General features: G+C 37.0%; 3 protein-coding genes across 3 annotated transcripts; 2 read left to right on the plus strand and 1 right to left on the minus strand.

Moving 5' to 3' along the window:
• Positions 1-16783: 16783 nt before the first annotated feature.
• Positions 16784-23505, minus strand: LOC140139373 (uncharacterized). Its single transcript, XM_072161143.1, has 4 exons — positions 23411-23505; positions 20500-20559; positions 19504-19649; positions 16784-17662 (listed from the first exon to the last, which is right to left on the minus strand). Exons 2-4 carry the CDS (start codon positions 20531-20533, stop codon positions 17195-17197), a joined length of 648 nt encoding a protein of 215 aa, XP_072017244.1. The 5' UTR covers positions 20534-20559; positions 23411-23505; the 3' UTR covers positions 16784-17194.
• Positions 23506-31381: 7876 nt separating this feature from the next.
• LOC140139374 (hepatocyte growth factor-like protein) lies at positions 31382-44302 on the plus strand. The gene is made up of 3 exons (XM_072161145.1): positions 31382-31566; positions 41734-41963; positions 44150-44302. Exons 1-3 carry the CDS (start codon positions 31416-31418, stop codon positions 44156-44158), a joined length of 390 nt encoding a protein of 129 aa, XP_072017246.1. The 5' UTR covers positions 31382-31415; the 3' UTR covers positions 44159-44302.
• LOC140139587 (uncharacterized) lies at positions 44212-98870 on the plus strand. The gene is made up of 23 exons (XM_072161292.1): positions 44212-44328; positions 47291-47450; positions 52568-52980; positions 57999-58125; positions 59783-60040; positions 62074-62289; positions 73104-73313; positions 77736-78014; positions 80452-80718; positions 81381-81607; positions 82770-82959; positions 83711-83922; positions 84718-84907; positions 86143-86363; positions 90221-90416; positions 90735-90931; positions 93961-94147; positions 94738-94961; positions 95271-95457; positions 95887-96045; positions 96387-96545; positions 96945-97201; positions 97609-98870. The coding sequence occupies exons 1-23, from the start codon at positions 44212-44214 to the stop codon at positions 97954-97956; spliced, it is 5001 nt and encodes a 1666-aa protein (XP_072017393.1). The 3' UTR covers positions 97957-98870.
• Positions 98871-144179: the final 45309 nt, after the last annotated feature.

Genomic DNA, 144179 nt, shown 5'->3' on the forward strand with positions numbered 1-144179 from the left:
CACTCATACAAAAATTCTAGACAGTTCATTGGTTGATTACCATTTGCCATTTTTACCATCACCCACTCCGTGTGATAGTCTTTACCATCATGTGCTTTGCCGTAGTGCGCCTGCGCCAAGCCGTGCGCTGACTCTTGGACTCGCCGATTTAGTTATGGGGTGGACCCCAAAATGTGAAGTATATCACCGCAAAACATGGTGTTATGTTGATGAATAAATGTATTTCCTACCTTAAATAGTATTTTAGTAATAGAATTTATGCATGAGTGATATAAAACAAATATTAACTGTCTTAAATTCGTGTAATGATCGAAATATAATCACTCGGTGAAAGATGTATTGTTCCATTCCACTCGCCGTTCCGGCTCGTGGAATGGAACAATCCATCTTTCACCGAGTGATTATATTTCGACCATTACACGAATTTAAGACAGTTAATATTTGTATACTTATACACACAAGGTTCATTGCAGCCGCCTAGCACGAGTGCACCGTCGCCAAGGTACCAGACTGGTACACACGAAGTATCTACACAGTACCAGTGTAGTACCAGTGCAGTACCTCTGCTGGTGGGTCCTGTGCAGTAACATCACTGGTACAGTGTACGTACTCTGCGTGTACCAGTCAGGTACATTGGCAACGGTGTACCCGTGCAAGCGGCCTCGATCCTGCAGTGTAGTTCATTCAATTCAGTTGACAGACTTAGAATGTCAGACAGGCTTATATATTCTGATTTTACCCTGGGGATTTTATACGTAAGCATGGTAACGGCAATATCGTGATCCTACAAGTACAATGAAATATAATTTTGGTTTAATGACCACGGCACGTACCAAGACCAATGAAGCTGTATCCATTAATATCATTTCACCATTGTTGTTTCGATACAGATAAATAGCTTTGAACTTGATTCTATCTAATTCTTTAAGATTTCACACCACCAAATCACACTACCAAGCTAAATGGCTCGTAAAAAACCAGCGTTTTAGCTGTCACCAAGCTACCTAACCGGTACACATGCAGTACCAGTGCAGTACCTCTTCTGGTGGGTTCTATGCAGTAGCAGCACTGGTACTGCGTGTAACAGTCAGGTACCTTGGCAACGTCCGCAATTCAGACTTCAACGTGAGATGATCATAGTTTATATTCAAAATCAAATATTTCAAATTAGAATAAATAAAAAAAACCTTAATGTTACAAAAATGATCTAATTAATTAATTAATGATTTGAAAGTCAAATACTACAAAAGATTGATGTTGACTGATGAATGAAACAATAATACAATATATCTAGTATTTTGTAACACGAGATCACCGGCGTAGCCACAGTCTTTCAGTATGACGGGCAAAGACAGTTTTTTGTCCCCATTTGTCTATTTTTCGTCCCGTTTTTAGTCATTTTACTCTTTGTCATCTCCATTTCACCCCTGTAAATTTCGGGGGAGGGCGACAAACTTAGACCCCCTACTAATGGCTATGCCACTGCACACTTGTTCCACATAATTATACAAAGTAAGCTTGCGGACAATGAATTGTTGTTCAAACGTAAATGTTAGACAATCAGACATATTCTTATTTTATCTTGAGGATTTTAAACTTACCCATGGTAACGGTAACATCGTGATACTACAAGTACAATGAAATCTGTTCTTGGACCAAGGTACATACCAAGGCCAACTAATCCCAAAAGGTGGTCATAGGCCACAAATCTAGCTGGGTGTTGGTGTTTTGGAGGTATCTGACCCCTGTTCCCAAAATATTTTCCTGGTCATGAGGCTTGTTGTCACCGAGTTTGAGCCCCATAACCCTTACAAATATCCAGATAATACAATTATAAGATTTGACTCCAAATGACCTTTGATCCAACCCCTACAAAATGTTCCCCTGGTCACGAGGTTTGTTGTTATCGAGTTTTGATCCTCATGCCAAAAATGTTTTGTATTTTCGGAATAGCGAAGCTTTTTTTTCGGACTAGCGAACATAAAATAATTTTCATACTGACACATGATGCAGTCATGTCTACAGTAGAATTCACCACGACCTTTGCAGGACTTAAACCCCATTAAAAGCTATTAAACCAAGATAACACTAATTGAAAACAGCTCAACTGATTAAATCATATCTTCTCTGGTTAAATACACACAACATATGTTTCTGTTTTACATGTACAATGGAGCAATAAGCTGGTATTATAGTTTTAGTTGGGTGAACGATTATAAAGCGAACGCTAGAGAACAATTCTGTGTGGGCTTTTGTTTACGAAATGAGACAAAACTCTGCTTATTGTTAACCAGCGTTCTTGAAAATGAGAAGCATGGTGGTTTGCAGACTTAACACGGTTTGGAAATAATTTCTTCATATTTTTTGGTGTTATCTGTCGTTTACATATCCTTCCTAAAACACCAAAGTACGAATATTCAAACCTACTTACACATAAATGGAATCAGACATATTTCTTTTATTTGTAGGTCAACTGATCAATTTTGAAATAAAGTTATATTTTGACTTAAATCCTCCACAGAACTCCATGTTAAACGGCCAAATTAGCCAAAATAAAGTCATATATATTATGACTTAAATCCTCCATAGAACTCCATGTTAAACGGCCAAAATAGCCAGTGGGATTTCTTTTACTTTACTGTTATCTCGGCCTAAAATGGACAGAAACCCTTCACGGCAGTTGTTACTATACTAATATCATTATTTCAGTATTTTAGGTAAAGAATAACAAAATTAAAATTTGACGGAAATCGTACATTATGGCTTTAAAGTATGGATTTTTTTCCATTTCAGTTAGTGGTTAAAATGTAGCAAATATTCTCGTTTCTCTAAATGTCAAATTAGCGTTATTGTATAAAGTTGTAATTTTTTTTTATCTATAAAATAATGGCAACATATTAATCCTCCACAGAACTCCATGTTAAACGGCCAAAATAGCCAGTGGGATTGCTGTCACTTTACTGTTCATCAGCCTAAAATGGACAAAACCCTTCACGGCAGTTGTTTCTAATAATAATTATTTCAGCATTTTGGGTAACGAATAACAAAATTAAAATTTAACGGAAATTGTACATTATGGCTTTAGCAGTAGGGATTTCTTTCTAATGTCAAATTAGCGATTTTCTTTGTATCGGAGATTGTATAATGTTTTATTTTTTTAAAATTTATTTCCTAAAATAATGGCAAAATTATTTCTCTTTCTCTCAAAAATGTTAAATTTGCGACTTCTTTTATTTCGAATAATGTGTTAAATTTGCGATTTCTTTTATTTTGGATAATGTGTTAATTTTTTTCTCTTTGGTCTAAATTTCAAAATAACGATTTTTTCTATTGTGGAGATATTGTAAAACTAGACATTTCCTCCATTTTGGAGATTGTGTAAATGTAGAGATGTTCTTTTTTCCTTAAAATGTCAAATTAGCGATCAGCGTCTTTCAAAAAGGGCGTATACCGTAGTTAGTTTTGTGACTTGTTTATTTTTCCTATCAGCATGATCAGATCAGAGGTGTCGGTGCGGCAAATTGAGATATTTGAGTCGAAATTCATACAAGCACCGGGACAAGCACATGGAAGACATAACCTTAATCTTACACACAGGCAGTGTGAAATTTAAATAGGGGTGCCTTAAGGGCTGGGGTATGAACGTTTGGACAGTTTTTATTTTGGGACATCAGAGCACATCAGACATATCGAATTGCATTCTGAATACGAAGAATGTCATTCTGATATCAAATAATTTTGATTTTTTGAAATTCGCAATTTAATACACATTTTATGCAAATCATTAAAAATTGATATTTTTAATATTTAACAGTACTTGAAGTAAACTTTATAAATCTGATGATTTATACTTAAAGTGTATGTAGGTGGGATGAAAAGTTAACGATCAATTGAAAATTTTGACCTTTCGTATTGAAGATATGGATTTTTTCCCCAAAACACCAAAAAAAAAAAAAAAATAGGTCTTTTTGGGAAAAAATCCATATCTTCAATATGAAAAGTCAACATTTTCAATTGACCGTCGGCTTTTCCTCCCTGCTACATACACTTAAAAAATATATCATTAGATTTATATAATTTACTTCGAGGACTGTTATATATCAAAATTTGAAAAATATCAAATTTTTATAATTTGTCATAAAATTTGTATTATATTGTGATTTTCAAAAATGAAAATTATTTGATATCAGAAAGACATGCTTCGTATTCAGAATGCAATTCGATAGGTCTGAGGTGCTCTCATGTCCTACAAAAAAATACTGTCGAAACGCAATAAACGCTCATTTTAGATCCCTTAATGGGTGACTTCATTTGCAAATCTACACACCCTGTGTAAAGGATATGCCTTCCATAAGGGGTGTAATATGGATTTCAACTTGAATAATCCAACGCTTTACAGTCGAGATTATAACCAGTTTTTAACCATGAAAAATGCGAAGACTGTTGATGAGTTGATGAATCTCTTGGAATATCGTTATAAACAATTTGTAAAATAATTATAAAAACAAGCCTACTATTACGAATGTCGCTTAAATTTGAAAATTTGTATATGGTTTGAAAAAATTGAAAATGTATTCGGCGTGATCAACACGAAACAAGTGTAACGTTTGCAGTTTTTTTTGCACAATATTTAACTATTTTGATATCCCGTGTGGGTTCCATTGTTCAAATCTAATCAATTATGTGGATTCATTTTGGCGTGTAGGAATAACAATGCATTCTGTAAATATTTATTTCAACGTTATTCAAGCAAACGAAGATAATGAGAATGAATTTGTTTTGCAATAATTATTAATTAGTTATTAATCCATAACTTAAAAAGCACGTAATAGTATCTTAAACATACGAGTACTGTGTTATCATTTTTAGTAAAAAAAATAATAATTTACTGCTTTACACATATTTACTCGTATTTTGTTTGTATTCTTAATCTGTCATTTGCATTCTTCCTAATTAGTAAAATTAATTGAGAAAACAAATTAAGCTTTTCGGTAAATCTTCACAGTTTTTGGGCATGTTGGGAATGGACCTCTAATGGCGTACTATATTTACTGCGCAATTAAACATCATGCTATATCATAATGATCGTCATTGAACGTTGAGGGTTAATATCATCAAATTCGTATGTAATTCGGCTTCCGGTATAAGTTTATCACGCCTATGCCAACTTTCATACAAATTGTGCAAAATCGGTACAATATTACAATACAACGTGTTTTTCCAGAACTTGGGAATGTAATCTGTACAAATTTGAAAAGAAACATTTGAGTGGTGTTTACGTTGTGTGTGCATGAACACACAAGGTCAAAACGGAGTTAGCAGTCGGATATAAACATAAGCAAATCGGGCTTTTTAATATATCGCTTATTTTCTGAAAAAGTAGAGTTAAAATCAAAGTCATTTTCAGATATGTTATGCAGAATTCTGTTCTGATTAAGATATCTGTACCCATCTTTGCACAGCATTTTGTGACATGAGAGCACATCAGACACACCACACATTACGATTGGGTTTTGGAAAGAACCTTCTGTTAAGTCATGCATGACTCAATTACAAATTATCTCTAAATCCCTTTCTTCTTATCTATTGATATTTTGAATAGTGTTTATCTTTCCCTAATAGATTATGATACTAAATGAACAAGCAGCTTGGGCAGTTCGCACTAGGCCCTACATCTCATAGGACAATAAACCTAGCGCCCTGATCGATACTTCCTGCATATCAATATGCTTCATTTACATTACATTACAGAGATCGGACACTAATCTCAACCATAACAAACCATGTAAACAATGATCACCTATATTACAGGTGATATTACAGGTCTATATTACAGGATTAGATTAGTAAACCATGATCTATTTGCAAGTATTATTTTGATTGAGCAGGAAAGATGTGATACTATTTTTTTTTATAGTAGTCTAGTTGCCGGCGTCAGGTATACATAGAATGGTTTTTTTTATGATGATGACATGGACGTACTTATCATTATGTATGATACAAACTCATAGGTGTTGTGCGTTTGGCAATTTGGGAGGGGTGGGTGTTCAAAATGACCCATAGGATTATACAATTTCTCAAATACCTCTTTCAAATATATCAAATTATTTACATAAATAAACAAAAATAAATAAATAAATAAATAAATAAATAAACGAAAAAAATTGAACAAATTTTAGCGTAGCATTAAAATCATAAATATAACCATTGCTGGCAGGAGGACTCGAACCAACGATATTGATATCAGCAGTCTGATGCTCTACCATTGAGCTATGACAGCATCTAGTGATGAGGGTCGAGTTTTTAGCTTATACAGTGTTTGTCTTTGATAATGCCGCCTCGTGAAAGAAATATATAAAATCTCAATTTTTAATTTAAATTTATTTGATAATTTTCTAACCTATATTTTCTTTAGAGCAGGGACAAATATTTCCCTTTTATCCAATTTGACCGCTATATAAGAATCTACTTCTTTTATTACTGATTTAATTCCGCGATTTGTTCCATTAAGCAATATCAAAGATTAATGTCACACATCTCACAACAGATTTTTAGTTGGCTTAGTGGTCTTGCACAGTGCTGTTTAACCGGGAGGTACCGAGATCGATTCCCACCTCTGCCTGCAATTTTTTTTTTAAATGGGAAATAATAACCTGACATTCGCCGCTGACATTCGTACTGCAGAAGCGGAGTTATAACTTGTTAAACTTTGCTCCTTCCGTAAAAGGGTACATTATTTTGGCACTACATTATTTCTTTTTTTTTTTTTCACATTTTGGTATTAAATATCAAATGGTCATAATTGGCGGTCACTTCAAATCATCTTCAACTGAACGAGGTTCAGGAATATCCTCTCATTGTTAATTGTTGGTTAACCCACCACTTGAGAATAAAGGATTATGAATAGGTGCAACAGGATTACCTACGGGATTATCTCAAGGATATAATTCTGTTCTCCCTCCTTTTCTTACATATTCTCTGATATGTGCTGGTGTCATTGGTTATTGTTAAAAGGCAATAAGGTGTATAATTGCAATATTTCCTCTGAATAAGAAAGACTCTCTACATCGAACTATGGATGCTGGTGGTTCGCAATACTGTTATTTAAGAGAAGGTATCTTCCAAATCCAAATCGAAATGCATTGTGAATACGAGGAATGTCCTGATATCAAAAAATATTTAGGATATTATATTCAAGGTAACTCGACCATGGACGGAAACTCGACCCTACTTTGTACATAACGTCTATGGAAGCTATTGTTAAATTACATAATAAAAAAGTGCAAATCAATGACACGTCATCACGGGTCCAAACCGTCCAATCGCAAAAGCTTTTATGATTTACAGAAAAAGTGAACGAAAATGGTAATTTACCCACTGAGTCACTCCCATTGTGGCCTCAGTGTACACCATCCGCGATAATGTTTTAAAAATATTTATTCAAAATATTTTTTAAATATTTAAATGTCGCGTTATACAAAGGTCGTCAAAACGTTTTTTAAAACGTTAATGTAAAATATTTTGGGAAACATTTTCGCAAATTTTTTATTGTTATTAAAACGTTTTTATACTATTTATATAACCCGACATTTAAACGTTTTGTGTTTGTTGGGTACCCAGTAAACACAAAAACGTTTTTAAACATTTTTTGGTTTTGTTCAACGTTTTAATAACGTTAAATGTTAGGTTATAAAAGGTCATAAAACCTTTTAAAACGTTTTGAATATATATAACACAATTTTTACAATGTTGTCACTGTCACTGTTGTGGTACCGTAAGTATTTTGGTAAACATTTCTTGCAAAACATTTATGTCAACACCTAAACTAAATAACTAGCATTATTCAAGAATGTTTTGCAACAAAAGTTATGAAAACTTAAATAGCCTTAAACCCGACATCTTTTGACGACTTTCTCTGTAACATTTTGCTAATGTTTTCGTAAACGTTTCGTGTTTCCTTTAGTATGTAAATATTATATACCCTTGTAATTGCATTCTATAAATTACCAGATTACGGATATAATTGCACGCTAACTTACCTTTGTTTGCAGCGTCTTTCAGAGGAGCCTATAAGTTTATCATGATTTGTATCGTCTTGTAATGATTTCACTGTCTCTTCAATATGGGTGCGTATTTTACGTGACCTTAACACATTTTTAATTTGCTTCAATTATATTACCAGCATTTACGGATGCAACTGGTGACAAAACATCATCCCTGAAGTCAACGGATTTTCTTAAGGCTTCCAGTTGTAATTGATTGAACTTTGCCATCATAATGTAAAATAGAGTAAAACTGACTTTTCTGCACCCGCAGTTTTTTCTGTTGACATATCAATTCATTATTTCACTTCATTAGGCAAGAAATCTACCTAACAAATGATAAACAGTACAAGTATATATTGCTCATCGATTGCCAAATCGTGACTCAAATCAAGGTGCATTTTAAAACCAATGCAAACAGGTCAAAGAAATCTTTATATTAACCTCCTTTTCGCAGTTTCTTGACATGTTGTATTCCAGAGGACATGATATCCAGCATCCCATGTCATATGTTCTAGGGTACCTTCTGGAAGCTTCTGTATTTAACTCGCAAAAAAGCGCAACGATATCATTTATAGTATACATGAGATGAGAGGTTCTGGTTAAAACTATGGGCCCGAGGTGAGATCAATAGTACTATTTTCCTGAGGGGCGCACAGTGTCACCGACCCTATATCTTCATGGTAGAAATCGCCATGGTAGGTTGAATCCACAGCCACGATTGGCCATTTGGTTCAGACCTTTGAAGCTCTTTGAGACGAATAATTAGTCGAGGGACATGACTAAGGCTACACACAATAGCCAGGTAATTGATCTTTGTTGTGCGTGAATAAGCTTGTATACCCCATTGAGGTCAATGGTCATCGACTTTATACTGCCTAGTAGTGAGTGCAGCTGTACTACACGATGTAGTCCATACAGGACCAACGCAATATAAAATTAGAGTTTTGGTCCGATTTTGAGTTCAAAGCGCACGGCCAATTTTCAAAGCGCATTCTAGCGACCATCATATCTGTTCAACACGTATGAGACCACATCGGGTTTCTTGAGAAAAATTCATTTACGGGAGTATTCATCATTTTCTAACCCGGTATCCGAAGATTTTCGTCTGATATCAAAATCGTGCATAGCAATTCACGTGTATCGATCCCGTGTATTCATTTTAATGTCTCTGCTGCACCAAATAATTATTAGCCAGGCGGTGTCGGTGTGGGGCGCAGCCCAGAAGGAAAATAGTATTAATTGATCTCAACGAGGGACCATAGTTTTAACCAGAACTTCGAATAAAGGCAGTATATATTTGTTTTATATACTCCACATGTCTGCAAATCATATGGCTGCCATGACTGAAGGTTTGATCTGAATCTGCTCCTGGAAAAAATAGGGTCTAACCCCACTGCAAGCTTTGCATATCACTTCCAGAGGCTACCAAACCTAGTCTAACATCTTCAGCAGCACTGTACATTTGGTTTTATATCTGTGACTTTTGATTTCACCACATTTTGATGTTATATCAGTATCTACCTGTGTGTGTTATGACTGTTGAATTCTGCTCTGCTTAAGCTTACTGACTGTCTACCATTGTAAGTGTGTATGAACCATGTGCTTCAGTAAACCAGTGGTAAAGCCGCTCATTGAACCAAGTATTGTCAACTGGAATGCTATTGATACAGACTTGAAACAGACTATTTTCTCTACCCACACTCGGTTGTGTGCAGACGACATTGAACCATCAGTGGCTGCCCATGAATTTTCACAAACTCTCAGAAACACTCTTGTTCAGCATGGATTCAGCGAAAAACCTAATAAAGGTCCTCATAGGCAACGCCGTATTGAAAAAGTTCGCGAGAATGCTAGTACGTTGAAAAATCAAGCCAGACGTGATATATGCGGAGATAAGCACCACGACTTTATTCAAGCGGTACGTGGCCATAACAAAGTCACCAAAGAAGCCGATAGAGCAGACCACGCGCGTCAAACCATCCGCAATGAAAGACTTTTTCGCAATGATCCCTATGCTTATGCAAAGACTGCTTCCCGTGGTACGGAATCAAATGAGCTGCCTTCATTTTCCTCTGATGTCTGCTATGAGTTTTATGAAAATACATACAAAGCTCCGTCAGAATCGTTTGCCATTCCTGAGGGATTACAAACCCCATCTATTAATGCACAGTTCAATCTTGCTGCTATCAAGCCGAAGGACATTACATTTTCTCTGCGAAAATGCTCCTCTTCATCGGCGCCAGGTCCTGATCAAATTAAATACAAGTACTTGAAACACTTGCCTTGTACTCACCATTTCTTGGCAACCTTGTACAATAAGATCGTGTTTGAAGAGAAAACGCCACCTGCGTCATGGTCATCTGGAGTTGTTAGCCTTATCTACAAGAAAGGTGATACTAATGATCCTTCGAACTTTCGTCCTATAGCACTTACCTCCGCCATCTCCAAACTTCTTCACAAGATCTTAGCCAATCGCCTTGAACAGTTCTTCCTGCGGAATGACATCATTGATCCAGAAATTCAAAAGGGTTTCCTGTCTGGATCAAACGGGCTGATTGAACACATTTACTCACTTAATGCTATCATTGACGACGCTGAACAAACTAAGAGCAAGGCCTATATAACATTCCTTGACCTGGCTAACGCCTTCGGTTCGGTGCCTCATGAGATTATCTTCCAACTGCTTGAGTTTTACCGCGTTCCTCCAGCTGTCATCTCCTACATACGCAAGATCTATGACAACCTTGAAGTTTCTGTGAAGTCTACACAGTGGCAAACAAAACCAGTGCCAATTAAGCGAGGTGTCTTCCAAGGCGATACGCTTTCCCCTATTGTCTTCCTGATTGCATTCAATCCATTGCTTGATGCTATCAAACAGCATTCTGAGTTCGGTTATCGACTGACAGTTCCAATTCCATCGTCTGTTGGCTTACCGCCATGTGGTGCGTATCTGTATTTGAAATGTCAACAACCGCGAACGGGCTGGTACTTAGTTCAGGTAGACCAATATAATGTTAACGGCTCTGTGGATGTTACGTTCAAAGGAAAGAAGCAATCCACCAACATCAATCTCCAACAGACTGAATGGTGTTTAGCGTGGGGCTCTGATAGGCGTTACCGCTCATCAAATCCACCTGAAAGACCCCTCTTTAATATGTTCTTTGTTCATTGATTGGTTAAAAGAAAATTATATTTGACGTTTTGACTCTCCAGCTTCTATCCCGAGTGAACAGCACGACCAATTAATTTAAGCACAACCTATATTTTGCCCGTCTACAAAATCGAATAGGCTAAAATCGAGCTAACCATTACAGCAGCGTGAAATCACGCTATGGCAGTTTCGCGTGCGTGAACTGTTCCGTCGCATCGAATGCGCGCACGCGGAAGGCATGGTCAAAAGTACTATTTACGGCTTGGAGGTACTATTTACGGTTCATCCGTGACATTGAAAATACTATTTACGGCTTTGAGGTACTATTTAGAGGTTAATAACTGCGCATCGGTCATTTGGAGGGCATTGTGAAAAATCTAAACATTTTGCCTTTGGAACCGCGGAATATCCCGAGGGCGTAGCCCCGAGGATATTCCGAGGTGCAAAGCAAAATGTTTAGATTTTTCACAATGCCCGACATATTACCGATGCAAAGTTATTAACCTCATTCATAACCGTCACTTTAATCTCTTCACCTTACAAAATAACGCAAAAATTTGCTCAAAAGTTTATAAAAATAGATGATTTTTACATCTTCCCTTTCCAAAAATCGATCAGGCTAAAACAGGACGACCAATAACAAAAGTGCGTATCACAATCCGTGCAAATATGGTAGCGCGCAATCCAAATACGGCAGCCAGCGCGCGCGCAGTTTGTTCGACGCACAACAACACGCAAACGCCGGTCAATTGTGTGCGACAATGGAACAAATACGCATTTTGCGGTCAATTGTGAGATATTAATGACCTCGATTTGCGTTCGCGTTTTCACAAATGATAAAATATGATTGGATCGCATGCATCGCGTTTATTAATGAGGTTATGAATTAGAGGTTAATAACTGCGCATCGGTTATTTGGAGGGCATTGTGAACAATCTAAACATTTTGCCTTTGGAACCGAGGAATATCCCGAGGGGCGTAGCCCCAAGGGATATTCCGAGGTCCAAAGCAAAATGTTTAGATTTTTCACAATGCCCGACATATTACCGATGCAAAGTTATTAACCTCATTCATAACCGTCACTTAAATCTCTTCACCTTACAAAATAACACAAAATTTTGCTCAAAAGTTTATAAATATGGATGATTTTTACATCTTCCCTTTCTAAAAATCGATCAGGCTAAAACAAAACGACCAATAACAAAAGTGCGTATCAGAATCTGTGCAAATATGGTAGCGCGCAATCCAAATACGGCAGCCAGCGCGCGAGCAGTTCGTTGGACGCACAATACGGCGCACGCAGAAGTCAATTGTGTGCGACATTGGAACAATTACGCATTTTGCGGTCAATTGTGAGATATTAATGACCTCGATTTGCGTTCGCGTTTTCACAAATAATAAAATATGATTGGATCGCACGCATCGCTTTTATTAATGAGGTTATGAATTACGGATAGGAGTACTGATGGTAGAACTATTTTTGGTCATGTGATCCACTTTTAACCAATCAATGAACAAGAATATATTAATGAAGTATATAATGCGCTATATGCACAGACATAAGCCCACAAGGCCCAGGTCACTTAACTTTGCACTGGAATCATTTACGTTTTCTGAAACCACTATTGCCCTTCTAAGTCTGAATTAGATACCACTAATTAGAGCTTGACAGTGCTTGAAAAACTGAGGAACTATTTTCTTACAAGGCATCTGAAAAAGGTGCTTAAAAATCACTGAAAAATACCAAGCTGTATAGCCAAAAATATGCAAATTTCAAAGTAACATGCAGAAATGACATGTTTTCTACCATTATTGTACAATTTTGATGAAAAATTTCCCCCCAAATTTATCCGCTGCACATCGATTTTCCAACCTAGCCGGTGTGCTCCTATCTGGTCCTAAAAATGAGGGCGCACTATAAAATTGTGGTCTTTACACTTCAGTGGTTTAAAACAAAAAAAGTCTCAGGTCATCATTACTATGTTAAAATTTTGGTAATTTGGGGATTTATTTAATTGATATTTAATGTCTTTTCACAGTGAGCGTTTCATGCATGAGAAAATTGTGCTTGAATTGACCTATTTCTTCCATTGTTATAGAGAAATAGTGGAATTGAACTTTAAGGGTTTACTTATGGTGTATTGATACGTCAAATTTTGAAGATGGTAAAGGCTGAGAAATTATTATCAAAACTGATTCTATCTTAGGAAAATGTGCTTATATAAACTTCAATCGGCAAGTTAACGTAAAAGCTGGCACCGAACTTATTTAGTTAATTTGTGTACGTTGTACTCGAATATTTTGTCTGCCAAGTTGCATTTCAAAGCATCACACTAAATAAGGACCCCCACATATCCATATAGGATCATACAGGGGGTAAAAACTATAATGTCGTACGAGCGTTACATTTCTGGGATCCATGGGACCAGATAAATAATTTTTAAAGTGTTATACTGCTTGCCGAAAAAAAAAATCGAATTCAGTATACCCGCTTTTACAAAACCTGACGATTGGAACAAGATTTTTCTAAAATTGAACAAGTATTATCAAAATAGCCGCGGTGTCGCGATGGAAATAGTATCAACATTTTCAAAATTAAAAAGCAGTAAATTAGAGCCTGCGATCGAAACGATTGTTGAAATCACGTGACATAACCTGAGACATTACGCAAGGAATGGGAGAATACAAGTCGCAGCAAATAAGAAATATCTTGAAAATGACAACGTAATAAGAATCAGTCAGGGTTTTGTATTATTAAGGGAGTGTTCATAAATACTTTGGGGTGGGGTGGAAAATATAGGGGATACAAAAAGGGTAAAAGTACGGGGTAAAATATACGACAATGTGCTCCGCGTATTTAATTATTCAATTGTTAAGTATTCAATTGTGTGCTCTCAAGCTTCAAACCAACAAAATTTGCGTACTTTACATAACACTATTGAGAAATTACTCCAAATGGTAATTTTTAGCTAATGATTTAAAAACATATATGTTTGGTTCCTTTTTGAGAACATGAAGGAATTTAGACCATTAAAATGGGATTAAAAAAAAAACCTTGGGGGGTCTAACAATTATGATGTCGGAGGTTCCAGCTCTTCCAAACCCCACCAAAGTATTTATGATCACTCCGTAAGGAACTGTTATTCTTGTATTGTTGTATACACACTTAGAAATATATTACTCAACTTGAGTAAAAAGGTCACAACTCATCAAATTGAGTAGAAAATTACTCAAATTGAGTAAATAATACCCAACATTGAGCTCATATTAATAAATAATGCCCTCAATGTTGAGTACTATTTGTCAATATGAATTGAATGAATTATGTCCTCAATTTGAGGTAATTATTTACTCAATTTGTTAAGTTGTGACCTTTTACCATCATGCACATAAATAATAGTAAAGAAATAAAGAAACTGTCTTGAGAAATATTGCAAAGGGTTTATTTATTTTGTAGGCTATATATACAAATAATGGTGGTGAAATATGTTACAGTTGTTAACATCGTCAAATGAGATTCCTTGGGGAGATTGAAAAACCATCAGGTACATCAATCTACATGGTGTCTCAGAAAAAGCGCTTCAACGAATGTAGTGATATTTTAAAATGTTTTTCAATTCAGTGTTTACATCAAAGTCACATTTTTAACTACCATTTACAAAAACAATTATAGCTCACTTATTATCAATGAATTTTCATTTGATTCCACCAGAGAAACAATATGCCATTTTATCTTTCATTAAGCTTGAAATATTTGGTCGTAACGACAAGTATAATAATATCCTAACAATGGCCCAAATAAGGCAACGCGGTTAGTTTGGTCCTGTAGCGCTATCGGTGTCCCGATAGGTACCAGCCTTTGCATCGGGGCCTGAGATTGGAATTCCAGTTTCCTTTCTTAACAAGTAAGGGCTAAGAGTAAAATTGTACAATTGTGTTTGGAAGCGGCCTTCTCTCTTTTCCCTAGCTATTTTCTTCCATTTCTTGCTTTGTTTGTCAAAGCTATCTAGGCCAGCATGCATATATTAGCCTGCACTGGCTATCCAGGCTTGGAACGGTCCATGGTTTTCCCATGAATTAGCATGTGTCCCTCACGGACCAACCTGGGTACACAAACAAACAAACAATACATTTTTGTGTAGATGCAAGACATTATAATTATATCGAGCATAATAATGAACATTTGCATAGTTCTATTGTTATATATCAAAAACAAAAACAAAACCGAGAGCGCGATACAAACAACCATCTGTACTTATTGGGGCACCGAGATACCACTATAAGACTAAACTGAACTGCTGAATGTGGTGCCCACGGCCTAAGTCACATGCACTGATTTTATTATCATTATTATGCCAACTTGAAAGTGTTAATCAATTTTTTTTACAGCAAATGCTTTAAAACATATTTTTACTGAGATTGTTGTTAAAAAGAAAGAAAGAAAAAAATAGAAAGAAAAAAGCGGAACTCGTGCGGCAGTCTAAGACAAACTATATTTTTTGGCCTTATGTTATGATCAGTTATCAATGTAACCCGTTCTTCTGTTTTAAGGTGGTTTTTACGGCTATTGTGTCATGCTCAGATTTGCTTGAAAATGATACAGAATGTGCAGATAGGTGAGAAAAACTCGCCTGCCAATTTTAGTTTTTTCCAACAGAGCGTTTCTGACTTACATAATTTTTTGTGATTGGAAAACGCCATAGACTTTGTACACGGAGTTCATCAAATCAGCTTAATTTATGTAAGCAGATAATTTGTTTAAATGTGATTTTCTCTCTTTTATACACACTGCATAAATCTGTTTTTTTTAAATTCATTTATTGCAAAAATGCTACTTAATAAGACATTGGGGTTAACAAATGAGATATTAAATGGTAATGTTAGTACTTGAAAATGTCCTTGAATTGTTTTAGAGCTAACCATATGTCCAAATTTCAAGCTATAGGTGCTTCTAAATTTCTCTAATATCAAACATTAAAAATTTATTTTTCTAAAAAATTAAACACTTTATCTAAAAAAGCTAGCGAGAGAATTTAGATATTAAGCTTATGCACCATCCCCATCCTTGTAAGTTTGGAAACCATAGCACACTCCATGTAGGCTAAAAAAATTACAATGTGGAAAACTTAAGGTAATTTTCATAAAATAAAGAAATACATAGAAATATTAGAATTTTTATGAAACTCTAAAAATAGATGGAGTGAAGACTTATCTTAAGTTTTAAATTAATACACAATTCTTATTTGCTATTGTGACTATTTTGCTGCAAGGCTGATTAATCGTTACGATCAAGCAAAATGAATTATTTGTCGAGCAAAATCAAAATCCAGTTTTGAAGTTCATTATAATGCCATTTTCAGAGCTTATTGAACTTACGGTTCCAGAGATATGGTCATTTTAGTGTATACGCTCTGAACAATAAAATGATAAGAACAATAAGAAGTTGAAGAATATTATTGGCTATATCTCCAAATCAATATTAGCGACAAATGACACATTTAGCTTGATCACATAATATACTTCTGATTACATAATTTAGTGTAGCATTAAGTTTTCTACAAAAAGCTTACAAATTGAATTTCTTGATACTGAGGCCAAAAAAAAAAACATGTTGTTTCCTGTAGCAGGTCTAAAAAGTCGAATGCGAAATGCGTTTTTTTGTAAATCCATGCCTTGAAATGAACAAGTAAACTTTTTTAATGCGAATTGGAATGGGAATTTACAGCGGGTTTCCCCGACATCCACAAAAAATCACATTTCTTCATATTCATGAATAATTTTATGATCCCCGTTGAACCGGCAAATTAAAAAAGGTGTGATGTTTTTTCCAGTAGTTTTTCACTACATGCGTTTGTGTAATGTGTAAATGTTTTCTCCCATAGTGTTTTATATATGTTTGCGATTTTCTACTGTTTTTTGCAAAAACAAAAAAATCAACTCCGCAAAATAAGCCGTCAAAAACGAAATGCGCGCGCTACAACAAACTTGTTTTTTTGGCCTAATACAAAAAATATAATATTGCAAAGAAGGTACAGCAAAAAGTCGCACTGATTTTATTAGCATTACTTCGTTGATCTGTATCCTCTCCTCCTGCCGGATCCACATCATTCCCATCTTTACCACCAACATCAGTTTCCTCCCCATCTTCACTACTATCTGCATCCTTGGTGCCATCAACACCAGTGTCCTCCCCATCTTCATTACTACCTGCATCCTTGGTGGTTGATGGTGACGTCGTTACTACTGGAGTACACGCGTCCTGATCTTCTTGAGTGCAGCAGGAACCGATATTCGAAATGACCTCTAAAGTTTCACCAGAATCATGAATAAACACTAATAAAGGTTTTATAAGGGTAATGTTAAGAGGACAGGTATTGAGTCCAAAGGTACCAAGCGGGGTAGCATCTAAAATGTCACTGCATCCATAAAAGAATTTTCCATTAGTATGGATGGTATCCGAGTATGTCTGAAAAAGAAAGGCAATCAGGTAGAACCAAAGAATTTATAACCCGTGAGTGTATTGATTAATTACGTAAAACCTAATATGGAGGTATCCAAATGTATGCTAATTAGCAGTATGCTTCGATTATATTTATAAATACGCACGTGACCCATGGGCACGACATACCAAGACTAGCAAGCGTGACCAAATCCTCATGCCTTTGACATAGATAGGAACTCCTTAGATAAATATCATGAAATCTAAGTATTAATTGAATTGCAAAAATTATTACAGATGTGGGATTCCGAATTTGTAATATATTACCAAGAACAACATTTTGAAAGAATTTGCCTACGGGAAAAAATATTTATTTACGGAAACATTTACAATAATATCACAAAGTTAAACAAATTAGCACAGTCTGGTGTTTTTTGCCACTTTTGTATTATGATGTATGCGAAGACCACCCGCTGTGTCGGATGTGACTTGCAGACTTCCTATCTACAAGCTGTTATGGCAGCGCGGAGGTGGCCATGTGCGTATTTGTAAATAAGTATTTATAAATATAGTTGAAGCATACTGATTATGGAAGGTTAATACGTCAACATCAATTGGACTCAACGGAAACCAACATTACTGGACTCAAAGAGACCATTTGCATCAAAATTTGATAACCTATGGGGCCCAAACTCCGACCCTCGACCTTTTTGCCAACAACCCCAGACTGATTAGTTACAGGTATGTCAATATTTTTTGAATTCTTGTGACTTGAGAAATATTTTGGAATAGGTTTTAACCAAAACATGTCAGTCATACCCAACTTTACACTATACAAGGTCTAACGACTAATACGCCTATTGACATTTTGATAAAATTGACAGAAACTGTGTTCAGCCTGCATACGTTTCCATGTTTAAGTCGTGTGTATGTAATTGAATACATGAATACAAAAGCCACCTAAGTCCATAGGAAGTGATTTTGAGAGAAAAACCTGTGTATCATTTTAATTCCTTCAGTTAGATTTACCTGGTCAATATGGTAAGTTTTACGTGCAAATGAGTGGATTAACCTGTATTAGGTATGACGATTAGCTTTTCAGGGACTTCGTGGGGTTCATTTTAAATTTTGGACTTAGGTGGTTTTTGAATCATATACAAAGACAACAATGTTAGAATGAGATTACCACTAGTAAGATAATACAAAATAAAGCACACAGGTATGTATAATGTTGATAAGCATTCTGCCATGTAATATAAACCACACACTTTCCTTTATTAAACCCATTTTTGTTCAAAAGTCACTCTCTAGCAATGAATGTGTTACAAGTGGACTTTTATACATAATGGATTTCAATCAATGTGTTACAAGACTCAAATCATGGAATTGGGTGATTCTTTCATACATGGTATTTTTCACATGCTTAATAGACACAGAGAATGAATTTGAGTTGTTCTGTCATACATATGACAGGCATATGTATAGCAACAATTTCCCATGCTTAACTCAATTTGGCCAAAGTATGGACTTAGGTGGCTTTTGTATTCATATATTCAATTTATAGCTACTACACTATAAAATCAACAATAAACATCATAACATACCATTTATACACAGACGCGCCAGAACAGGTTTTAATATTTTTACTTACTATGCAAATAACCTATTTCCATGCCCCACATACTAATCTTACAGGTGCAAGTGCTCAGCGTAATATGGTACAATGTAGAGGTACCGCTTGAACGTATACTAGTGAAGTGCGATATATTCAAATATTGGTTTAACTTTTTGATTTGGTAGTTAATCGATCCTGTTACATCATCACTTCTACGGCGAATAGGTAACATATTAAACAAACGAAACCTCACCAGACACCAGCCATTGCAGTCGTCTGGTTGAGTTGTACCACAGACTTCGTATTCGTCTTCATCAGTACCGAACCAGCCCTGCGTCCTGTCATCCGTAGGAAAATTAGCATCCTTGCAAGAGTAACATAGCAATGCTACGCAGGAAGCTACAGGGAGAACAAGTGATACTGTGTAATACAACAGGGCCAAAAACGGAACCTTGCGGAAGACCAAACTGAGATATAAAAGGAGTATATAACATAAAGAATTTTTGATTCGAATTAACTTTCGGAATTATTGTTTATCAAAATTGGTTCTGTGTTATGTAGGCTACCAGAGCCATAAATTTATCAACAATGGGATATTTCAGTTGAAATCCATACACCCCTATGGAAGACATGACCTTATTCTCCCACACAGGGGTGTATATTTCAATTGAGTCACCCATCCAGGCACCCCCATTCGATATTCACACTCCCCGTGTGAAAGACTAAGGTCATGTCTAGGCATTTCAACTGGAATAACAGAATCCAGTCATGTACATGTAGCAGCTCCGATTGTGAAACGTTTTTTTTTTCATTCACTGCCAACTTTGTTCCTAGGCGCAACCAGATTAAGAAAGATCAGAATGGTCGCGATTCCATGTGAAGTCAGATCTTACCTCAAAAGAAAAACGGGGTGGGGATAGTTTATCATTACAGTCTGTCCACATAGAAGTACCAACCAAATCTGTGACATCGGGGGTCGATGCTTTGCGTCACAATAATCATTCTCATACCTCCAGTTTCCGAGGTCTATTTACTTTGTACTTCTATGTAGACAGACTGTATACAGAATCATAGTTTCAAAATGTATTTGCAGTATTCTGCTATCGGATTCTCTAACTCTTAATTCGAAGGGGTCAAATTGGACTCAGAATGACTTTAGCACACTCGGAATCCGAGTCATATTTAGCACTTGACTCGGAATCAGAGTGTTCTGAGTCATTCCAAGTTATATTTAAGAATGTAAACTTACGTAATAATGCAATGGCGAGAATTATTCTGAACATCGTTGAAATCAGTTCAGCAAGACACCCTATCGATGACAAAGGAAAAAGAAGAAATTCGTAAAAGATAAACAAAAGCAAACACAACTTTGGAGGCACGGGCCCGGATTTTGTCTATTTTGCAACACTCAAAAAAATATGAAATTATTTGTTTGGTGTACTTACAGTTTTGAGGTGACAGATCGCCTCAACTTTTCTGATTATGCCAACCAAATAGTTTTAAGCAATGCTAACTCAAGAACATTTAATTAGCTGTGCTTAATTGAATGGGTTATTACAACTGGCAAAGTTTGTAAAATTAGAAAAAATAGAAAAATGTCTCCTTCAATGAATAATTAAATTATGACAACAAAATTGTTGGCCTTACAAAAAAAAGAGCTTTTTGAGCTTTTTGACTTTTGACTAGTACGACATATGATAAGCAACGGCAACTATATGGACACTTTTGAGTTGGATGTATCGCACTTCACTAGTACGTTCACGTGGTACCTCTGCATTGAACCATATCATACTGATCACTCGCACATAGGCATGAATGGGCCAATGCACATTATTTATGACTCGTAAACTGGATTAAAATTGAGAATTTTTAAATTGTTATAATTCCAGAAAGGAGGGGTCAATTTTCAAAATTCTATTATGTGGTAGTTGCTTTTATCATGCAATAACATACAGGGTGTCCCAGAAAAAAATACCGGGCAAATGAATTTGGACGTAAGTCGAGAAATAAACATCAGAATCCAAAAATCGCTAATTTTACTGGAATCAGTTTACTGATTGCGAAGAAATAAGCGATTACATAACGCATGCATCAATTCACTTCATTCCAAGTTTGAAAGAAAGATCATTCAACACAATGCGCACTAGCACTGACTAGTGGTTAACTGTCAATGGGCTTCATATTTTGTACCGTGAAATCCTTTTCTTTGTTTTTAAATAATATGTTTCTTGCAAAACATTTAATTATAGGTTTTATTCATTTTTGTCAACCTGCACGATATTGAAAATGAAAGCTTGCATGTAAGATTATGCTCGGTAATGTTGATATAAATGTTGTATAAAGAATTAATGCATAACGAATTCCAGCTAGCTTAAAAAATTCTCACACATTAATGTTTTAGGAATATTTTCAAGAAATTGTAAACTTCAACATTAATGTTGCATGGTATCAACAATCACACGTAAAGCTGTAAGCATTTGTTCATTGTCATTCTTGGTTCAATTGTTCTTTGGAAAGTTAAAATATAACATATTTGCACCGTAAAGAATTAAAGTTGAAAAGCTTCCAATTGCAGAAATCAGAGTTTTCTCGGACAAACTGTTATTCATCTTCAGTGAAAGCATGAATAACATAACACCGTCGGATTATAAAATAGATAAAAGTGGACTAAATTTAATGAGATACACAAACTTTAGGAAGCGTGAGCGAGTATGCAAAAAGCGCCTGTTGATCAAACTTGGAATGAACTACATTGATGCGCGCATTATATAATTGTTAATTTCTTCACAACTATTCAACCGAATCAAATAAACTTTATGCATGTGATGCACAATAAAATAGGCTATGCGCCACATTTTAAATTTTGTGAATTTGATGTCTAGTTTTCGACTTACGTACAATTTTATTCACTCGGTAATGTTTTCTGGGACTTCCTGTATACTATAGATTCTGTTCTGTTTCGTGGTGGCATTAAAAACACAAAAAATAAATTTTCTGACCGGTGCAGTTCTTTCAGAGACACACTTAGTCTAATCACAGACAACAAGCATCAGTTTCGGCATTAAATATACTAATGAGGGCGAGTTAGCGCAGCGGTAGCTCCCTCGCTTTGAACCACTGAGGTCCCGGGTTCAAGCCCCGGCGCGGCCCAAGGACTCATGTGCACTTGGTTTATCCCGATTCCATGCTCGCTCTCGCAGGTTTTCTCCGGGATCTCCGGTTTCCTCCTGTATCGCAAAAATCGGTGATTAGTTGTTTGGCTATCAAAAACTTCCTTCACCCAATGGAATTTGGGGAGCTGCACAGATAATTGGTGGATGTTACAATCTAAATGCGGATAGGTGTGCGCCATTCGGCAGCAACCTAGTTGATGCGACCTGATTGTGATGATTCACCATTGCAGCGAAATTACAGCGCTTTGAGTCCTCTAAGATCTGGAGAAAGGCGCTTTATAAATCCAAAATTTATTTTATGAGTAATGTTACCGTGGTAATAATTTCAAGTGTACAATAAAATTAATAATACTGCAATTACTAAATTCAAATGGTTTTAGCTATATAAGTAATGCAGACTCGATACAGATACCTGGCGTCCCTGAAAGAACTGTATCGTTGTGAACCGATTTTTTTGGTATTTGAACACATAAACCAAGCATAACTAAATAGCTGATGTGGTTGAGGAATATATCAGCTATAACATACTTTTTGAATTTGGATATTTGACCGCTCCGTTTTTGAAATAAAATAATTTGACGAACTTACCTTATTTTCAATCCGTTCCACGGAGTCAAATATAATTATATTAATGGCAATAGACGCCTCATGCGCTGATGATGCGCACTGATTAGCACTCCGAATACAGATCATCGATTGATATTTGAATCCGTGGAAAGGTTTGAAAGTTTCGTAAAATTCTTATATTTTAAGAACAGTGTGGTCAATTGTCAAAATTCAAAAAGTATATGATAGCTGATTTTTTCTTCAATCACGCCAGTTATTTAGTTATGTTAATTGTGGCATTAAATACCCAAACAATTAAGTTTATGACGATACACTTTCAGAGACCTAAGTCTGCATCCGCTAGTCGCAAGTCCGTAAAGTTGGCCAGTGCCCTAATTCTAACATTACCCTAACATATTCATTTGCTAGAATGTAACTCACCGTATTATGCTTCAAACGTGATCTTCGGGTTTGACCGTTCATAAAAATGAAAGAAAAGAACACCGCTTATTGCACAATACATATTGTAATTCACAATACTAATTATAACATGGATGACTTGTTTGCCCTAATAATTCATGTAATTACTAGAGAACACGAGACCGAAAGTTTGTTGATGGTGCTGAGCTATCATAACATCATTAATAGTTTCGTTGGCAAAATGAAAATACCGTAAAACCTCGTCTACAAGCATATAGAGTGTTTTTAATTCAAGCTTAATTAATACGAAACAGCCGTAAACATGCCAATACAATAAATTGGTCTAACAATATTACTTGTTTGTATGCACTGTATTGGTAACTTATTTGCTCAAACTCCATAATGTTATAATTTTGTTTATGGAGGGCTCCTGGATTAATTTAGCTTGAATCAAAAACCCTATATATGCTTATAGACGAGGGTGTACGGTCTATGATGTATAGTAACGGTCTATGATGTATAGTATATTACTATTATATAGCTATACTGTGTTCAGCTCGTAATAGGCGAAAATCATTCGGGATTAGTTACTGCGAGTGTCAATAAAGTCCAAACTTACGCTCGCGTAAATTCACAAATGCGCGCGTCTGCCACGTAAGACGCAAAGCGCAGTCGCGTATGTGCTGCTCCAAGCTGTGCGCGCCGTCCTATATCAATCCACGATGTTATGATTCCTGCCTATTACGAGCTGATCAGCGTATATAATAATCATGCTATTTTCAAAGGGTGTGCCGTCTTGGCAATCCTACTTAACCACATAGTTCCAGCTACGTTGCCATACCTCTTCCTCGCGTCATAATTAATATACTGCAATTCCATTCTCATATCACCCGTATTCTTACTAGTGCGTAGATGTGTGATATATCTTTGTATTGTTCTTGCTTAATTAAACTCGTAATAATAAACCCCGTCACGAATAACTTAATTAACGTTTATGCCTGTTGGAAAAAACACAATTTGTTATTAGTGACATCAACAGAACTAACGCCGGTTTGTTGAAGATGTTTGCGGGGTACTATACAAAGTTTATCTGGTTGATTAATTTTTGCTATCTTCACGTCGAAGCTTGTTGATTTTAAAATAAATAAAAAAAAAAGTTTCATAACAATTTTACGCCAACTTGTTGTCGTTTCAATTGTACACATTAATGCGACGACATACCAAAGTGGACAACGCCGTTTCTTAAGAATCGTATTACCGCGGTGTATCTTTTAAAGGGGATACAGGTAACTATACACAATTTCTCTTATTTTATACACAAGGTGCATAATATGTAAGTTAATTAAATCAGATTTAATCGTACCATAAGAATTCACGTAATTTGATTGGTTTTCGGGTGTATAATATCTCACAATAGTTGATAGTGATATTAGTCAGGGCGCGCGCCGCCACGCAACGGCGGCACGCTTGTTTCTCCTCAATTATCGCGCGATAATGCGTTCGCGTAATACACGTGCGAGAACTAAAACGCGATTCGGCGGCTTAGATGTTTGTGATGGTTTCGTTCATTTAAAACAACGGGGATGTCCTCACAAAAGTAACTTTATTTTTTTCTGAAAAAGGGCAGTTTTTCTCGCAAAAATTACATTAAAACTGAATAAGAATGAGAATAAAGATAGGATTTTTGTCTTTTGCCTATCAATATCGTGTCATAATGGATGGGCTGGCCAATATTTTTATCGTAGTGGATACCGGCTGCGCCGGCATCCACTACTCAAAAATATTGGCCAGCCCATCCATTATGACACGATATTGATAGGCAAAAAAGACAAAATCTTATCTTTATTCTCTAAATATAACATTTAAACATTAAAGGAAGATCGATAATATATTCGTCAAAGTAAATTTTGATGGTGAAATCATAAAGTAGTAGTGTATCTGCTAATAGTGGAATTTAGATGCAGCTCAACAGAAAAAAAAAACTTATTGAAAACATACCTGGTTGGAGCATTGTTATATTCAAGTTTCAAATCATGCGTATGTAATTATGTTGTCTTCTAGAAAATCTAATCTTATTTTGGGATGATTATGCAGATTTTGGATTAGATAAGGATGATTCGGAAGACAATTTTAAAGGTTCTATTTCTGTCAAATTACGTTCTTATTATTTCATACTGTTCCCAGTGTAATTGCTTTTAATGACTTTTTACTTGAAATTAATAAATACTCCAAATTGTAGATTTCTGATAAGATGCTTTTAACAGTTACCCATATCTTTTGTAACTGTGATGTTACAAAAATCAAGCTGTTTGTTACTGTCTTTCTGTACGGGTGCGAGTCATGGGTAATCACCAAGGACATGAAAAACAAGATAAATGCCTTTGCAACATCCTGCTGCAGAGTCACGTTAAACATTAAGCGATTGGACGGGATTCCAAATGAAACCATCTACAATCTGACCAACACCACTGCACTGGTTGCATGAGTCAAGATTCATTGACTCAAATTTCCCGGCCATATACTGCGTCTTGAAGACGGCAAGCCTGTGAAAGAATATGCCCCTTATATTCCACCACATGGGAAGAGGAAACCGGGACGGCCACGCACACTGTACTTACAATATATCCAGCACCTCCTGGGAGATACTGAAGTGATGCCGCAGCCAAACAAAATTGTTTCGCTTGCCCAAGATCACAATAGTTGGAGAAAGCTTGTAGTCGCCTGCTCCGCAGCCGACTGATGAAGCGAAGAAGATGTGTAGTTCCAATTTGGGAAGATCCTGTCAATAATACCAAAGCAAAGGCATGAGGTGGATTTCAGCTGTCAGGTCTATATCCACTACGTCCAATAATCATTTGGTCCTTTAACCATTTGGTCCGATACCCATTTGGTCCGATAACCATTTAGTCTAATAACCAATAAGTCTTAAACCATTTTAGTCTAACAACCATTAAGTCTAATACTCATTTGGTCTATAACCAATAGGTTCAATAGCCATTTGGTCTAATACCCATTTGGTCTACACACCATTTAGACTAACTGGTTATTAGACCATACGAGTATTAGACCTAATGGTTATTAGATCAAACGGTTATTAGACCAAATGGTTATTAAAGAAATATTAAACCAAATGGTTATTAGACTATATGGTTAGTAAACATACTGGTTATTAGAACAAACAATATTACACTAAATGGACATTAGACTATATGATTATTAGACTAAGTGGCAATTAGACTTTCTGGTAATAGACCATTTGAATATAGACTAAACGGGAATTAGACGAAATAGTATTAGACCAAATGGCAATAGACCTTTGAAAGCTATTTGGTGTGACTTTAGACAGTCCGCCAGCTTTTATTTTTTAATTTCATATGTATATACATGTATAATATTGTTTTTTAATTGCTGTTATGTATTGTTTGTGTATTGTTTTGTTGCTGTGATTTTATGATTCTGTGATTCTTCAACAAAAAGGTTAAAAGGTCAGATGATAGTGTAGTGTGAGGTTGCTCACTAGCTGTGACCATCAGTATAAGATGTGTTTCAAATTAGACTTATGCATATTTTCCAAATGGTCTTTTACCTTTTTAGATTGGGATTTATAAGTGCAGTTTAACAAACCCTTAATTTGACTGATTGAGCCGTTTGTAGACATGGACCTGTTGGTCACGGCGCTACTTTTACTGGCGTTGATGTCATCAGGTATGTACTATAATAGTTGAAACCTGTTTCGGTTTGTTTTTTAAGAACTTGTTTCGTTTTTTTTCTCAACAAAATGGACGGATATGTGCTACGCAGACTTTGAATGCATATCCACTTTCTTGGTACCTATTATTTAGAAATAAGTGCTGCGACCCATTTATAATATCTATAACATACTATTAGAGAGTCACTGCGCCCAATGTGTGTAGTGTGGGCGCATTTACAACCAAACCGTGGCACAAACATGACTTGCATACCACCAAACAAGGAGAACCGAACTGATATGTCGGTAACGTTGTAATGTAGAGGGCCGGATTTACCTTTTTGGGGCCCTGGGCAAGGACAAAATTCAGAGGCCCCAACCTCACCGCTAGGAAGGCATGTGCACTCAAGCGGCCAAGTTTTGGTTTACAAATAAGGGGCCATTAGAAGCATGGCAAATTAGAGGGAGACAAGCATATTTTGTTTCGATTTTACTAGGACATTTGCGTGCAAAGCGCGCGAATATTTAACTCAAGAACCCCAGGACATATCTGTGAAGTATATCTGTGATATTTGAATCCTTCTACACGCTCTCTATGGAATGATCAATGCAATTTTTGCGAAAGCTCACTACCATTCTTAAGATGCTGTGAACTACCAAATCGCAACAGTTTAAAATAGTTGCTAACCTTAATCTCCCACACAAATGTCAAAATTTAAGGTTAGCAACTATTTTAAACTGTTGCGATTTGGTAGTTCATAGCATCTTACGAATGGTAGTGAGCTTTGGCAAAAATTGCGGCACGGTAACAACGTCGCAGCAAAACGGTTTGTTTATCTGATTCCGTGTCTGACTATTAGGCCAAGTAAAATAAAAAACATGTTTCACGCCCGGGTTTGTGAAAAAAAGGAGGAAGAGGGGGCGTTTTATTTTTTATTTTTTATCGCAAAATCGGTGTAAATACCCATAATTAGAGCTGTTTTAGCGTATATAATAATGCCTGCATGAAAAACAATGAAAAAGGAGGAGGCCTCTTTTTATTTGTTGTTTTGAGCGATAGGCCCCCTCTAACTATCACAAAACCTTATAAAAGTGTTTCTTGTATAGTAGCAAGGCTATAGAAAGCATTTCTACTTCCTAGACACATTTTTTGAAAAGTTATAACTGAATTTCAAAAAATTAAAATAAAATTGAAGAAACCTCAAAAAAGGAAGCAGGAGGGGACGTGAAACATGTTTATTTTTTTTATATTTTGCCTTAGATTAATCCGGTTAAAATAAAAAGTGTTCGTTGGTTGTTTGTTTTTGTTTGGTTGGTCATTCTTTATTTATTCATATGTTTGTTTTTCAGCTTTCAGTGTAAGTACCCATCAAACGCCATGTTTACAAGGATGGCGCAGTTACGGGACACGCTGCTATTATATAGAATCTAACGATCTGGCTAAGTTTTCAGAGGCAACACAACGATGCCGGGACATGGGCGCCAATCTAACCTCGATTCACGACCACATGGAGCTTGAATGGTTAACTCGTAAGTGCCAGGCTAATGTGGTTGAAAGAACGCGACCACGGTACGGAGATGGGCGATGTCACGTGATACGCTGTACGCAATCGTACAGCACTGTTACGTAATGCGTGCACATTCGTTCACCGAATAGTGTATAATTTTAAAGCGATTATTTTAGATCATAAAGTTGACTTTCAACTGGAATGAAGGCGATGATAATAACAAACAGGAATTTGCTGTAACCAATCAAATTACGATAATTCGTTTCTCATGAATAATTCATTACTTTTAAAATGCAATAATAGCGATTTCTAATAAATTATTCATGACTTCATAGGCTCATGTTTATGAATGAAGTCGTTATCGTCACATTATCGTGATATATATTGCATACATAGATTAAAAATGCAGAGAATGTGGTTAATGATATGACGGTGACCCCATTGTGAATTGCATCTTCCGGGCTTACTCATCACTAGCTCTCGCTATTAGCACATAATTTGGAAGTGACATCCTTTGTACGTCCCATTGTTATTAAAAGCCCTCAACGCGATCGACAGCTTTATTGTTGATGAGTTCATGGTATTATAATGATAGTAGATCCTATTTTTCTCATTATCCTAAAATTTAACGTTCCAAATCGATTTATTTCCTAAGAAATCGTGAAAAAAATCTGTCGATTTTTAGGGGGGAGGGGCATATCTCGGACAGTGGACATTGCCACTCCCGTGGCGCAACCACTGCTACCTAACCAAATTCGAGGTCAAACAAAACAGAATATTAGACAGATGAGACAGGACGAGAGAGACAGAAGAATGGGATGAAGTTTTTTTTCATGTAGAAACTCTGTATGTAAATACCCTTTTCACATCAAATACCGTGTTGTTGTTGATCTTTTCCCTCAGTCGAAGTTGGACCAGATCCAGAACCATTTTGGATTGGATTGAATGACAGAGAAGAAGAAGGCACTTTTCAGTGGATCGATGGATCAATGGTACGTTATGCGGCGTTACAGGCGTATTAATAGCCACGACGATTTGACAAATCTATTTTTCCTCTTTTGAGTCCGATTCATACTTAAATAATTTTGACGTCGAATATTTCCACCTGAGATTCGACATCAAATGATTGATTTTTTAAACAAACATTCGTTAAAAAAATGAACTGAATAAAAAAGTTACATGTCTCTAATGTTTCATGTCTTGTCTTGTCTTGTCTTGTGAGAGTACTCTCCAACATCCCCAAATTTGGGCATTTGGTGCGCACTGCGACTGGAGAGTAGTTGTTTTTGCAGGTAGTTGTTTCATCGAGCTACTAATGGAAGGAGATTCCACAGAAAAATCCTAATCCACTCAATAGGGTTAAGCCGATTACGCTATTCAACGCGAGTCATCACTTGAATGGATTTAATCAGTACAGACCCTCAAACACGGCCTTTGATGTTTATGATCGTTATGCGACAATATCGATCATCTATTTTAAAATGTAATTTAAACCGACCCCCCTAGGTGACCCGTACCGGAAATGGATGGTATTAGTGCCCTTTTGCATCGGTCACATTATCTTCGATTGCGTCATTGTGTTTCCGAGTTCAAGTTGATTTACTAGCGAAAACCTGATCGAATTCCCTCTTTTCCTTACAAAGTTACGGAGAATGTATGTATTTTTTCTGATCGTGATTAGTAATACTGGCGGGTGTCTGCGGGACTTTTAGACCAGTGGAAATGATTTGGAAAGGTTTTCCAAGACTGGCAATGTTGTTTCTACGATCCGCCAAGCTTGGCCATAAGAAATATTGGCGTTATAAAATTACCGGAAGTAAATTGTTTTCCTTTGTTTATGGTCACGACCACAATGCTTTGTGGGTAAAAATGACGTAATTCAGCTTAGAAGTCGCGATAACGGTGGTTCATAACCGGCCAAGCTCAATAGATAAGAAGCTTAGCAAATCGATAGTGCGCCATTCATACCTGATTGCTCAGTATCGACTCATAACCATCATAGTACAAAGGGAAATGGGTTCGTGGATTCTCCTTCTATGATATCTCGATGGTTGTTTATTGCTTCTTGAAGGATGCCTTTTCTTGGATATTGGTTTGCTGGTTAAGTGTTCCAATCAGTTAATGTACGGGGGATGAAGGGGAATTTGTAACAATTTTTATTTATGGAGATTGGTATGAAACTCTTTGCTGCTTGACCGGGCGCAAGGTATTTCGCTCTGAAGTGACCTCGACCGCACGGTGAAAGATGGTTAAACAGTCCACCTTTGTTAAGGTTTTCTGATCGTAAATAACAATGTGAACCTACGCACATGTGTAGCATTGTCTGTATTTATTAGCCACCATGTTAAATGATTACCTTACTTTGAATCTCTTGCGTGGATGTCATACGAATACGCGCGACGTCAATATAAATAAATGTCATATTCGGTAATGAGTGGAATAATTTGGTGTGCTTATTAACCAGATTTGAAATTTAACCACTGTGTTGACCTTTAATCTTAAATATTTTTGTTAACATCTTGAAAGTGTTATAGGACCACAAATGAAACTAAACAAGTTGGTTTCTTAGAGTCCTGGGGGGGGGATGCACATTAAACCCTGGTAGATACTGGACTATACGGATGTATATCTAGCATAATAATGAACGCGTGTATAAAATACTAATTATGTTCAGGGTACAATAGAGAGAACCATCGGCACCTACGGGGGCACAGATAGTGCCACAGGACTGAACTAAACATAGAGCCTTATTTCCAACTCACAGACTACTTACACCAACTTTGCTGATAATGAGACATATGCCAACGACGAAGGTGAAGATTGTATTCAGATGGCGTCCGCTCAGAGCAGAGCTCTTGGACCCGGTCAGGGCAGAGCTCTTTGGTCCGGTCAGGGCAGCGCTCTGGAGCCCACTACGATGGTATGGACGGAGTCCTTGTGTTCAACTGAACTCGGATACATCTGTAAGAGTGAAGAAATACGTAAGTCGTAAATAAATACGTAAGTCGTAAATGAGAAAAGGTCAGTCGTAAATGAGAAATACGTAAGTCGTAAATGAGTAATACGTAAGTCGTAAATGAGAAATACGTCAGTCGTAAATCAGAAATACGTAAGTCGGAAATCAGAAATACGTAAGTCGGAAATCAGAAATACGTAAGTCGGAAATCAGAAATACGTAAGTCGGAAATCAGAAATACGTAAGTCGGAAATCAGAAATACGTCAGTCGGAAATTAGAAATACGTAAGTCGGAAATCAGAAATACGTCAGTCGTAAATTAGAAACACGTAAGTCGGAAATCAGAAATGCGTCAGGAAATCAGAAATACGTCAGTCGTAAATTAGAAATACGTAAGTCGGAAATCAGAAATATGTAAGTTGTAAATTAGAAATACATCATCGTAAATCGGAAGGCAGAACGTATAAAGCGTAATTTGCTCCATGGGAGCAGGAATACGAGAAAGACCTCTAGAACAATTCAAATGCGAAACAAAACAAAATAAAACATCAGCAACAACAACAACAACAACAATAAAATTGTGCTTTTTACACTTTATATTTTAGTTGCTCAAAAGTTCATCTCTATTTTTGGAAACATTATAAGATATTTACGGACATTTGGTGAAGTTAGCCGAGACATTAGTCTTTTAGCAATGCTCTCTGATCTGCTGATAAGAGAAGTAGGCTTAACCTTTATTAATGTAAAACTGTCACATTATTTTAGTCAAGCTCATCAACAACAAACAAAACCCAGTTCACTTCTCATGCAGACACACGTATTTTGCACAATGAAAGAGGGAAATCTGCTACTTTTTGCCAGGTTTTTTTGATCGATAAGTTCTTTCCTCAATTCAAAAACCCAAGTCTCTCGATTGAGAAACAATGGTTTTTTTGGAAACCTTGGCCGAGAAATTAATTTTGATCGGAAAATCAGGTTTTGTTTTTCATAAACCTAGCTTTTCGATAAATTGATACACCAGGTTTAACGATTTGAAAAGATTTGAAAAGCAATTTTGAAAAAAGTTTTTGAAAAACTTGGTTTCTTGATCGAGAAACTTGCTTTTTCAGCTAGAAATCTGGTTTATCGCTCGAAAAAAACCCAGGTAATTCGGGAAAAACCAAGATATTGTGCATTATACCTGTCATAAACACCTCTAACACCCAGTTTTCACAAATGCTCAGGATACAATATAAAGCGCCATTGTTACCTATCAGGGCACCGATATATCAGGGCACCGATTGGCATATAGGACTACACTAGACGCGGTACCTTACTTACTACTCATTATGCTCGAATGTATTATACATCACCATTGTACGGTAGAAAGAGCCAACGGGATATATCGGGGCACCGATAACACTGTAAAGTGTGCTGAGGCTTGTGGATCAACGTCTAGGCGTTGTGCCTGTGCGTAGCGCACTATAAATCACTGCGCTTTTTAAATTTTTTTTTAACGCTATAGGACCAATCTAAGCATGGTACCTTGCTGCTTATTATGCTCGCATGTATAATACATCACCATGGTTACGGTAGAAAGAGCCATTGTTACATATCTGGACACCAATAGCCATAATTATAGGATTAAGGGATCTGGAATGAGCGTTTTGAGCGTTTCCACAGTATTTTTTGTGGGACATGACAGCACATCAGACATATCGAATTGCATTCTGAATACGAAGAATGGCTTTCTGATATCAAATAATTTTCATTGTTTGAAATTCGCGATATAATACAAATTTTATGACAAATTATTAAAATTTGATATTTTCACATTTTTGATATATAACAGTCCTCGAAGTAAATTTTATAAATCTAATGATATATTCTTAAAGTGTATGTAGCTGGGAGGAAAAGCCGTCGATCAATTGAAAATTTTGACCTTTCATATTGAAAATGAGTAAATGTATTTTTATCATTGACATTGTAGTTATAGTTGTAGTTATAGTTGTAATCACATTTTTATAATCATTTATAATTGTAGTTGGATTATAGTTGCATTTATAGTTGCAGTTAGAATTGTAGCTGGATTGAGAGTTATAATTAGAGAGTTATAGTTGAGTCTAGAGTTATAGTTGAGTTTATAGTTACTTTATATACTAGTTGTAGGTTTAGAGTTAGGGTTGAATATTTCACTTATGCTACATATGATCACAGAAGTAAGAAATCTTTCATGATGATCAGGTATTAAACCTAGTAAATTCAAAACCTAGGTCTATATTCAAATCTTCTTAGACTATACTCCAACATCACATACTCTTTTTTTCTGGAAGACCTGGGTAAATTACTTGAGGGCACAACAAAGGTGAATTAGTTTTATGGCCATATTAAATGTTTTCACTGTGGGAGACTATTAGCATGATTAGTAGTTGTGAAAACAGGATCTGTGCTGCGACTTGGAAGTTGGTATAGATCTGATCACCTACATGTACCATGCCTATACTGCTGAAATAGTCATGATCGTGGGGTGGGTGTAACCACAGATATTAGAACTTTCCAATATCTGTGGTGTAACAATGCGGTACTTAAAAACAATTGTGCCATTTAGTACCATTTAGCATAACATAATTAGTGCAACTTGCACTCTATTAGTTTAATTAGTGTTCAGTGGTGTAGTTCAAGGGTTGTGGTGCCCAGGGGCCAATGATAAATGGTGCCCCTTTCTTTTGCATCTGTACTGCTCCCTCTTTTAAAGTGCCAAATCCCCACAGCTGATAATTAGTGCACAGTCCAAAATGAGGGGTCTGTGGGTGATGGAGCCAAAAGTAAAACCACTGACAGGCCTGTACATATAACCCTATTTATTTTCACCTTCAAAAGACAGGGTATAAACTCTACAGGAGTGGGAGAATTAAGAAGGGGCCAAGAGGTGAAAAAGTTCCAAATCTTCCTGCTGTCCCTCTGCTAAAATATTGTTGATATTCACTGAGAAATTTTGGGTCAAAATTAGAATGTTTAAAAATTATGGTCTAACCAGTCCAAAAGAAGATACTTTTGGTCAATTTTGCCCCAGTATTTTGAGCCGAGTTAATACATGTATCAAAACATTTTGGTGGGAATGCTCCCCCGAAATATTTTCAGCCAGGCATAAGTGCATGAAAAAAACAAGGAACAAAATTTCTTGATGGGAAAAATAGGTAATAATTATTGTAATCAATTGTTATCCAAGTTACATATACTTGTTAATCAAATTTCCTATAAACGCTGTTACAAATTTTGGTATAAATCAATTGGAGTACACATGAATAGAAAAATTTGTAATTTTTTTGCTAATGGTCCAAATTGAGGACAATGTTGTCATAAAATATGTGACTGAATATGTGATACTTCTGTGAGAGAAAATTTTAGACATCAAATAAAGGGATTTCACCCACCTTATGACATAAACATGTTGTTGTTTGATTTGATTTGTAATGAGTGCGTTTGGATTACATGCATCCATTTCAGAGGCTTATTGTATCATTTGCATACTTTGCAAAGAAATGCATTGATTGCAGTGGCGTAGATTTCTTGTTGACATAGGGGGGAATGAGTTTGGAAAAAATTTCTTGAAGTGTAGTGAATCCAGCCCCTTTTGGTTAAAAAATAAGTTCATGGTATAAATGTGCGCAAATTTTTTTGCCATATTGAAGCTAAACTGATGGAATATGATGCAAAAAGGGAATAAATGCGGGGCTAACATGGCCAATAGAAGGATAATTGGGTCAGAAACCCACATACAGGCGTCAACATTGGGGGGGGCGTTGTATGGACCATCCCTCTGCCAAAATATTGGGAGACACCCCCGATCTACGCCTATGATTGATTGACATACACAACCAACATGTTGATGTAGAAGGATATTTTGCCCTGTACAATCCAGGATTTTTGTCTCATTACTTTGGTCTTTCCCAAAATTCTGCAACAATCTATGGCGTTTCGACCCCATATGACCACAAAATGACAATAAGTTTGTTTTTACCACTAAATTTCACAATCTATATTACCAGGATGTATTGATGTATTGTGATTTACCATTTCAACAAGGGATTCGAATAGAGGGTACAGCAATGCATTATGGGAAGGCATTCCAGTACAGAGTACGGAATGCATTTATGGAAGGCATTTGTCCACCGGTATAGCATAGTATCAACAATGGGAATGAAATAATTTCATAATTTTATGGGAAGCTATGGCATTATGGGAAGCTATGGCATTTGACTACAGGTATAGCATAGTATCAACAATGCATTATGGGAAGCTATGGCATAATTTCATCAATACTTTCTATCGGAATACAAGGTACAGCTGATGCATTCTGCGTAGAATACATAGTGTACATGTATTTAACATGACAATAACATGGTTTTAAAAATGCATTATGGGCAAGAGTTCCAACAATGCATTATGGGCAAGAGTTCCAACAATGCATTATGGGAAAGCATTCAAATACAATCTACAGCAATGCATTATGAGTATAGGTATAGCATATAGTTTCAACAATGCATTATGGGAAAGCATTCCAGTACAGGGTATGGAATGCATTATGGAAGGCATTTGACCCAACGCTCTGCAGGGTCTATTGTTCTATTGTTTCCGATTAGAGCGCTGACATATTGGAAAATGTTGCCAATCAATATTCATGAGAGTGTACATTCAACGTCCAGTTTTCGAAATTGGGTGACTTGTGTTTGGTAGGTGTAAAATACATCTGACTGGGCGTTTTAATTACGTAAAGAATAAAGGCATTGACATCATCGAATGGCTGCCCAGTGCTGTTATGTGTTTAGTTATTATATAGGCCTAATAATTATTATTAAACGTATTCATCATTCCTTTCTTTTCCCTTCTCTGTACTTATTCTTTCCTAGGCCTACACTTTATCACTCCCTCCCTCTCATTGTCCCCTCTCACCCTCCCTCTCTCATTCCCATCAATTTCCTTATATTTCTATTTATCTACTTGTCTTTATTATATATTTTCATTTCTCCCTTCCTCCAGCCCTCTCTCAATCTCCATATCCCCTCCTCCCTCTTCCTCCCTCCTCCCCTCCCAAGACTTCTCACAGGGGTGAATCTGACCAATTCCCAACCCCCCTCCCCTCATTGGGTACGCCACTATTTCCATACCAATCTCCTTCTTAAAATAAAATAAAATGGACATTTCTTAAAAACAACCTTTATAGGCCTATACTTATACTTACATGTATACGTATAGCAATTACCATTATAGTGTAATATAGATATATGGACTGGACATGGCAGCCTTCATACATTCTAATGTGTAATCGATCAGGAAGAGCATTCAATTTATTTAAATGAAACGCCTAACGTCAGGTGGGTGGTAAAGATGATTGCATCGACAGCTAAAGCCTCCTTTATAGAGTTCAGACCCACACAAGCACACATTTGGGATACGTGCGTACAATGGTACCACTTTACACATGACTGCCCTTACACATGACTGTAGTGTGGTCACTTATTGATACTCGCCTGTCATGTAGAGCGTTAATATGATGCCGGATCAGTGACCAATTTAATGGCGGAACTCCTTTATTCGAAACAATGGTACCACTTTTATGAATAGCCTGTCGCAACTTCTAATCGGCATCAAACGAACAAAAGATTATATAATCTATTGCGACTCTATTTCTATTTAAAAGCTCTTTGCATTTGACTACAGGTACATAGCATCAACGCACTGAATGGTCTATTGTTCTATTGTGTCCGATTTGAGCGCTGACATATTGGAAAATGTTGCCAATCAATATTCATGAGAGTGTACATTCAACGTCCAATTTTCGAAATTGGGTGACTTGTGCTTGGCAGGTGTAAAATACATCTGACTGGGCGTTTTAAATACGTAACGCATAAAGGCATTGGCATTATCGAATGGCTGCCTATAGTGCTGTTAGTGTTAGGGCGGGGGGGGGGGGCTGTGTTTAGTTTCTATAAAAATTATTATAAGGCCTACATTTATTTGTCATTCATTTCTTTTCCTTTTTCTGTACTTGCTAAAGTATCACTCCCTCTTCTTATCTCCCTTCCCTTCTCCATCCCCTCTTACGTTTTGTCCCCTCTCATTCCTATCATTTTCCTTACCTTTCTATTTATTTACGTCTATTTATTTATTTCTCTTTATTTCTTCCTCTTTCTCTCTTCCTCCAGTCCCCTCTCATTCTTCATATCCCCTCCTTCAACCTCATCCCCTCCCAAGACCTTTCACAGAAGAGCTGCCCCCCTTCAGTACGCCACTGATTATGACATTCTTCTTCTTAAAATAAAATAAAATAAAATCTCAATTTGTAAAACAACTTTTATATAGGCCTATACCTGTACATGTATACTTATTATATGTTACGTAGCTCCCGGGACGTAGCTATTTAATACCATTATAGACATGGCAGCCATGATGTGTAATCATTCAGCAGGCGCATTCAATTTATTTAAATGAAGCACCTAATGTCAGTGGGGTGACAACGAACTATGCATTAGCGGCTAATGTGTGCCTTTTGTGCTTACGGCTACTCAATCACACCCTTGGGTTTATGTATAACAATAGGTACTTTTCATTCCATTAAGCGCTTTCACGCGACTTGCATTTGATCACTTATTGACAGTAGCCTGCTAGGTAAAGCGTCAATACACTGTCGGGTCAGCTTACCGATTTAATGGTGGAAGCCCTTTGTCCCAAACAAAAGGTACCTTTCGATGAATAGCTTGTCAGATTTCAAATCGGCACAAGGTTTCAATGCGTTACGTAATCTATTTCCTCTCCATCTTATAATAGCTCCATGCATAGCATAGTATCAACAATGCATTTGGGAAGCTATGGCATTTCATCAATACTTTGTATGGGAATATAAGGTACAGCTGATGCATGTATTCAGTATCGAAGTTACGTAATGTTACTATGTCAACGGGATCACGCGCTAGAGTAATGAACCACGATCGAAATGATCACCACATAAAGTATATGGCACTCGAAGGCATACCAAAGTAGCGTGATCCGGTAACCAAGAGAATTACGTAACCACTTCGATGCTGAATTGTAGGCCTATTTAACATGACAATAACATGGTTTTAAAAATGCATTATGGGCAAGAATTCCAACAATGCATTATGGGAAAGCATTCCAATACAATCTACAGCAATCTACAGAATGTCTTTAGTTATATAACTCGATCTAGCCAACTATAAACTCAACTATAATTCCAACTACAACTATAAACTCAACTATAATTCTAACTACAACTATAAACTCAATTATAATTACAACTACAACTATAAACTCAACTATAATTCCAACTACAACTATAAACTCAACTATAATTCCAACTATAACTACAACTACAACTATAACTACAACTATAAACTACAACTACAACTATAAACTATAAAATGTTAACACTCATTGAAAATATGGATTTTTTTCCAATAAGACCTTTTTTTTGTGTTTTGGGAAAAAAAAATCCGTATCTTCAATACGAAAGGTCAAAATTTTAAATTGATCGTCGGCTTTTCATCCCACCTACACACACTTGACTTTAACTATAATAAAGTTTACTTATGTCTGATGTGCTCTAATGTCCCACAATAAATACTGTCCAAACCTTCATACCCTATCCCTTAATCTAAGCATGGTGCCTCGCTACTTATTATGCTCGCATGTATAATACATCATCACGATAGAAAGAGCTATTGGTACCTATCGGGGCACCGATAGCGCTATGCACTCACAACAGTGGTCAACTGATGTATATTGTTGTACAAAACTCACTCAGTCATTTAATGAGGCAAAATTTTGAGTTACACCTTTACCTTGTAAAATTAATTTTCTCGGCCAAATGAAAAACAATAATTTTCATTTTTTCAGTAAATGTCAGGAAAAACCCTGGTGTTAAATTTAAGCGTGCAATTCAGTCATTTAGTGTAAGATTTTCGATTTTGATAGGCTTCAAGTTGGCCCGCGAGCTTTTCTTTATCTCAACCTTTGTAGTTCGCTAATGAAGGATTTTCCCCAACTTCCTAACGCACATCACCGTGAGTAAAGATATATTATAGTTTTGTCAGAATTGCCGTTTTGATTGCACCATTTTTCAATCCCGACTACCAATTTTGTCAAAATTTTGCCGCAATAGAAATATCGATAATTTCTGCTGGTTATATTCGAAATGAAGTACTGGTTGGGCATTTTGGCATTCGCAAGTGGAAAAAAGGTAAAATCAAAACATATATTCTGACAACTCTACAATATATAGACCCATGTGCCTTACAGAGCCATCGCTACATATTGGGGCATCGATAGCACTACAGGACCAAACCTAACATGGTGCCTTACTACTCATTATGCTCGCATGTATGATACATCACCATGGTACGGTAGAAAGACCCATACGTACATATTGGGGCATCGATAGCACTACAGGACCAAACCTAACATGGTGCCTTACTACTCATTATGCTCGCATGTATGATACATCACCATGGTACGGTAGAAAGACCCATACGTACATATTGGGGCATCGATAGCACTACAGGACCAAACCTAACATGGCGCCTTACTACTCATTATGCTCGCATGTATGATACATCACCATGGTACGGTAGAAAGACCCATACGTACATACTGGGGCATCGATAGCACTACAGGACCAAACCTAACATGGCGCCTTACTACTCATTATGCTCGCATGTATGATACATCACCATGGTACGGTAGAAAGACCCATACGTACATATTGGGGCATCGATAGCACTACAGGACCAAACCTAACATGGTGCCTTACTACTCATTATGCTCGCATGTATGATACATCACCATGGTACGGTAGAAAGACCCATACGTACATATTGGGGCATCGATAGCACTACAGGACCAAACCTAACATGGTGCCTTACTACTCATTATGCTCGTATGTATGATACATCACCATGGTACGGTAGAAAGACCCATACGTACATATTGGGGCATCGATAGCACTACAGGACCAAACCTAACATGGTGCCTTACTACTCATTATGCTCGCATGTATGATACATCACCATGGTACGGTAGAAAGACCCATACGTACATATTGGGGCATCGATAGCACTACAGGACCAAACCTAACATGGTGCCTTACTACTCATTATGCTCGCATGTAAGATACATCACCATGGTACGGTAGAAAGACCCATACGTACATATTGGGGCATCGATAGCACTACAGGACCAAACCTAACATGGTGCCTTACTACTCATTATGCTCGTATGTATGATACATCACCATGGTACGGTAGAAAGACCCATACGTACATATTGGGGCATCGATAGCACTACAGGACCAAACCTAACATGGTGCCTTACTACTCATTATGCTCGCATGTATGATACATCACCATGGTACGGTAGAAAGACCCATACGTACATATTGGGGCATCGATAGCACTACAGGACCAAACCTAACATGGTGCCTTACTACTCATTATGCTCGCATGTATGATACATCACCATGGTACGGTAGAAAGACCCATACGTACATATTGGGGGCATCGATAGCACTACAGGACCAAACCTAACATGGTGCCTTACTACTCATTATGCTCGCATGTATGATACATCACCATGGTACGGTAGAAAGAGCCATACGTACATATTGGGGCATCGATAGCACTACAGGACCAAACCTAACATGGTGCCTTACTACTCATTATGCTCGCATGTATGATACATCACCATGGTACGGTAGAAAGACCCATACGTACATATTGGGGCATCGATAGCACTACAGGACCAAACCTAACATGGTGCCTTACTACTCATTATGCTCGCATGTATGATACATCACCATGGTACGGTAGAAAGAGCCATACGTACATATTGGGGCATCGATAGCACTACAGGACCAAACCTAACATGGTGCCTTACTACTCATTATACTCGCATGTAAGATACATCACCATGGTACGGTAGAAAGAGCCATACGTACATATTGGGGCATCGATAGCACTACAGGACCAAACCTAACATGGTGCCTTACTACTCATTATGCTCGCATGTATGATACATCACCATGGTACGGTAGAAAGAGCCATACGTACATATTGGGGCATCGATAGCACTACAGGACCAAACCTAACATGGCGCCTTAATATTATAATTCTAATTATTGTAATATATGTCTATATTTCAGAGGAAATGTGTCCTCAGTATTACCGAGGCACAGTATCACAAACAGTAACCGGCAAACAGTGTCAGCGTTGGGATACCAATACACCACACATGATTCCATCTGAATACATGTATGACATTAACGGTGTTGGGCCTCATGACTACTGTCGTAATCCTACCGGTGATCTAAATGGTCCTTTTGTTACACTACTGATCCAGACACTATATGGGAGTACTGTGATGTTTGCAGCGGTAAGTTGTTAACCCCATGAGAACTACCTGTCGATTAGCCAAAATTAATATTGAGTACAATTTTAAACCAATCAAGGATAGTGTTAATAAGATCATCTGCAAATACAAGTTTGACCATAAATAGTTTAAAGCCTAGTCATAATAGCAATTGAAATGAGCATTTCAAGTTATCAACCAATCAGAAATGCTGTTAGATGACCAGTAGTGTCCAGGGGGTTAAAGGGATTATCAGCGATTTACGGAACCACAGCATCCTAAAATTTACATAGCGAGGCTTATTATAGACTTCTCCGTATAGTCCACTTGCCCATTTTGCATACACTGGCTATTACATTTAAGCGTGAAACTCTGATTTGTATTAAAGCCATAATTATAACATTTTCAAACAAAATAGATTAGCATTTCTTTGCCATAAAATGTTAGCTTTTACTGTCAGATATATCCCCTTTTATTTTTGAGCCGAACAACTACGGCAAAGCAAAGAAAATTAGAATTTACTACCAGCGCACATGTCGCCAATACGTACCACTCCTTCGGTCATGTTGTGGTACGACCCTTGTTGTGTATATCACCGTCCCGCACGCCGTGTACGTACTGTGTGTTATGAACATCGTGTATGCGTTCGACTAATAATTCCATCGTAATAATAAAGCGCCGGTTCCGGTGTTTTATTCAAAATCTCGGATTTTGACAAAACTACAGCACCTAGAGTCTTGATTTTTGCAGAGTTTATTGGTTTAATAAATTACAATTTAATCGTGTAAAAAAAGGAATTTTAAAAATTCAGTGAGGGCGTCTTCCTCAGCAAATGTTATAATATGGCTTTAATTTGCCGGCATACACAGGTGATGATTGCAACCTATGTAGCACAGGGTGGCATCTCCAAAAATTGTATTCATCTATTGCCATGGTAGTTAATCCTGTTAATCCTGTTATATCATCACTTCTACAGCCAATAGAATAGCTGTTCAACGCGTTCGTGTCAATTTGTAAGCGCTCTTTAGCAAAGTCATAATTCATTGCATTCACAACCGTATGACAAAACAGGCGAAAATAGTAAATTTGTGCACAAGATATGCAATTTAAAGATAATTGGCCATTGATCACTGAAATGAAGCTAGTATATGGACAATTATAAGTGTGCTCTTTCATTTAATGACATAAAATTTGAAAAATATTGTAAGGAACACTTGAGATTTTGACTTTTAAAACCTACATTTTGGTCAAGAATTGTGATTGGATAGGTCGTTTTCACAAGATTCACCACATTTGCTATAAACATATTGCGTTATCTATTGACTTAATGAAAAAGGTGTTTTTAGGGGGAAGTGTAGGCTTATTATGTAATAGGCTATGAGAGCACCTCAGACCTATCGAATTGCATTCTGAATACGAAGCATGTCTTTCTGATATCAAATAATTATCATTTTTTGAAAATCACAATATAATACAAATTTTATGACAAATTATAAAAATTTGACATTTTTCTAATTTTGATATATAACAGTCCTCGAAGTAAATTATATAAATCTAATGATATATTCTTAAAGTGTATGTAGCTGGGAGGAAAAGCCGACGGTCAATTGAAAATTTTGACCTTTTATATTGAAGATATGGATTTTTTCCCAAAAGACCTAATTTTTTTGGTCTTTTGGGAAAAAAAAATCCATATTTTCAATACGAAAGGTCAAAATTTTCAATTGATCGTCGGCTTTTCATCCCACCTACATACACTTTAAGTATAAATCATCAGATTTATAAAGTTTACTTCGAGTACTGTTAAATATCAAAAATATCAATGTTTAATGATTTGTCATAAAATATGTATTAAATTGCGAATTTCAAAAAATCAAAATTATTTGATATCGATATAAAAAAATCTGATTGGATGAAGGGAACACTTGAGGTCACAAAAACCAATAACAGATGCCTACTTTCCACCAGATCTCACACAGCTCTTATGATGCTATGCACTCAGCCGTGTAGTATTACACAGACCGCGTAGAGGCTAGACTCGCTGGAAATATCTGTGTAATCGGGTGGATCGAGGTGGAAACTGTGCGTAGATGTATTTATAAAAGAATCGTTTTTGTAGTCAAACCTTTTCATATGTTTGAGGTTTTTTTTACTAGAACCAATAAAGAAAAAACCTAATTATTTAATAATTTGCTATACAACTGTTTTAGATTCGATAAACCCAACCGTACACTGCTACTACGACACTGTCTGGAGAACGAGTGAGGACATAATGGAGGAATACAGCTTCAATGGATATACCTTCCTTCCCACCTTGTTTGTTTTCAGTTACAGTGATCATTACAGCAGCGGCCAATGGCCAATGCTACCGTGCGACGGTGCGTGCTTTGTAAGTATAATATTCACATGTTATATAACTATTTTTCTACATTACTTATCCCGTTACTATTATGTGATGCGATCAAGCAAAATCAGTCGGAATTCGGAAATATTAAATTTTCAGTTTCTTACAGGATAATAAAAAACATTTACAAAGCTGCATTTTGCAGAAAACCCCATTGAAATTGAATCGAACAGTCAGTTCCAAAGATATGACAATTAAAGACTTTGTAAAACAAAAGGAATCAATAGGAAATATTGCTTTTGTTTGACTATATCTCAAAATCGATATTTTCGAGGTCCGACTGATTTAGCCTGATCGCATCACATATAAGTGTATAAATTAGACCAACTATATTTATTTGAATATACCGGGGCAGTTAGTACACCTTTGTGCATGTCACAAATAAATTATTGTACATGTTTAATAACAATTAAATTGAGCCAGGGGGATATCCCTACAATGTTAGAAAAACGTGAAACCGATTTAATCTGGAAATTTATATTCTTTACCCAAAGGTGCGTTAAAATTCGCTATTAACGCCTCATTGGATATCCCACCTTCCTTCACAGATTTAAAACGCTGGGACAATAGACTTTTCGACACTTGTCCTCTTTGTAAGGGTAAAGGTACCTTATTACACATACTCAATAATGTTATTCGTACATTCCTATCTACATTCCAAAAGGCTAAATCGTTTCAAAGTGGCAATCTTAGTCTAGACAAGAATACCGCTCAACATCCCAAAAATTGTTTTGTTTTTTCAAATAAGTGGCGTCTTAATTTTAATCACACTAAATCTAACGTTGTTGTTGTTGGTAAACGTGTTAATTATAACAAATTATAGAATCTTGCTGACAATCACACTATGGAAGTAGATATGTACAAGTACTTAGGTGTTCATATCACCAGGAATTTATCTGATCATTCTCATATGGGAAATCGTTTCATTGGATATGTGAAGTCAATTATTGATAACCAGGACGACTTCAATAGAGTATATTATGGTAATATTCTTTGGAAATATTTGGCTTTACCAGCTATTAATTATACATGTGCTATTTCATCATATAGCGCTAGTGATTATAAAAAATTTGACAGCCCCCAAATTCAAATGGCAAGGACTATTCTTAAAGCCCAACGAAACACCCCAGCAGAAGCACTTATTGGCGATTTAGGTTGGGAAGATTTTAAAAGTATGCATGATAAGGTGAAAATTAAATATCTCTCAAGATTGCTTTCAATGGACTTACATAGATAGCCAGAGTTAATTATCAACGCTCTTCTTATTATGTCTGAGAACTCACATCCGATTTCTTGGAAATGGCTTAACTTAGTAAGGAGTACTTTAAATCTTCTCTGTTTAAATGATATTGGTATGAGTCAAATAATAATGGGTTCAAATACTCAGTCATTAAGCAATATTTTATCTAAGTCTTTCAATCATATTCATAATCAATACCGTGTGAAAAATTGGTATGAATCAACATGTCATAAATCACTTGGAAAACTATTTGCTTGACAAACTAGATTTTTATGGCGCAAGTATGAAGTTCAGAGCACGATCTAATACACTCTCGTTAGACAGATAGTTCAGCATTTGGGATAATAATTTTAATGGTATATGTACGTTATGTAATGATGGCACAGAGGATATTTTACATTTTATGATTAAATGTAAAAGGATCCTACAAAGGATGTCAGAGATGACAAACTAAATATTCTTAAGAATAACCTTTGCAATAATGGTTTCTTTTATGTTTGGAATATTTTTATATGCAGTGAGATGAATATCAAATTGCGTTTTGCTTCAGGTAGTAATGTATTTGATGGTCATGAATATGTACCATTCTCCCCAGAGTTCCAAAATATCATTCATAATATGTTTGATGCCTGTTGTAAATCGTACATAAAACGTGCATGGTCTTTAAGGACACATTTGATGGCAGATAATTTCTTTATTGATTTTTTTTATATTCAAGTTCTAATTAATGTCCTTGAGTAGGCTGCAATATTAAGCACGTTGTAAGTCATTTTCATCTTTAGCTATGACATGTATGAGAACAACATCGTCTGTCCAAAAAAGACATTTTATGTTAACACCCATAATATGAATTCCAACATCATGTTTGTCAAGCACCTTTGATAATTCATTTATGTAAATACAGAAAAGAATTGGAGATAAAACACAACCTTGTTTAACACCTTCTTCTACATCGAAATAATCTATGACTATGTCCCCAAATTTGACATTACATTGAAAATTTTTACACAAACTCTCTAAGACATTCCATACCCTTCCTCTGATGCCAACATTCCAAGCAACTGACAAGAGATCCTTTCTCCATACTGTATCAAATGCTTTTCGGAAGTCCAGGAAGGCCATATAATTATGTTGATTTATTCTCATCAAGTCTTGCAGCTGCAATACCTTTTAAAGTCAGAATATGATCCTCACACCTATGATCTTTCCTAAAGCCTCCCTGCACTTCCGAAAGAATATTATTATCTTCAATGAAAGACGAAATTCTATTTGATATGATTCGATTGAAAATTTTGGAAACACAAGATGTTAAAGTTATTCCCTATAATTATCTAAGTCCTTTTTACTACTAGACTAGTGTGGAATACTCGCACGCGCTAGCAGTACGCGCAACAGAATACGTGAAGTTGTAAACAAGTTTCGTTCATTTTATAATAGGGGGAGTCTTTATGACGGTAACTTTGTTTTTGCTTAAAAATAATTTACAGTTATTAAAATAATATTTAAATGACTAAGAATGAGAATAAACGACAGGATATTTTGTTTTTACTATCCTCTACCTATGATAGACGACATGCAGGTCCAATATTGTTATCGTAGTGGGTGCGCCGGCATCCACTACTCAAAATATTGGACCTGCCTGTCGTTTATCACACGGTAGAGGATAGTAAAAACAAAAATTTCTATCGTTTATTCTCTAATTATCAGGTGTCTACGCGTGGTCGTGGCTGTCTTCCATTGGCGTACACAGAAGAAAAGTGCCAGGAGATTGCCTCTGAAGATCCTAATAGTGACATACAATGTTGTTATGATGACGGTTGTAATGATTATATACATGATTGGATTGACGACATCAACAACTTCGAGGGTAAGTGATAATACCAAAGAAACAATATGAAGACCTGAGCGCAATAAGACCGTAAGTCCACTTGGCCCTACAACATGTATACACTAAAGTTGCGTATAGTTTCGTATAGTTTGGTAATGTTTTATACGTGTTCAGGGGCCAAAACAAATCTTTCACAACCTTTCAAGGGCCAAGTGGACTTACGGTCTTCTTGTGCTCAGGTCTTCATATGTTTTTTCCTATAATACTGATACACTCTTTTAAACAATGGTTCTAAAGAGTTCTTCGGCTGTAAACAAGGGGAATATTTACATGTGTTCTAAAGAACCCCTATTGGCTCTATAAGGAACTTTTGGGCCCTTCGGCATTATAAATAACCAAGCCCGTACGCAAGGGGGGGAGGTGTGCGGCCGCCCCCCCATTTTCAAAAGTATACAAAAAGTTCCAAAATGTCACAATTTGTGAGCATAGTTTTTACGAATTTCCAAAAAGTCCAAACTCCAAATTTTGTGAAGAAATTAAGTCCACTTTTCACTTTTTTTTTTACTCTTTAAGACCCGAGGAAGAACTTTTAATATATCATATTCGACGTATAGAAGCATAACCCCCTTGTGTGACCTCAATAACTCAATTTGCTCAAAGGTACCCTCGTGGTTCACATGGATTCTGTACCTAAGCGCAGTGATTTATAGTGCGCTACGCACGCACAACGCCTAGACCATGTAGACGTTCATCCACAAGCTCAGCACACATTACAGGTTACCGCTGACCACTGCGGCCCCATATCATTCCACAAACCATTTAGCAGCAGCATTGCAGCTAAGAAGTGCACACCCTAGTCATTCCACAATATTGACAAAATACAAAATTACATTAGTATGCAACCTTACATTCATACGCCCATTTTCCTCGACTATTTTTTCCACACGTTCAGAAGTAACGGAATGTTACACCTGTGAAGAGAGTGTGCTGAGTTTGGACGATGCCGATACGACGTGCCCTATTGTCAACTGCACCGGGGGATGTTACGTAAGTTATGTGAATTTGTAGGTACAATTTGACCCGGCAGTGTTGATTGACTCGGTAATAACATTGTATCACATGCATTTCTAGAGGAGATAAGCTTAAAAAGTCTCAAAATTAGGTCTTGACACACATTTTTCCATTAAAAGTGTGTGTTTCCCGGTCACCTATGTTTCAGATGGACATTATACATGTATACAAGTGATATGCAATGCATGAAAGCTTTTTAATTACAAACTCGAATGGTGTTCTTTTTCATTTTATATCTATGAAGATGATAATTTGAAAAGGCACCAGGCTAATTTTAAGTCATTTTAGGCGTTTGTAAAAGAACCCCATATATTATTGTGTCACAAAATTCGCACTGAATGCTACTTGAGCAAGTACGAATGCAATTACTTCTGGAGAAGGGACTATTTAAGACAAAACAGAAAAGTCATCTTCATCGTCGTCATCATTTTTATTACAAACTCGAATGGTGTTCTTTTTCATTTTATATCTATGAAGATGAAAATTAGAAAAGGCACCAGGCTAATTTTAAGTCATTTTAGGCGCTTGTATTAAAAAGAACCCCATATAATTGTGTCACAAAATTGAATGCTATTTGAGCAAGTACGAATGCAATTCTCGCGTTTCACAATACGATGCGCCGCCAGCGGTTGGTTTTGGCAGTCAAATTTTCGACTCTAGAGTCGACATCACCGTTCTACCTGCTATTGAATTTTCACGCGAGTGTGATAATAAATATATTGAAAACAGCTCCACGAAGGATTCCCTGTGATCAATAGATAGAAAATGGATCTACTATAGTTGTGAATTGTTGTTTTAGTGTGCATTCGCATGTAACAACATTATAATGACATTTAAACCCACAATGATGCATGTTCCTGTATTATATTCGTATTACGCGGGCTTTGGATGTCGACTCATTTTCCCATGATGCACTGCGTATTTTGGCCTCGACCCAGCGACCGCTGGAGGCGCATCGTATTGTGAAACGCGAGAATTATTACTTCTGTGTCACAAAATTCGCACTGAATGCTACTTGAGCAAGTACGAATGCAATTACTTCTGGAGAGGGGACTATAATTATCATATAGTTCATTCAGGACCGCGACACTCCGGCACTTGTTGGAAGACATCTAGTACAGCAGACATTACATGTTCAATGTGATTTTCTCATTTATAATTAGGATTACGTCATTGCCAGAGGTTGTTTTATTTGTGCATTAGAATGATTGACAGCAGTGGGCGGACTTATACTCTTTGTTTTGTGAGCGGTACAAAAATGTGATTCCTTGATAAATTATAGGTCATTGTAGGTCAATTCGGACCGTCTCTTCCTCAGATCTCTATGTAGGACTCTATGGTATCTTCTCATTACACGATCGTATTAGACTTGGCCGGCGACGACGCTTGCGAATTGCCTGTCTTCAACTGCTGTATAGCATGGTCTTATCTCATTATATAAAATCTCTGGTTCATTTGGCTTCCCCGAGACAGTAGCGACCGTTTGGGATACACAAGCGATCAAAGTTAGTCAATTATATTTATAGCTCGCAGTCATTTAACTCCGCATAGCGGGCCACAGAAACACGGCCTTTAATCGCGCGTGTATCACATCAGGACTACCGTGTCGAGGAAGCAAAATGGTATGCTGATAATGACAATGGTATGCTCATTGTCATTGTTTATTTATTATGATTTGCAGTCAGAAAAAAGGTCAGTCAATGTGATACGTGGATGTATCTCGGATATTACCCAAAAACGGTGTACATCTTTCAACTATATTGAGACGGATCACCCACATTACTTGCAAAAAGGGGAGATTAGATGCTGCAAGGACAACCGCTGTAATATCGGTATGTTGGGCTATTCCAGTTGAAATACATATACCTTCTATGGAATACATAACCTCAATCTTCCACATAGGGAGTGTGAATGGTTTGTTGCATAATATTAGTGGAAGGTCAACCGATGTTTCTTAATTTGACTGGAGTAAAATAATCAGGAGTGGCGTCGTATTGTGCAAATGCTCCTATTTTATAGTTTGCAGGTTTTAGGCCTATATTGTGTGCTTTTCTGTGACTCATAGACCCCAAGCCTTGGGTCAAGGCTACTTTTGCTTTAAGCAATGCGGAATGTTAAGCCTCACTATTTATTATTCAAGGCCTGTCATCGACCTGACAACAGACACGCCCACGGTACAAACAAATCGTACTTATGACAAAAAACATTAAAAAATTATACTTTAAGGTATTGTTTTGTTAGTTTCTGTATGGCACATTACACATACACATGTGTTGTGGGCGGTAAATAACTGTACGTGGCTAAAGTGAGCTTTTTGTGCTTGCAACGATTCAAACACCCCTTTGGGCTGTGAGAACAAAAGGTACACTTACTCAAGTAGGCTCTTTCACTTAACTTTCTGTTGATCATTTAATGACAGTAGCCTGCTTGGTAAAGCGTTAATACACTGTCAGTTCAGTAACCGATTTAATGGCGGATTGATAAATAGCTTGTTGGCAAATCAAATCGGTATCAAATGAACAATGCGTAACGTAATCTCCATGTTCTCCATGTTTATACAAACTCCTTGTACACGCTCGCCATTTTAATTGTTCGATTGCGGTATTGCTAACAATGATACCATTTCCCAATTGGATAATCTGTATAAATTATATTTGTTTGGAATAGAAATGGAACCGCTTTAAAGATTAACAGAATAGTACACAATACATGTTTTAGGAAACTGCACAACATATAGTTCTGTTATTTGTAATTTCTTACAATATGTCCAAAGAATCAGACGTTTCGGAAACTGACAGTTTTCTTTATCCATACTATTGTTGTAAGGACGATCTGTATAGAGCTGATGATTTCTGCTGCTTAGCAACGGAGTTGCCAGTTGAATTTTCGTCAGTTATCAGATCGTCAAAACATGACAATGAGTTTGTGTTCCTTTGTATTGATTGAGGGATATATTTTCATTTTAGGGAAATCTAGCCCATCGAGAAAGGCTCCACGAGTAAACATCCATTTCTAAGCTTATCTAGTTGGTCTTTTCTAGATGGAATAGGAAAATTGGGTTAGGCGAATTTAATTATGGCGTAGGGAGGAGTGATTTGTCCGTACCATAAGTCTAAACAATAGGCGTAATATTGCAGAAGAGCAAGAGTTCACTGAGCAAAGTTGAAAGGGTATAATGGCTCTAGGCATTTCTATACCATAAAAAGATATTCACGTGTTGTTTATTCAGTAAAGTAATTATGCGACCACATTACTTATTTCACTTAAAGTGATATTCTTTGAAGGAAAATTTATATGAGTATATCTGTCCATATTAATATTGACCTTTTGTCCTGACATTGCCCTTATAAAGTCCCGGCCACGAAAAACTTTCACCATCTTGACCCCGGGCTCGATGCAACAGTGTACTTCGGTTATATTTATAAATGCGCTTTTATAAATTCGCACGTGACCACCTCCGCGCTGCCATAACAGCTTATAGTCAGTAAGCATGGTAAGTCTCGAAGTGACCTTCTGCATAGCGAGTGTTCTTCCTATACATTTGAATGTAAAGGCGGAACAACATGAGTCTGCTGTGCAGCAAAATTGCTAAATTGTCTACTTTGTTCAACTTTGTATATTGCTAACGTTTCCGTCGTTGAATATTTTTTCTGTCGTCAAATACTTTCAAAATGTTGTTTTTGATAACATATTACAAATTCGGAATTGCAAAATCTGTAATAAATTTGCAATTCAATTAATACGTAAATTTGATGATATTTAAATGCAGAGTTCCTATCCTTTTCTTTATACAGTGGTCAATGCATAAGGATTTGGTTACGCTTGCTGGTCTTGGTATGTCGTGCCCATGGGTCACATGCGTATTTATAAAAGCGCATTTATAGATATAACCGAAGTACACTGCTCAATATGCTCTAATGTTTCATATTAATTTTATCTTGTTACTATATAGATGAACCGGAACTGACATGTTTTGAAACGTTAGATTGGAAATCCCCATCGAAAACTGGACACATTTGCGGTTATAATAGCTATGGTAGCAATTTGCCATTTGGTTCTGAATTTTACCACTACCTTTTTGGCAGTCTCTTTGGGGGCGGGGATTGGTCACAGTACTCACAATACGGCTCAAGCTGGTTTGCTGGAGGTGGTATATTTGGAGGTTTGTTTGGTACTGGTGGGCCTGGAGCAGGCGGTACTGGGTGGCCTGGTGCCGGGGGGTACTGGTGGGCCCGGTGCCGGCGGTACTGGGTGGCCTGGTGCCGGGGGTACTGGTGGGCCCGGTGCCGGCGGTACGGGTGGGCCTGGTGCTGGCGGTACGGGTGGGCCTGGTGCCGGTGGTACGGATGGACCTGGTGTCGGTGGTGATGATTATCCCTTTTGGTGGTCAAGTACTTATGGTTATGATGACTATACTGTGCAAGCTTCTTTTTGCGAAATTCTTGAGGAAAATGGATATAACGGTGGATTTTATCAGCCATGTGATGGAACATGTTACGTAAGTATTCATTTAAGGCATCATGTTAGTCTGGTCCTGTAGATCATTCCTATAATTGACCCTTTCCTGCTTGCCGTGGATGGAGTGGACATCGATATCACGTGCTATATACAACGAAAGTGATGTCACGGGATAATCACGTGATTCCCTTTTTGGCCTCGTTTTTGTTGTTTGATAAAATGTAATCGATGTGATATCGATGTTCACAAATTAACAACAGGAAGGTGTCAAATAGAGGCATAGAGGTGCTAATTATAGGCATGGTCAATAGCGGTACGTTATTAATGATAACAAAAGAAGTACCGCTAAAATATACCTAATTTCTTAACATAATCTTTATATAATGAACCACTTGTCTTGAATCATAAGTTATACTGGTAACAAAAGTTATGTCATAACTTTTGTCCAGTGTGTAGTTATTTTTTGAGACAAATGCAAAATTAGTCACAAAATTTATCAGGGGGTGTAGTACCACCTTAATGATTCTTTCTATCGTGCAATGTATTGTATCGAGCATAATAATTAATTTTGCCGGGTTTTATCGTTGTTTTGTTATTTAAATTAAAAACAGTTAGTCGTGAGCACGGTCGCTAATGAGCTGAATCGGCTAGTTGTGAAATGAGGATCTCGAAGAATCTCATGGTTTCTCGCTCACAATCCGTGTACAATAATTTAGACAAAAACACGCTGAGCACTTGCTGACCTGAAAGATATTAAGGTGTATACTGGCATCTGTTTTTTTCTGAAAAACATTTCAAAACTGCTTCCAAATTGCTAAGGAGGCATGTACATTTAATTCTGTGATAACAAACGAGACCAAGTTTGCTTTATTTTTGTTGTTTTTGAAAACCTTAGGCGACATTCGTCTACCTCCTCTCCGATTTACCTAATCATGAACTTTTTTGACTTCATTTTCATGTAGTTCACACAAATCTCCTTCCTTTGGAATATTTATAGGTATGTGTTATTTAGATTAAGTGTCTAAGTTGTTCTTCAAAAATGATGGAAAAATGCGATATTACCGATTGTGGGCCTTTCTCGTGGCATTTTTTGCGTCACCAATCAATCAACATTCGGGTTGTCCGCGCCCAAACGCAAATACCGCGCCGGCGCGCGGTATTAACTTGGCATGACACTCGCGCCATGCAAGTGGTGGCCAGTGTGATACGCGTTCAGTTCGTCACGTTATAAAAAAGTAAACAAAACGAAAAAACAAAACCCCTGAATATTTTCAAAGCACATTTCATCTTCGCCGATAACTAGCTACCTCCCGGTTGATTTACGTCAACTTATAAAACATTTTCGTGGCATTTGTGTACAAAACCGTTTTATCTTTCATATAAGATTGTGTTATTTAAATTACAAACAAAAAATTAAGTTTAAATATGGTGCCTTTCCCCCAACATTTTACTGAAATTGTGTATTTCAAAACACACGTTTATTTTTCACCTAAATAATCTTTGAATTCCTTCTTTTTTTGCGACATGCAAGTTCACCAATTTGGTATGATAATTTGAGAGAGTCATAATTTTTCGTGTTAAATAAAACAATCTCTTCAAACAGGGGAATGTCACGGGCTGATTGTTCTCCAACCTCATTTGACCTTCGCAAAAAAGTGTCTACCTCGAGGTATTGGTATTCAAAACCTTTGTATCGGTCATATATTTGAATTATACGAATGTGTTATTTGAATTACTGCCGAAAAATGGAATTTAATACTGTGTTTTTCCAATTTTTGTACTGAAATTTGCTAGTTCAAAAACACGCTATTTATCCATCCAAATAAACTTAGATCTACTTATTTTTTTGCAATGTGCAAGTTCAATGGGTTGGCATGATAATTTGAAAGTTTTGTAATTTTTCGTGTTAAAACAAAGAAATTAGAGCTCTTCAAACAGGAAAATGTCATGAGCTAATTAGTATGCATAATTGGTCACGGTACTCGCACTGGTTGTTATGCATATTTACTTTCACACAGAGCAGCGTTTGAGCGTGCTCACGACTGACTGAAAACAAAAACCCATAGCACTACGCAAATGTTCAAGGTATGATAGAGAGAGCCATTGGTAACTATTTGAATACCGATAGCTCAATACGATGAAACTAAACTTCCTACCTAATTCTAATATGACTGCTGTATAAATAACCATAGTAGACTTTATTGAGGGATTTTACAGTTTGTTGTCGTCATCTGTATCACTGTCTTGCTACTAGGCTAGTTGACCTTTTCGGTAAATCCCATAAGCCTTTGCGAGTACACCTGAGATGTCGTCATTTGACGTCACGCCGACTTGGAATGCGCAGTAACGATGTTCACTAAACGATGTGTGCATCGGCTTGGGCTTGACGTGTACTGACGTCAAATGACGACATCTTAGATGTACTCGCAAAGGCTTATGGGATTTACCGAAAAGGTCAACACTTTTACAATAAAGTCTATTTTGGTTATTTATACAGGAGGTAGACACTTTTTTGCGAAGGTCAAATGAGGTTTGAGAACAATCAGCCTGTGATATCCCCCTGTTTGAAGAGCTCTAATATCTTTATTTTAACACGAAAAATTATAACTCTCTCAAGTTATCATACCAAACTGGTGAACTTGCATGTCGCAAAAAAAAAGGAAATCATAGATTATTTAAATGAAAAATAAACGTGTGTTTTGAACTAAACAATTTCAGTAAAAGGTTAGGAACAAAGCACCATATTTAATTTTTTGTTTGCAATTTAAATTACACAATCTTAAAAATCACAAATATGAAAGATAAAACGGTTTTGTACACAAATGCCACGAAAATATTGTACAAATTGACGTTAATCAACCGGGAGGTAGATCGGCGAAGATGAAATGTGCTTTGAAAATATTCAGTTTTTTTTTCATTTTGTTTACTTTTTATGCTGTGACGAACTGAACACGTACCCGGTATCACACTGGACACCACTTGCATGGCGCGAGCGTCACGCAAAGCTATACTGCGCGCCGGTGCGGTATATGTGTTTGGGCGCGGACAACCCGAATGTTGATTGATAGGTGACGCAAATTTTTGAAGAACAACTTATGCTGGTTTCATACCTGCCGCTTACCGCTGAGCGGCGTGGCGCACGCACGCGTATTGCAGACGAACGGACACAATCAAGGCTTGTCATTGGTTGAAACGCCTTGCCGCTTGCCGCAGCGGCAAGGGGCAGGAAAGTGCTGGAGGCTTTAGACACTTATTCTAAATAACACATACCTATAAATATACCAAACGAAGGAGAATTATGTGAACTACATGAAACTAAAGTAAAAAAGTTCACGAAAGTGCTGGAGGCTTTTTAGACACTTATTCTAAATAACACATACCTATAAATATACCAAACGAAGGAGAACTATGTGAACTACATGAAACTAAAGTAAAAAAAGTTCACGATTACGTAAATCAAAGAGGAGGTAGACGAATGTCTCCTGAGGTTTTCAATTTGGATAAATTCAACAAAAAGTTACTGCCATTAAATGACCAAAACCAACGAAAATAAACCAAACTTGGTTTCGTTTTTTTATCACAAAATTAAATGTAAATGCCTCTTTAGCAATTTGGAAGCAATTTTGAAATGTTTTTTTTCCAGAAAACAGATGCCAGTATACATGTAGGCATACACCTTATCTTTTAGGTCAGCCAGTGCTCAGCGTGTTTTTGTCTAACTTATTGTACACGGATTTTCGAGCGAGAAACCATGAGATTCGTCAAGATCCTAATTTCACAACTAGCCGATTGAGCTCATTAGCGACCGTGCTCACGACTGATAGTACATTAGTGGTGGTTTTTTTCCAAAATCATCGGATTGTCGGCAAATTACAATGAGTCTTATATAAAAATAAATGCGCGGTTGTTGCCAACTTGCTGTTGTTATACAATAGCTTTATTTTAATAGTAGTTACTAATGATAAGAAATTGCCGAAGAAAATTTTATTAGGCAAAATATATATCCGTCGCCGTACACCCCACAGTCAGACCGGTTTAGCGACGAGCCTGTGTGGAAGATTAAGATCATGTTTTCCATAGGGGAATTAGTCTAATTTTGTTGCTTCAGAATCAGATCCCCAATGAAGATATTTAACATCAATGGCGACAGAAGCATTAAATTTAAGTGTGGGTAATTTTTATGGTGGGTTTTAGTAGACCATTTTCAATTTTAGACTATTTCCCCCTATTTTAACGCAATAATATTAGCATTTGATCATTCAGTACACGCCAAGCGTGCAAAATTGTTCAATTGTACCCTCTTTTATTGCTTTATTTGTTTCTTCTATTAGGATTTCAGGGGTCGTCCCCCATGTAAAATTCATGTAAAAATTTAGGGAGTGGACGTCCCCATGTAAATTTTAGGGGGACGTGTCCTCCGCTTCCGCTGCTTATGTTTAACAATTCAAAAGATTAATTCAAATTTTAATCCACATAGACCATTAAAAGAATAAGTTATCTTATATTCAAAGGAAGGTGACCTGATAATTTTGGAAAATGGAAAACTTAAAAATTTACGTATAAATTGTCGTCCCTTTAGCATTCATGCAAAAAGAACAATGTGAATGTTCCTTGGAAATTGCACTAATTCCTTATGGAATTGCTGAGATTATACAGCATGATAATCATGATAATAAAGGCTACAATGTTTTTATTAATGATATTCATGTAATAAATTGATATCAAATGAGAGATCATATTTTCTCATTAACATAATGATGAGGAGTTCCAAATCGGTTTAATTCCGAAGATATCAACAACAAAAAAACTGTCGAATTAGTCTCAAACGTGGTATTCAACAGTTTTGTGATGATTTCTTCAGAAAGATACCATATTTGGAACGCTTAATTTGAATATGTTAATGAGAAAATATGAGTTTTCACCTGATACCAAAATCTGCATTGTAATGGGTAAAGTGGGGGGGGGGGGGATGAGGCTGTCAATCAGGTTGTCTACCTAATTATCTGTTCAAAACCACAAACACGTTAAATTCCACAAGACTTTTGCAACTCTTTGAAGATGATACCTGGTACTCAAGAACAAGGCTGTCTTGAAGGTGTTTATGATTTGGAAACATGTGAGGAACATCAAGGACCCGATGGCGACCAATTTCTTCAATGCTGTAATACCAGTTTATGCAATGATGGTGAGTAAAACTAATAGTAAGGCCTAAAAAATTTGTTTGATTGGCGTAACATTAAAAAAAAAAAATTAGGGTAGGTAGGTCGGGATTCTTCTTCTTTTTTTTTTTTACTTTTTAAGCTGTAAATTTCGTTTGATAAAGGCTTGGAGTTATGAATGAGAGAGTCGACAGGAAATTTAAGCCGGGGGTTGAAGGAGGTAGATTGTTATGAACTTGATATATGTAACCGCAAAAATGTTAAAGGTCAGGTCCAGGTCATCCGAGGTGAATTGAGTATAGATTATCAGATTGTCGATCATAATTCTGCGCCAAAATTGTTAAAGGTCATTTGAGGTTAAGTATATGGTTCACAGTGTCAACACCCTGTATTATAAATATTTTTTCCATACAGCTCTATACTCCGTTGAAATCAATATTCTATTATTAACACAGATAAAGAAAGTTTACATATGCATTGTGTTATAGGACTTGCACCTGGAACTTAACTGAATGGGCTAAACGTGTTCCTTTACTTATAAAATGCAGTAAAAGATATCCACAGCTAGCTGCAAGGCCTCGCTAATTAGTGTATTGCTTTTCGAGTTAGTGTACTGGAAACAAAAACCCTGGTTTTACCTGAAAACAAATCGATTTTTCTTGTAATAGAAACATCATATGGGGTACTAGAGCATGCACAAATCGTAATAGTGTGTAGAATGTATAAACTCTGTGGTATCTCATATGATAGTCATGGTATGCTTAGCCTGAGTCGCTCGGCCTATCTCAAACAAAATCGCCATGCGTAGCTGTTGAAAAACGAGAGGATTCGCTGTACTATCACGGCAATTTTTGACACGAAGATATAGGGATGATGACGATGTGTGGTTATCATTAACACATTATGTGGTTTAAAGATAAAGGTACGGTCTTTATATGAACAGAAATTCCATCCAAATATTCAAAATCAAAAGTCAACTTTCATTACATACTGACCGACCCTCGTATATCTATGGGTCTCCTCTATCCAGTGATACAAAAATAAGTACAAACATTCCCGACATAATATCGTTATGACGTCATAATGTGTGCGCGCCCATGGAAATTTGGGAAATTCTGTCCATGTACAAAAGGATAGGCAAAAATTGATTTTCGGCTAAAAAGTCTAAAAACATGTAATTTTCACCGAATTTTCTCCTAAAAAAGTTGGCAACCCTCGGGTATGGAGCTGGGGTAAACATTTTATCACTAAAATGAGCGCAAAGGATGGATCTATAATTAGCTAGGGTCGTTTAGTCGTAAACACGCGCTGTTTTTGATTACGGATGAAAATGGGGGGGGGGGGGTTATTAGTCGATCAATTAGACAACCTAATCTGTAATGAAAATGAATTGGGAGGTAATTCTTATTTTGGGCGTAATTCTTATTGGAGTGATGGATTTGAGTGTATGTCTAAAACCTAAAAATAGTCTGCTACGACTAGAGTGATGAGATTATTCGTATTTGTGATTCAACTTATAATTGACGACCGAATTAAAAAGGCTAGTTTGCGTCTGACGTCAGGGCAAAGGCGCGATGTGATTGGTTACTGACCTGCGCAGTACGGCATTTTTGGTCGGGTTGACAGGATGTCATACGCAAACTAGTCTTTTTAATTCGGTCTTCAATTATAATATTAATACAGCTGGTACTTACACTAATTCGACCAACACCTGTACTGAAGACGAGTTTTCCTGTGATGACGGATTGCGGTGTATCCCGGAAAGCGATCGTTGTGATAAGATCCCAAACTGCAATGATCACACTGATGAGATTAATGATTGTTCTTGTGACTCAAGTGACGAGTTTCGATGTGTTTCCGGTGAATGCATAGCAAAATCCTGGTATTGTGATAGATTTGTCGACTGTTTGGATTCAAGCGACGAATCAAATGATCACTGCGGTAAGTTTCCCAGTTCTACTGAACGTTTTCAAACTTGCCCTGTCATATAAAGTCGTAATTGGTATGGAAATCTGCTTCATCTAACTTGAAATAGTACATCCACTTTTATACCAATCAGAATATACTTATTATAGGGTATATTGCTGATAGCGATTGATAGACAAAAATGATGCATGCTGGGAATGAAAAGGGCTCAAATTCGATCTGTTTTAGCCCCTTTTATTCCCAGCATGCATCACGTTTGCCTAACAATTGCTGTCAGCAATATACCTAATATTCAGATCAATTATTATTATTATTTGTGATGCGATCAAGCAAAATCAGTCGGAACTCGGCAATAATAAATTTTCAGTTTCCTATAGGATAGTAAAAAGCATTTACAAAGCTAGATTTTGCAGAAAACCCCATTGAAATTGAACAACCAGTTCCAAAGATATGAGCAATTAAAGAGTTTCCAAAACAAGAAGAAACAAAAGGAAAAGTTTCTTTTGTTTGGCTATATCTCAAAATCAATATTTCCGAGTTCCGACTGATTTGGCTTGATCGCATCACATTTTTAAGCTGAATTTATACTCGATCGCCGAGCGATTGCGATGTACAGCTTTTGGAAAGCGATTGGCAATCGCAGAATTTCGCAATGCATCGCCCGCACACCGACATCGCCCGGTTAATAATTACATTATACAGCAGAGACACTGAAATGAATACCCGGGATCGATACACGTGAATGTGCACGATTTGATAGTCAGACGATAAATCTTTGGATACCGGGGTAGAAAATGATGAATATCTCCCGTAATTGATTTAGTCTAAAGAAGCCAGATTTTGTTCCTTGCACTTGAATATATGTGTTCAACGGATATGATAGTCGTTAGCTTGCTTCTTGAGAAAGAACCATTCCGTCTTGAACTCAAAAACTGACAAAAATATTATGATTTTATATGTGCCGAACTATAGTGCAGCGTAGGCTAGCTGCACTCACTCGTGCAAGCATTCTAAAATCATATGACCATTGACCTCATAATGGCGTATACATGCTCACTCACACACAGAGGTCAATTACCAGGCTATTGTCAGTAGCCTTAGTCGGATGTCCCTGGGCTCATCATGTGTCTCAAAGGTCGGAACAAAATGGCCATGCGTGGCTGTGGATTCAACCTACCATGGCGATTTCTGCCATGAAAATATCGGGGCGATGACACTGTGGCCCGTCGCTCTTGCATTAAATTTACCACGGCGATAGTGATTGGTGTTAATAGTTATTGCCTTGAATTCAGCACCGAACGTTAATAATCTAGAAAGGAAATTAATTAATTAATTAATTAGCAAAATAATAGAACCAGGTGGTTGGAAATGATTGGTTAATGCATTCACGTGTCAAGCGAAATCGCCCAAAGTTGATATTTATTCAACTCGCAAAAGTGACGTCGATTTTGCCTCGGCGATTTGTATCGATTGATCGGCTTGACGCTCTGAAAAAAAGTAAACACTGAGCATGCGTGAGAATCGCTTTTATGTAAAAGCGATCGAGTATAAATTGTGACGCGATCAAGCAAAATCAGTCGGAACTCGGAAATATTAAATTTTCAGTTTCTTATAGAATAGTAAACAGCATTTACAAAGCTGTATTTTGCAGAAAACCCAACTGAAATTGAACAACCAGTTCCAAAGATATGAGCAATTAAAGAGTTTCCAAAACATGAGGAAACAAAAGGAAATATTTCCTTTGTTTGGCTATATCTCAAAATCAATATTTCCGAGTTCCGACTGATTTTGCTTGATCGCATCACAATTTAGCTTTAGTTTCTTATAGAATAGTAAACAGCATTTACAAAGCTGAATTTTGCAGAAAACCCAACTGAAATTGAACAACCAGTTCCAAAGATATGAGCAATTAAAGAGTCTCCAAAACATGAGGAAACAAAAGGAAATATTTCCTTTTTTGGCTATCTCAAAATCAATATTTCCGAGTTCCGACTGATTTTGCTTGATCGCATCACAATTTAGCTTTAGGCGTATACTTATTATTCCAGATTACCAGTTATGGGGGGAAAGTTCCTGGTCTTCTTCGTCTCCAAGTAGTGTCTATCCGTATCCTTCGTATTTTAGTAGCTATGATTACTGTCTAGAAGGATTTATATGTTATGATGGTCTTGTATGTGTCAAGGGAAGTTGGAGATGTGATGGCATCAAAGACTGTAATGACGGCAGCGATGAGCTGGACTGTGATACTATCACTAATAGTTATAGTAAGTGATTACAGAGAACTCTATGTATTATTGGATGGGCGAGTGCAATAGCTTTGTTTTGAATTGTATGTATCCCAACTAGGCAATTAGCAAAGGCGGCGGAGAAGGGGGGGGGGGATATGGGGGAACAATCCCAACGTTTTCCTATGAGGGACGTCTTCCTAAATATTAAACTTCCTTTTTAGCTCAAACATCGTGGCATATCATAATTCGGAACAGATGTATGGGCCGAGGCTTGAACCAGTAACAAATGGTTACTAACGTACAATAAGGCAGCGAGTTTTATTTTCCAATGTGCTGATGTGCATGATTTTTACTGGGAGTTGAGGAAATAACGAAAAACTTTCGTTTTGACCTATTATTTGTTATAACTTAATACAGTATATGAAGAGCTTTGTTTCAAAACCCCTTACATCCACTTTTGGCCAAATTGAGTTATTGGCATAATATTATAGTGTGGGTAAAAATACACATTTTGGTGGTTGTTTGACCTTCATACTACCTTCCCTTCCGGAGTTATCGCATATTTCCCGTTTGGGAAATCTTAGGGAATTTCCGGAAATCTGAACTTCAAATGAATATAGAATTGATTTGTTTTAAATTTTTTGATGTATAATGGTAGTCTGGAATGTTCTTTACCTATTAAAACCAAAAGGAACTGTTTTTGGGTCACTATGTTTGAAAAAATCATTTTAATTAACAAAAGGTGTAGATTCGGAAATAAAAAAAAAATGCCATTTTCCCGAATTTAATTAAAAATTCATAATTAAAAAAGTAAATGAGATATTTCAATTTTTCTTTTTGATTTTCAAAGCATTAGTCAAGTTACATAATGTAGTGCAAACAAATGGGCTCAAATTTGATTGCAAAGGTGGTTTCTAGAAAAGGGGTAAATTTATTTTGTTGCAAAACCCCTTACATCCACAAAAGGTGCGATATAAAAGAAATAATAAAATAAATACGAAGCCTTGAAAATTGTCCCAAACGTATTCTTTTAGTTTCTATTCATCAACACTTTATCCAATCCCAAATTGAATCAAATCGAACAAGTAATACTTGCACAATTAAAAAAAGCTGTTTTTCTCAAAAAGTCAAAAGTGGATGTAAGGGGTTTTGCAACAAAGCTCTTCATATGTAGAAATATAGCAAGATGTATGCACGAACCATCTACATATCTAGGCCTTCATTTTACGTAGCTTTGAAAGGCATTATAAAAAAAATCATGACATATTCAATTTTGATGTTATCAATATAATCATAAAACATCCCTGAAATTTAATTAAGAGATAATTTCCTTCCGATATATTAATCACAGTATCGAAGTCTCCAAGACTGGTCACTTTCTAAGTATTCTAAAATACTTCGAATGTATGGAAACCTGCCTCATCCAACTTGAAATACGAGAGTCATTCAAAAAGTTCTACCTCCACCGTCGTCACACCTCTGATATCTTACGTACCAGGAAAATGACCCATAAACATACTCTTAAATCTTGGCTGCAAGACAAAAAATATTTGATTAAAATATGATTTTTGGTTGTTAAGAAATGTTGGTTAAAGCGAATACAGATTTGGTACATCAGAAATGGTCTGAAAAGAAAGGCTAATTTTGATTAAAAAGGTTGTCCGCATCTATATGGAAATCATTTACAGAAATATTTTTGAAAATGATTAAATTGCTTTATATTTTATGCAAATAATCAAATCAATATCTAATGTTTTCAGATAGTACAGTTGTACTGGGTATCGTGTCTTTTGCACAACAAAACTGACACATAGCCTTCATATTGACCCTTTTCAATAGGTTGTTGACTTTGATCGGGTGAGCACTTGTTGCTTCAAGTCGTATTAATTGGTTCAAAAGTTAAAATCAAATAAGTCGCATGCTCTGTTTTTATACAGGGTGTCCCAAAAAGAGGCCCCTCATTGCGCCCTCTTTTTTCTCCTATTTCTGAAAAGTTGATCAAATATATGTAAAAAAACCTTGAGTCTTTAGCTTTAAAAAACCAAAACAATTATATCAATCGGCTCACAACTTTTGAAGATATGCTCTTTTAAATAAATGTACCCGTTTTTCACTCTGTCCACGGAGAAGGTTTGGCTACTTCAAAGATTGAAAAGGAGTAACATACCATACATGAATATCAAACATTCCTCAATGATAACTTTATAAAATAACTTTATTTATGGAATGGGCTTTAGCGGTGGGTTTATGGGCAATGGATTTTGTTAATAGTGTTATTAGTTTGTGGGTAAAATGGATGCCGAATGGGACATCTTTTGCTTTACTTGCAATTACTTATTTTGTTCTTGGTTATTTATGCCTTTTTGTTTTATTATGTTTCTTACATTATTACTTTGTTGTTTCTTGCTTCTTTGCTCTATTTAGCTTAAAAGGTAGCCCTAAAAGGCTGTTTGGTTTGTCTTTGGTTCTTCTGAAGTGAGTTCACTGTGTTGCTCGGCCCTCTACCTGGTTGCCTACATGGCGAATACAGGTTTTAGCCCTGATCCTTATTACATCAATTGCGTTGCGTACCATCCTTGTGCGCCAGTATTAATACGTTTGCGAAGATCTTGAATTTTGCCTCAAAGGAAAAAATCAAGTGGTGTGAGGTCTGGTGATCGTGCAGGCCACTCCACAGTATGAACCATCCCAACCACTCTGTTTGCTATCCGTGGACAGAGTGAAAAACCGGTACTTTTATTCAAAAGGGCATATCTTCAAAAGTTGTGAGCCGATTAAAATAGTTGTTTTGGTGTATTAAAGCTAACGATTAAAGGTTTCTTTACATACCAAAATATATTTAATAAACTTTTCAGAAATAGGAGAAAAAGAGGGCGAAATGTGGGGCTTCTGTTTTTGGGACATCCTGTATTTAGTAAGTATACCGTATTCACTCGATAGTTAGCACATGTGCTTACTATCGAGGGCTTTTGAAAACGTGCAAAAACGAAAAAAAATGAACAGCGCCATCCACAAAAGTGACAAAAGTGTAAAGGGTTTTGAGCAAATCATCGATACACATAGCTATATACGAACAATTAAACCTACAAATTTGTGTGTTAACTACATTAGCTCAGTTGGTAAAGCGACAGAATTTGAATCATCTTAAGAAGAGCGAACTGAGCAGAAGTTCGAGGCTCGTTATAAACTTTTCCGTTGATTAATTTTTATTTTGGGGTTTGAGCTTTTCTTGATAAATTTAATCTTTTTTTGCTTTGTTTTTCATTTTGTTTCTTTATTGTTTCTTATTTGCTTTATTTTGTTTTGTTTTTTCTTTTTTTTTCTTTTTCTTCTTTCTTTTTTGTTCTATTCATACTGGGGTCATGGGCTGTTTATTCAACAATGTAGTTGGGCATGCCCTCAATGTTAAAATGAGGTGGTCATGGTCCTCTTTGCCATTACACGCTACAAAAATTCCATATTTTTCAAAGGCTCTGATGATGGTTCCCTTCTATCAAATGACTATCATTGAAGACTGAGTTCCGCAGTCTATTTCAAAATACTGACTTCGTTTTACATCAAGAAGGACACAATAACTGCGACTTAAACGTGATATGGACATGCTTTTTAACCGCAAAGAAATCTTTTGCATTTTATAATTTTAACCTTATCCATTATACTTTTATGATTTTGTGCAATACGAAAAATAAAAAAACAAAGAGCGTGTTTATAGTAACCCAGATTATGCGGTATTTAGCTGGACTGCCACGCAGTCTATATTTGTTTATGTTTTACTAACCATTGCAAATCTAGACTGCGCGGTAGTTAGCTAAATAACAGAAAGATTGTCTCACTATAAACACGCTCATTGTGTAACATGTAAAATCCCGCTCCGATTCAATTGTGCCTGTTACATTGTGTGCTTTATTGAATCAGGGACCTTGTATAGAGGCCCTGCATGAAATTATCGATTGGCTCCAGACAAAGGATTTGAACCGGTGTCCTTCACCGTAGTTATAGCGGAGTGCAGTCCATTCAATCAAATGTTGTCATCAACCTATTTGATCGTAGTGCAGGGTTATGTGTGTGAGACGAACTGTCACGGTAGATTGCAATCATGCTTTTATTGAATGCATTTGAGTAGTCCGCCATATTTACGGGATGATACGTCACATGCAAGGTCTCTATATGGAGGGACTGTAAACGGCTTCCACCCATTGTACCATGCGAGTTGCTGGTTTACAAATTATCCTCAGTTGAGCAAGCATGAATAATACGTTGATCAATAGACCCTGGTACGAATCCAAAGCACAGTTACAGCACAGCGCGTGGCTTGTCTTGTACATTGCGAAATGAGCCTACATGTTTGCCTATAATGACAGACTCTAGAAATGCCAACATAAATCTTCAAAGAACATCATCTTAAGAATTATTTCAGTATCGAAATCAGTAGGAATACCAAGCGTACGGTGTACACATTCCAGAAAAAATATAATTTTGTTTGTTCTAGCATTCTGTATCTCCACAAAATTATCACATTTTGTCTTCAAAATCCTATGTAAATGATTTTCCATGCTACACAGAAATTGTGTTCGACAAAGGATAGATATTATACACAATTTTACATAACTTAAAAAAGATATTGGAATATTTTGATGTTTTTTTATATTTAGTAGGGCAACATGAGTAAATAATAAAATTCAAACATAGCGCACTCGGCGCAACTCGCATACAATCGAAGGTCGAAAAGATAATCTGATAACAATAGCTTGACAATAATTTGTTTCCAGTCCCTGATTAAATGGCCAAAAATACGCCAACAATGACATAACAACAAGCCAAAGACGAATTCTGATCACCAAGTGGGTTGGAGAAGTATGGAAGGACATTACAATGAAGGGAACCAGACATAGACTGTACATATTTCGAGGAGCATAACTAACACCAATTGGTGTCGTATGACCTTTGACATGCATGCATTCTTTTGTCGAGAGTGACATGGTCTTTCAATGGTGATGGAAGCGATATCGCCAATTTTGAGGTCGCCATTGGATTAACACATGATCATGAAATCTTCACAAACAATTCTAAATTTGTTATGTGGTGTCAAAGCAAAATTATCTTACTCTAAAACCGTCGGGGTTCTGCAAAGTACCCCACTGCAAGTATGTTAATTTTCCATTTGTAATTGCTAACCGTGTATTTTGAATGGGGCTGTCAGCCCTGTATCTTCGCCAGCCTCGTACGTCACGGTCGCGCTTCCTATGCCGCCTGTGCCGAGTGTCCTTGTCAGACTTGACTATGCATCAGTGGTCATGAAAGGATTCAATTAACCTCTGCCCCAGTAATCCCAAGCAATTGTCTGAAATTGCTCCTCGGAGATGTATCATGATAGTCATATAACCATAGATGAACTCCTGGATGGGGCAGCTTTAATTAGCATGAGGCCGCATTGATATGTAAATAGCGTATTGTTATTTAAATTTGCGCCCAGACGTATTGAGGGCGACAGTCATGTTATCCAGACGGAGAATGGCTGCATATGTCGGGCATGTCAATTTGCTGAGTGAAGGCTGATAATCACCTTTCTGTATAGGTAATAAGCTAGTATATTTCGTGTACCAGTTGGTAAAAAAAAAAATTAGTATCATATTAAATATATTAAATGTATAAACTTTGAAATTTACATGAATTTGAAGAGCAGAGCTTCGAAATGTAGCTAAGTCAGGTGATGTGAAATTCTGCTGCGTGACCCCCTCTGCGTGGTAGAATTATATTCATAAAACATTGAATTTAACAGATATCATGGGTAGCCAACCACGATTTATCAGCATTTAAAATACATGTTAATTAACAAAGATAAATAATAAAAGAGTACAAATGGCAATTAACTAGTAAACAAGCCTGAAATCTTAAAATGTTGCCACGTGATTTCCCGAACACATGATATGTTAACATGTGACCACTATTCAGATTTACCGTAAATATTTGGAGTATGCTTGCACATCATGCACATACACTGTGCATTTCTTTACTTCAAATAAAATCAATAATTCATGCTGGGAGCCAAGTAACATTGTCTGCTCAGAGCAGATTGGTATTTTATTTTACTTGAGAGCATAATAGAAATACATAAAGACGAATAAGGCGCCATGATGGAAGGTCAGGTCGGGTATCAAAGGTTATTATAACTTAAATACTGCTTGTATTTCACACCTTGCCTCTGTCACATAATTTCCTTCATATTATTGACAGCAAGTCCTAATTTTGCCTTTGCTATTGCAAAATGTCATTTCATATCAAATTAGTAGACTTTCTTTGAAAAAACATATCACTGCTGCCTGATGGGAATACCCGTCCGCCATTTCATTAAACTGGATCGTTTTCGCCTGTTTTGTGCCCAGATGTATTGGGGGCGCGCTATACTCTCATTGAACAGGCAAAGTTCGCAAAACTAACAACGTTGTTATTTGCCAAACTCAATTAACATGATCCAAGGGGTCGAACATGAATTATTCATTACGAGCTATAACGGATCGATAACTGGCCTCACTTTCTAGCTAGTAAACCAGCTGAATTTTTCATAGATTTTGCGTTGATAATAGAACAACCGTGAATTTAGTGTCACCCCCTTGATATAACGACCAAAAGATAAATGACTGACTATCATTGAGGACTAAGTTCCGCAGTCTAGATAAAGCTGAGTCCTATCAAAATCAAACAGGAAACAATTTCGTGCCTAATTTTAACACCGGGATTTTTTTTCAAATGTATATCCAAGAACTATGTTTTTATTCAACATTTTTTATTCAACATTACTGAAAAAAAAGTTTTTTATTTGACCGAGAATTTTCAAAGCAAAAACGCGTATTTCTGAATTGTGCTGAGTTCAACATGTATCGACCGACTTTTAGCACGACTATGCGTAACAATTCGCAAGGGAAATGTTACATGTAATCCGATTATCATTGTCAGCTGGATCACTCTTTTGAGTTCTGCACCACGATCGATATGATCGCAACACAAAGTCTATGGCATTCAACGCCATTTATTGTTCTATTGTGTCCCAGCAGCTATGTCTGCCATTGAGGTGTAGCATGCATGGGTGTAGAAATGCATGAAATTGGATGTAGGGGTGAAATTTTAAAGTTGATCCAATTATTCGCCAGCGAAGTGTTACGTGTAATCCGATTATCACTTTGTCTATTAGAAGGAAATGAGCGTATTTATTTGCCTTCAAAAAGGTGCGTGATCCAGTTACCAAGGAGTTATGTAACCACTCCACTTTTAATCCAACTGATCTCTAATTTTTCCTTTGGTAAAGATAAATAAATAAATAAATAAAAAGCCCACAAAAAAAACTTCAAGAATTGTCAAATGTAGGCCTATATTCGTAGTTAAAAAAAGACCTGTAAAACAAACATGGCAGAGAAAAAAAATCTAAATAGTGAAATACTGAACAGATTTGAACTTCATCGATTCTCGAAGTCCGGCGTTTTCCAAACTGAGCTAATGGGGTTCAGACATACATTTGCAGGTTGAATTGTTCGTATATAGGTATGTTTTGAATAAATAACCCATGACCCCAGTATGAATAGAACAAAAAAGAAAGAAAGGAGAAAAAGAAAAGAAAAGAAAAAAACAAAACAAAATAAAGCAAATAAAAAACAATAAAGAAACAAAATGAAAAACAAAGATTAAATTTATCAAGAAAAGCTCAAACCCCAAAATAAAAATAAAGCAACGGAAAAGTTTATAACGAGCCTCGAACTCCTGCTCAGTTCGTTCTTCTTAAGATGATTCAAAGTCTGTCGCTTTACCAACTGAGCTAATGTAGTTAACACACAAATTCGTAGGTTTAATTGTTCGTATATAGCTATGTGTATCGATGATTTGCTCAAAACCCTTTACACTTTTGTCACTTTTGTGGATGGCGCTGTTCATTTTTTTTTTCGTTTCTGCACGTTTTCAAAAGCCCTCGATAGTAAGCACATGTGCTAACTATCGAGTGAATACGGTATACATTTTCACGTCAAGATGCATCCATTGCTTAAAATAAGGACTTAAAGCAATATTATAACATTTGTTGAGGAAGACGCCCTCGCTGAATTTTTAAAATTCCTTTTTTACACGATTAAATTGTACATTATCAAACCAATATACCCTGCAAAAATCAAGACTCTGGGTGCTGTAGTTTTGTCAAAATCCGAGATTTTGAATAAAACGCCGGAACCGGCGCTTTATTATTACAATGGAATTATTAGTCGAACGCATACACGATGTTCATAACACACAGTACGTACACGGCGTGCGGGACGGTGATATACACAACAAAGGGTCGTACCACAACATGACCGAAGGAGTGGTACGTATTGGCGACATGTGCGCTGGTAGTAAATTCCAATTTTCTTTGCTTTGCCGTAGTTGTTCGGCTCAAAAATAAAAGGGATATATCTGACAGTAAAAGCTAACATTTTATGACAAATAAATGCTTATCTATTTTGTTTGAAAATATTATAATATGGCTTTAATTACGAATTTTTCTAAAACTTGGTCCAGTCGAAATCTAGACTTCTCCGTAGTCCACTTGCTAATTGTGCATACTCTGGCTATTACAGCTTATTACATTTTAAGCTTAAAACTCCGATTCAATTATTTGTGCACAATTGATAGATTTTCACATCTGATCTTTTCAGTCACCCTACTCCCTATGTTTGTTAGCTTCCCAAGTGGACTACTGACTTTGGATTGCGGTTTACATGCTTAACACGGCTGTCTATGAGCTTCTATGGATGAGATTGTCGGATTCCTGGCCTACTAAAAGTGGCCTTGAGGTAATGCATCTTTAAATGGATCTGGCTTGTGATTTGTCGCCCAGATATCGTGATTGTTTAAATCCACCGGCACGTACCATTAACTAAACATGGTACACATCTATCTATGTAATGCGGCGCTTTTGTGCTGGCGCGAAAGTTGGTGGATGAACGTACGCATCTAGCGCGTAGCGCGTATTGTACCACCATGCTTAGTCTTGTGGTTAGATTTGATTGATAAACAAATATGATTGACAGTGTGTTTTAGAGAACGAAGTCTTGGGGTAAAGTTTTGCTTAAAATTGAAAGTCCATGGTCGATATTTAATTCGTAATAAACTGGCAGATTCTAAAATTAGAATTGTTCAGTATTGAAGTGTCATTATAGTTATGCCATTATGATATGTTGCATTCAATAATATAAGCCTACGTATACTTAACTTTTACTGTCACAAATATAATTATATAAACTTTTTCATAACCATTTTATACTAGTATTTTGATGTAATAAATATCAGTATAATTTCGAGTTCACTGAATGCGTTCATCATGATTAATAACATATTTTTATTTATCAAAAATCGACTATGGCATAGTCTAGTCGAAATCTGGCACATTTCACTATGTGTGCCTGTTGAATCCTTGTTGAATCGATGTTTTCTCATATAAAACACGTTTTAATTTGTTTTTGAAGTCCCAAGGCATGTCAGAGAGCTTAAATAGGACAAAATATTTATCCTGAGTAAGCAGTTCGACATTTATACGGAGAATATCCAAAATTACAATATGATGCTTACTAAAATTTGGCTTCAGTTCTGGAACCATTTCCGACTTACAAAATCTGTACTTGCTTTAACCAACCAAAAACCACATTTTGATGTGATGATGGAGGTAGAACTTTTTGAATGACCCTCGTAGTACAGGGTGTATCAAAATGATTGGTACCGAAGACTTCTCATTTTTTGCCGAATTTTTTTACTATTTTTTGTGCTAGTTTGTGGTTAATTGTTTAAATATTTGTAATTATAGTAGTTTTATCTTCTCTAAGAATTTTAGATCATAAAGATAGCACATTCTATTCAGAAGTTACATGATTCTAAAGGAAAGTAGGTGTTTTTACACTTTTCATCGTAACGCTGGATCAGTAGCGCACCATTTTCAAAGCTCTATTTTACTGCAAATACCTTGTGAGGATGATATGTTGAAAATCATGGAAATATTTAATATTTTCCTTGCCTATTTCTTCATTCATAATATAAATAAATGTTATAATCAATATTTATTGCTTGAGAGTAATATTATTGACTTGAATAATTTAGGTGGGGTGAAAGAAGTTTGTGTATCAACACCATCCAGGGCGGTAATTTAAATTGTATTATTGAGATTACTAAGTAGATGGTGTGGCAGAATGGCTATAGACTGTAGACAGTATAGGTTAGTTTAGACCTGGTAAAAGTTATTGGAATGGCTCCACAGTATTCCACACTTCAGTGTGCATTCATAGTTAAGAATCACTGGTCGACACGAAGCTATGGAGAAGTGCAGAGAAGATTTAGGAGACAGTTTCTAAGAGCAAGGCGTTTCCCATGCAAACATGCTACAACTTGCAATGCTTCAAAAATTTGATATGGGCAGTTACAGAATGGACCCATCCCAGATGTTAAGTTCTTTCAAGATAGGGCTTCACCTCACACTGCCAGAGTCGTAAGGCAGGTACATTTTTATGTATGTATACTGAGGTGAGATATTGAAGAGTATGTATGCAATAAATGGTTCAAGCAGTGAACCTATTCATCTTGTGTTGTGTAAGTCAAACCATGATTAGGTCGATCTTCGTTTAAATGACAATAGCTCCCAGATGCATCAACCTATCAACTTCAGATTAATAGATCAATAAGTTAACATATGCCCCTTTCTATTTATAGTACCAAAACTATATTAATTAGCAATGTCATATTTTTTATATATTTTTGAAAATGTCACATAGCCCGGTACCAATCATTTTGATACACCCTGTACACCCACTTTTTTATCAACCAGAATATACTTCTTATTTCAGGTTTCAGTTTCAGTTCCAATAACGTATGGTGGGGTTTCTGGTCTTCTCTGTCTTCTAGTAGTGTCTCTTCGTCTTCTAGTAGCTATAGCAGTAGTGACAACTGTCAAGATGGATTTCAATGTGATGATGGTCTTGAATGTATCCCTGGAAGCTGGAGATGTGATGATGACACTAACTGTGCTGACGGCAGCGATGAGGAAAACTGCGATAGTAAGTGAATACATGCATTTTCATGGATTATGGGAAGGCCGGGTGCAATAGCTTCATTTTTAATTATTGTATAGGTATCTGTATAATATCAATAAAGGTTATCCACGTTACCCATGTGTGACTTCCAACAAAAAGCGATGGTTCCCGTGGTATTCTTCATTCAAACCAAATCAATGCACGACCTCGGAGTTACTTGCATGACTTTGGCGGGCTATTTTGAAATGTCATAGTTGCACATACAGGTACTTCTTTTGAAAATCCTATTAGAGGTATAGCAGTCGCTGATAGGATATGCAGCTTATAGAACACGGATAACTTTTATTGCCGTGTGCATGTTAAACCTAAAAAACACTGTGTTTTTGGCCGAAATAGGGTAAATTTGCACAATTTGCGCGCTGGACCATGGGCTAAAATTGTCTAAAAATGAACATTCTTCGCGTGCTTCTCGCGTAAATGCCCCAGTCATACCACCAGAAAATATAATCGTCCGCTGCTGCATTTTAATGCTTCTTCCGCCACCGGAAAATAGGCGCGACGACAGAGTTCACAGGCAATGTTGAAATGTTAGGTCACTAGGATAAAACGAGGGTCATTCAACAAGTTCTACTAATATAACTTTGGTTCTGTATTTTAAACTCAGCATGTGTATAATACGCATGGTATCATAAAGGTGGTCTTGTAAAATAACAATTTCCGACCGGTATTTCTGCAGCACCGCTTCCCAAACTACCGGGAATTAGGTATTATAATTATTGCTGTAAATCCAATACTTTTATCAATATATTACCCTGCATCATGTATATTCTTTTATGACGCAATAATTATGAGCCCAGAGTGAGGGTAAAATTATTTTGGCCAATCTCAAAATGGGTAGGGGAGCCGTTTAAGAACATTTTCTAGTTAGTACCTTTTTAATTTTTAGTCAGGTACTATAATTATGTAATTATTGCGAGCTCTGGTCTGGCCGCCTGGGTAAGCTAAAATCATTCCGGGATGGCGGGGAAAGTCAAAACTTGAAGATGAAGCAAAGGTCTAGCAAGATTTCTAATTAGCTGCTAATATACACCGAGTCAGGATGTTTATTTTGATGTTGAATATTTGACTATCACCGTCAAATGTTCAACTTTCGTATTAGTCATTTTTTTGAAAGAATCCCCACTCATTTATTTTTATCGTGTAACTATTCGTTTGGATGAGATAAACTTTGAACCGACAATAATCTCATCACAATGAATTGATTCCGTTCTATTTTAAGGGGTACTACACCCATGTGGTAAATTTGTGACTATTTTTGCATTTTTCTCACAAACTAATTACACACTGGTAACAAAAGTTCTGTATATTAATGGGACAAGGAATCCAATTATTACACTGAAATTTCAGTGACTCAAGACAAGCGGTATAGTATATATGATAGGAAACGAGGTACATCCTAGCGGTACCTTATTTCTGATCATAAATAACAAACCGCTTGTCTTGGGTCACTGAAATTCCAGTGTAGTAATTGATTCCTTGCCCCTATAATATACATAACTTTTGTTACCACTGTGTTATTATTTTTTGAGAAAAATACAAAAATAGACACAAATTTATCGAGGGGTGTAGTACCCCCTTAACAAGTAACTATTCAAATTGTCAAGATGTCCAACTTATTATTTGACAAGATTACCCATTTCACTTTGACTAGTTTCTGTTTTGCCCCCTCTGAGAAGATAACTACTCAAACTTGATAAGTTGGGTCATTTTTGACAAGAATCTATTCATTCTATAATAATGAGTATCCATGTACCCGCAATAGAGGTTGTGCATGAAATTATTGATTGGCTCTAAACAAAAAGAATTTGAACCGGTGTCCTTCACCGTAATCATGGCGCATTGCAGTCCATTCAATCAAATGTTGTCAACCTATTTGATCGTAGTGCATTTGTATTGTGTATGAGACGAACTGTCGCGGTAGATTGCAATCATGCTTTGGTTGAATGCATTTGAGAAGTCCGCCATACTTACGGTATGATAGGTCATATGTACAACATAATAAATAATAATAATAAATAAGCATTTATAATGCGCCATTAATCTAGAAAGTTAAATCTAATCCAAGGCGCAAAAACAGTAACAAGCAAGAATACATGAATACAGAGCTACCAAAAAGTATAGCTGAATAAAACAAATCAACTATCCAAGTTGTTAGTTCTATACAATTTCAAACAAAATGCGACCAACATGAACCAAACGAATCCTTATGATACATGTACATGTAAAAACAAAATACAGAGCAGTATATAACAGCTGATATAAGCATGATAAATCAAACATTACTTGACATACGCATTATTGAAAAGTAAAGTCTTGAGTCCAGATTTGAACTGATCAACAGAAATTGATTGTCTAAGATTATAGGGAAGCGAGTTCCAAAGTTTTGGTGCAACCGTAGAAAAAGCACGGTCTCCCGGAGAATAATTAGATCGCGGAATTGTTAATAAACCTTTGTACGATGACCTTAGAGTGTGCGGGGTTGTGTATGGAACGAGAAGGTCAGTGATGTAGGATGGTGCAGTGTTGTTTAATCCTTTCCATGCGAGAAGAAGAGTTTTAAATTCAATTCTTTCACGTACGTTAAGCCATTGCAGATTCATAAGAATGGATGTGATATGATCATATTTGCGAGTTGAAGTTTCCTAAGCTGTTGTTCAGTAATTTCATTAAGTAGAACATTTCCGTTGTCCAGAGGATGATTTAAGCACTACCACGGGGTCAACTTGCGGTTAGCAGGGGGTGCGTGAGTGAACATGACACCACTGCTCGCTCACTGCATAGACGTGCATGGTTAAATTTGAATTTGGACCATGGAAGTATTACTTCCATGTTTGGACAGATATATTTACAATAAAAAAACATTCAAAATGTTGGTCGATTTCACATTTTATGTTATCTACAGAAGGTGTGATTTATCCTTCATGCATACATCACTTTTATTCTGAAATCGACCAAGTAATAATTACACACATACAATTCTAAAAAACATCTTTTGCACAGAATTCAATGGGATTTGAAAAGTAAAGTGGCAGTTGAAACTCTAGTGATAACACTTTTACAGTGCATGATGGGGCTTCCTTAAAGGAAATCTGTACCATAAACTAATCAATGGCTAATATAGTTATATACCCCTAAATTAAACATACCAGACGGTCTATATGAATTTCGGAATATTCCTAACAAAGAAAAACACTTTTAATCCTTCGTGTCTGCGATTCATGGAAGCCGCCATGATAGCTGTTTGCGAATCCTTTCTGCCACAAGCGGTAGTGTAACCTTTCACACAGATCCGCGGCGAGTGTGTGTTGCTATGGCATTCGCTACTCCCACAGCGAATTTTGGTTTTTAGTGCTGTTTTTACTTTTCGTTCTCAAAAGACATTGTTGATCATAAATATTACTTAAAATACATTTTTTATGTTCTTCTGTAGTTTTATGGGTAAAAATTGTCGCGTTTTCTTTTGAACGAATGTTGAATCTGAACTTTGGTAGTATTCGCTTCGTGTCACCAAAGTTCACGAGGGACGAGGCTGGTGGCACGGATCTCGCTGGTTTCAAAATCAGGGTACCGTTACAGCGTAATAAAATACATCGGGTATCAATATGGCCGCCACCATGGATTACAAACTGATCGCTGATTGTCGTAAGGAATTAAGAATTTCTCCTTTATTTGGACGTATATAAGCTTGGGACTTTTACTGTTTGTCGTTTTTATTATTACTGCAACTATATAGCCATTGATTAGTTTATGGTACAGATTTCCTTTAAATCATCCACTGTCCGTTGTCCGTGAGGTAATGAAAGCGTGAAGAAGTATTTCGGCAGTATCATTTGACAGAAGTTTCCTAATACTACGTAGGTTCCGGATTTGAAAATAAGCAGATTGACACACTTTTTAATATGATTGTCCATTGACAGTGTGGAATCAAGAAGATAGTGAAAGATCCGATTTGAATACTGTTACGCTGAATCTTATTCACACCCTCAAGTATGTTGAATTCAATTGAGTTTGGTGAAAGACCTCGGTGAATGACCTCGATGGGTCATTTTGAAAGGTAATCTGTTATGTCCCCATCTGAATTGTTTCCTATGTCAGATTTGATGGCAATTGAGTGTGGTATTTCTAGAAACTTTTAACAATGGGAACGCAAATATCGATTCTTTGCCCTATTCAACTTTTTTTGACTCTCCCTGTAATAACAAATAAAATAATCGCAGAGTTGCATATTTAGTAATATAACTCTTAGTCGTTGAACCTCTCTGAGCTAATTCAAGAGAATTCATGCGTAGCAAATATTCAACAAAGTGACAAATCGGTATTTGGTAGCCTGCCAAACTCATAACGAATTGTGATCTGGTTAGTTATAATTCTCATCCTTTTATCTAGACGCTGGAGATACTGGACATGGTGTACGCGTCTGTCATGAAGATGAATTTGGGTGTATTACTTATTTGCGTGCTGAATATGATTGTGTACCAAAAACCTGGCTATGTGATGGTGAAGCGGACTGCACCGACCACAGGGACGAGATCAACAATTGTACATGCGACTTAACTTACAATTTTCAATGTGGTAGTGGTGAATGCATAGACAATTATTTTGTGTGTAATCATGTTAATGACTGCCTAGATAACAGTGATGAAACGAACGATGACTGCAGAACAGGTAAGAAGTCCCCAACAACAGTGGCGGGGCTACAGGGCATTTCCCCAATATTTTTCTCGCCCCAGTTTGCCCCCTCCACTTTTGAAGGCAAAACCCCCCCAAAATTACGTAAAATCCCGAAAAAATACTGGTGCCGCCACTGCCCGACAAGTCTGATTTTCAGCTCACATTTGTTCTCATTAGCTCACAAAAATTTGACGCTCCAAATTGACCTATTTCCGTGAAGATAAAACATATGTGACGTGTCATGTCAAAAGGAGACACTTTTGGGCAGGATCGATGGAGAAATAGTCAAAAATCTGCCCGGGGGAGATTTTTTCACAATTTGGGTTTGTTGCGAATTTGTGATGTTATTATTGTTTAAAATATTGTCTTATAGTTTCAGACCGTAATATAACTGGCATCTTGTATTTTTGTTGTCTTTTTTCTAGGTAATTCCTACTCTCAACATTGTCAATAATATTTTTAAAGACCGATATCTCAGTTTCCAATTTTATAATACCATAACTTGCGAACTCAATATCTTCGCTTAGGAATGTCCGATTTCATTGGGGAAAACAGCATTGTGGAGCAAAATATCTCTATATTTAAGATATGTAAAAACCTCAAAATTGATAACCTGCCCAAAAGTGTCTCCTTTTGACATGACACGTCACATATATTTGACGACCTGAGCACAAGAAGACCGTAAGTTGACTTGGCCTCTCAACATGTATACACTAAAGTTATGTATAGTTTCTTAAGGTTTTATAATGTTTAACACATGTTCCAGGGTGAAAACATCATGAAAGGTTGTGAAAGATTTGTTTTGGCCCCTGAACATGTATAAAACATTACCAAACTATACGAAACTATACGCAACTTTAGTGTATACATGTTGAGGGGCCAAATGGACATTTACGGTCTTCTTTGCGCTCAGGTCTTCATATTTGTTGTAACCACAATATCAGCGTTTCCACACTTCCTCAAAGATACCTGCAAGGAAGAAATTAGGATGTAGAAAATTGGGTAACTTGGCGTATAGTTCTTGTAAGCTTATTGCTTTTTGGTGTTATTTCTGCCACGTGCACGTTTCTACAACATGTAAAATAGAATTATATATAAAATATAATATATATATATTCTCAAAAGAAACGATTAAGGGTGTACTACACCCCTGTCCAATTTTGTGACTATTTTGCATTTTTCTCAAAAATCATAGCGCATTGGTGACAAGTAAGATATGTATATTATAGGGGCAAGGACTACAACTACTGCACTGGAAATTTTATTTCAGCACAGACAACAGTTGTGGAGTTACAGTCAAAAATAAGGAAACCAGTATTTGATCAATAAATCAATAACTACTTGCCTTGAGTCGTTGAATTTTCAGTGCATTACTTGTAGTCCTGGCCCCTATAATATACATATCTTACTTGTCACCAATGTGCTATAATTTTTGAGAACAATGCCAAACTAGGCACAAAATTGGTGTAGTACTCCCTTAAATGAAGTTTAACACAGCATAATTCACTTAGTCACACATCACAGATGAAACCAGACCGAAATGCGTCGGAGCTCAGTCTTATAATACAGTAATATAACCCCAAAACTACGCAAAGTCACATTCACACAGAAATGTTTTCAAATAATACATGGATGCATAAAACGGTATTTAGTAAAAAAATATCGCAAACTAGTCTGGTTACCCCTTTAACATGCTTCCATGAAAAACGAAGTAGTTTTTTATTTTGTTAAAGAAAAAAATGAACCTGGCAGCTATTATAGATTGGAACTTCCCGCAATAACGATTTGGCAGGTGTAAAATGTATTTAAAAAAGATCCATTTGAAACGCGCATGTGCAGTACTCATTGACTAAGACCACAAAGAAAATAAAGATACTATTAACTAATTTTGTACAATTATTTTGGCGCAAATCGTATTTTATTTAGTAACCCAACAGTCTAAATGGGCTTGTATTTCTAACACGTATTTCGCTGTTATTTTCACAAACTCAATAATCTTGAGGTATTTCAAGTCGTCTGAAATTTGATGACAAGACTGAGATTTGGACGGATATTATATATGTGAAAGTAGGGAACAGAGATGTAATTTTTTGCGTACCGCTGTTTTAGCATACTGTCGTATGATGATTTTTGGGCAGGATGAGTTACATAAACTTTCAAAATCTATGAATGAAACTCTATATATTCACACAGTTTTGAGATCATGGCATTAATTAGTGTGATACGACATGGTTTTATGTAACACACCCCTAAATCTTCATTCTGTGTTTTGTCATATACAGTCGTATCATGATACGTCGCCACAGCGTTACAGGAAGACTTGTTACAACTGTATTCATATCGATTCAGGCGATCGGAAGGAATACCCTACAATATCGTGTAGTGGAGAAAGCTTCTGAATCATAAAATGTTATCTGTCCTTTTGTTACAGGAATTACCCCAACAACAGCAACGGCAACTACAAATCCTCCACCAGTCAATCCGAACCTATGCACTCTTCTAGGGATCTGCGATACTAGATCCGGTCCAGTGTCAGGAGACAACCCGCCAGTTGATGTTCCACATGTCAATCCACCAATTTACGATACGCCACCAGTTGATGGTCCAATTTACGATACGCCACCATTTGATGGTCCAATTGCCGATACTCCTGGTTTACCACCATTCGATGCTCCAATTGCTAGATCTAGACCAGACGGTAAATGTATATGACCTATGATATATGACCTATGATGTGACATTCTTATATTCAGGAGGTAAATTAATACAGCGGTGTCTATGGCAGACTAAATAAAAAATAATTGAAAAGTTAACGTGCAAAACCTTGTGGCACCTGTATTGACCCTAACAAACCCGAGTACTACAAAACACTGCAAACAACTTTACTGCGCGTGCGTGCACCCACGGGATGTGATGACGCAATTGCCCTAAGTGATATATATAGGCACGAATTCGCTGGCCCGTCTAGCGTAAGACCCGTGTCTAAGTGTCGGCGGCCTTGTGCTTGGCATGCGAGGCGTCTCGGGTTCGAACCCCACCAAGAGCAAACAACTTCTTTGTTTGTTTGCTCTCTTTATTCCTCCCTTTTGTCCCTGCCAGTCGCCAAAAAGTCCTTCGGGGGTTAGGGTTAAGCAAGTTTGATAAATTTTTTGGTATGAAACCAAAGTTAGTAAAATGTCTTTTGCAATGCATTAACAAATCTCAGACCAACAGAGGGCGCATCAAATGTAATATTACTCCATTATTTTCTTGACATTAATCTATATATGATCACATAAAGACTGCACTTTATCTTTCAAACCACACACTTGCTGCGCTGTCAATTATTAATTGTGATAAAAATTGTGACATTGTGTACAGGGACGTCAGATACAGAGAGACAATGCTACGTGTGCCAAGATTCAGAAGTTTACGTGCCACCTGTTGCAATACCTTCATACCCAGGGAGTCTATATTCATCATACGGATGGAGTTCCAGTGACCCAGTAATTCCTATCAAAGGTAAACGGGGAGCTGAAAGGGACGGTGCGGATACACTACCACCTTGTTCTGAAAATACGCTTAGTTCGTGTGACGGAGAGTGCGTGGTAAGTGGTATCTTGACCTACACCATGAGGTGAAATGCTCAGTGGCGTAACCAGGGTTGGTATCGCCCGGGGCACTAAACAAAATTGGCTCCCCTACCCTCACCCAACATGCCCAAGAATATCTTAGACGCGAGCTGGGAGTTGTGACGCCCAGGGCTAAGGATACATAATGCCCCCATTCTTGAAACAATTGCGTGCGGAGCGCGTATATTTTGGGCAAATAATATAGGCCTGCCACTAATTAATGTTGGTTACTAGAAGTTGAATATTGACCTTAAAATGTTCTTTTAGCTGATTTTGTGCTGAAATGCGCGAAAATTTTGACTTTCATCGCTTGGAGGGGCGCATAATCGATGCTGAATTGGTCACGTTGCCCCCCGCCCTCTAGTTACGCCACTGGAAATGCTCTCAATGTCAGTAGTGTAGTTGATTAGCCACCTTTCAACAATCATGGCTCAACACATTCAAAGGTCATTCTGTCAATATACAAACATATTGTGGTTATAGAACTGTGCCCTGACAGATGAGCATGTTTGAGATCAAAATGCCACCACCACCACCACCATCATCATCATCATCATCATCATCATCATCATCATCATCATCATCATCATCATCATCATCATCATCATCATCATCATCATTATCATCATTATCATCATCATCATCGTCATCATCATCATCATCATCGTTATCGTCATCGTCATCATCGTCATCGTCATCGTCATCATCGTCATCGTCATCGTCATCATCATCATCATAATCATCATCATCACTATCATCATCATCATCACCATCATCATTTTCATCATCATCATCATCATCACCATCATCATCATCATCATCATCATCATCATTATCATTATCATCATCATCATCATCATCATCATCATCATCATCATCATCATCGTCATTATCACCATCAACATCTCCATCATCATAGGCTGATCCAGGATTTCATCGTTAGGTGGGAAAACCCTCATGTAATTTCAAAAGTCAAATCCGAAACCTCATACATATGTATAAAGTGGGCCCAATATCAAAACTTCATATGTGCAATTTTGGTTAAGCTTAAAGAAAATGTTCCCATATACCTCTTGATACCACCCTGATTTTGCACGACGCTAATTGTGTCTTATGGTATATGGTTTGTTTTTACAAGTTTATAAAAGGTATTCTTGACGGTCATAAGGAACAATCTCTCCTAACGCAGCGTCAGTGTTCGACTAACTTGGAAAAAGAGAACCCTAAGTTTTCCTGTGACGATGTAGTCAGCACTCCAGAATTCCAAATTTTGAACGCATTTTGTTGTAGCGATGACTTATGCAATTGGGAGGAGGCGATACAAGAACGTAAGTTCCAATTTTCAAATTATTGTCATATCCATATTGACTGGTTACAAGGACCCCTTTATCGTAATTACGCCAATGAGAGATAGGGAAAAATGTCCACGTCGAGCTGAAAGTGGTTTACTCACGTAGTCAATCAATCATAAAGGACATGTAAGAAAGACATTATAGTGCCTACGGGGTTAGTGTTTGGAGCTGGATGCTTGTCTGATATGTTCGAATCTTTTCCAATATTTCACGACGCGACAGCAGGCATAATACGAGATTAAGGTTAGCAATTATTTTAAACTGTTGCGATTTGGTAGTTCACAGCATCTTGCGAATGGTAGTGAGCTTTGGTAAAATTGCATTGATTATTTCATAGTAAGTGTGTAGAATAATGCAAATATCACTGATATAATATAGGTCCTGTAGTTCTTGAGTTATGTTGTAAAGAGGACTGAAACAACAACAGTTTTGTAAAACGTACATAACTCATTAATAACAATAAATCAGGCAAGTTTTTAAATATATGATTTGTAGAATGAACTTTTGCAAAACATCAAAGTGCTATTTTTTAATAATATATTGATTTAAACAATGAAAATCGACCAACAAAAGATCGCGTCGCCTTAACAGAACGGTCAACTGCATATCCGTCAATACACGCTTTTTCAATGGGAAATGAACTTTGCTGCTTGGATGATTTGAAAAGCGTGTACTGACGGATATGCAGTCGACCGGCCTCTTAATTGCCAATTGTTTCTCACCACAGCTCCTCAACTAACCCAGTGTTTTGCATGTCAAGATACCGTTGAATACGTACCTGAAACTGACTATTATGATTCGATCGGAAGGAGTAGTTACAGCAGTAGCTACAGTAATAGTGATTCCGATGATATAAAGAAAGTAGGAAAAAGACAGGCCGGGAACAACCTTCCTTCATGTGCTGAAGACACAGTTGTCATGTGCGACGCCGAATGTGTGGTGGGTATGATTAAAAAAGAGCCCTAGTGATGACTTCAACAACTCTTCCTATACCTTTTACAGGAGGAGTCAACCGTTGTTAATCCGTGATGAATCAACACTTTGCCAGTAGCGTATACTCGAACGCAACTTAATAGAAGCGCGTATACGTGATACGTGTAAAATTTGCCATGCCTGGAACTTGTGCGTCGCATGTTGTCTTCATTATTTTAGAGGAAGCGTCTAAACATTGCCCTTTTATTCTGCTATCAACAGAAATTTCATCGATCTTCTTGTAATGTTGTAAAATTGAACATTCCCATGAAATAATCCTGAATTAGACTATACTCGTATTTAGCTTCATTTCGCTGTTTAAAGGGATTCAATCATGTTTCACCGTTGTTCATCACCGATTAACAACTCGTGTCCTGGTATATTTTAAAATTTTCATTGATTGTGGGCAAGCATCAGGAAAACTTACTGTATGAAATTGGCCGGAAACGTGAATTTTTCCGGAGATAATGCAGTTTAAATGTTTTATATTAGATTAATATTATTAATTCGACATTTCTAAGGAGAAATATACATATTCTTAGAACCAAATTGTGTCCTGTTTTGGAAAAATTGCTATCGAGTAGTAGAAATATCTTTTTATTTTCCTGAAATTATGAAAGATGAGTTAGTCGTCTGGTGCAGTAGTTATTTTCACGCCTTTCTAATTCTAATGATTATGACGTTATTATGATTGCTGATGATTATGATGGTGGTGCCTGAAGTCTGGTATAAACTCTGTGTCTCTTTTTATTTTTGTTAAAGTTTGCTAAAGGTATTCTTCAAGGTCCTAAAGGACAAGTTCTTCTGACACAGCGCCATTGTTCATCATATTTGCAACAAGTGGAACCCTTATTCTCGTGTGATAATATACCTGAAACTCCTGGGTTTCAAATATTGAACAATTATTGTTGCTCAGATGATTTATGTAATTGGGAAGAGGCAGAGCCAGAACGTAAGTCGTCCCCAGTTAACCAATTAACCTATTCAGTAAATCCAATAAGCCTTTGCGAGTACACCTGAGATGTCGTCATTTGTCATCAGTGCGTGTCACGCCGATGCGCACATCGTTTAGCGAACATAGTTACTGCGCATTGCAAGTCGGAAAAATGACGACATCTCAGGTGTACTCGCAAAGGCTTATGGAATTTACCGAATAGGTCAATCTCTTTAGTGCCAACTGTCGCTCCATTCTAATTCACGATGTATTCCTGATGCATTGTGGGACCATTTTGATAAATCTTAGTACAGCTGAACTTTGACATATAAGGAAAATGTTTGTGCTTACAAAATATTATTTTAAATAATGTATCAAATGATTAAATTGGTGACTCCGTTTGTAATTTGATCAATGGATAACGCAAGCAACACAAGTCCAAGTAAGTTTAACTGAAGATTTGAGTGCAAGAAGACCGTAAGTCCACTTGGCCCCTCAACATGTATACACTAAAGTTACGTATAGTTTATTAGGTTTTATAATATGTTTAATACATGTTCCAGGGTGAAAACATCATTAAAGGTTGTGAAAGATTTGTTTTGGCTCCTGAACATGTATAAAACATTACCAAACTATACGAAACTATACTCAACTTTAGTGTATTGAAGGGCCAAGTGGACTTACGGTCTTCTTGCGCTCAGATCTTCATTAATGCATTGCAATGTTTTGACTAACATCGTGCTGACCTATTACAGTCAGAATTAATAGGTAAATTTTCACGGGAAAATTTTCTGGACACGTGACACCCATGGGCGCAGACATATTAGCATTATGGAATGTGACCACGAGCACAGCGGTTAGTCTACCAATGTATTTGAATAGGAAGAATTTCATCTTTGCTGCAAAATAAGTAACTTGTCGCAAGTTGATAATATTATGGTAAGAGTTTGCGTAGATAAATTTTTTTCTGTAGGTAGATATTTTTGAAATTACGTTTTGATGATATTGTGAAGAAATTAAGATGGCATGATATTCAATAAATTTGCAATACACGAATTTCCATTTAAATTGCAGCCAAGAATACTATTCCAATTCAAAATTACTAAGACTTGAATAGCGAGGTCACCGCCGGGGGTCAGAGATCTGGCTCGAGGTCACACTCACATTGATGCGCATTGGTCACGTGTCCAGAAAATTTTCCCGTGAAAATATACCCATTAATGTTGACTTACATAAATGGTTTCTCACAACAGCTCCTCAACTGACCCAGTGTTTTGCATGTCAAGATACCGTAGAATACGTACCTGAAGCTGACAATTATGATTCGAACGGAGGGAGTAGTTACAGTAGTTACAGCAGTAGTTACAGTAGTAGTGATTCCGATGATGTAAGAAAAGTAGGAAAAAGACAGGCCGAGAACATCCTTCCTTCATGTGCTGAAGACACAGTTGTCATGTGCGAAACTGAATGTGTGGTGAGTGTGATAATCATACCTTGTTTACGTGACCTTTGTAGTAAAAAAAAGTACGTTTAAGGGACCCTTGGACTATGTTTGCCAGAAGAGAGGTAGAAGGTTAGATTTGAGGGGCATGTGGTAGGTTAGAATGTTAAATGAAAGTTCATACTAGGCCTAGCACCTACGAACATGTGCAGACGTGTGATGATGTTAACCTTGCATGCATGCTTCATACCTAATTCGTTATTTATATGCGTCACACGAGAAGCATATTCAAAAGGCTAGCTTCGGGCGACATCGCAGTAGATGCTGGTAGGTGCAAGTATGAATGCAACATCATCCAAGTGTATAATCCTTTATAATATTTAGGTCCGAGAAGTATTAAATTCAGTAAATGATGTCCTATATACGTCAGTGGAGAATTTTAGTATGCCACCGCATCCGCAGTAGGCATATATGGTACAATATCATTATATACTCGGACAAGAATCCAGAATCAGATGTCTTTTGACAGCAACAGTTGAGTACACATTCTCTAAACGCTGGATAGATAGACAGATTTGCACTACAGACCTTTGTTTCAGACGACGCACACAGAATATTTTGTTTACTACTCAACAAGCATTGCAAATGCAGGCGTGTATTATGATTATAGGCCTACCGTTAAAATACTTAAAGATAATATGCTAGTTGCGCTAAGCAAGAAACTTCTCGTACTTGGCTGATCCTCACTTGATGAAGGTCATATTGATTTATCGTCTGTATAGATGCCTCCCTTCGATCGGTTGGACGTCCAAAGGTCCCGTAAACATATTATACGTAATTCGTATTTCGTTCACCTCGCAGATGAAAAGCTCACGCTAACCGTATTTTGTGACGTAAGGACGATTAGTCAGCACGCTTGCGGCGCTACCACGAAATGGTAGCGACGTCCCTACCAAACTTTATCATAAACGACCGCATTACGAATTCGGAATGCATTGTTTGACATATTGGTTTAACCTATCATGAAAATTGATTTAAAGGTCCGTGACCCGATCGACAGCCTCATCCCCATTTATATTCATCAAAACTGAGATTTTAGTATCAAAAGAAAGATCATATTTTTCTCATTACCGCAGTGAAATTTAATGTTTGAAATATGTGAACAAAAACGTAGTGATTTGTGGTTACCATACCAAAAGTGTATGTAATATCCTATAGGCATTGTTATACACATTTCTGCTTCTCATATACCAAAACCGCTGCAGCAATGCAACGCAAAATTTGGAAACAAATTGATTTAATAAATCTAAGATAGAAAACAGAATATTATGAAAAATCGGACCACGCCATTTTAATAGAAACAGAACGCCTCTTTATCTATTTATTATTGTAATAATGTGAATCGTTATCATTATAAATAGTTTAAATAATTAATTAATCAGATTACAACATTTTGGTTTGTTGTTTTAACTTTAGTATATGATTTTAAACAATATTTTGTAAGCAAACAAACCCCCAAAAAAAACAAAAAACAAAAAAGCAATAGATTGGTCAGATTTCATCTGTACAAAACTTTTACCAAAAACATCCCACAATGCATCAGTAGTTTGTAACGTTGATATCTCTCATTAGAAAAGAGAGGTCCGTCTGTTTACGACCAACAAACTAATGTTTTAAGCCTTATGAACATGACAATTATTCCATTAATGATTGTTATTTTGTTGATGCTATTGTTGATGCTAGGATGATGACGAAGTTACTTGGTCTGGAAATTCAACTAATCTAGAATTGAACATAAAAGTTACAAACATGATATCTCGTGCTAGCAGACGTTTCATTTTCAGACTTATATCTGACCCATCTTAGAATACAGGGTGTATCAAAATGATTGGTACCGAAGACTTCTCATTTTTGCCGATTTTGTAAACTATTTTTTGCGCCAGTTTGGGGTTAATTGTTTAAATATGTGTAATTATAGTAGTTTTATCTTCTCTAAGAATTTTAGATCATAAAGATAGCACATTCTATTCAGAAGTTACATGATTCTAAAGGAAAGTAGGTGTTTTTACACTTTTCATCGTAACGCTGGATCAGTAGCGCACCATTTTCAAAGCTCTATTTTACTGCAAATACCTTGTGAGGATAATATGTTGAAAATCATGGAAATTTTTAATATTTTCCTTGTTTATTTCTTCATTCATAATATATATGAATGTTATAATCAAATTAATTGCTTGAGAGTAATATTATTGACTTGAATAATTTAGGTGGGGTGACAGAAGTTTGTTATCAACACCATCTAGGGCGGTAATTTAAATTGTATTATTGTGATTACTAAGTAGATGGTGTGGCAGAATGGCTATTAACTGTAGACAGTGTAGGTTAGTATAGACCTGGTAAAAGTTATTGGAATGGCTCCACAGTATTCCACACTTCAGTGTGCATTCATAGTTAAGAATTACTGGTCGACACGAAGCTATGGAGAAGTGCAGAGAAGATTTAGGAGACAGTTTCTAAGAGCAAGGCGTATCCCATGCAAACATGCTATAAATTGCAATGCTTCAAAATTTGATATGGGCAGTTACAGAATGGACCCATTCCAGGTGTTAAGTTCTTTCAAAATAGGGCTTCACCTCACACTGCCAGAGTCGTAAGGCAGGGACTTCAGAAACTATCTTTCTAAAAGCATGTGTAAAGCAATTTTATGTTATGTATACTGCAACTGAGGCGAGATATTGAAGAGTATGTATGCAATAAATGGTTCAAGCAGTGAACCTATTCATCTTGTGTTGTGTAAGTCAAACCATGATTACGTCGATCTTCGTTTAAATGACAATAGCTCCCAGATGCATCAACCTATCAACTTCAGATTAATAGATCAACAAGTTAACATATGCCCTTTCTATTTATAGTACAAAAACTATATTAATTAGCAATTTTATATTTTTGATATATTTTTGAAAATGTCACATAGGCCGGTACCAATCATTTTGATACACCCTGTATGCTTATGCAGTCTGGCATCCAGCGTTTACTAAAAACCAAAGCCACCAGATTGAAAGGATTCAAAAACGCACTTACAAAATCATCCTCGGCAATGACTATCATGACTGCTCGTCGTGAGCTTGCTCGTCTTGCCAACCGTACAACCTTCGTCTCAGCAACATATTTCATGAACCCTTTGTAAAACAAACATGTTTCAGAATTCCAACATCCCGTTCATCATCAGTAAGCTCAATTTGGAAACTTGGTGTAATCCTATGCTTCTGCTGGTATTTAACCCCCTCTGCCTGTATAATACTTCTATAAAGTTATTGTGTATGTGTGAATGCCACTTTATTTGTAAAGCCGGCGTTTCCCAGCCTATGCTGCCTGCCTGCCGTGAATAAATAGATAAATAAATAAATAAAAAGATTATTTTAAAAACGATATCACACGGGTCGACGGGATACACGTACTCTCTATTTGAACCAATCGGAGGCGCATAGCAACAACGGGACTGATTCCTTGCAAAATGTAGGATTTAATTTGATTAAACTTGGTAATACTTATGATATTTTTTATTTGAATTGAAGTGTTTAAGAATGAGAATAAATGAGAACAATAATATTGTTTTCAGCCGCTGTTAGTGCAGCTATCGTCTCATATATAAACACGGGCGACATCATTATTTTTGGCGGAAAATAACACGGCTTCGCCTCGTTGTTTTATCTAAAATAATGATATCGCCCGTGTTATACGAGACGATAGATGCACTCCAGCGGCTTAAAACAATACCTTTATTCTCTAAATAAATAATGATGACATTAAATGATGATGATGATGATGATGATGATGATGATGATGATGATGATGACGATTTGGATTGCTTTAATTCTATTTTGCTAAAGTTTATAAAAGGTGTTCTGCAAGTCCGTCAAGGGCCGGTTAGTCAAGTGCTACTGACACAACGCCATTGTGCGTCGTACTATCAAGAAGTGGATCCTAGCTTCTCCTGTGACAGTATACCTGAAGCTCCTGGGTTTCAAATGTTGGATAATTATTGTTGCACAGATGATCTATGCAACTGGAATGAGCCACAGGACGGTAAGTAACAAAGAGCAGGTATTACACTACCAAATACTAGTCCAATAGAGTCGTGTAAAAATCGGCTGCAGAAAACGTTATTTTGCCTGATCCATCTGATCAGGAAAACACTAGGTTTTACGACTGGACCTCGAAGTCAGTGATGTCTGGGGCTAACATACGACCACGGTATACTTGTAGTATTGAACACTACCTATCATAACTAACCCTAATTGTGGCAACAATCAATAAAATTTATGTTCATAATTATATCTTTAACTTAACGAATATATTCATTGCCTGAATTTACTTGCCAAAATTACGCCCTCATTTATGCAGAGCCGGAAACTTTACAATGTTACGTTTGCCAAGACACACACCTGCTTCCAATCGCTGAATCTTCAGTCACGAGCGAGTATGGCTGGAGTTTCACCTCATGGTTTGACTGGTTTGGCAAGAAAAGAAAGAGAGCAGTTGATACTCCGCTTCCTCCTTGTTCAGAGGACACCGTTGAATCATGTGACGGTGAATGTGTGGTGAGTGAAAAATACAAATAAAAGTCTATATACCATTCTACTATTCTGTGATGATCCAACAGCTGAATACTGGCGGGAAGTTTTGTCACTTCCGGTAGCGATATCAGTTGATAGCAGTCTTCAAAAGTGGATCACACACGTGACTTATATTGTAGATCCCTCGTCTCTGCTTATTACTACGCACCTCCCCTGCCTGAACTGAATTGATTAATTAATTAATCCATCTTGTTTTTCTATCACTCTCTCTTTCTAAGATTTTAGACTCCCCAATATAATATGATTAGCCTTTGCTACGTGATCACTTATGGCTGAGCATACTGCAGTTACTGTCCGTTTTCCTATACACAATACACAGTGCTCTCACCATTGACGCGTGACCCCTACAAATGATGTATGTTGGGAGAATTGACACTTGCCTAGTTAACAGCACTGTGTGAAAAATACCCAGTCAATATTTTATTTATTCTCCAAAACTTCTAGCAAATATATTTCTCTAACATGACCTAAAATTACAGCTAGGTTAGATGTTCAGAAATGGTCGCACTTTTGTAAAATATGAGTGAGGGCAAGGCATAGCTAGCCAACTCCCCGTGTTAATTGAATGGAGATTTGACCAAAAATATTGGTATCGGACCGCTCACTTCTGAAGGATGCCACAAAAAACGGTAAAAGCTACATTTAAATTATTCTAAATAGGTTCTAGAAAATAAAGTTTTGTAACATGTCCTAAATTTTTAGCTAATTTAGATGTTTGGAGAGGGTCGCACTTTTGTGTTTTAGGAAGGATATGTAAACGACAGATAACACCAAAAATATGAAGAAATTATTTCCAAACCGTGTTAAGTCAACAATCATTATGTTGCTCATTTTGAAGAATGCTGGTTAACAAAAAGCAGGTCTTTGTCTCATTTCGTGAACAAAAGTACACATACCATTGTTTCCTTTCGTTTCCTTTATAATCGGTTACCCAACTGAAGCTATAAATACCAGCTTTATTGCGATGTCGCACATTGAAAACAGACACTTGTTCACAACCAGAGAAGATCTGATTTAATCAGTTGAGCTGCTTCAATGAGTGTTATCTTGGTTTAATAGCTTTTAATGGGGTTTAATCCTGCAAAGGTCGAGATGAGTTCTACTGTAGACATGACTGCATCATGGTTCGTAAAATGGCTTTCGTATTCTTTATCTTTTGACCTTGTGATTCGGGACCTCTATTAAGAAATTCGGCACGAAATAAGTTGTTTACAGCTTTCATAGCTGTAGTCATCTGTACTGTGTTATCGTTTCACACAACGGATGTCACTCACTTAAAGCCATATTATAACACTTGCTGAGGAGAACGCCCTCAACATTTTTTAATTCTGGTTTTTACACGATTGTAATGTACTTTAGTCAATAAAGATACTCTGCAAAAATCAAGACATTAGGTGGTATAGTTTTGTCAAAATCCGAGATTTTGAATAAAACGATGGAACCGGCGTTTTATTATTACGATGGAAATATTAGTCGAACACGTATGCACAGTATGTACACGGCGTGCGGGATACACATACACACACCCCCCGATGATCGTACCGTATTACAACCGCGGGAGTAACATGCTTGGGCGCTAGTAGTAAATTTCAATTTTCTATGCTTTACCTCACTTGTTCGGCTCAAAATTAAAAGGGGACATATCTGACAGTAAACGCTAACATTTTATGGAAAATAAAATACTAATCTATTTTTACAGAAATGTTATAATATGGCTTTAATCAAAGTGAGAGTGAACCTCCTGTCAATCATGACATATTAATCTGACATAATTATCTATTTACCTCCTCATCGGTTCATGTCGGTCAGTTGGAGGAAGGGCCCAATATTTGTTTCACTTCGACTTTGGCAGTGGCTAAATAAGGTCTGTATTTCGCTGATCATACGCGCGGCATGATGCAGTCATGTCTACAGTAGAATTCAATTCGACCTTTGCAGGACTTAAACCCCATTAAAAGCTATTAAACCACGATAACACTCATTGAAAACAGCTCAACTGATTAAATCATATCTTCTCTGGTTAAATACACACATATGTTTCTGCTTTTACACGTACAATGGAGCAATGCGCTGGGATTATACTTTCAGTTTGGTGAACGATTATAAAGCGAACGCTAGAGAACAATTCCTAGTGGTCTTTGTTTACGAAATGAGACAATACGTGCTTATTGTTAACCAGCGTTCTTGAAAATGAGAAACATGGTGGTTTGCAGACTTAACACGGTTTGGAAATAATTTCTTCACATTATTTGGTGTTATCTGTCGTTTACATATCCTTCCTAAAACACCAAAGTACGAATATTTCCAAACATCTAAATTAGCTAAAATTTAGGACATGTTACAAAACTATATTGTCTACAATTTTAGAAGAGTACTTTTAATATTGGCCGGTTATTTTACACAGCGACGTTAACTAGGCAATGTACTATTACCTATAACATTAACTAAAACACCAAAGTACGAATATTTCCAAACATCTAAATTAGCTAAAAATTTAGGACATGTTACAAAACTATATTTTCTAGAACTTTAGAAGAGTACTTTTAATATTGGCCGGTTATTTTTCACACAGCGACGTTAACTAGGCATATCCCCATACTTTTAACGCAGGCTATTTGTAGAGGTCACGCGTCAATGGGAAAGAGCACTGTGTATTATGTATAGGAAAACGGACAGTAACTGCAGTATGGGATAATAAAATCCTACGTACAAGGGTAATTTGTGGGCACGCTTGCGGCGTAAAAGCACTGATATCACTACAAAGCTCGAGAATTAACCTCTTCATCAATCATGGCTCAGGCTGTTTACTCGACCTCGCTTCGTTTTTTCGGCTGATTGTATCGGAATCAATTAAACCAAAGCAGTAGCAGTAGTTAGTGTAGTAGCAATAGAAGTTGCAGCAGCAGTAGAAATGGGACATATCATAATCATATCAGATCAGAAGAAAAATAATACACACAGAAGGTAAATTAACCACAACTTTATATTTGTAGTTCATAAAAGCTATGATAGATGACACTCTTGGGAGGACTACTTTTACGCAGCTTCAATGCTCGTCCAACATTGAGGATGTTTGGACCGACTTCACTTGCGAAAGCATCGCTGACAACGATGGTGTAGAAATATTGGATCAGTTTTGCTGCGCAGACGATTTATGCAACTGGAAAGAGGACGATGACGGTAAGATGATACAGGGATCTCCTAGGGTGGGGCGGTACTCACATATATGGGCACGCGTCATGTGCCTGTCAATTAGACCTCTTTTTCATCAGCTTAAACCCAATGACTCTCCCTTTTTTTTAATAGAAATTTACACCAAATGTGCGCATTTTGAACAATGTTATATAACAATTTTGTAGCAATTTTAGGATCAAAATGTCAAATTTGCGCTAAATTTGGAACATTTTTATCCAGAAAGTTATTTTTTACGGTCAATAACACCAATTTTTTTATCGTTCCCGCACATAATGACTTCCATATTCTTGCAGCCGCCACTGAATGGCCGCCACTGAAATCCCCACCCGTTATTTCAGTGATCTCTCTGGTCAGGAAAACACTATTTTTTACGACTGGACCTCGAGGTCAATGATGTCTGGGGCTCACGTACAACCGTGGCATACTTGTAGTATTGAACACTACCTATCATAACTAATTGTAGCCACAATCATGCAAATTTCTGCTCATATTTATCTTTAACTTAACGAATTAATTCATTGCCTGAATTTATTCGGGTAAATTAACTTGCCAAAATTACGCCCTCATTTATGCAGAGCCGGAAACTTTACAATGTTACGTTTGCCAAGATGTTAACACGCACCTGCTTCCTGACGCGATGTCTGCATCGCCAATCGCTCAATCTTCAGTCACCAGCGAGTATGGCTGGAGCTACAGCTCATGGATAAGCTGGGGTGGCAAGAAAAGAAAGAGATCAGTAGATACTCCGCTTCCTCCTTGTTCAGAGGACACTGTTGAATCATGTGCCGGTGAATGTGTGGTGAGTGAAAAATAACTAATAAAAGTTAGTCTATATACCATTCTTTTACTTGGGTATGCTGTTCATATCGGTGCTGTGTCCGACCAAAACGAGGCAAAATGAATAGATCGAAAATGTCGCCTATGGAAAGACTGTTTACTCTACCTTATTTCGTTTCTTCGGCTGATTGTATCGGATTCAATTAAATCAAAGCAGTAGTAGTAGTGGGTGTAGTAGCAATAGAAATGGAACATATCATATCATATCAGATCAGAAGAAAAGGAATACACATAGAAGGTAACTAATAACCACAACAATGTGTATTTGTAGTTCATAAAAGCTATGATAGATGACACTCTTGGGAGGGCTACTGTAACGCAGCATCAATGCTCGTCCAACATTGAGGAGGTTTTGCCCGACTTCAATTGCGAAAGCATCGCTGACAACGATGGGGTAGAAATACTGGATAATTTTTGCTGCGGAGACGATCTATGCAACTGGAGAGAGGAAGATGACAGTAAGTTGATACAGGGAACCCCCGTGGGAGGGGGGCACTTACATATATTGGCTCGCGTCGTGTGCCTGTCAGTAGACCTTTTTTTCATCAGCCGGCACCAAATGACTCCCTTTTTAGAAGTATACACCAAACGTGCACATTTGGAACAAATTTAACATATTCGTAGTAATATTCGTAGCTTCAAAATTGCAAATTTGCATATTTATTTATTTATTTATTTATTTATTTATTTATTTATTTATTTATTTATTTATTTATTTATTTATTTATTTATTTATTTATTTATTTCAATTACTCATTACATCTCCCTCTCCCTCACATCACTCTCGCACTTCATTTTTGATACTATTGGTTTGTTTGCTGGAGTTTTGTATATTTACTAAAAAACTAAAAATCATTTATTATGTTAATCATCACTTTACCCTCCAGAACCAGACAATCCTGGTGAATGTCCGCCAACAGAGGGCGAGGGAGGTATCGGCATTTGTGCAAACCTTTGTGATGACGATAGTGTCTGCGATGCAACCCAGAAATGTTGTCCAACAGCGTGTGGAGGGTCAAGTTGCATGGAGGCTATACAAATACCAGGTAACATATCATTTAAGCAACGTGGCAGTGACGTAGCCAAGGAAAGAACAAGAGAGTGGCAGCGGGGTGGCGTCTCGTCTTTCCCAGATGTAGGGTGCTAACTGCCCTGATAATTAAGATTGTAATGCCTTTTTGTATTTTTAGCACATTTTGACAATTTTTGTCAAATTTTGACCTCCTTGAAACTCGCCCCTTCCCCCTCTAAAAAGTTCTGCCACGCCACTGTAACACGGGACCTCTACTCTTTTGCCGAACTCGTTTTAACTGGTTGTATTTATAGAGCTGACAGGAGGGGCTAAGTATGAAAATTATTATTCTAATCATCTTTTTTATCCCTCCAGATGCAGACAATCCTGGCGAATGTCCGCCAACAGAGGGCGAGGGAGGTATCGGCATTTGTGCAAACCTTTGTGATGACGACAGTGTCTGCGATGCAACCCAGAAATGTTGTCCAACAGCGTGTGGAGGATCAAGTTGCATGGAGGCTATACAAATACCAGGTAACATATCATTTAAGCAATGTGGCAGTGACGTAGACTAGGAGGGGGAGTGGAACGGCTTCCCTTGTAAGAAGTCTGTCCCCCCTCTTTCCCCATGTAGGATGCTGACTACCCTGATAATTTTCTCCTCTTTGAAAATTACCTTGCCCCTCGCTCCTTACCCACCCCTGAAAAAAACCTGGCTCGCAACTGCAACGTGGGTCGTTAGTTTTTTGCCGAACTTGTTTTAACTCATGATGCTAACTCAAAATCACCCAAAACCGCCATGCATTAATTCCTCTTTTTGGTGTATCACCTTTATCTCAATATTTGAATGCAAAATAAAATCGCTAGGCCATGTGCCCCTCCGACGCGCCTTAAATGATTTTTAACTTTAACAATAATTTGTTTATAAAACAGTTGAATCAAATCAATGCTACGTGTGTCAAATGGACAAAGATTTGGGCGACACCTGGGAAGACCTTGATGACATTGTCATAGGACAGCCCTCTCAACAAGGACCACAAGGGCCTATCAATTCAGATGAAATTCTTGGTGGTTACAGTTACAGCTCTGGCCATTTATATGCTGATTGGGTTCGGAGAAAGCGAAATGTGGATACAAGTCTTCCGTATTGCACGAAAGACGCAGTAGATGTGTGTAGTGGGAAGTGCGTGGTAAGTATGGATGGGTAAAGGGCAAGGATAGGGTGTGATAGATTGACATTGATCATGTGATAAAAGGGTCGACCTTATTGACAGATGCAGCAGATATCTAACCGGGCGATATACATGAGTGTACAAAGATATTAAGTTTGTGCAACAGTGCGCCCAAATGCAATAATAGATGGCCATAGCGAATAATTGCGCTATTAAACGTCGACTCAAGGACAACCAACTCGTTTTCGATCTCAAATGCGCGACTTTTTCTTTCGCGATGATGGTTGATCATATTTCCAAGTTTATGTAAAAACAGTTTGTTAAATCCATGGAACAAAACTGTCAAATTATCCATTTTAATTGCCAATTGAAAAATTCTTTTCCGGGTTATTAAAATGATGGTCTAATGGTATTACTTTTGACAGTTTCGTCAAGCTATTGTCAATGATGGCGCTCGCTATGTGCAAGTCACACAAGCTCAATGCCTGCCTACATTGTTGGCAGAGGAACCAGGTTTCGAGTGTACCAATCCACAAGTAACCGATGGCCTCAAGTCTTACTGTTGTTCAGGAGATTTTTGCAATTGGGAAGAGGAGGACATGGCTCCTACGCAAGCACATCCCACTCCAACATCTAAGCTTGGAACGGTAACCGATAAACCAGTCAAGGGGAAACCACCGAATCTACCGAACCGTTCAGGAGGTGTTCACCTGGCTCCTTTCACATTGATGATCCTTGTCTCTTTGGCATTTGTCTTTTCTATTCCTAAGTAAAGGAAAGGTGACCTTTTGAAATAAAAGATCACAAAGAAATCATTAATTTTATTAAACATTTTAGCTTAACAGATATACCCAGGACTTTCCATAAAATCAAATTGAAAATTGCTGTGAGTGTGTTTCAAATTTTAATGCGTATAGTTTTGAACATTTTCAATTTCGTCGCTGTAAAATAATTATACATTTTAGATGGAGTTTAAATCACTCAATATATGCTATGAGCGCCCCCTTTATTGCGTAGTTGTATGTCCGAGTGCCTTGATAGGAGAAATAAGATCATAACAACTAAAGGTTATACAGCAAAAAGAAATGATGATGTAATATCACCTTATCACTAATAATAGTTCAAGATCGACAGCTTCGTCAATATATCTTCAATAATATTCAAACTACCCAGCCAAACCATTCAGGAGGTGTTCCAGTCGCATTGATGATTCTTGTCTGTTTTAATATTTGTCTTTTACATCGTTTAATAGCAAAGGTGGCCTTTAAAGGTTAAACATTACCAATAGACATATATGTTTTCTTAATATAATAAACTTTTTAGGTTAATAAGATAACACATGACTTTCCATAATATCTTTATACTCGTATTACTCATATTTTTGTTTAAAGAAACTGTATCATCACATATATATGTCTCATCTTTAAAATAGCATAGTTTAAAAATTACATTTGGGATAATAACTTATGTTGAAATCACAAGTCTCAATAAGTGCTGCGCTGTTGTATATCCGAGTAGAGGGCAGTAGTACTATCACCTTCTAATATACTTGACGGTGAATACAAATATTATTATTGTGATACGATTTATTCTGCAAGGTTATTCAATCTTTGCCATGGCTTTTTGCCTGTTGCAAAAATATTGTTACCTTACACATACGTATACATACCTAATAATCATGTGGAATAAAAAAGTCGAGAAAAACATTTGTAAGCATTTCCTTTTAAACCTCTTTTGTACTCTGTTGTCAAGGACTCGTGTCTCTCTTTTGGCCTCCCATGTTGGAAAGTGCCCAACAACTATTTAGAGAATAAACGATAGGAATTTTTATTTTGCCTATCTTCTACCGTGTGATAGACGACAGGCAGTAGTGGATACCGGCTGCGCCGGCATCCACTACGATAAAAATATTGGACCTGCCTGTCGTCTATCATAGGTAGAGGATAGGCAAAATAAAAATTCCTATCGTTTATTCTCATTCTTAGTCAGTTAAATATTATTTTAATTAACTGTAAACAATTTTTTTAAGCAAAAACTAAGTTACCGTCATAAAAACGCCCCTCATTATAAAATGAACGCAACTTGTTTACAACTTCACGTATTCTGTTGCGCGTACTGCTAGCGCGTTCACGTATTCCGCACTAGCCTACGCATCCAGCGCGATATATACGCGCACCTCTACACGCGTGTTACGCATTATCAAGACGCATGATGACGTGGGGTCGTCTACGACCTGATAGACGGCACCCAAAATCATGCGATTGTCCAATCAGAAATGTGTCTACGAACTAAACCAATCCCACTGACTAAGAATGCCAAGTAAATTGATTGACAGGCAAAACTCTGGGTGCCGTTGCCTGTTGAGTTCGTTTCAAAAATGTACCCCTTTGATTTGCCAAAAATCTGTTGTCCATCATTTCGATCTGCCACACTTTCCCCACCATTGCCTTGTCAAAAATTGCTTGTCCCTTCCCCCAAGGGCTGGTAATTATTGTTTTTGTTCTTTTTTCCTTTGTTATTGTTATTTGATCTTTTGTGATTTTATTGTTTTGCAGCTTGTCTTGAGATAGTGAGAGGCAATGAGAGTTGAGTAAACAGAAGTGGTTAGTAATAGTAAAGGACCAGCCCCTAGATCCCGTGACCAATTCATAGAACAAAGGTTTGAAAATCATTTTGGGATCTTTGTTTGATTCAGAATGAATATAGTTTGGGCTCATCTCCTGAAACATCCGGACATTCCGGGGAGGGGTCAATCAAGGTCAAATGGGGGTACTTTTCAGGATGTTCCAACTATGTCAAATAATATATCAAATTACTCGTATGGTCATGGGGATTCCAAAAATGTATAGTTTGTTGTGCGTCAGACCTTTCATGAGGGCGCTATGACGAAAAAAAGGTTGACGAACATTTGAATTTTAACCATTTCGCAAAATATAGTTAGCAGGGTCCGATTTCGGCGACTTTGGTGTCTATATGTTTTCTTGCAAGAAAAATACATAAAATACTATACCAGGAACTATTAACTCTCTTTTGCAACATGGCTGCCAAAAGTTCTGATACGGTATATAAAAAGTGATAATTTCTATAGTATTGTTTTGACTCACCTCTTTTGATATCTGAATAAATAATCATAATTTTTGATAGTTTGGTGGTGCAGTTAGATAAACTAATGCCGTACAGAGATTCTCTCATGATATAATCGCTTTAACGTAGCATGCCTCCCTAAGCCAACCGAGATACAAACTTCGTCTAGCGCGTGAAAAATCTCAAGAGCCATATGTAGAACTATGCCAGACTAAAGCAACAATGTTATCAATAAGATGGTGTACTCTAGAGAAAAGAATAACCAGTGTCCCATGTATGCTATCAATATGTAGGTATATTGGGTTGGATTTAGGTGACTAAGTGGCAGCAATTGTAGCTTATCAATAAACTTATTCCTTCTCATTCACATCGTCAATTCTAGTGACTCCAATATGATAGTTCAAACCAATTTCACTGTTACATTTAAAAAATAACATTTGTTTATAACCCGGGTTTATGATTAGTTTTACACTTATTTATTTTTAGAATTTATGATTTCAAATTATATATTTACAAGTTGGCTATCAAAAAAAAAGCTTAAACGCGCACCGACGAATGGTACCGTGCGATATCGTAAAAATGATGTGTTTTAAACTCATCGGAGTTGCATATGTAAATAAAAATGTTCTGACTGTGTACGTTTTGTTAACAGCTGTTATCTTGTTCACACTTGAAGAAGGCTGCTACTGAGAACTGTTCATCCAAACACAAGACTTATTTGCGACGGACTTGGTGTTGCCAGTTGAATTTTTGTTAACTTTCTCGACATGAGATGCAACAGCAAAATATTGAAAATGAAAACCTGAGCGCAAGAAGACCGTAAGTCCACTTGGCCCCTCAACATGTATACACTAAAGTTGTGTATAGTTTCGTATAGTTTGGTGATGTTTTATACATGTTCAGGGGCCAAAACAAATCTTCACAACCTTCATGATGTTTCCACCCTGGAATATGTATTAAACATTATAAAACCCTAAGAAACTATACGTAACTTTAGTGTATACATGTTGAGGGGCCAAGTGGACTTACGGTGTTCTTGCGCTCAGGCCTTCAAATGTTGATATTGACCTTAATTTCTAAGCAATCTACAGAGTGGGCCAAAAACAACTTTACCCAATTAAAAAGGTTCATATCTCAAAATTGAAATTCAAATTGTTTTCACATATTCGTAAAATACTTCTTCTTAAGAGTATTTGGTGAAAAAACTATCCAAAAATGTATTAAATTAAAAACGTGACGCTGGTTTTAAATCAAAGGGTCAAAATTAACTTTGAAGCGAAGGCCTACTAGCTGTCGCGTCGCATCACTTGCAATACCGAGTTCGATAGAGAATTAGAACCACTTAGTATACACACACATTTGTTCAGCAATTTTATATAACACATTCCCAAATAAATCAAACATAAACAATTTAAATTTCAAGCTACGATATTTCGTCCATACTGCAGTTACTGTCCGTTTTCCTATACACAATACACAGACAGTGCTCTCACCATTGTCGCGTGACCTCTACAAATGATGTATGTTGGGAGAATGGACACTTGCCTAGTTAACATCACTGTGTGAAAAATAACCAGCCAATATTTTATTTATTCTCCAAAACTTCTAGCAAATATATTTCTCTAACATGACCTAAAATTACAGCTAGGTTAGATGTTCAGAAATGGTCGCACTTTTGTAAAATATGAGTGAGGGCAAGGCATAGCTAGCCAACTCCCCGTGTTAATTGAATGGAGATTTGACCGAAAATATTGGTATCGGACCGCTCACTTCTGAAGGATGCCACAAAAAAAACGGTAAAAGCTACATTTAAATTATTCATAAAGTTTTGTAACATGTCCTAAATTTTTAGCTAATTTAGATGTTTGGAGAGGGTCGCACTTTTGTGTTTTAGGAAGGATATGTAAACGACAGATAACACCAAAAATATGAAGAAATTATTTCCAAACCTCAGACCTCATTTTTGTAATTTTTTGTCAAATGTTATCTACAAGAAAGTTTGCACTTTTTGCGTTCGTGGTATGTTCGGCCGGCAAATTGTTGCGTCGACAACTGACTCTGGGGTTAGCTGCAAGTTCCCTCTGAACCGCTGCAATATTTGCAGCTGAACGGTCAGTTCTTGGACGTCCGCTCCGTGCTTTGCATCTATTCATCACACTTCCGAGGTTGTGGAAGTTGTTCATGTGTAGAGTTATGGTACTTTCTGTTCTTAAGTATACCTCTGCCATAAGTCCTCTCTTGTGTTGTGAATTGCCTTATCTTGACACCTTCCAAACCTATTTAGAAATAAGCCACGCAGTCTCAAAATGCACGAAGACCTATTTAAAATTCAAAACTTGCGCCAGATGAAACCTTTGTAATTGTGTACTTTTTATACTAATTGTTGGTCAATGACAAGCGTGAAGTTCGAGTACATGACAAGTAAATGGGGATTAAAATCGATTATATTTCTTTCATGCATATAAAACAATCATCACTTTTCAAAGACAAGCCAAACGTCTTTACTAATTACATGTAGGGTAAATTGGGGTAAATGGAACGGTGGGGTAAATGGAACGCTGAGAATACAATTCCCTCAATCAAGAAAAAAATTGGGCAACATCATACCGACTGTTCCATTTACCCCAACGCCATACGTTCTGCTTTCGTTTCATACCCCAAGCGTGGGTTTACTCGGTATTTGGATGGAAGAAAATCTCAAATGTTGTCACTGACCTTGAAGTGGTGCTACGGTTCAGTGAACATTACTAATTTAAGGGTATTGATTCCTAAATATTTGAATGTTGTGCTGAGAGTTGTCTTACAATATTGGCAATATGTTTGTTTTCTACAATAACATAAATGTTTTAAACAATAAAATAGCAGATTTTAATGATGAAATTATGCAAATTAATATGCTAATTAGCTAATTAATTAGTTTGGTGTTCCATTTACCCCACAACAGATCCATTTGGGGTAAATGGAACACGGTTGACTGACTTCAAATATATATAACATGTTAATATTTTTTTTACTAATTGGTTTAATTATTATGAAATTATATACTACAAATAACTAATTCATGGTAGATTAGGCCTCCTATTGATTTAAAAAAAATCTGAAAACCATTTTTTTTCTGTTATGTACCGAGATACGCGAGAGAAAGTGTTTTTTTACGTGGTATTTTACCATGTTTATAAAAAAATATGAAAACAAAATTATTTTTGTTAATCTTTTGTTTAGTCACAAAATATATGTTAAATAAAATATTCTGATGTCTTTTCAATGTAAATATAGCTATGAATGTAGGCTCCTTGCAAGTAATGCCCCTTGTTCCAATTACTCAACTCCACTGTTCCATTTACCCCAATTTGTTGGGGTAACTGGAACACCATGACCATGCATGTATTTGGACCGATACAAGAAACAAAGCCATAAAATGGGAGTTTATCTGTTAAAACAAGTTGTAAAAACATATTATCTACTTATTGAAACAAACAAAAATCATATATGGATACCCTCCTGACCACAGAAAGTGATTTATTGCTTAAGCGTTCCATTTACCCCCAACTTACCCTATGCCTAACACATATGCATGCCTTACTCTTAGCAATCGGACAAATCCCATTGAATTACGTGTGGACAAAGTGATTTTTGACCCTCGGACGTAAAACGAGCACCATTTTGTTAATCTAGCTTCTTTTACTTTCATTTCTTCATCACATACTCCTAGAAAGATATACATTTAGAATATGTAACATTACTATGAATAGCCCTTCTATAAAATCAAGCAACCACCCTCTGAAATTGGGCAAAGTTGTTTTTGGCCCACACTGTATAGAGATAAGGAAGAGAAGGACACCAACAGAAATGAAGACCAATATCAAAAACCTTTTACTAATTTACTTCTGATGTATTTGAACTATATTTACCAGTTGCCTATACTGCTTCGACACAAGAAGTTTACGCAATAAGTCGTATACTTATTAACTCTCAGAGTGTCGGGGTGGGGGGGTGATGACGCTTTCATGTGAAATATTTCCTGTTCCTTTGTAAATTTTCAAGTCGAACAATTAGATTATTGAGAATTTTCAGTCTCTGTCTTTGAAAAGTTGAGATTAAAATATATCTACTATTCACAAACTGGGTCGCGTTTTTCGAAATTGATGTTTCCGCTCGACACATTACCATTCCAAGAAATGCAGTAACGTGATAATAATTCATTGAACTCCAAATCAGTAATGATGATAATGCCGCAAAATCATACATAATAGGCTAGATTACAAAGTTAGTAGATTGCCACTTGGGATCCTTTTGCATTAAAAATCTCAGGAGAATACTCTCGAGATCTCACGAGATTTTGGTAATGGACACATCCATCATCACGGAGAAAATATTTCCTGTGGTTGCTCATTTGTTTTAGAACTGCATCAATTAAGCTATTTCAACATACGGAAGGAAGTAACACAATATTACAATCAGTTAATAACACTGTCTTTTCTTTTTTTATATTGAGGCAGTATAACGTTGGCAATGAATCCGTTCGGGAAACGGCAACACCCCTCCTTCATCTGACAAAAAAAAATCGCTTTATGGGAAAATATTTTTACCTGAAATTATTCGTACAAAGAATGTCAGTGTAATGGACCAGCAAACTAGTTTGAACCACTCGTTCAACATTAGTTTACCCCTTGAAATATTTCGATCTTCATCAGAAGAATCTTACTGTCTCTATTGATCGAATCATGGTAAAACATGAAAAACTTTAAAAAAAAAAAAAGAAGGTATGAGAGCCTATTATGTTTTAAAACAATGTCAAATCACACTACGGTATATTTTCATAACATAATTCATTTGTTTTGAATTATATGTCAGTGTGTTTTAGTGTATGTTTGCGTGAACTTAGAAAATATTATTTTGGCCTTGGGTATTTCCAACCCGTAGCAACTTTAACATGGTACAAAAAGACATTCGCATGGTGTGCATTTTGGACGCTAAAACCTCTGTGGTGAAATTCCCAATTTTCCGGTTCTGCAAAAGTGCAATCATTCCACACTACTTGCATGGCCACTCTTCTTTATGGAGTCACTTTACATTGCCAAGAAAAATACATCAAGTACCTGATGTATTACATTTCATCAAGTATTCGATGTATTAGATTTCATCCACCACACAATTCGTTGACGCTGTTGAAAGTGGAATGCGAAGGGTGTTGGCATATAGCATTACATAAATGGTCTCGTATTTATCTGTCTTGTGGTATAATATGATCATCAATGTTCTGTCTACACATCATTCAAACTGCAGATATGTTACTATGATACGACAGTAATGCTGTCGAATTTGCTAACTTTCTTTTCTAATTTAACAGTTGCCCTTGAATTGGGTAATTCCAGTTAAAATCCAAACTCCCCGTATGGAAGACATGACCTTAATCAGGGGTGTAGATTTCAAATGAAGTCACCCATTCAGGTAACCTTTTTTGAAATTCACACTCCCTGTGTGGAAAATATCACGGTTGTAGGTTTGCGTGTAAAAATACGCCATTTGAAAGAAAAGGTGAACACTGATGGTGCTATTTATCTGAAATCGTGTTTTCATCTTTACAAGTGGTAGGCACTGGTATAATGCCGTGAAAACATCAGGAAAATAGTAACAGATAGCAACGAAACTTTTATCATGAAATGTTAGGAATAACTTTCTAAAAATATATGTAAATAGCGCCCTCAAATATACCACAAAAAGTAGAAAAAGATGAATAAGTTGAAAAATAAACGATAATCTTTGTTAAAAAGAGCTGGAAATATAAATTTATGTACATATTAGTGTGATAGTTGTTGGTATTGTCCTGGTCTAGAATTGAATATTTTATTGTTTTGTTAGAAAATTTAATAAATGATCACATCAAATAACCGTGGGGTGTATTTCAAATGGAATAGCCCATTTCGTGTCCTGCCATGACTATATTTCATGGTAATCGAACACTAAGGTGGGATGTTTGCTCATGTAGCACGATAGTATACGAGACCAGTATACAAAATGGATATATCACGCAATATTCTAGCAATTTACCTGGGGCTTCTACACTATGGGTCTGTGCAATAATTATGAGCATGGGGAAGGGTAAAATGGGAGGGGCAAAATATTTGGCAGGTCGAAAGAGCCAGGGGAACAAAGGGGGGGGGGGGCAAATAATTTTTAAAAGCCGAGAGAGGGAAAGGCAAGCAATTTTTGTCAGCCGGGGAGGGTTGGGGAAGCAATTATTGGCACAACATTGGGAAATTATAAACCTCCGGACCGGGGGCTCAAATTATTGAACATCACTTAACTATAATGTCATAAAATATTTACTTTGTACTTCTTCCCATGTGAGTAGTATTCTGTAGTATTGTATGTGACATAGGCTGTATTATTTCCCCGACTTCGCTTTCGTCTACTAACATACGAGCGTAATTATAATTTTTATATTATATACATAAAATTATGATACATTGTTGCCCAATTACAACGTCGTCTATGACGAGCAAGAGCTGTAATAATTGCATCAACTTGAGCACTTCCGCTTAAGTAGCCCCTGTTGGCATATGTAAGAAAATCTTGTCCATCATCAATTTAAATGCTTCAAAAAATATTTGACTCCTCTTAACTTGAACTCTCCTTCCCCTTTCCCTTTTTCAATAATGTTAGGAATGTTTGAATATGTTTTACCTTCAATAACCCCTTCGTATAAGTAACATAATCCACTATAATTCCCATTTAAATTTGCTGAGGTTATAAATGGCATACACTTCAAAACTCTCTCATATTTAACAAAACAGTCTAACAGCCGTAGAAATTTCCCAGTTTTTGTAAGGCTAAAACAGGTCATGATGTTTGCGTAGGAAACTGTGACACTCAATTTATATGAAAATGATGTAACATCAATATAATTGAAAATCTGATTCTGTCAATATTTGAATTCCACCAAATGATTACGTAAGTAAGGTTTGATTTATATCAAACAAAATTAATATCGTCATCTCATATTTCAGACATATTTATCTTTTTGATCACTCATAGAGGCATGTGATATGATAACAGTCATCTGATATCAAAAGGTGCATGTAATTAAAAATAGTTGATGTCATAAGATGTTATAAATATAGTGGTACATACCAATGGAGATGAATTAAGATCTTGATTTGATTTCTGTAGAGAAATACGGGTATTGTTAATACTTTGATTAAGGAGCACTTTAATACATACAACTGCGAACTATAAGCATGAATATCTGAACTTTTTTAAAGGGGTACTTCATCACCCACAGCCTCAACACCCCAGCTTACTGCAAAAAAGAAGATATTTATATACCGTAGAATTCCGTCTAGAAGCATATATGCCTCTACACGAGGTTTTTTTTAACGAAAGATATGAAAGGCCAATACCCTTCTCAAAAACATTGCAATAGATTGGTCTTACAAATATACATATTTGTACAGCCGCCTTTATCAGTAATATAGTTGTTCAAACTCCAAATAACTTTTTTGTTGAGAGTGTCTGCATCTTGTCTCTTGTGTCAAAAAAAACCCGTTTAGAGGCATATATATGCTTGTAGACGGAATTTTACGGTATACCATCAGTAACCTAGGACTACATAATGTTTGTGTGCATAATATTCGGGCGTTTGACAAAGATATTCTACGATATGGATTATGTAACTCGCAAATTCAATCAGCTGAAATTTTGGTAGTAAGCTTTTTTTCACGGATAGCTATTGAACCATACCTTAATAAGAAGATGCTAACATCTTGCTAAGACCTAAGTTGAAAATCGGACAACCAGATTTTCGAATAAGAATATTAAGAATATTTTTGGATGAATATGTCTGCTGGGTAATATAGAGGCATTGCCTTGGCACGCTGGTTTACGCCACTCATACCAGCTGTTCCTAGCCTGAAAGTAACATGGAGTGCCCAATCTCTGATGATGGTTTAACTAAATCTACCTCCGAGGGAAGCGGGACGGTTGGGTACCCTTAAAACCGGTTTAACCTAGACTAAATCCTCCAGCCTCGAATATACGCACGGCCGTTACACTGTGCTGTATACGAGGACTGAACACCAAACGTGTTCTGAGCGTGGAGGACTTTTGAGCTGATTAATAAAACGCGTGCGACTTCGCGCGCGTCGCGTCGCATGGCGCATTGCCATTTAAGGAAATTTTCCCGGGTAAATTATCTTCCGACTCGCCCGTGAATATAAAAACAACTGTTTTTTAAGGAATTTTACTGAATTTTAAACTTGTTCTTTTTGTATGATAATTGCTTTCTTTCCTGCGATTTATATTCCCTAGGCCTATCAGTATTATATAATAGTATAAATACTGTTTAGTTTTAAATAGGCCTTTTGCTTTATTGTTATATTTTCCTTTCACCATTCTGATTCTGTTTAATACTCTGACTTCTTCAATTTTCACTCGGCCGTCATGTCGGTCCCGTTTTAATTGGGCATATCTTTAAACTTAGGCCTACGTTCAATTTTCATCATCATATTTAATTATTTCGCAAGACGCCTATTTTTATTTGTGGTTCATCATCGTGTGTAACAAATTTCATGTTAAACAGCCCAAACTAACCTGGCCGAAGCCGCCGAAATGAAAACAAATAAAGTGCTTGTGTTGCCCGAAGGCTCCATGTTTTTTGTGTTTTTGTTGTTTTTTAATTACTTCAAAATGGATGGTAGGCTTGTTTCTTATATTTGCAGTTATTTCAGTGAACAATATTTATAACACAGTCCACGCTTATATGCCGCGCCGTAAAGAATGTACAGCGTGCAGCCGAGTTGTGCACCTACAAAATAGAAAAGTCAAATGAAATGTTTTAAATTCCGGTCGCATAATTTTTGTTGCGTGATGATGCAACTTGATCAAATATTTTATTGTATTTCATTCATGTATACATTTAATACCGGTACCTGTCAAGACCATGTCAAAACCAGATAAATGCTTAGCCTTCTTTAACAGTAGATTTTAGAGTTTAAAAAAAAATCATTTGAGTTTGTTTTTATTAAAATGAAAAGAAATTAGAAATATTTGTATTCCCAGGTACATGTACATCATTGGTACATGGTCGTTATTTATCGTGTTATTTAGGGGGCTGTCATTTTCTTGGGAAGGGGGTAGGTCATGAATATACTGTCATAGCAGTTTTGGACCAAAAATAGAGGGGGGGTCATAATTTTTTTACACCAAAATTATGGGTGGGGGGGGGGGTGGGGGGTTATAGAATTATTAAGGGCTGGTGACCTAAAATGTTCGGGCAATCTTTTAACTTACGATCAAAATGTATGCACAATCTTTAGTTATATGATTCAAAATTTTGGCGCGCTCCGCGTACCTTTACACTTACAATCAAAATTTTAACGCGCTCAACACACTTTCTTCGCATTTAAGTTTTTGCGCGCTTCGTGCCTTAGGGTGATGTCATTTTCTTTGGCGGGGGTGGGGTCATGAATATGTCGGTGACCGGAGTCAATTTTTTACGACCCCCCTATCGCGAACTTAATTTTTTACGACCCCTATCGCGGGTCAAAAAAAATTTATGACCCCCACCTTCCGCCTATACAGACTGAAGACAAATTATTCATGGCCGGAAGTAAGGCGTGGAGCATGCCCAAATTTTAGAGCGGAGTGTGCGAAATACGTTAAAAATTTTGATCGCAAGTGTAAAAAAGGAACGCGGAGCACGCATAAATCTTGCATTGTATAACAAAAGTTTGCACACACATTTTGGTTTTGAAGCTAAAGAATGCGTGCGCAGCACGCAAAAATTTTGAGTCACCAGCCCTTAATAATTCTATAAACCACCCCCCCCTTATTTTGGTTGTTAAAAAATTTTTGGTCTCAAAATTCTATGACCTCCCAGTATATTCATGACCCCCTTCTGAAGAAAATGACAGCCCCCTTAGTTCCAGTGATGAATAATTTGTAGTCAGTCTGTGTAGGCGGAAGGGGGGGGGCATAACAATTTTCGACCTGAGATAGGGGGGTGTAAAAAAATTCAGCCCGCGATAGGGGGGTCATGAAAAAATTTACTCCAGTCACCGATATAATTCATGACCCACCCCTTCCGTAGAAAATAACAGCCCCCTAAGGGAGGTCATGAATATACTGGGGGGTCATACAATTTTTAGACCAAATATAATTTTTTAACACCCAAAATAGGGGGTTATAGAATTATTGAAGGTTGGTGACTAAAAATGTTTGCGCGCTCCGCATGCATTCTTTTATGGGGGTCATAAAATTTTTTTGCCCGCAATAGGGGTCATATTCATGACCCCCCCCGCCGAAGAAAATGACATCCCCCTTATTACGTTTAGCTATCACTGCTATTAAATTTAAGACAAACAGCAGGGCGTGTCTGGCATTTTGAGAAGTTAAATTTAAATTTGGATAATAGTTGACTTTCTTTCCATGAAAATAATGGAAAAAAACTGTTATGGTCCATGACATGGATGCAGCTCATGCTAGCATACTAACGCTCGGGTGGATATGCTAGGACTATACTACTACAGTCATGACTTGCTAGTATATTTTAGGCCAACAGGGGCTAACGTAGGGCAGGGCCTAATTATAGTCCAGACCTCATATGGGAGTGGAGAGGAAAATCATGTTCAACAGTCTAGGCCACAACTGTAGTCATGTTTTTGCTTACCGTTTTTCTTTTGTAGACCTGCAGCTTCTGACAGGATGACATATTGTATACTCATGCGGTATGCCATTGGCGGCATTGACACTTATGTCCTTGTCACAGTCAGAATACACAGACACAGTCAATAATAAGTTAATGATGACATGGCCATGAATGAATATGGTATAGTCAACATCAGAGTAAATCTCTCCAGTCAGTGCCAGTAGCAGTACCATGCATGAGTACACCTCATGACCTTGGACATGTTGGAAGTTGTAGGCATGCAACAATCCCGGGCAATAATCATGACATCAGGCACAGTCTACAAATCAACTGATTTATCCAGGGTTAGCCTCGGGCCTAGGCATCGCTATGCTACGGCTATCCGCTACATGTTTTGTTGGTACAACATACATTGACAATGCATGCATGGATGATGGAGAATCTTGCATGGAAGTCTCAGGGTTTTGATCATTGCATGATTGCAGTGACACTGTCGGTTGGTGCGACGATATTGTCAAGTAGCAGTATTATCTTGCCAAGTCAGATGTTAGGCCTGTCTACAAGTACAATCAATGTGATGCCATGTATGCCACTGAGGCCTAGTCAGAAGTAACAGGCTACATTTACGCACGGTTTGCATGCATGATGCATTGAATTGAGATGTCCATTTTGCACGGCAACTTGAGATGCAGACAGACCATAAGAAAGCACACTGCCGTAAGAATGAACTTGTTTTATACTAGAATAGAGCTGATTAAATATGTCGTCACTCAACTGGGCTCAGACCATGCAGACAGTACGTAAAAAACAACATCATCACCATCATGACATGTAAAACTGCATGCATGGTGTACACATTTACTGCACACAGCGGCACTCATCTGCATCTGTTCGCTACTGCGTAAACACCTGGTAGGTTATCTCACACAGAATTTGGCGCGTCAAGGAGTCGGAGGGCTAATTTTTGCTACTCGGTCGTTTGTGCAGTTTGTCGACGTCGATGGTCTGAAGCTGGTCCTTGAAGTTTTGAAGTGTTGGGGCGCATCGTAGGTGGTCAGGTAACACATTCCAGGTGGGTATAGTTCTTGGGTAGAGTGATCTAAGGTAGCAGTTCTTGTTTGCAGAGACATGGGTGTAGATGAAGTTCCCAGCACTTTGTCGCGTCTTTGGTCTAGATGTCTGGTCTTGGGTTTTGAGGAGATGTCTAATGTTGTTTGGTACAAGTCCATGGGTTTCTTTGTAAACAAGCTGAAGTCGGGCTCTGGTGCGACGAGTTTCAAGGCTATCCCAGTCAAGTTGGCCAAGCATGTTGGAGACACTTGAGTGGCGACTGTAGTCATTAAACACGAACCTAGCTGCTCGTCGTTGAACTTTGTCAATGGTATCTTTATTTGTTTGTTGATAAGGGTCCCAGATGGTGTGGCAATACTCCAGTAATGGACGGACTAAAGCACCATAGGCAGTTGATTTTGTTGCCTTATCGCAACACGACAGGTTTCTTCTAAGAAGACCTAACGTTCTGTTTGCTTTAACAGCAACTTGAATAATATGCTTTCTCCATGACATATCAGATGTCAATTCCACACCCAAGTATGGATGATGATCAACCTGCTCCAAGGTATGGTCACCCATAAAATATTGATGAATGATTGGTTTGATTTTGTGTGTAACTCTCATGCTGAAACATTTAGCTTTGTTAAAACCCATCTGCCACTTGGACTCCCATTTACAAAGGTTGTCAACATCTGCTTGGAGAATCCTACTGTCATCGGAGTTTTTCACCTCACGATAAATAATACAGTCGTCCGCGAACAACCTTATGCTTGACGAAAGATTTGCTGGCAGATCATTTATGTAGATGAGAAATAGCAAGGGGCCCAACACCGTCCCCTGGGGTACTCCGGAAGCCACAGATGATTTTTCCGAGGACTCACCGTTGACTACCACTCTCTGATGACGTTTAGTGAGGAAACAGTCAATCCAGTTCAAGATGTTTTTGCGGATACCGACATGGTGTAGCTTCGCTAAAAGACGTTGGTGGGGGACGGTGTCGAACGCCTTGCTAAAGTCCATAATTATAAGGTCTGCCTGACTTCTTCTGTCTAAAATCTTCTGTAAGTCATCCACGAGAGCAGAAAGTTGAATTTCGCACGATCTACCTTTGCGAAAACCGTGTTGTTGATCGGCAAGGATTTCAAACTTCTCAAAATGTTTCATGACATGTCCGTGAATGATATGTTCTAACAACTTACAGATGATCGACGTCAGAGATACAGGCCGGTAGTTTTCCGGCGCTGATCTATCACTTTTTTTTATTGATTGGGGAAATATTGGCATTGAGCCAATCCCTTGGTAGTGATCCAGATGACACCGATTTTTGAAAAAGTTTTTGTAGAATAGGAGCAATACTACTGGAACATGCCTTTAGTTACACTCCCGGTAACTATCATGCTATCCACATAAATTCTTCCAAATCGGATTATGTTCAACTCTTTCGTCGCTTCCAGTTTGGTCCAAGCGATGTTTGAACACTTGCCGTTCATTATACCTTGTTTATTATTCCACAAATCGGTATATCCTGTACAAAATTTGTCTTCCACACGGCGCCGTGATTGAATTTCGACATCGGTGTTCAAAATTCCGACGAAATGGCGCTAAGTTGTTTGATCTCCATATATGGACTATGTAAGTCCATATATGGACTATGTATTCCATATATGGACTATATAAGTCCATATATGGATACTTATCGCGCCGTCAAAAAAACGTCGGCGCGAATGAAAAAGTCCTCCATGAAAAATGCACGGATCGTTCTCAGGCCTCGAACGAGCCGCCGCCATGTTTGTCCGCCATTTTGCGAGTGAGAGGCCAGGGACTCAGGCTAGGTTTAACCCACCATAGTCTAGTTCGAAGTCCAGAGGCCTCAGAGAATTGTTTGATGAATACCCAAGACAAGGAGATATGCAGCTGAAGAAATACTCCCCAAGACACCTTCAAAGAGGCATTGTAATGGAGTGTTCATCTGTGTAAGGGTATAATAAGGCTCCGAAGGCTGCTGATCTGCCAATGAATTGCTCTATAATTGATCCATATGGATTCATAATTTATACATATCCTGCTGAAACATCATTCGTGGACATGACATCATTTTTAGTTCTTATGCTTATGCTTATACAACTTTTCCTGGTGACAGTGATCGTGTGCTTAGTATAAATCATGAGTCACGTATTTCTGAAATCAGTGCCTGAATGTCTCAAAATAGGTTGCAACTTAATCAGGATAATATATAATACGGAATTCTTTGTCATTTGCGACTTTTTTTAGAGCTCTTCACTTTATCTCCCATTCGATTAGACATTGATGATATTACAATCCGGCTGTCCCTGTTAAAAATCTTGGGGTGATATTAGATCAGTGTCAATAGCATTTGCATTAGAATTCTTTGTCATTTGCGACCTTTTTTAGAGCTCTTCACTTTATCTCCCATTCGATTAGACATTGATGATATTACAATCCGACTGTCCCTGTTAAAAATCTTGGGGTGATATTAGACCAGTGTCAATAGCATTTGCCTTTCGGCGTATTCGCCGATAAATTTTCATATTCGCAACTTGCGACGTATTCGCCGATTTATTACCCAAGATGCTTGTCATCATGCTGCCAGAGCATTGATCATATCCCACATTGACTATGCTAACTCGCTTTTTTTTAATGTCGCGTGTGATTGTAAAGTCGTCCTGAAACGCTGGCAGCGATTACAAAACAAGACTGCCCGGCTAGTCTTTGCTTGTGGACAAGATCAGTACTCTGGAGGCTTCTTGCTGTCGTTCCACGGGTTACCACTAAAACAAATATTGTTGTCCAGTTACCCCAGAATTCTGCTTCTAGCGAATACAGATACAGACTTCGCTTTTCGATGTAACAAAGCTCACTGTTCCTCGATCTAAAAAGCGAATGAGAGACAGTTCCTTTGTTGTTATTACAACTAAGCTTTGGAATAATCTTCCCGTTGACATCAGGAAACCTGTGTATGCAGGTGCGGATCCAGAGGGGGGGGGCGGAGGGGGCGCGCGCCCCCCGTAAAATAGCAAAAGTAGGAAACATGGGCGCGCGCCCGGTAAAAACAAGAAAAAGGGAAAGGAGAGAAAGAGAAAAGGAGAAAAGAGAAGAGAAAAGCGAGAAAAGAGAAGAGAAAGGTTAAATTGCGCATAATTGAGTAGGCCCGTCGGGTCGATCGAAGGCCTATATAGGCGTAGGATAGGCCTACGCCTGTGATTATTTTAGGCATTGCTTGAAGGCAGGTCCTCGGCCCAAAAGCACGTAAAAATCATAGCTTACCGTCTGCGAGCCCGCTGATATAAAGCTCTGATAGGCCTCAAGTCTTACAAAGTGTCAGCATGGTCAGAGGACCAGTTTAACATTTAAAATTTTGCATATTGAGTTCGGGCCTTTTTTGTTTGTTTAAAGCAATGATATAAATGGTGTAAAAATGCTGCACCAAATGGCTTCAAGTGAACCCTCATTTTGCAAAGTTTCCCCCTTCGTACGTAGGAAGAGCGGGGAGTGTTCGCCCTAGGGGCAGGTTCGCCCACCCCTTGTTTCTCAGCACTATATACGGCTATCAGGGAATTTGGTGATGGCAAAATTAGGTGACATAGTCAATATAAACTTCTCATATTAGCTACGCGCCATATAGGGACGTGTTCATCGAACTGCAGCCAAAACAAAAAAATTACAGCAAAACGTAACTTTTCTTGCATTCATAATGTTGTATTATCATTGATACATAAATATAGATGGTTTTAATGGAAATCTGTATTGGGAACATATGGGATTTGTCAAAGATTTAATGCAGTTATAATCTCCTTATTCGATTTGTGTTTTGCATACCCTGAAGAAAATACAAAAATGTGCACAAGGGGCTCGTTCGCCCTTTTGAGGATGGGGCATGTTCGCCCTCTATCTTCCCCGGGCGGACTTACCCCAAACTGGAGGGCGAACCTGCCCCATCAGCGTATTATGCAAAATATTGATAATTAAACCATTAAACAAGGTAAAACTACTGAAAAACATGTTTTTTTAAAGTTATGTGATATCGGTATTACTCATACCGCAGTATGTCCTAATCCATTTCTCCCCGAAGTTGTAAACATATGATACGTTTAAGGTCACTTTGGACCCCTACATTTTACCCCCTGACCCGACCCCTGCAACAAATTTAGTGACTCCCCAGAAGAGAATGAATGCCCTGTATACTCTTGCTAAATGTTTGCATTGAATATGTTATTGTTATGCAATGTTTAAACCTTTTTTGTGATTAGGGTGAACTTACCCCATCATATGGGCGAACCTGCCCCAATATGGGGCAAGTTCGCCACTTTGCAAAACTTTTTTGTTTTCTCTATCCTGTTGCTATTGTAAGGCCTATAGGTCTGGGATTGTGGCCGTATATATAGCTAAGACATAGGGCTTTCACATGGGCTAATCAGGTCATCCCTAACCTTAAAATTGACATCGCTAGGCTGGTCAGAAAAAAAATATTATATACTGTTTTAAGTAATAACTTAATGATTAGGCCTACAGTAATAGTGAATAATGGTCCACGAATGGGATGGCTTCGATTGGGCCTTAATTTTCACACATTTCCGAACTTTATCTAACTAAAATGTTACACAATAATATTATGTCAAAATCGTCCACCAAATGGCTTCAATTGGTCCTTCATTTTGCAAAATTGTCCAACTTATGAGGGAGGAACATCCCCTCAGACACCCCCCTGCGTATGTATAAAGAAGTTACCCTTTCCTTTATGCTTTGGATAAACGGAACTTTATGTTTAAAGCAATTGAATTTATACAATAATACTGAAAACTTGTCCACGAATGGGAAATGAGCCGCCCTTTCAAACTCAAATTTTAGACAATAATAGTGTTAAAATGGTCCACCAAATGGCTTCAATTAGGTCTTCATTTTGCAAAAGTTTCTCACTTATGAGGGGGGCACATCCCCCCTCAGACACCCCTCTGCGTCGCGCAAGCAATTGAATTTATATAATGATATTGAAAACTTGTCCACGAATTCATGGGAAATGAACGGTCATGGTCATTTCACAGATTTTACACAATAATAGTGTCAAAATGGTCCACCAAATGTCCTCAATTAGGTCTTCATTTTGCAAAAGTTTCTCACTTTCTCAGACACCCCCCTGCGTCGCGCAAGCAATTTAATTTATACAATAATATTGAAAACTTGTCCACGAATGGGAAATGAACCGTCATGGTCATTTCACAAATTTTCCGCTCTTTCAAACTCAAATTTTACACAATAATAGTGTCAAAATGGTCCACCAAATGGCCTCAATTAGGTCTTCATTTTGAAAAAGTTTCTCACGTCACCCAAGCGCGACGCGATAACCGCTTCGCGACCATATGCTTCGTCGCCCTCTAGAAATCTCATCCCTATTTTGCGCCCCCCCCCCGTATTTTTTTCTCTCTGGATCCGCTGCCGGTATGTATTCAAGAAACGCCTGAAACACATCTGTTCCAGAGTTAACTTTTCTGTATTATCCTTTTGCTGTATTATTGTTCCTCGTGTTGTGCTAATTTGATGCTTCTTGTTTTTTGCAAGGCGCATTCCAGGGGCGCATTGTGCCTCATGGAGCTCTCAAAAATATTGTAGTTGTAAGTAATAATGATAAGAAATAACCCTTTAACACACATGTGTTCATGTTTAACATTAATGATGGTAATGATTATGATGATCATATATATCTCTATAAATTATGTCAACGTATTTACTAAAAGTGTAATCGGAATAAAATCAGTTTATGAGTTTATGTGGGTGTCATGGCATCAATATACTTAATAGACAACATATTTGTAATTACCATCTTCAAGTTAACAAAAATGGAGTGGTTGGCAACCTTTTACAACTGGATTCCCTGGATATTTGATAGGACGAATTCTGGTTGAACTGAAACCGATTTCTACTGTTCTACGTCTTATATTTGTATAACACTTTATTCCATCTATACGTAGCTTCCTCTAACCATCACCGGCATCAAAATAGGCAATTAATAACCCGGTACTTACGAGATTACGGCACACTTTACTAACAAATTTTGAAATTGATATACCTTATAATAGGGTCCGACGGAGATCATGTGAAGTCAGTTTAAAGTAAAACTTAAGTAAGTTAAGTTGAAAACATTATGCAAAGTCATGGTTTCTTAACGCTGTGTCCAATTCCTGCAGATGGATTAAAATGTCATGATTGAAATACGATGCATGCCTTCGATTCAATCACGTGGCTACTCCATAATGACCACCGGATAGACGGCATAATTTCTCCATGTTGTCCAGGATGCATATAGTAATGCTCATCTTACCCGGCTAGATTCTATTACATAATTTACCAAGGTGTGGTATATTAACACTCAATTCAAGTAATAAACTTACAAGTAACTTACAGTATTTATAACATTCGGCCGAAGCCAGGCTAATCCCAATAGTGCTCAGAGGCTACTAAATTTAAGGGACGCCATACGGATATGATGGGACGATGGGGGATATGGGAAGAGGTCCGATTTTAGATGCAGGAGGAAAACCGGAGCACCCGGAGAAAAACCTGCGAGGACGAGCATGGATCGGCAACCAAACTCACATGTGGCGCCGCGGGGAATTGGACCCCGGCCACAGTGGTGAGAAGCGAGTGAGAAGACCACTACACTAACCCGCCCTATACATCAAGTGGTTGGCCCTTATTCCAAATAAAACCATCTGCAATCTGACTAATATTACCCCATCTGCTCATCCAAGTTAGGGCCATCAACTCACATTATGGGCTATGTACTTTTGCCTGTCAGATAAGGATCATGTGATGGAATTTTGTCTTTTTTGTTTCAAAGGCCCAAGATCGCAGCAGTTGGAGGAAACTAGTGGTCGCTCCTGTGGTCTGCTCCTGTATATCATTACTAATGCAATATTTTAATTTATTTCAAATACACTATTTCTTTTTTCTTACCTGTACCGATACGCAAAGATTTCTTTTTTCTTGTGTGTGCCGATATGCTAAGATGTCTCTTTTCTTGTATGTACCGATATGCAAATATTTCTTTTTCTTATGTGTACCGATATGCGCAGAAGACTACGTTACCGAAAGATTGATTTCTAGTGGCAATACGTGGAGAGGTGACCACGTGATAAAGGGTTTGTACGGTCTATAGTAAGCCCTACATCTTTGATTGATGCGTTTAGCTGATATTTTAATAAAACCACTTATATTTCTACTTCACAAGGTCTTTTTCACTGCTCTTTTTACAAATACACACCAATGACCACCTACCCACCCAATGCACACCCACATCACAACCCCTTAGGGTTTGTGCAATAATTATGAGCCCTGGGGAGGATAATATTGGAAGGGTCCAAAGATTTGGCGGGGTGGGTGGAGCAAACCATTTTTGTTTTGTAAATTGGGATATCAAAATACAAAAAATTGCCAGGTGCAACGGGGTGGGTATAAGGCAAACAATTTTTGGCAGGCCGAGGGGGGTCATAATTATTGCACAGCCCATTAGATGCATATGATAGGAGCACACACGCGCTTTATTCCTTCTTGTCGATGTGTATTACAACTGTATTTGAAGGGATGTTTCATGATATAAATTACGTATAATGATAATCCATATTTAGGTCTATGTGGGGTAAACCAATCATGCCAAAATGTTGCTTTAAGGAAACAGTAGATCTTTTAAAAGGTTAAGGGGGTTCACAGGATGTTAGCATAATCTTCCCTCTCAATCCTCATTTTGTTTTATTATTATGTTGAGATTTTGTCTGCTGTTATAGAATTTCAATAAAAACAAAAGGTGAATTCATGCCAAGGGCTGGATTCTTTTTCAAACTCCATCGTGGACAATAAATTGACATTAATGTTGGTAAATTCTGAGTACATAGCAGCGCATTTGTCCAATCATACCAATAGTCAGTTGTGAAAGTACGGACCACACTCCATATCATCAAGCTACAGAAAATCGTTAAGTAGTATTCTCATATAGGGCATAAACAAAATATATTTTGGGTTAATGAATAGATTCTCATAATCCACTGGGGTCGAGAGGCTGATAATGTGATGTTAGTAAATAATACTGATTGTGACAATACAAACTGTATCAGAATGGTTGGAACCGTGATATGTGACCTTCATTAAAATGTTACAAATATAAATTGGCTCCTAATTATATTATTTTTGTGCTATAAATAGAAAATTGGCATATGGAAACTTAAACGGCCAGTACTGAAATGTGTCATTTAAATAAAGAAACGAAAGTATTTTTTATTTTACTGTTTTTATTGGTATTCTGCAACATGAAACACAAAACAATCCGTAATCTAAACATAAGTCTACTTTCAATGGAATTTCAGTATATTATTATAATGTAACTGGGAAAATGAGATTTGATTATGAACAACAAAGGGAATCTTTTCCTCGATCATCATCTTTTGCTCGATCACGCGTCCGAAAAGTGAACTCAACAATTTTAACAAAGTCTGGCGTTAAATGAAAGATTTTCTTAAGATAATCTAACATGTTTAAAATTTAAGCAGTTATAAAGACTGGCTAAATTGTATTAACATGTCTTAATTTTGTTTTTCCACAAAATATCGTTGATGCTTAAAATTTGGTCAAGTTAGCCAAAGTTTTCACTTAATGCACTACACATTTTCTTGAATCGATCAATTAACTAATTGCTGCTAAAAGTTTTTGAATTGGACCAAACGATTATAGAACTATAATTTATTTGGTATATATTGACCGGGCTACTTATAGCATTTTAAATATCATATCTTCTATAAACTTAATACTTTTACAGGAAATATTCGCGAATTTCGTCAAAATACAAAATATTGTAAAGATAAGTTGTAATATATCGATCATATACAACCAGGGGGTATTATTATTAACTATTTAACAAAACATATTGAAAATTGCGACACTTTGAATGTACACATATTTATTTAGGGAACCACACCCACAATATCTAATGCAAAAATAAATTGCCACATCTCCACTTTTTTGTATCGTAGTATCCATTGATAACTTATTTACCCTCAGATTCTTTCATGTGAAAATATGTCATGTTCCATAGTATATTACCAATTCGAATTATTGAGAATTTTGATAATCTTACAGTTCTGTCTCTGTCTTTGAAAAGTTGAGATTAAAATCTCTCTACTTTTCACAAACTGGGTCGCATTTTTCGAAGTTTCCGCTCGACACATTACCATTCCAAGAAATGCAGTAACGTGATAATAATTCATTGAACTCCAAATTAGTAATGATGATAATGCCGCAAAATCATTTATAATAGGCTAGATTACACAAGTTAGTAGATTGCCACTTGGGATCCTTTTGCATTAAAAATCTCAGGAGAATACTCACGAGATCTCACGAGATTTCGGTAATGGACACATCCATCATCACGGAGAAAATACTTCCTGTGGTTGTTTATTTGTTTTAGAACTGCATCAATTAAGCTATTTCAACATACGGAAGGAAGTAACACAATATTACAATCAGTTAATAACACTGTCTTTTCTTTTCTTTTAAAAAAAAATATTGACGCAGTATAACGTTGACAATGAATCCGTTCGGGAAACGGCAACACCCTCCTTCATCTGACAAAAAAAAAAGAAGAAAAAAAAGAATCGCTTTATGGGAAAATATTTTTACCTGAAATTAGAATGTAAGTGTAATGGACCAGCAAACCACTCGTTCAACATTAGCACATTGATATGTGTACCCCTTAAAGGAAGTCTCCGGCAAACACAACATAATGCCTTATATGTAAGAAAAATAATTATCAAGCACGATTCACGTGGTTTTATCTAAAACAAATTCATAGTGACCATAAAAACGATTAAAAACACCCGTCTCTCAACACGCGATATTCAAAATTCCCGGGCGCTGAAATTGTCCAGTGCAATGACGTCCCAATATACAATGAAGGCTGACGACAATTGAGCACAAATAACTATTACGTCATTGCACTTAGACAATTTCGGCGCGGGAAATTTGAATATCGCGTGTTGAGAGCCGACTGTTTTTATTAGTTGTTATGGTCAGTATGAGTTTGTTTTAAATAAAACCATGTGATTCGTGCTTGATAATTATTTGTCTAATATATAAGGCATAATGTTATGATTGCCGGAGACTCCCTTTAAAATATTTCGATCTTCATCAGAAGAATCGTATTGTCCCTATTGATCGAATCATGGTAAAACATAAAAAACTTTAAAAAAAGGTCTGAGATCCTATTATGTTTTAAAACAATGTCAAATCACACTATTTTCATAACATAATTCATTTGTTTTGAATTATATATCAGTGTGTTTTAGTGTATGTTTGCGTGAACTTAGAAAAGATTATTTGGCCTTGGGTATTTCCAACCCGTAGCAACTTTAACATGGTAAAAAAAAAGACATTAGCATGGTGTGCATTAAGCAGTGGCATACCGTGGCCGCTCCTATCCCGGGGGCTGAAGAATATCACATTTTGCCGCCCCTTCCTCAACATCCCGAAAAGGTTGACCGATAGAGCAAAAAAAAGAAGAAAAAAAAGGATTTTAGGCACTAGCGCCCTAAAGCAAGTACCATTTTTTCACAGTTCTTCAAAATTGTTCGCCCTTTTTTCTTTACTAATTCTTTTTGCCGCCCTTCTTCTTTTTGCCGCCCTTCTTTTTGCCGCCCTTCTTTTTGCCACCCCTTCTTCTTCCGCCGCCCCTTCGTTTTTGCCGTCCCCTACTTTGACCCCGGGGGGCTGGCGCCCCCAAAGCCCCCCTCCCAACGCTAAAATCTCTGTGGAGAAATTCCCAATTATCCGGTTCTGCAAAATTGCAATTATTCCACACTATCTCCATGACCTCCTTTATGGAATCATTTTACATTGCCAAGAAAAATACATCAAGTACCTGATGTATTACATTTCATCAAGTATTTGATGTATTATATTTCACCCACCACACAATTCGTTGACGCTGTTGAAAGTGGAATGCGAAGGGTGTTGGCATATAGCATTACATAACTGGTCTCGTATTTATTTGTCTTGTGGTATAATATGATCATCAATGTTCTGTCTACACATCATTCAAACTGCAGATATGTTACTATGATACGACAGTAATGCTGTCCAATTTTCTATCTTTCTTTTCTAATTTATAGGTTGCCCCTGAATTGGGTGATTCCAGTTATAATCCAAACACCCCCTATGGAAGACATTACCTTGATCTCACGCACAGGGGTGTATATTTCAAATGGAGTCACCCATTCAGGTAACCTTTTTTGAAATTCACATTCCCTGTGTGGAAAATTAAAGTCCTGTCTCTCATAGGGGTCACGGTTGTTAGTTTGCATGCAAAAAATACGCCATTTTAAAGAAAACGTGAAACTGATGATGATTCCTTTTACAAATTATGCGTACTGTTAATCGCCTAGCGTCCAGAAATCCTGGCTAGAGGGAGCTCGTCGAAAAAGAAATAGTGATAGAAACACAAAAGCATAGAAAATAATCTACATGTACAGCCTGTCTCAAAAAATTGAACAAGTGAAAAGCGCCCTCTGTGGCAATTAGAAAATACCGTTGTGACATGATGCTTACGTCAAGGGCACAGCCATAGCTCTCAAATACCGTTTGTTCTGTTCAAGTTGCTTTTTTCAATCTCGAGATATGTTTAGTTAACAACGAAAGGGTAAAATCACAATTGTGCCACTTTTACTAGGGAATACATACTGCAGTTACTGTCCGTTTTCCTATACAGAATACACAGTGCTCTTACCATTGACGCGTAACCTCTACAAATATCATATGTTAGAAGTATGGGTAATTGCCTAGTTAACGTCGCTGTGTGAAAAATAACCGGCCAATATTAAAAGTACTCTTCTAACATTCTAGAAAATATAGTTTTGTAACATGTCCTAAATTTTTAGCTAATTTAGATGTTTGGAAATATTCGTACTTTGGTGTTTTAGTGTATGTTATAGGTAATAGTACAGTGCCTAGTTAACGTCGCTGTGTGAAAAATAACCGGCCAATATTAAAAGTACTCTTCTGAAATTCTAGAAAATATAGTTTTGTAACATGTCCTAAATTTTTAGCTAATTTAGGTGTTTGGAAATATTCGTACTTTGGTGTTTTAGGAAGGATATGTAAACGACAGATAACACCAAAAAATATGAAGAAATTATTTCCAAACCGTGTTAAGTCTGCAAACCACCATGCTTCTCATTTTCAAGAACGCTGGTAAACAATAAGTAGAGTATTGTCTCATTTCGTAAACAAAAGCCCACACAGAATTGTTCTCTAGCGTTCGCTTTATAATCGTTCACCCAACTGAAACTATAATACCAGCTCATTGCTCCATTGTACATGTAAAGCAGAAACATATGTTGTGTGGATTTAACCAGAGAAGATATGATTTAATCAGTTGAGCTGTTTTCAATGAGTGTTATCTTGGTTTAATAGCTTTTAATGGGGTTTAAGTCCTGCAAAGGTCGTGGTGAATTCTACTGTAGACATGACTGCATCATTAGGGCTGTAAATGTAAACCAATTGATGCGTCTAATGCACTCCCTCCTTCGGGGCTCGTGCATTAGACGCATCAACATTGATTTCATTAATTTGTCAAATTTCATGAACTTGTCTAAGTTCATTAACCTATAAGTGTGCAATATATGTTTTATAATAAAATCATTGACATGCACATGTATACAGTAGAATGTGAAATATTTATCTTTCAATTTGTCGTAAGTGGAAAAAGAGGATCATTATACCTGTATCATGATAAAACAGTAAAAACAGTAAAAACAATTGTGTATTGTTGTGTAGTTGATGCATTCTTTTGATTTCACGAAGGAACTCTTGATAAACTTGATGCTATCATGGATTTACATGTACAGCCCTCTTCCCTAGTAAAAGTGGCACAATTGTGATTTCACCCTTTCGTTGTTAAATAAGCATATCTCGAGAATAAAACAAGCAAATTGAACAGAACAAACGGCATTTGAGAGCTACGACTACCCCTTGACGTTGATGTAAGCTTTATGCCACAACGGCAATTTTTTAATTGCTAAAGAGGGCGCTTTTCACTTACACAATTTTTTTTGAGACAGGCTGTATAACAATATGTACAGAGTCTATAACATTCGTGATTATAAGACGAAGAAATGTATACCTTAATTTTGGTATATAACTTATAATGAAATGGTTTTTAAAGTCAATTTTTGACATAACACCATCAGGTCAGCTGGGATTGGTAGTTTTTCATTAATCAAACATTGGGGCGTTCAAAGAGGTCCAAAGTGTCACCAAAAAGATTCAAATCTTAATTGGGCTCTGCAAACTCCGTCAAAGTAAAGCCACTTTTCTACAATTTTAGAAAAGAACTGTGGGCTCGCGTTTCAAAAAGTACAATTAGCATGTTTTTGGGTTAAACAAACTTGACGATTAAATACTCTGTAAAAACAAACTAAGAAAGATCAGGGACCGCGGGATCAGGGATAAGTAGGCCTTAACCCAAATAAATGAAACATATGCGTCTAAGCTGCCAGAGGCACAATTTTTCCCGCTATTTTTACATGTTTTATGGAAAAAACTACAGTGGCTGCTATCCAAATATATTCCGACCAAAACATTTAGTATAAAAAATAAAATGATTTTACAGTATATATAGCTTGCACAAATACTATCTTGACAGACTGTGATGTCACCGTACCATATTGTGTCCTTGACTGTGATAGATCACTACCACTACATCAACAAGTTACCACTGATTAGGAAGATGATAAATCTTTACTTCCCTTAATATGCACTTTTTGAAATGTGGAGTTTACATTACGTATTACAACGTGTTTACGTGATGGAATGCGTTAGGAAGGACAAATGCATTCTTTATGATGGCTCCGGAGTACAGCATCCAGTGTTTAAAGGCATGGTAACCCGAAGTGGGAAATTTAAATTTTTTTGCATTGTATTTTATGGGCTTTGCAATAATTATAATAAAGCCACGATATCTTCAAGGAAGTTACAAAGCTAGCAAGTGATAAAGCCAAAGTTTAATCTGCAGCCAAAGACAAACAGGGGTTCACTGAAAACAGCCCCAGAGGAAGTAATGAAGTGCTGGGAAGAACACTTCAGTAAATATCTGAATAAAGAATTCCCCAGAGATTGTAATACACTGAACTTCATCCCGGAGCCTGTAGTCCCCCTACAGCAAATTTGTCCTTTCTTTAAATGAAAGGGCCATCAAGAAGCTTAAAAATAATAACGCTTGTGGTTAGGATAAGATCTCAGTAGAAGTGTTGAACGCAGGAGGACCTAAGATCATCAACACAACCTGGGCTGAAGGAAAAATCCCTGAAGACTGGTGTAAAGGTCTAATAACCCCTGTGTACAAAACTCTCTTACATGCCTTTTCAATCTATATCTGGAGTTCGTCAGGAAGAACATCCAAAATCTAGGCTCTGATGTGCAGATGGGTGAAATGTGCATTAACAACATCCGATGACACCACACTCATGGATATGGATTTTGAGAACCTTTATGAATTGGAAAAAAGTAAGTAGCAGCTGGGGAATGAAAATGGGCAGCCTGTGCATTTGGTAGATTGAAAATAACACGTGGTCTAACCATGACATAACATGCATGACCAGATCCCTAAATCCCTATGAATCCTGAGCGTTACGTAAATCCGACCGCCACTGACTGGATGTCTTTGAAATGCGATGCTAAAGGGCAATGCTTGGAATCTCCCTCCTTGACAAAATCTGGAACAATTCCATCAGACAGAGTCTCAACATCACTAGCTTGAGCAATGATGTTATTCGCCGGAGACGTTTGAAATGGGCTGGGCATATCTTCTGGATGCCACGATATCGGCTTCTCCACCAAGCCTACATAAATGACAGCAAAATACACCACCAGGTCGTCCACCAATTAGATGGAAGGACCAAATTCAGAGGGACCTGGAAATGACCCACAGAGCAATAATGAGCCCTCGGGGGATAAAATTGCCAAACGGCGCGGCGTCCCAAAAATGCTTACAAACCCTCTCTCGGCCTGCCAAAATTGCTTGACACCCCCCTTCTCGGCATGGAAAAGATTCCTGGCCTCCCCCTTTACACATGCCAAATTTTGATGATCCCAATTTGCAAACCTTATATTCTAGATTATTGCAAGCGCAGCGAGCAGGACAATTAGCATATTTCTGTATTGTTTTCCTAAGCCTTTAAGAGCGTTTTATTTAAAAGGGCGCTCATAATTATTGCACAGCCCTAAAAGTACTGATAAATGATGCAAGGAATGCAACTAGCACAGCATATGTCAGACAAAATGATAAGTTTTTAACAAAAAACAGCAATATTTTTTCGTCCATCATTACAAGTTTATCATGAAATTACAAATCAACAATAACATATTTATGTTATAAAGGCACAAAAATAACAACAAAATATGAGAAAATTAAGAAATAACTTCATCGTTTTGGAGATTTAAGAGTATTGTTAGTTCTATTCAAATGACTTTGGTATTGAAAAACAAGTGATAAAAACAGAAGAAACAAGTGGGTTATAGAGCATACTTTAGCAATATAGAACCTTAAGGTGACAGTGATGTAGGCCCTTAACTTTATATAGGTACACACAAAAAGAGCATAAAGTTAATGGTCTTCCCTCTATCTATGTGTCGCGTTTCGAGCTGTCATGGCATGGCAGTGTGTTGAATCACCAGTCTGCTTAACCATGTCAACAAATTAAACCACAATGATTTATTCACAATTTAGTACAAGGAAGCATCGTATCATTATTATCAGGTGATCTGGTAAGTATGTCTTCGGGCATCGCCCTACATAGGCATAATGTTTGCTGTCTCACAACACCACTAACCCGCTTTTTATTAGTTGCAAGAGAATTATGTTCTGTTGCTGTCATAATGTGTCATTCATTTTGATTTAAGTACAGCAGGGTATAAACACTTGTACATTATACATAGCAAAGTATACGCCCGATTAGGTTAACCTCTAAATTGATGCATTTTGTGTAGCAGGTTATCTTTTTACACTACTTAAATGACTTACATCTTTGACGCAAATGTTATAGCAAGATACGCCGGTACTTAAGACCCTACTTACATGCATGTTAAACTTGTACTTAACTTATAGATTTGAATGCTATTCCCATCGGAAGAAAGGGGGTTATATATTCCTGACAGTATTCACTGATCAAAATAATGTTATTCGAAAGCTTCTAAAATGTTACGAAACCATTACACGATACGTATGATCACATAATGTATTGAGCCATGTGTACATATAAATAGTATTATAATAAGTCATGATGTTCTTTTGGGGAAATATTTAATATTGTTGTAAATGTAGTCGGCACAGGAAATCGGTGGAAAAGGGTTAGTTGCACATTTATTATGCCTATAGGTCTGAGAGCATTTCATAGGGCCTATGTCATCAATCTCAATGTTTGCCAATAATGCGCATGTCTTACAAAACACAATTTTAATCTAAATACACGAGGAGCCGACACATCTTTAATGTTCTGCCGGTGAATATATGGCATAAAATACACCGTTATTTTATGCGGTAACTTACAGTTCCGTTACTTTACAACAGGACCTTGTTGTCGAGTGGAAATAATATATTAGGAAACCTTAAGGTGATATAACATATAGCAATGTATGTATTTAATCCCCAGTAAACCCACAACGTTTTGGATACCATTAGCAAAGGGTTAGAAAAGATTGCCAGTAAACGTTTAAATGTCGGGTTATATAAAGGGTATATAAAGAGTATAAAACATTTCATAACATAATGTTCTAACATAATGTCATTTAAGTGCTGACAAAATATTTGCCAAAAAATATGTTACAAAAACGTTTTGAAAACATGTGTTTTCATACAAAACGTTTTAAAACGTTTTCATGACCTTTATATAACCCTACAATTAATGTTATTAAAATGTTTTTACTAAAACCGACACACAAAATATAACCTGCTTAAAACGTTTTTATGCATACTCGGCATGTTGTTTTCTGAAACTTTATCACATAACTTATCTTTTTCGATATGTTGTTCGGGAGGGTTTGGTTTGAGAGATTATTCCCACAAAAACATTTGTGTTGCAATTTTGCCTTGGTCAATCCATTCATTGACTGGACTATTATAATACAGATAGTTTTATATCAAACTTACCAAACAGTTGGCCAATTATATACCAAAGACAAAAACGTGGAGATGTGGCAATTTTATCTTTGCATAAGATATTGTAGGTGTGGTTCCTTGAATAAATATGTCTACATTCAAAGTGTCGCCCTTTCCCCCTTAAAATAGCATATTGTCTTTGTTGAATAGTTGAATCATACCCCCAAAAAGTTTTATATGACCGATTTGTCTTTACAATATTTTTTATTTTGAAGAAATTGGCGAATATTTTCTTTTAAAGATGCCTCTGGTAAGTTTATAGAAGATATGATTTTAAAATGCTATAAGTAGCCCTGTCAATCTATACCAAATATAGTTCTATAATCGTTTTGTCAAATCCAAAAACTATTAGCAGTAAGTAGATAATTGATCAATTCAAGAAAATATGCAGTGCAGTAAGTGAAAAAATTGACTCACTTGACCAGCATCAACGATATTTTGTGGAAAAGCAAAATTAAGGCATGTTAATAAAATTCAGCCACTTTTATTAACTGCTTGATTTTTAGACCTGTCATATTGTCTTACGAACATATTTCATTTAAAACCAGACTTTGTTAAAACTGTTTCGTTCACTTTTTGGATGCGTGTTTGGATGCGTGATCGAGAAAAAGATGATGATCGAGCAAAAGACTAATTTTTTCGTTCACAATCAAATCTCATTTTCCCAATAACATTATAATATGCTGCAATCCCTTTGAAAGTACACTTATGGGTTATATACGTTACGGATTTTTTGTTGCAGAATATCAATAAAAACAATAAAATAAAAACAATACATTTGTTTCTTTATTTGGTTATTTTCAAGATCCTGCAAACTGATCGAAAGACAATGGCACATTTCAAATGCTTACATAATTATATTATTGCTATATTGCGTATTGCCACATCAGGAAGTATAATTTCTACAAAATCTTGCGAAACTAGTATTCATACTGTTCTCTCGTGACTATGGAAATTGATAAGGGCCACACCATTAGATATAAAGAGAGGCTTGGGCTTTAAAAAAATATTGTCTCGCCATCTCAACAAAAACAAATTGCTCCACCTCAGATCCAAAAAATGCGCTCATCTTCGGGTCAGAAAAAAAAACAAGATTTGGTGCCAAGGGTAAAAACAATTGTCACTTAGTGAAGAAAATCTAACTAAGCTTTTAAATTGCAATATTTTTCTCTCGATTCGATTACTTTTAGCGTGAATTTAGTATTTACGATTCTCTTATAATTGCTTCTACGCACAGTTTCCACCTCGATACACCCGAGTGCACAGATATTTCATAGTATCCACGCAGTCTGTGTTATACTATGTGTGATATCTGGTGGAAAGTAGACATCTGTGATTGTTTTTTCCAAAACCTCAAGTGTTCCCTTCATCCAATCAGAATTTTTTGTATCGAACGAAAGCTAACACTTTCCCCTAAAAACACTTTTTTACATTAGGTCAACAGATAACGCAATTCAATGTGAATTCAAGGCAAATGTGGTAAATCTGTTGAAAACTACGTATGAAAGCACATCTTTGACCAAAATGTAGGTTTTAAAAGTTAAAACCTCAAGTGTTCCTTACAATATTTTTCAAATTTATGTCATTAAATGAAAGAACACACTTATATTGGCCATATTCTAGCTTCATCAGAATGAGAAATGGCCAATTCTTGTGCAAAAAGTTACTGATTTCGCCTGTTTGTCATAGTTGTAAATTCAATGAACTATGACTTTGCTAAAGAACGCTTACAAATTGATATGATATTAAGATGTTGTAACATGATGCAGTCATGTCTACAGTAGAATTCATCTCGACCTTTGCAGGACTTAAACCCCATTAAAAGCTATTAAACCAAGATAACACTCATTGAAACAGCTCAACTGATTAAATCGGATCTTCTCTGGTTGTGCACAAGTGTCTGTTTTACATGTGCGATATCGCAATAAAGCTGGTATTATAGCTTCAATTTGGTAACCGATTATAAAGGAAACGAAAGGAAACAATGGTATGTGTGCCTTTGTTCACGAAATGAGACAATGGCGTGCTTTTTGTAAACCAGCATTCTTGAAAATGAGCAACATAATGATTGTTGACTTAACACGGTTTGGAAATAATTTCTTCATATTTTTGGTGTTATCTGTCGTTTACATATCCTTCCTAAAACACAAAAGTGCGACCCTCTCCAAACACCTAAATTAGCTAAAAATTTAGGACATGTTACAAAACTATATTGTCTAGAATTTTAGAAGAGTACTTTTAATATTGGCCGGTTATTTTTCACACAGCGACGTTAACTAGGCAATGTACTATTACCTATAACATTAACTAAAACACCAAAGTACGCATATTTCCAAACATCTAAATTAGCTAAAAATTTAGGACATGTTACAAAACTATATTTTCTAGAACTTTAGAAGAGTACTTTTAATATTGGCCGGTTATTTTTCACACAGCGACGTTAACTAGGCATATCCCCATACTGTTAACGTAGGCTATTTGTAGAGGTCACGCGTCAATGGGAAAGAGCACTGTGTATTGTGTATAGGAAAACGGACAGTAACTGCAGTATGAAGAGTCACCTGAAAACAGCTGACTTAGATGTTGAGACATGGGACACAGCGTCATCATCCCTATATCTTCGTGTCAGAAATTGCCATGATAGTAGTGCGAATCCACTTGTTCTTCAACAGCCAAGCATGGCGAGTTTGTTCCAGATAGACCGATCGACTCAGGCTAATTACATCACCTGGACAATATAAGATACCACAGCGTTTCCATTCTTTATCTGAAACGACACGTTTTTACTATCTGGGCGTGCTCATTATCCTTTTTCAGATTGCTAACCCAAGAAAATTCGATTTTTCGCCAGTTTTTGTTTTCAAGACGCAGCGTGGGATTTCAATACGCACAGTAACGCTTATCATATTCTTTCAACACATATTTTCAACTGCAAGTCTTACAAATGTTTTGTTCCAAAAGCAAAAATAATGGTATATATCAAAGGGTTTGAGAATATAATCACATCAAAAGAATCTACACCACCATATAGCACAACATGTACTCTATTTTCATTATAGGAATACAATCAATTTGTACAACATGCAACGAAGGAACGTGGTCTCATTGTCCCTGAGTTTACTATTCTATACAGACCATTGAAAGATTCGACTTTCAACGATATAATGACAATAGATTTATGTTGTTTATTTTGAAAGAAAACTCATAGCTGGATCGCTGAGCTATTAACGATTGGTATGATTGGTTTTTAGCCAATGATTGGGTTTAAACCAATCGCTTACCGAGCGAGGGTGCAAGTATAAGCTAATTTTGTAATAAAGGCGACTCTCAGCAGGAGGCGGGCAGTTTATAAAGACACGTGCTTTGACGCCTATAGAAAATATTTATTTACCAGGCGAAGACGATGTGTGGGAGACGAAAGCTAAAGTGACCGGGTCACTTGTAGGAATCCACGATGCGAAAGGAACCTTGAAGGATTGAGAAAGAGGCATCCATCATGCCTTCATCGACTATGCCTTCATCGATGGGAAGCCAATGATAATAATATCTATCCGATTTACTGAAATCTGTGGCATTGGAGCGTGACACGCGTCGGAATCACAGGAAGTTGCAGGAAGTCGTGTAGTTGCTATGCGGACACAACTCGACCAATAAAGGTGAGCTTCCACTCATTTTGATCCAATCCACCTTTTCAAAAACTCACTCTTAGCGTTCGTTTCATTAACATGAACGATATTGAAGGATTTCTCTTGAGTAATGATTATAATAGCTCTAAAATAACATAAACAATTCGTCTCCATGTTGAGACACGATTTGTTAGCAGATTCATAAGCTCACATGTAAAAGACAAGGGATCCATTACAATCTAAAAATAATATATTTTATATTTAGCGCATATAAATGTCCGTGATGTCGTCTGATGTTTTTATTCCATTGACTGTGATAGATCACTGCCACTACATCAACTCAACAAGTTACTGCTGATTAGGAAGATATTCATTGGCTTCACACCAAAATAATTTTTTGTTTACATCATGGATTACGATGAGCTTCACAATGCATACGGCGGTCCTCATTTGAATAACAATAGCTCCCAGATTCAATAACCTGTTTCCTCTAGATTATCAGATCATTTAAGTTTCCATATATCAATTTTTTATTTCACAATCAAGGTTCCAATCATTTTGATACACTTTGTATTGTCAGTATCAGTATTATTTACTAACATCATATTTTCAATCTCTCGTCACCCATTGGATTATGAGAATATATTCATTTACCTCCATTATATTTTGTTTAAGGCCCTATATGTAGGCATGTCCACTAAAAATTGAAGTACATTTAAATTGATTCAGACCTAACTTATTGGCTTGGAATTGATGAAAGAAACATTTTGGCGTTTAAATAATCTTAATCGGACGTTTCATTCCAGAGATATGGCCTTTCGAGTGTCACGGTTTTATATAGGGCTGCTAGAACATGTTAAAAAGTTAAAGTCCAAAAAGGAATACTAACAGAAAGTGCAACTTTAAGGTACTTTTTCTTAATGTATTTATTAACTAGCGTTATCTGGAACATTATATTTGCTTATAACAACATGAAAATAAGATCATCCTGAAAATTTAATCGATTTTGTTGACATACAACAAAAAATATAAGACCTCAAAACCCATGGTTTGTTTGGTGAAACCTCAAGCATGATCATAGATGGCCGCCATGGAAAATATCTCCATAGAGGAGATGAACAATAAGTGCATTATTTCAAATGAATAGCGGTAGTCTTAAACATTGTTCAATCTTTTAAGGTCAGCACATTTTATCTTCAAAAATTATTATATTTCATCATGGCATATTAAAGTTTGGTAACATTAATCACTACCAATTTTGAGAAATTTGCTCCAACTCAAAGGTTATCTTTACTACATTGAGCAATACACTGTGTGTGCATGTGCCCACTATGGTTTCCGAGAGTGTGTGGTTCCCGGTAGTTTCTCTCCCTATGGATATAGGTACACGGTCTGTAACACGGACTAGGTAGTGAGTAGTGCACGGGGAAGTAAAAGATTTGAGATGGGCCGCGGTAGGCTTAAACATTCTTAAATTTCTTAACATCCTGCACATTTTGTCTTCAAAAAGAGTTACATTTTATGAGTATGTAAGTTTGCTTGTCTGATTCACTCCAAATTCGGAGATAATTGCGTTTGAACACCTGATGCACGGAATGGTGTCACTTCAACCTGTTGTAGTTCTCATCTCATTAAATTTTTCATTAAAAAAGTTGATCTCTTCATGAAGGAAGGTCCTCTCTATTTACTGACCAAACAGGAAAAAGTTTGGTTAATGTTTTCTGGTGGAATCAGGAATTTCTTGAAACACCCTGATATAGGCCCACATTTGGATCAAAACAAGTATGTGCGCCATTTAACAGGCCTGGGATTTCTTGTATCGATCACTTTCTCCATAGACAATACGTGTGTGAGTGCACGCACACAGTAAATGAAAAATCGTTCTAGTGGAAACTGTATTAACAGTGGTCATCCCTACTATATGTGACCGTCCACCACAAACCAGCCGTAAAGTAGAGTTACAGTGTAAAATGTGCATGAAGGTCGGGCAAAAATATCACAAAAGCGTACCGTGGCGCGAAGCCGTATTAGGCATACGGGCAGGTCCAGGGCAGGGCCGTTCCGACCATTAGGCCAGGTAAGACGATCGCCTAGGGCGGCAATCGCAGAGGGGCACAAAAAACTCCAGGGCCCACCTTAAGGCCCCTGGTATGGTGAGATAAATGGCACGGCAGACGGCACGGGTCCAAGCTAATGGATTTGAGTATTTTAATATAACGACATATCTGCATGAATAGGTTTATTCGCCAGCGAAGTGTTACGTGTAATTCAATTATCACTATGTCAACAGGATCACGCTTTTGAGTTCTGCACCACGATCGAAATGATCGCAACACAAAGTCTATGACATGTACTACCAATTCCAAAAGGTGCGTGATCCAGTTACCAGTATCCACTTATCCACAATAGAGGGCCCTTAGTACCCGTACCAATGCTTTACACTTGGAGGCTATAAGTATACCAACACAGTGTCCTGAAGCGGCTTTATTGGTTAAGAAGTGGCTAGCCCTTTGTTTAAACAATTAGGCCCTGTATCCCATAATATTTGACACTATGAGGCTAACGTACCCATGTAAAGGTACACTGCCCAGTTGCTATGGGTGTACCAACTCAGAACCATGAACTGTTATATTGTTTTAACATTTTAGGCACTGGGGCAGAGGGCCGCAAATGTTAAAACAACGGGCCAAGGGGGCCTATAATATTTGAACTTTGGAGCTCATGTACCCATGAATAGTTATTGAGAAACGACTGACCCTTTGTTTTGACATTTGGGCCCCCGGGATCTGTTGATCGTGGACATCTGGACCAATATTGGTAAAATTCATATAAGGAAAGGCCTTATAGGCCAAAGAGTATCAAGGTCAACATATGGGGTCCTTTGTAGTTTTATAGCCAGCTTTAATAGATGATCTACTTGTATTTTAGGAATGTATAATGCTCTAGGATTATCAGTGTGAACTCATTCCTGATGCTATAGAAACTGTATTACCAAATATTAAGGGGCCCTTGACCTTTGATCTCTTGCTGGGGCCAAAACAAGGGCCCTAGGTGTGTACATACCGGGCCTGATAACTTTTTTAGTTTGAGGGCTGCGAGCGTTGACACTCTTGTGGATGGAGAAGGAGCAACCCAAGAATCATAAATGCGGGCATAGAATGGCCTCTTGCACGCACTGGCATAACCTTTTCATTGCTATTCTACTCACCGCACCTCTAAACCTTGCAGAAAGCAATTAAAGCAAAAATAGAAGGGGCCTTGTCAGCAACTGCTGACTTGCTGACAGCTTAAATCCGCCACTGGTGCGCTGCTATGTACTCAGCATTTACCAACATTAATGTTAATTTAGCGTCCACGATGGCGTTGAAAAAGAGATCCAGCCCCTGGCTCAAGTACTTCATGAATTCACATTTTGGTTTTATTCAAATTCTGTAACAGCAGACAAAATCTCAACATAATAATAAAACAAAATGAGGATTGAGAGGGCATATTATGGTAACATCCTGTGAACCCCCTTAACCTTTTCAAAGATCTGCTGTTTCCTTAAAGCAACATTTTGGCATGATTGGTTTACCCACATAGACCTAAATATGGATTATCATTATAACTACGTAATTATCATGAAACATCCCTTCAAATACAGTTGTAATACACATCGACAAGAAGGAATAAAGAGCATGAGTGCGCTCCTATCATATGCATCTAAGGAGTTGTGCAATAATTAGGACCCCCCTCGGCCTGCCAAATATTCTTTGCCTTACACCCCCCTCTGGTTGCACATGGGAAATTTTTTGATTTTGAGAACCCAATTTGCAAAACAAAGATCGTAGTTTGCGAGCGCATCGAGCAAGAAAAACAATATTTTGCAACCTTCCAATTTTATCTTCCCCAGGGCTCATAATTATTGCACAGCCCCTAATGGGTTGTGATGTGGGTGTGCATTGGATGGGTGGTGGTGTGTATTTGTGCGAAAACGATCTGTGAAAAAGACCGTAAAGTAGAAATACAAATAGTTTTATTAAAATATCGGCTAAAAGAATCAATCAAAGATATATAGCTTACTATATAGAAAGTACAAACCCTTTATCACGTGGTCCCCTCTCCGCGTATTGTCACTAGAAATCAATCTTTCGGTCACGTGGTCTTCTGCGCATATCTGTACACATAATGAAAAAGACATAAATATTTGCATATCTGAACATACAAGAAAAATAAATATATGCATATCGGTACACGTAAGAAAAATGAAATAGTGTATTTTGAAAAATTAGAATATTGTATTCGTAAGAATATACAGGAGCGACCACTAGTTTCCTCCAACTGCTGCGATCTTGGGCCTTTGAAACAACTTGGTTTGGCTGCAGCATTCCGTAAAAATCACAACGTGCGAGTGTCCTCTTCCCGTGTGGTGGTACATAAAGGACATATTCCTTCACATGATCCTTGTCTGGCAGGCAAAGTACATAGCCCCAAACATAAACATTTGAGTTGATGGCCCTAACTTGGATGAACAGATATGGTAATATTAGTCAGATTGCAGATGGTTTCATTTGGAGAAAGGGTCAACCACTTGATGTACAGCAAATATGCTGAATAATAATACGATGAAACTAGTACATCGAGGTAACTAAAATAATAATAAAACTAATACTAGAAACACGTTATTACTTGTAAATTTATTACATGAATTGAGTGTTAATACACCTTGGTAAACTATGTAATAGAATCTAGCTGGGTAAGATGAGCATTACTATATGCATCCTGGAGAACATGGAGAAATTATGCCGTCTATCCGGTGGTCATTATGGAGTAGCCACGTGATTGAATCGAAGGCATGCATCGTATTTCAATCATGACATTTTGTCCATCTGCAGGGAATTGGGCGCAGCGTTAAGAAATCATGACTTTGCATAATGTTTTCAACTTAACTTACTTAAGTTTTACTTAAAACCGACTTCACATGATCTCCGTGGGACCTTCGATACTATTATAAGGTATATCAATTTCAAAATTTGTTAGGAAAGTGTGCCGTAATCTCGGAAGTACCGGGTTATTAATTGCCTATTTTGGTGCCGGTGATGGTTAGAGGAAGTAAAGTGTTATACAAATATAAGATGTAGAACAGTAGAAATCGGTTTCAGTTCAACCAGAAATCGCGCTAACAATATCCAGGAATCCAGTTGTAAAAGGTTCCCAACCACTCCATTTTTTGTAAACTTGGGAATAGTTAATTCAAATATGTTGTATGCCAAGCAGTGTATTGACACCATGACACTCAACACCCTCATAAACTTGAATCTATTTCGATCACTTTCGGTATTATACGTGTCTAAAGGTTAACAAATATAAACTGGCCTCAAAAAGAAACTTATAATTTTTCACAAGGTCATATCTTAAAATCCTCTACATGAAAATAAACAAAAATTGCACACAGGATTATTTCAATACTCTACTCTAAACACTGGTCAGTAACCAAACAGTTGTCCAACTGACACAACAGCAAAATACACTGACATGGAACACCTTCCTGGACCACATTCACAGCCCAATAGATTTCTTTTGCTGGGTTCCAATTATTCGCCTGTACATGAACACACAGGATTACTTCAATACTCTACTCTAAATACATGTCAGTAACCAACTGACACAACAGTAAAATGCACTGACACGGAACAGCTTCCGGGACCACATTCACAGGCGAATAATTGGAACCCAGCAAAAGAAATATGTTGGGCTGTGAATGTGGTCCAGGAAGTTGTTCCATGTCAGTGCATTTTGCTGTTGTGTTAGTTGGACAACTGCTTGGTTAATGACATGTGTTTAGAGTAGAGTATTGAAGTAATCCTGTGTGTAATTTTTAAGATATGACCTTGTGAAAAAATATAAGTTTCTTTTTGAGGCCAGTTTAGTTCGGCACTATTTGCATCATCATCATCATCATTATATTAAACATGAACACATGTGTGTTAAAGCGTTATTTCTTATCATTATGACTTTACTACTACAGTATTTACAGGGCGGCCTATGGAGCACAATGCGCCTTACAATAAAAACAAGAAGCATCAAATTAGCAAAACACAAGGAACAATAGTACAGCAGAAGGATATGCAGAAAAGTTAACGATGGGACAGATTATTAGGCGTTTGTTGAATACATACACAGACGCTGATTTCCTGAGGTCAACGGGAAGATTATTCTAAAGCTGGGTTGCAATAACAACAAAGGAACTTTCTCCCACTCGCTTTACAGATCGAGGAACAGCGAGCTTTGTTACATCGATAGAAGAGCGAAGTCTGTGTCTGTATCCGCCAGAAGCAGAATCCTGAGGTAACTGGACAAGATTAATGAGATATTTAGGAATCTTTAGACATTTAATGCATACAGAATGAAGTTAAAAACCTATTGTTTTAATGGTAACCCGTGGAGACACAGCAAGAAGCCCCCAGACTACTGATCTTGTCCACAAGCAAAGACTAGCCGCGCAGTCTTGTTTTGTTATTGTTACAAGCGTTTCTAACTTCATACGCGACATAAAGAAGCGAGTTGGTATATTCGATGCGAGATATGATCAATGGTCTGACGGCATTATAACAAGCATCTTGTGTGATGAATCGGCGAATACGCCACAAGTTGCGAATGATAATTTAGAGGTAAATGCTGTTGACAAGACAGGTGAATTGATAAGAATATCATCGATGTCTAATTGAATGCGAGATAAAGAATTCCGTATTATCCTGATTAAGTTGAAACCTATTCTGAAATATCCAGGCACTTTCAGAGATTACTAACCACACAACCACCACAGTGACTGTCACCAGGAATATCAGGGTCGAATTCAGCATAAATTTGTACATCTTAAGCATGAGAATAAAAAATAAATGCCATGTCCACGAATGGTGTTTCCAATAGGAACCAATTCCCCGTGGACGGATTATAGAGCCCTGTGATAAGGAATATGATAAAACATATTCATCAAAAAAACACATTCTTATTCGAAAGTCTGGTAGTCCGATTTTTAGCAAGATGTTAGCATCTTCTTGTTAAAGTATGGTTCAATAGCCATCCATGAAAAAAGCTTACTTCCAACATTTCAGCTGATTGAATTTGTGAGTTACGTATATCCATATCGTAGAATATCTTTGTTAAGGGGGTACTACACCCCTGGCAAATTTTGTGCCTATTTTGCATTTTTCTCAAAAATTATAGCACATTGGTGACAAGTAAGATATGTATATTATAGGGGCAAGGACTACAACTACTGTACGGAAAAAATCAGCAACTCAAAGCAAGTAGTTATTGATTTATTGATCAAATATTGGTTTTCCCTCATTTTTGACTGTAACTCCACAACAGTTGTCTGTGCTGAAATAAAACTTCCAGTGCAGTAGTTGTAGTCCTTGCCCTATAATATACATATCTTACTTGTCCCCAATGCGCTATAATTTTGAGAAAAATGCAAAATAGGCTCAAAATTGGGCAGGGGTGTAGTACCACCTTAAACGCCCGAATATTATGCACACAAATATTATGTAGTCCTACGTTACTGATGGTATATATAAATATATTCTTCTTCAATGGGTGCGTCTTATAAAGAATTTGATTGGTTTTCTGGTGTATAATATCTCACAATAGTTGATAGTGATATTAGTCAGGGCGCGCGCCGCCACGCAACGGCGGCACGCTTGTTGCTCCTCAATGATCGCGCGATAATGCGATAAGAACGCGATTCGGCGGCTTAGATGTTCGTGATGGTTTCGTTCATTTAAAACAACGGGGATGTCAATGTCAATATATAAATTGATTTCAGCTGATTGAATTTGTGAGTTACGTATATCCATATCGTAGAATATCTTTGTTAAACGCCCGAATATGATGCACACAAATATTATGTAGTCCTAGGTTACTGATGGTATATATAAATATATTCTTATTCAATGGGTGCGTCTTGTAAAGAATTCACGTAATTTGATTGGTTTTCTGGTGTATAATATCTCACAATAGTTGATAGTGACATTTAAAACAACGGGGATGTCCTCACAAAAGTAACTTTATTTTTTCTGAAAAAAGGCAGTTTTTCTCGCAAAAATTACCTTAAAACTGAATAAGAATGAGAATAAAAGATAGATTTTGTCTTTTGCCTATCAATATCGTGTCATAATTGATGGGGTGGCCAATATTTTTATCGTAGTGGATACCGGCTGCGCCGGCATCCACTACTCAAAATATTGGCCAGCCCATCCATTATGACACGATATTGATAGGCAAAAGTCAAAATCCTATCTTTTATTCTCTAATTCTTTTTTTTGCAGTAAGCTGGGGGTGTTGAGGCTGTGGGTGATGAAGTACCCCTTTAAAAAAGTTTCAGTTTGATATCCATGCTACAAGTTCGCAGTTGTATGCTCCTTAATCAAAGTATCAACAATACACGTATTTCTCTACAGAAATCAAGTCAAGATCTTAATTCATCTCAATTGGTACGCACCAATATTTTTATAACATCTTCCGACAACAACTATTTTTTATTACATACACCTTTTGATATCATATGACTGTTATCATATCATATGCCTCTATGAGTGATCAAAAAGATAAATATGTCTGAAATATGAGATGACGATATTCATTTTGTTTGATATAAATCAATCCTTACTTACGTAATCATTTGGTGGAATTCAAATATTGACAAAAATCACACTTTCAATTATATTGATATAACATCATTTTCATATAAATTGAGTGTCATAGTACGTGTCTCCTACGCAAATATCATGACCTGTTTTAGCCTTACAAAACCTTGGGAAAATTTTGCTGATAGACTGTTTTGTTAAATATGAGAGAGTTTTGAAGTGTGTGCCATTTATAACCTCAGCAAATTTAAATGGGAATTATAGTGGATTATATTACTTATGCGAAGGGGTTATTGAAGGTAAAACATATTCAAACATTCTTAACATTATTGAAAAAGGGAAAGGGGAAGGAGAGTTCAAGTTAAGAGGATTCAAATAATATTTGAAGCATTTAAATTGATGATGGACAAGATTTTCTTACAAATGCCAACAGGGGCTACTTAAGCGGAAGTGCTCAAGTTGGGGCAACTATTACAGCTCTTGCTCGTCATAGATGACGTTGTAATTCGGCAACAATATATCATAATTTTATGTATATAATATATAATTTGATTTCAGTATTCTGACTAAAATTACCGAATGAAAAGACGTTAATCTGAATAACGATGTTATTCCCTATCCTTTGGTTGAGTAGTGAATTATAATACTGCGTTTAAGGATATGTCAGAAGTGAATGCCTATTTTATCAATTTCACAGGTGAATGTATTACAAATTGACACTCATCTGATTTACAATGTTAATGATGTTTTGAAAAAAAAATGCTTATTAAGGGAAGGGGTATGAACGTTTGGACAGTATTTATTGTGGGACATTAGTGCACATCAGACATATCGAATTGCATTCTGAATACGAAGAATGTCCTTCTGATATCAAATAATTTTGATTTTTTAAAATTCGCAATGTAATACACATTTTATAGCAAATCATTAAAATTGATATTTTCGATATTTAACAGTACTCGAAGTAAAATTTATAAATCTGATGATTTCTACCTAAAGTGTATGTAGGTGCGATGAAAAGCCGACGATCAATTGAAAATTTTGACCTTTCGTATTGAAGATATGGATTTTTTTTTTTTTTTTTTAAAAAAAATTAGGTCTTTTGGGGAAAAAATCCATATCTTCAATATGAAAGGTCAAAATTTTCAATTGATCGTCGGCTTTTCCTCCCAGCTACATACACTTTAAGACTATATCATTAAATTTATAAAATTTACTTCGAGGACTGTTATATCTCCAAATGTGAAAAATATCAAATTTTAATAATTTGTCATAAAATTTGTATTATATCGTGAATTTCATAAAATGAAAATTATTTAATATCAGAAAGACATTCTTCATATTCAGAATGCAATTCGATAGGTCTGATGTGCTCTCATGTCCCACAAAAATGCTGTCGAAACGCTCAAATTGCTCATTCCAGATCCCTTAATAAGTCAGACTTTTTGTTTAGTAATGTATTATAAAAATGTTTATAATAATGTTTAAAATGCCAGTGTTTCGCCTATGTTTCGCCATTGAACGCCTATATTATTCGGATGCTAAGGTAAATAAGTGTGCATCACTTGTTGGGAGTGAAATTGTACAAAATAATTTACTTGTACTGATAATTTGATGAGTCTACTGCATGAGCCTCCGGGGATGCATTAGACGCATTAACCTGTCAGTACAGGTAAATTATTTTGTACAGTTTTTCGAACAACAAGTGAAACACATAAACCTATTTCATACTCTAGAAAAGATCTCGTGATTTTTACTATTTTATATCAAAATTGTCACTAAAAATGTTGGAAATGCGAGCAAATATAAATGTATCAATCCTCAAAAGAAAATGTACGCATTCCTTGCATGCTTCTAACGTTTGCTCTGATTGGTTCTCTCTATCGAAGAGTGTCTAACATTTGCTCTGATTGGTTCTCGCTATCGAAGAGTGTCTAACGTTTGCTCTGATTGGTTCTCTCTATCGAAGAGTGTCTAACATTTGCTCTGATTGGTTCTCGCTATCGCAGAGTGTCTAACGTTTGCTCTGATTGGTTCTCGCTATGAGTGTATGAATGAACTATGGTGACGACTACTTCAAGTTTTATTTATATATAATTTATGACTGTGTCAAACGAGCGTGGCAAGTTTTTCCGTAACGAACACATTAAACTAGGTTGAACCTTTGAACATAATCTAACTCTTGTAGTTACCCACGACGGATTACTAACGATGGGACATCGTACGGACGTTACATCAATATCGCAATGTTTTCCCTCTGCGTGAAAATGTGGTGTGGAGGGACAGTCGGCCTGAAATGTCAAAAAGTGGCTAAAAAGAACAAAAAATGGATCATTTTGCCGAATGTTCGATGGGGGGCACGTTTCCTGTCCCCGGGATTGACGACCATGCCTGTCCCCCGAGATTGACGCCCATGGTGAGTGGTCAAGATAGTTGATATTGATTTGTTGGCTTTTTTAATGCATTTCATAACATTGTGGTTTCTTTCGAACATCCTTTACAAGGAAATGTGCTTTTATATTTATCCAATATCCATTGGTCCGCAGATTGATGATCTCGGTAAATTCATGAGATATATAAATTACCGGTACACGAATGTACGTACGTCTAAGGCTATTAGTTATGATCCTGTGTCATATACTGGGGTAAAAAAAAGGTGGTTTTGTTACATTTTGATGTGCAGTTGGGATTTCAAAACACGGTCTCTTGAGTATTCCTTCACTTAGAAGATTCAATTAGGTCTTAAATT

The sequence above is a fragment of the Amphiura filiformis genome, chromosome 18 (genome assembly GCF_039555335.1).
Source record: "Amphiura filiformis chromosome 18, Afil_fr2py, whole genome shotgun sequence".
In the NCBI taxonomy this organism is placed as follows: Eukaryota; Metazoa; Echinodermata; class Ophiuroidea; order Amphilepidida; family Amphiuridae; genus Amphiura; species Amphiura filiformis.

Excerpts from the sequence above, each read along its gene's own strand:
- LOC140139373 (XM_072161143.1), bottom strand. The coding sequence starts at position 20,533 with ATGTTCAGAATAATTCTCGCCATTGCATTATTAC. Across the intron at positions 19,650-20,499 it reads TCTCGCCATTGCATTATTAC|CTTCCTGCGTAGCATTGCTA; the intron begins GTAAGTTTACAT and ends TTCTCCCTGTAG. Across the intron at positions 17,663-19,503 it reads ACTGCAATGGCTGGTGTCTG|ACATACTCGGATACCATCCA; the intron begins GTGAGGTTTCGT and ends TTTCTTTTTCAG.
- LOC140139374 (XM_072161145.1), top strand. The coding sequence starts at position 31,416 with ATGGCGTCCGCTCAGAGCAGAGCTCTTGGACCCGGTCAGGGCAGAGCT. Across the intron at positions 31,567-41,733 it reads CTGTAAGAGTGAAGAAATAC|AGGAAATGTGTCCTCAGTAT; the intron begins GTAAGTCGTAAA and ends TCTATATTTCAG.
- LOC140139587 (XM_072161292.1), top strand. The coding sequence starts at position 44,212 with ATGGAGGAATACAGCTTCAATGGATATACCTTCCTTCCCACCTTGTTT. Across the intron at positions 94,148-94,737 it reads CTGGAAAGAGGACGATGACG|AGCCGGAAACTTTACAATGT; the intron begins GTAAGATGATAC and ends TCATTTATGCAG. Across the intron at positions 96,546-96,944 it reads GGAGGCTATACAAATACCAG|TTGAATCAAATCAATGCTAC; the intron begins GTAACATATCAT and ends TTTATAAAACAG.